The sequence below is a fragment of the Indicator indicator genome, chromosome Z (assembly GCF_027791375.1).
Source record: "Indicator indicator isolate 239-I01 chromosome Z, UM_Iind_1.1, whole genome shotgun sequence".
In the NCBI taxonomy this organism is placed as follows: domain Eukaryota; kingdom Metazoa; phylum Chordata; class Aves; order Piciformes; family Indicatoridae; genus Indicator; species Indicator indicator.
Window position 1 is genome coordinate 58,384,725 of NC_072053.1, and position 144,179 is coordinate 58,528,903.

The 144,179-nt window shown below is 37.8% G+C and overlaps 2 protein-coding genes across 2 annotated transcripts in view; both read right to left on the reverse strand.

The window, feature by feature from the left end:
* Positions 1 to 4,481: 4,481 nt before the first annotated feature.
* On the reverse strand, positions 4,482 to 104,449 carry AUH (AU RNA binding methylglutaconyl-CoA hydratase). The gene is made up of 8 exons (XM_054397429.1): positions 104,421 to 104,449; positions 104,236 to 104,323; positions 76,284 to 76,370; positions 61,241 to 61,333; positions 60,258 to 60,314; positions 9,208 to 9,395; positions 7,538 to 7,588; positions 4,482 to 5,045 (listed from the first exon to the last, which is right to left on the reverse strand). The coding sequence occupies exons 1-8, from the start codon at positions 104,421 to 104,423 to the stop codon at positions 4,968 to 4,970; spliced, it is 645 nt and encodes a 214-aa protein (XP_054253404.1). The 5' UTR covers positions 104,424 to 104,449; the 3' UTR covers positions 4,482 to 4,967.
* A 35,464-nt stretch (positions 104,450 to 139,913) lies between these two features.
* The window catches only part of NFIL3 (nuclear factor, interleukin 3 regulated), a 14,567-nt gene continuing 10,301 nt past the window's right edge, over positions 139,914 to 144,179 (reverse strand). Inside the window, exon 2 of the mRNA XM_054397366.1 lies at positions 139,914 to 143,897. Coding sequence (XP_054253341.1) covers positions 142,332 to 143,708 — 1,377 coding nt within the window. The 5' untranslated portion in view covers positions 143,709 to 143,897 and the 3' untranslated portion in view covers positions 139,914 to 142,331. The remainder of the gene's footprint in view (positions 143,898 to 144,179) is intronic.

Consider the following 144,179-nt stretch of genomic DNA (forward strand, 5'->3'; position numbering starts at 1 on the left):
AAAAAAAGTTCAGCTACAGACCAGCTTTGAATAAAATTCTCTCAGGGCTGTCAGAAGTACAGACTGATTACACAAAAGATGCAGAGTCAAATACCTTCTGCAGAAGTATACAGACTTATTGCTAACACTCATGTACAATGAAAGCACAACCTTCATAACTCTTACAATTAAAATTTTAAACTTTGTTTTTCTAGCTGCATAAAAGAGACACGTATCTTAAGAATTTGTACAACTGCCATAAGATTTTTTAACATGCTAGAAGAAATTGAGCCAAAGATGATATCACAAAGTCCCTTATGCTTGAGGGAAAATGTTAAATCAATTAGCAGTTGCTAGAATAAAGAAGCAACAATTTGATGTACAAGTTCCCTAAAAAAAAACCAACAAACTTCTAGTGTTCTTCTGAAATGATTATGCAATAAGAAAACTGCAACATATTCCTATGTCTTTAATGTTACAAAAGCTTTATTAGCATATGCTTCAGAAATTATAATCAGAGCAGTAGTAACTAGCCAGAACTTAAAAGAGTTTGTAAACATACATGTACAGTCTATGCCTTAGAGGGTTAATGTACTACTTTGAATTCAAGTATTGCAATAGGACCTAGCTTTGACACAGAATGTTCACACCCTCTATAATAAATTCTTTTAGCATACTTTGTATTTCTTCCTGTGTGAATGAGTGTCCTTGGAAGAATTATCTACTAGATAAAATTTGAAGATAAATTCTAAGTCTAGACTTATTTAAGGGGGGTGGAGACTGATCTTACAAGCTAAAACAGCTGTTGATTAATGAGCTGCTCAAGATTGCTGCAGGCCTGTCCAAACTGCAGAAGCAAATGATACTATAGGACTTGGAGGAATGTGCTATCAGGATGCCACACCTTTGTTGAAACTTAGAACTCCCATTTCTGCTACATTCTAGTCTTCAACCACCAAACATGCACCAAACAGATAAACGGCAACATCCATGTGTCCCCTCACTCCTTAACTGCTGCTTCTGCAACAGAACTTCTGTGTTACAGAACAACCATGCTGTATGGACACTGAGAACAATCACATTACATGATTTGTGAGATTCAAGGTTTTGGCTGGTAGTTCTCTTGCATAATTAAATTGAAAACTTCCTGGAGTAGAATAGTATTATCATATCCTGGGGGAATTTGGTCTTGTCTGACAGCCTGAATAATTTTATTTTTATGTACACATATGCATACACACATAGACATACAAATGCATGCATAAAACATGGTAGTATACACACTTAAATATAATCAGGGACAATGAATGCATTCCATGACACACTACTTTCTGCGCAAGGAAACTACAACAAAACAGGTGTGTTGCATAATCTTTGGTGATAACATGATAATTTCTGACTACATTTTTCAAAAATATTGTAGAAAATCTTTTAAAACTTTTCTAATTTTGCTTATAAAACATACAAATGAAAACTACCAAGAAAAATTCCTAGAAGTGTGTACCTGCACCCCAGTTTCCAAGCTCAACTCAGAGAAATCAAGAGCCAATGGAGAGAAAAGGCAGAAACAGTTTTTATAATAACTCAAAATATGTAAGAGTAATTTCATTACCTTAAGCTGAACACATCTCTCCATTTAGTTATCTGCAATTCTTTTTCTCATTTGTGGAGTTAGTTGTCCTTCTAAAAGTCTGCAGAAAAAGAAACCTTAAAATAATGTATTCATGATCATTATTTCACTTTGAGTACACTGCCTGTATCAGCCCCACCAGACAATGAAGATCTATGGCTTTTCAGCAGTGTCACTAGGTGCAAGAGCAAGGCTAAAATTCTGCAAATGACACATGAAAGCACATCTCGTTCAGTGTAACCACACAACGTACCACTGGTTTCCAGTTATATTTAATTGCAAATAAATACTCTCTCTAATCTCAGTAGACACCTTCTCAGGGATTTGCTTGCATAGAAAAGGATTGAAATAAAACTTCATTTGGTGATAAATTAATATGCTTCAATTACTCTTTTCACTTTGTGCCTATGATTGTAGGTTTGTGTATGTGAAATGACACTAGTATCAACACCCTTTCTCTACTACCGAAGTCTGCCCCAAACAGATTCCAAATAACATTTTGTGGTGGACAGAGCAGGGTTTGTTTTCTTCTTTTTTTTTTTGTGATTCTGATCAAATCTGGTTACAGTTAAATGCATCAAAGAGCAATGACTGAGGAAAATATAAAACAGCTGCAAATGATACATCCTGATGTTTACTGTTCTGAATGCAGCTGGTTAAAAGTAGTTCTAGAAAGGCATTTGCATAAACTTTGATGTAGGACTATGAATTACACATAGACTGATAGAATTTCAGTAGTTTGGCACAAATGGCTCTGTAAATCTCACAGAAACGTTCCACAGAACAATATTCTCCAAGTACAATTAACTGTATCATTACACAACTTCGGAATAAATAGAACACATTTCTTCATAGCAGGTAAGATACTCAAAAGCACTGAACTGACTTCAGCCATTCAGACAATTCTGAAAACTTTGTCCAGAAATTGGTAAAACCAGTAAGCACCTGAATTACTTCAGAAATACTGAAAACCCAAATACGTTCCTAGATTAAAGGCTAAAATGATATGTGTTATATAAAGACGCCATTTCTGCATGAAACAGACTTTCTAGGCATTTCAGTAAGCTGAACTTATTGTTGAGGGGTAATCAGCTGAACATAATGGACCTACCTGGTATTACAACTTTTCCATACCCATCTCAGCAGAGAAGTGCAGAACTCAATATTCGCTAGAGCTCAGCAGGAACAAGAGAAAAAAGATTGCTTATGCCTAAGGATCATGAGATAACCTTACAAGAAGCCAGCCAGGGATCATAGCTCACTCACCCATGGGGTATTGTGGAGAAAAATATGGTATTAACAGGAATTGAAAGAGGTGAGCCCCTCCACTTGCAAATAATGATTTTTGGAAGGAACAGTCAGCCTTTATAAGAACATTTCTGTTACAAACCACCCTCCTACAGAAAGTGAATTTCATCATAACACGTCACTTAATAACAGAGACAGTAAGTGATTAACACATCTTTTGCTAAAATATTGTTCCTTTAGAACTATTCTGCCATCACTATAACGTATCTTTATAAATTGTCCTACTGGTACTCACTTTGTAATAAAATTCAAACTGTTGACTTCAAAGAAGGGACTCAAATTGATACAATATGATATTAACTTCTCCTGAGGAAAGGAACTGAGATACCACTGTAACAGTAAAATTATTTTCCGAGATCAAATCTATTAGTTAAAGGCTTATGAACACATCTCTCCACAGTTTTATGCCACAGCATTTACAGTTACTAGATTTTTAAAAATACACATTCATAGAAGCTACTTAATCAGCACGTTAGAAAAAGAGAGGCAGCCATATAAACCGACTCTATTTCAAAGTCATGAAACAGAAATCCATCAGCACAGACTTAATATTTTTTTCTCCTATTAACATAATTATTTCCTACTCAGTAAAAATGAAAATGACATGTTAGCATTTCAAAAACAGGAGAAAATGACCCTCTAGGCTTTATATGACTATCAAAACAAGCACTAGTGCTTTATTTGCAAATTATTGTGCATGAAATGATCGACTCAGCAAGTCTATCAGTCAACAAAGTGTGTGCTCCACCAGTTATAGCCAATTTACATGTAATGATATGTCTAAATATGAATTTAAATGAGTTCTTGTCATTTCATGTTGATCAGTTGCTTTATCATCATAGATACAGACAGTGACCATAGTTAATGTTGCAGAAACAGTAGAGCCTGCACAAGTTTCACAATCCGATGGTAATCAAACATAAATAAATTTGTTTTCATATAAAAAAGACAGCCTCTGACTACTAAGCCATGTTTATTTCCCAGTCAGGTTAACAAAAATACTTTCTAAGAGGTTATTTCTAGGCATTTGCTGTATGTGCCATGTTCACAGTAAATATACAATATGAATCACAAGTTTTCTCACCTTATAACTTACTGATTTCTCTTTCAATGTATGAAAAGAACCCTGAGGCCACCACAGAATAAAGAACATTTCAGTATCAGCCCCATTGTATATAAATGTACACTACTAGGACCTGCAAAAAGAATCGTCTGGAGATTAAGAGAATTCTAGTTTCTTTAACAGTGCATTAGTTGCATCCCTGCACAACAATCATCAAAAATTTAAAATGAATGGGGCAAGTGCAATACAGCTCCTTCATGGCAGACAGTGCTGATCAGAGGACATGTGGGAAGAATGCAAGACAAAGCCCGGTTCAGCATAAAAGAATGCATAATTAAAGGCTGACCTCAAAAGCATCTTCCTTTAATACAATTAAATTAATGTAATGGCAATGACTTTATCAAAAGAATGCCATTATTTACTAAAGTTAACTTCACTTTATATAGAATAATGTAAGTCAGACAAATAAATCTTAACATTTTCCAAACAGTAATCCTTTTCATTTCCCTTAGCTTTATTAATAATGTACATATTTGGGTAGAATTCTTGGAATTTTTACTGATATACAGAATCCTTTGAATGCATATTTGGTACAATTTCTTATTTTTGGTGTTCAGCGGTCATTTTCTTTTGACAAAATGATACAGCAAATTTATACTTAGCATCACATATAAGTTTTGTCTATATAAAGAACTTAACAGAGACTTTTCAGTTGTGGAATGGTATGTTTCATATGTATGAAAGTTCAAAAATGAATCTGTGACCTTCCCAATACATTACCTTCAGAAAATGTAATGAGCATGAGTTGACATACATTTCTATCTGGGCCCAGTACAACTATGGACACATTCAAAATGTTGTAACATCAGTATGATTTGCTTTTACTTTGGTGGTTGTGATATTCCAGGTGTAGATTGAAAGTACACCTTAATGGTCCTCATAGCAGTGATTTTATCCCCCTTGTATTTTAAAAGGCATCAGTTTCTTTTATTCTCCCTTGTAGCGAGGAGGTCTCTTCTCCTTAAATGCAAGAAGACCTTCAATTCTATCTTTTGTTGGAATAGTCTGCAATGAGCAGAGTAACAATTCATTACTGACACCAAAAAAAAAAAATACTAAGAAAAATATTTGTATACAACTCTTAGTTCTTCAATGCATCCAAAGTGTAATATATAATACAACAGAAAAATAAAACTAAAATGCCTAGTAAGATACAGGAAAGTATCCAAAGTACAATATAAGACTGAGAAACAATTTGGGAGGAGTATCTATTCTACAAGCAGATGACTCTGAGAAACTCTTTAGTGTTTGAGTTTTTGGTGGGCTTTGTTTTGGTTTTGTGTTTGCTTTTTTGGGGGGTAGGTTATTAATCAGAGCACTGTATTATTTTAAATAAGCATCTCACGCTGATGCTTCTATTTCAAAGACTTGGGTTAAAGTCCAGGAATACAGAAATTCAAACATGTTATCCCCATGTTTCTCTCAATTTTCTGTTAGTTAGCACATGTCTGGCATATGTTAGTAAAGCGTCCTTCATGATGTTTCATGTTAAACCAAAACAAAGCAAAAGCAACGCATATCTTGGACTAGATGCACAGCACTGTATAAGACAAACCAGGTATATGGTTGGTACTACCTCACTACCTTCACCCTAACAGTCTTGGAAGGTAGATGGTTTTCTCCTGAACTACAACTCTTTAAATTTCTTACAAAAACAAAGTAGAAGGAAGATCTAAAAACACCACCAAAATATTTTTTAACAATATAATTTCTACTTGAATTATTGCAAACAAACATTTTCTGTGGTATGTTGTTTCATTGTAGTTACATACCTGAGCATAACAAGCTTCTTCAATTGCTAAGCCTGTTACTAAGTCGACCTGAGGAAAAGAATGCAATGTTTTTTAAAAGCGTGTTTTTGTATATGTATTATAGATTATTTCCTGGCAGCTAACTTAAATGCTGTATTTCTATATGCCACATATTAAAACATTTTGCAAAGTTTTTTTTATGCTACTTTAGCACAGAAATCCTACACTGTTACGTGGTGACAGTATTAATGATGAATCTGGAACAGTTTCCTTTTTTGGTGATATGATTAAGTATGTAATACACTGTCAAAACAATGTATGTTCTTCAGTACAAATCATCTGGACTAAAAACTATTAGATGATTCCACATTCATTATCATTTCATTTACTACAGGGGAAAAGATTTAATTACTGCATTTTATAAATTGTTGTCAAATAAATTACTTTTCAAAATGTCACGTAAGAACATGATGCGATGCCACAAAATAAACTCAAGTTTAAAGGGATTTAAAGTATAAAAGAAGCCAATGGCCCATACCACATCATCACTTAGTTTTAACAACGTGTTCTCCTTTGCAAGTTGTTCAGAACATTTGAGAAGGCTGAATTTTTCCCTCACTACACCTGTCCTAAGCATCGTCTGCTGCAGTACTTACCAGCTCTCCATGTGGCCATTGGAAGGATTGTGACTAAGCACCACAAGCAATTTGTCAAGGGGAGATAAACTACAGGACAGATTACCAGAGGAAGCTGTGAAATCTTTGGAAGGTTTTACAACAGCTTGAATGAACATTTGGCTTGACTTGTTTTGATATAGTAGATCTTGTATTGGAGCCCTAATTCTACGACTTTGACCTTTCGTTCCACCATACCTGGTGGCTAGCTAATTTAGCTTGCAGTATTTTGAACCCTGGACACCAATGAAAAATATCTTGAATTCTGTCATTACTTGCTGAGAAAACCTCTTTGCATGACAGCATCTGAGTTTGGTTCTCAGACCAAAATGTACTGGTAATTTGCTGTGCTGACCTCAGTTACATCACTGTTTGCTTTTAAGACTTGAAGGAAAAAAGGGATGTTCCTAAATTTGTCTTCTTAGATTCAGGCGTTGCATGCAGTGTGATCCTCTTTCCCTTGTACCAGGTGGAACTATAAGGCCTTCTAGTGCAAAGACTATGCATGTGCTTAACTTTAAATGTGAATAGTCCTGCTGAGCTCACCAAAATGATTCACAAGCCTAAAGTAAAACACAGGTCCAGGCATGTTCAGGGCTGGATTTTAATGAGTTAGAGCTAGGTCAATAGTATCCACAGAGGAGTTGCAATCAGAACCAAATAGGAAATAAGACTCCAGATAACCTATATTAAATTATTAAAAATAAACATGGCTTTTGGCCTTTATTAGTTACAAAATGCTGAGAGTATTGACAGACTTGACAGAACATGACTTCAAGGTTTCTTTCTGCCCAGTATTTGAAATATGACTTGTTCCTCATAGTTTATGTTTACTGTCTAAGATTAATAATTAACAGAGTGCATTACTCTTGGACAGGTTACCAAGCCTCATTACAGAAATCAGCATCAGTCTCAGGAGTTTGAGACATTAAAAAAAATGTATTTCATCTTTTTTAAAAGTTTTGCTAAATAGACTGAGAAACTAAAACCAGTTCTCTAACAAAAAATCACTGCAGTAGATCTGTTTCAAATTTTACTTCTGCTTAGTCTTACAGAAAGTACAGATCCTTACCTCCATTCCCTGATTGATGGCCAGTTTTGCAACTCTCATTGCTACTGGTCCCTAAAAGGAAAGAAAAAGACAATTTAAATATCATCAAAATTACATCAAGATTATGTAGTGAAGAGTAAGCACATCAATGTTCTTACACTGGGAACTTCTAGATTTTGGACTTTTATTAAATTTACACTAAATAGGTCAAATACCTCATCATAACAGGCATTTGCGTCCAAACTTACATTTCAATATTGATAAAAAGTGAAAGTATACTGTTTTTCAAATAACTCAATTTAAACAGTGTTTCTGGTTTATATTTCAAAGGTGCTGAGCCTGTCCACATTTGTCAAGCTTGCTAAATTCCCTTCAAAACAAGGCTCAGGAACAGCCACTACAACAAATATTGTCTTAAGACTTTGCAAAGTGGATCTTTTGTCCATACTATCACAAAATGGAGACATGAAAAGATGTAATAATGGAATAAAATGAACTGATGCAGCTGCAAACTTAAAGTACACTACTGCAAAGCCCGCACTACTCAAGTGATGACATTCTTCCATGAGTAACTGAAAGAAGAAGCCTTTCCACCCTGCTCCTTGCTGAACAGCAGATGTTTGTCACCTCAGCCCTTTGCTTGTAATTCAGTACCAGCTTCTGAATGTTCAGATATTGCTTTAAAGAAGTGGCCTGCTGCTTTGAGAAAAGCCAGTACTTTTGAGATAGCTCCATGAAGAAGATTTAACTATAAATCAACCTTCCAAAATCACTGTATATTAAAATTTTTACTGTATTTTTCATGTTTGGTTTTCTGTGGGAGTGTTCAAAGCACAAATGACCAATGTTATGTGCCATATTTAATCTGTAACATTTTGCATTTTCAATTAAAAATATGAGCTGTTACACTTGTGATCCAATAAAGTGAATTACTAATTATTCTTTTCTTCTGCTATCTGGGGCCATTCACTCGAAAAGTAGGTTTTTCAAAAGCTCCAAATTCACTCTCCTAGTCTGAACAAGCAGCTTGCAGTTTATGGGCACAGGGGAACAGGTATGAATCAGCTAACACAGAGTCATGACAGTAAGGGTCATACATCAACTTTTTACAAACATTTTCAAGTTCTAAACCACAGGAACTCATTTAAATTCTTTTATGAAAGACATAGATAGGATGTAACTTAGAATGCATGGCAATAAGTGGATGGGTTTTTCATCAAGTTCATACATAAGTGACAGAAAGAAAACTTAGCATTTACATTTATCTTTATGTTTTCTTTCATGATAGGAGTCACGCTTAGGTATGTCCACTTACATATTGACTTTTTGCCTCTCTTCTGAAGTGCTCAACAGATACAGAATAACCTATTAAGATAACTGCTTTACTGAAAAAAAAACCCAACTCCCATACTAATTTTTTTTGTTTAAAACTTGAAAGCAAAAACAAACAATACACACAGAGACTTTATCATACCAACACAAGGACTGACAGCTTTTAGCTTCACTGTGAAAGTATTACCAAATAACACCTCTCAACACATGAGACAAAACAGTCCAGATTGCTTTCCACATAAGTAGGATGGCCTTTTAATTCATAACTTCATGACAGTTTTTTCTTAATACAGTTGGTTCTTTTTCAGTTTTAATGTTTGGTAAAAGCTAAAAACTAAAATCAAAATAATTTGGTTTACCTGAGGCAAAAATTCTCTTGCCAGAGCTAATGCTCTTCTATAGGCAGCATCTCCTGCTTCATTCTGTTCTACCACATGGCTAATTAATCCTATTGACTTTGCTTCTTCTCCATCTACAACACGTGCAGAGAAAATTAGTTCTTTTGCCAATGACACTCCAATTGTGCGAGGTAACCTCTGTGTCCCACCTAATATTTGAAAAAAGATAAAATCTAAGTGTTAGTTTCCCATCCATTTGTACCACAAATGTTAATGTCTTGTTCAGTTCAAGTATTTTAAATTTCATAAACAATTATATGAACATACAGAAATTAAGCTTTCATATAAAGGCATTCCTAAATGCCTTACTCAGTTTTGAAACTACATCTAAAATGAAATCAATTGGTCTGGTTTTTAGTAAGACACAGAAATAACTAAAAAGAGGAAATACTAATAAAGATTACAATTACAGCCAAGTTATCTTATCCATATCAGCCAAAAGCTGAAGGAAGATTACTTGGCAGTAACCACCATTTCCAAAACCTCTGCTTCTTTTTAACACTCTCTAGATTTTTATGATATTCATCACCATAAGACAAATATTTTTGAAGAGTTATACTCAAAAAGAAAAAAATAATAATTATTATTCCACGCTAAACCCACTAGACAAAGTCTCTAAAATGTCCTGGTTTGTCTCTTCTAGCTTCCATGTTGTTGAAATTTTAAAGCTTGGTCACAAAAACTAGGGAAGGACAATGCTAGGTGTGGATCAGCACAGGCTACTGCTAACTTTAGTTAGTTCTTACCACACTAAGAACTTCTTTGGCAGATAAGCAATATAAGAAGGTCAACAAGCAGTAACTGCATTGACCTGCCATGTGAAGATTGCTTAGTTGGACCAACAACTTAACTACTTTACAGAATTCAGTGGAATGTGGAAATAATCATTATCAAAACTGAAGCAGACTCAAATCACAGAAGCAAATATTTGTGTGAATTAAAGTGGCCCTGATCCAGGAGAAGGGATTTTGAAAATGTACAATGTTTACCATTTTGACATGGATTTGAGACAAATATTCAACTGATATAGATAGTCTGTTAAGTAAAAATTTCTTTCAAAACAGCTTTTTCTGCAAAAGCATGCCTATATATCCATATATAAACACATGTAAATACGCAAGAACAGTATGTACAGGAGGTGTTCAAAGGGAGGTGGTACAACACTGGAATAATGTGTGTTCAACTAATATAAAACAGATTAATTTCTGCTAGAGAATGATGGACCAAGCTAGTATTTTATTGAAGCCATTCAGCTCTGAGACTGATGTTTCCAGAAAACACACCTCACACAGAAATGCAAAAGACTTGGGGGATTTCTGTCCTATGCCGTTCTAGAATATTACAAAACCGTGATCTATAATAAAACACAAGAGGTATCTTCCAGGCTGAAACTGGAGTAATTAAAAAAATACTTAAAGTTACAACAGTTAAATTCTGTAGAACAACATTCATAAATACAAATTACATTATATTCTCTACAGTCCTATCACTGAGAATATTTTAGCAAGACTGTCCTAATGATCAAGGGCAACAGGAACAGCAATAGCAAACACTCTTCAATAAATTCTGCTAGTTGAGCAACTAAGCTGGTGATAGTGCTAGGGGGAAATTTTGCTAACAGCATAAATTAGAGAAACTCTCTACTCAAGGCATTTTATGAAAGGGATGGGGAAGACTAAAACAAATCCCCTTGTAAAATACTACAAACCCTGAAGTTCAAACCTTCCTATTTGCCTCAGCTGCCTCACCTGTGAGATTCACAAAGAATAAATACAGCTGTAGGTATCAACCTTGCGATCAGAAGTAGACGCCATAAAAATGCGAGCTGTTTTTTCTAGAAGCTTACTACTTCTGATACTGGGCTGTACTACTATCACCACAAACACTAGTTTTTTTTGTTTTGTTCGTTTTAAATACTTAATAGGTCTCTTAATTCCCGACCCAAACAAGTTGTCACACCTTATTCTATGTCTATTCTTATGCATACTTTAAGTGTACATCAGAACACAGCAAATGACTACCCTGATTTTCTTTATGAATAGTTTAGTCATAAATTATCCCTTTTACCATAGTAATGGAATCCAGAAAAGTAACAGATTTGGGTTTTGATTAAAGATAAACATTTGTCAAGATCACAAGACCTGAAATCTTATGAGTCTGAATTTACTGACTCCACATCTTCTGCTTCTTCCTTGATTGCTGTACTTAGTAATTTTTTCTACTTAGTTCTCTCCCTTTCCTTTACTGTTTTATCTATTCTATTACTGCTTTTACCAGGAAATGTTGAAAACAAAATCTAATTGAGCAACAATATTTCATAACTTTGACCAAACAATGGATATGTTTAAGCATGAAATAGTGTTTATAGATTAAAAAAAATATTCTTGCCAGTGACTTACACAATAATGATTAAAGAGCAAAAAAAGCAGACTATATTTTATGCTGTTTGTCTGTCTCCCACACTGCAAAGCCATTAAGCAGAGAAGCATATTCTTTGATTAATATTCTCAGAACAGAAGCCAACAGTTCAGTACATCAATCATACATATTCAGTAGTAGGAATAAGACATATGCACACAGAAAAGTAGTAAGGTCCAATTAATCAAATGCAAACAACACACTAAAGTACATTCAACACACCAAAGTCACATTCATTTATGGAGAAAAGTCAGAGGGTATGCTGCAGATAGATGTTCTGTTTTGGTAATACATGCACAATGCCTGCCAACTACAATCAGAGCTAAAGGAAGTAACACCCAGTGTTCAAAGACATTACTTAACCAAGGCATTTCATCTAAATGTAGAGCAGAAATTGATGGAAGAATAGTTATTTCATCTTCATAAATTTAATGACATGGTATTTCTAGGACTAGTGATCTGGTATTACTCAGTGTGTTGATAAAGTATTTGACATACAGCTGCAGTGTAAATGCCTTCTTATCTGAGTATATATTGAGTATATACTCAATGTTGTAAAATTGTAAACAGCAATTTTACCTGATGCTCTTGTTCATGGGAAAAGACAGTAAATACAAGACTGCTACATTCTTGTACAAAAATTGTTAGGCACTGTTTGTTTTCTCTCTTTAACAAATAGTTAATTTTGTATGAATATTTACTTACTGTCAGTAATTCATCAATTACAAAATATGCATACAACTGCTTTGGATTAAGGGAATTATGTGATAAATTCCCAAGAGTATATCCAACAAGATGAAGCAACTAACTTACTGGAAATAGATTCATCACTCTGGCAGAGAATATCTACAGTCAGTAGTTTCTCATAGCTGAGGGCTCTGTCAAAACATATTAGAAAAAAAAATCCTCTTCTGATAATAAATCCAAACTTTAATTCAGCAATAACCCTGTTTATTAAATGAAGTAAAAATTAGTTTTCTATCCCACCCTTTCTACCACAAGCTTTGATTCACAGTAGAGTGATTTAACTGACAGGTTTCTAGATTTCTTTTTTTCTTTCTTTCTTTCAAGGCTACTGTACATTTGTAATTTTATGAATAATCAGTGGTGAACCTAAAGTCTGTCAGACACAAACCTCCTGGTTATTCAAGTCAATCAAGAAATAGCTCAAATATATCTTCATGATTCTTTTGCAGAAAGCTGTAAGGAGATTTTTCTCCTTTCTGCTCAAACTCACAGAAATATGGAACACAGAAACCTGCTGTCTGTAACACTGAATCCTTAACAATATGAACCTATAAATAAACTAGCATGGATACAATGGGTTATTTTCATGTAATAATTTACAGTCATGTAAGTCACATTTTGAAAGTCTGTGTAATAAACACATTTTACACTTTTAAAGTCCCTGCCATTCATTGCTAAGTTAAATAGTTTTCAAAATTTTAAACATTCTAAAAGCCTAAATACTCTACCAAGACAATATTTAATTGTTTCCAGCAGACTGTTTTCCATATTAGGCCTTGACCCTGCAAAACTGTACATGTTTCAATTACCTTAAGCCTTCATGGGCTCAGACTTTGCTTTCATGGAGAAAATGAGGAGCCCTTCAGTGGCGCTAATGGAATAACCAGCTAACAATCAAAACAAGCTTAGATTGAGAAAGACATCAGCAAAGATGCAAATGATGGGTTTAAATTGGGATGGAGAAGAAAATAAACAAAACAGCATCTCTGCTGGAGAAAGCACTGAACTGGTAAGAGCAGGCTGTACATGAGGCCACTCTCATGTACTGGTCTTAAAAATTGGTATTTGGAAGAAGACTGGAGACCTGAGTGAAGCCTGAGACAGCGACTTGAGGCTGACTCAAAGGTTGCTTTGAGGCCTGTGATGAGTGAGTTAGTTGAGGAAGATTTTGTAATAGGTTGCCAAAGGGCTCAGGGAACTCTGCCTTGCCAGTCAGCCTGAAGAAAGCTCCACCAGGAACATCAGACATAACTCTACCTAAGATCAAAGAGGCAGGATGACCTATTCCAGCCTGGCAGTGGCAAACCCCAGGTCGAAAACTCCCCACTTAATTTGCAAATCAGTCAATTTTCACAACCCTTTTTATTCATTTGCATCTGTGAACTGGTTTATTTTAAAGCCTACTTGAAACCTACCTAGAATATACCAAACTGTCATATGTGGGTGCCTTGAAGGTGTCAGCATGAATCAGAAGAATGTGGTATTTGGCTTGAAGATGTACCAGCATTTATGATGCATGGGAGAAAGTGCAAACACACTTCCAGAATTCACTAGCAATTAAATAATCACAGCTTTTGTATAGAAAGATTAAATTGTCAGGTAATTTAGAAAAACTAATTCATTTCCAAAATAAGTAATCCTTCTGCAGATTGAGAAAGATAGAGGATGCCTTCCCCGCAGATAGCTGCATACATGAAATGCATGGAACAAAAAAATTGCATTCAGAACATGATTTTTATAAAATGGATTCAGTTTCAGAAGGGATTTTATGCCTGGTGTAAGGAGCTTACTCCACATTTCCCTCATAAAGTGTGGTACAGTCAACTTCATGGACCCTACTGTCACCCTAAACACTGCTTAACACGGATCTACATTACCACCTGCGGACTCCCAGAACGCACCATATTGGCCATGCACACACTGACAATCAGTTTTTTTAATTGAAATTATTTGAGAAAGAGAAGAAAAATGCCTAACAATGTTAATCTACTCATTAACTTTTACTTACATGTAAACAAATGCAGCAGGCATGCCTTCCTATTACTCTAGGTAGGAAATTGGTCTTACTGCCATTTGGGAATGCAGTGACTGAAAGTGAACTTAAATGAAATTCAAAAGTACATACCCATTAAAACATAACATATCTTGCTGCACATAGAAATTAATGGATCAAGAAAAGGCATTTTCATGTTTTACCCATACATTTATGAAGTCAATACTCAGCAGTAGTAGCAGGTTGAATGTTTAGATCAGTGTTGGTCTGTATGATCATACTTTAAAACCATGCGGGCTTTATGAGCAATATTAGGTAAAAAATTTAATTTGACTCGTATTTAAAATAAATAATTTCACAGTCCATGTTTTTACAGTTTTGGATTGACTGTGAAAGTTAAAATTTAGTTCATGTAAAACTCGTGAAATTAAAAGCAGACATGAGAAAAACTATTTTAATTATGTAGGGCAAGTGAAATACAGGAAAATTAATTATCACAAGAGCATCCTATTTTTATTTACATTTTTTAAGAGATCACAGTCCCAAATCGGGGCAATTATTTCAGTTTTTAATGGACAGAACTGAAATAAAAAAACCAACAAGCAAAGCAAAAAAGCATTCTATTATATCTGAAGTCTTCACTGCTTATGAGCAAATGACTTGAATGTTTTCCTCACTCCAGTGCTCTCCTTATAGAAATCTAACAATTTAGCCTTTCACACAGCAAAGAAATCCATCCCTGTGCTAAGCCCCCCCAAAACCAATTCCTATTCCTAACCCTATTCTTTCTCCCATCCTGACTATTATCACATTAATCTGCTTTCAACTAGTCCAAAGTAATAGGCTTTTAAGAATTTACCTCCGAATTTACTCACCCATGAAATTCCCTGACTTGAGCAGCACTAAAGAAAGCAGAATCAGTGGCTAACTGAATGAGAGCCCAGGGAAAACAGCAAAATCAGTGAGTCTGTGGAAGGACACAACCCTGTCTAGTTCAGCTGTCAAATCTGAAGAAGGCAGAGTGCTCTCTCTTCTGATATATATATATATATATATATATATATATGTAAAATGAACTCATACATATGAAGTATAGCTCTCACCCTGACCAGGATGCCCTCCCAGATGAGGCAGCCATACACTACAGCCTCACTGCACCTATCCTAGTATATACGCTGTAACATAAAGTCTCTAAGATGTTAAAGTGCTTTGAAACCATAGACTATAGCAAATAATTCAAAGTTGGCACACATTAATCTAAGAATCTGCAATGCAAAAAGCAAACTCTTTAGAAAAACAGAAATTAATTTTGAGATACTAGGTCTGAAATGCAGAAATACTCCTAACTTTTTTAGGTTTATATATTAGATTTTGTAGTGCTATCTAAGAGTGCCAGAACAGCATTCTGTTCTTTTTACTTTCTAGGCTGATCTTTCTGTTTCTTATTTTACAGTAATAGTTGACACGTGAAGAAATAATCACTGCTGTTATCAAAATTTCTGTAAGCCACGTGAGTAACTGAAATGTTGGGGGTTTTGGGACATGTTAATTTATATTCGTAATGTTACATTACTTGCTATTCCTTGTATTATCTATCTGCAAGAATAATTAAAATTTACATTAGAAATTAACAATTAAAATAAATTATCACAAGTGTAAACATAAACATTCATTCAGTATGTGTTACGAGACATTCTCCATGGGCTAATTTTGATCACATGGCTATTTCAAAGCCTAGCTTCAAACCATGAAAGAGTTGGATTTTTTCAGAGACACAAGCAGCCTTAGTAATTTCAGCTCAGTACCTCCAGACTGGCTATTAAAATATTAAAACCAAGTGATCTGAACACATTAGGTTAGAAGCTCGTGACAGAGGCTGGGAGTGAACACACTTCCAAAGCCAGGATCACCTTTCACAGGATCTACAGATTTTTTTTTTCATTCACTATACAAATATGAATCGGTCACTACTCACTGTACTGAGAACAGCGGATACCCTCCAGACCAAGAGGGTAAGACCTGACATTCAAAGGCAGAAAGGTTACAAATACAACATAAGAAAAGCAACTAGAAGAAGATCCAAACTGCTTATTTGTCTCCTTATCAGGAAGTCACACATCTTTACTATTTTTGACTGACCCCTGGTTCCATATATTGCTGTTGAGGATCAAATGATAGAGGATAAATAGGAATAGCACAGTGTTTTGAGTTTATACTACTATTAAAAAAAACCAGACAAAAGACAGTTCATATAAATTTACTCTTGCTCCCTCACTGATAAATACTGTTTACTTAACTTCACATTGTTATTTTGAGAATCAGAGCTTTTAAGGACATTACTATCCAAAATTGTAAAAAAAAAAAAAAAAAGAAAAAATTCACTTTAATATTCATGTAAGTTTTCTAACGATATGTAACAATTTTAAATGCATATGGGATAGATTTTCTACCAGGGGTGTTTCTGTGTAATGGCGGACTTAACCTAATAAATCTGAACTGGTATTTTCACACCTTATTGTTTGGGATTACTCAGACATTTTTCCTTAATAGGAAAAAACCCAAAAGCCAGTAACTGACAAGAAATCAACAAAGAAAGAGAGTAAACATGCGATTATTTCCAGATTGTAGCTACCAGACTGTTACAACACTAAGGAAAGGAATTATATTAAGAAAACACCTGCTGCTATGACATAGCAATACAGGAGGAGAAGGCACTGTTTATGGCATGCAACACAAAATGGCCATATGCAGTAGCACCTCTTTCCCTATAGATGGAGAAGCTAGGGCTAGATTCTTGTCACCTCTCATCATGCACAGCTGAGTTCATCTTCATGGACCTTTACAGTTTTATGGATCAGAAAAATTATTTTTATTTGCCTTACATCTTACATCTAAATTTCAGGAAGAAGGACATTTGGGACTATGTAGGCAGAAGGTAATGAAGAAATTAATCTGCACCAGCAGTAAGAGGCAGGATAGCTGAGGAAACACTGAGCTTATTTAAAAAAAAAAATAATTAATATAAGTCATCAAGAATAGTTTATAAAAACTGATAGGGAGCAACAAGATATGGAGCACCAGGAACTGCTCACTAGCTGACCTCATCCTGCTCTTCAGGGAGGACCCTTCTGATGTGAGCCCACTTAAACGCTGAACTCCTCCTGCTTCGAGGTGTGGCGACAACCTGGTTGCTGCTCAAGGCACTCCTTTGTGCAGACCCTTTGACCCTTCTCTGGCAGCAATCCATCTACTTGATTAAAGAATCAGTGTTGGAACACTTTAGTGGAGACTTCAAAAGCTCTCTTTCTGTGTAAGTCCTTCAGAGAATACATGGCATATGAGCAAGAAACTAGAAAAATAAGCATTTGTTTAATAAAAGACACTATACCCTTGAAATCCAAAGAGAGTCACGGAATCTTCATAAAAAGAGTAGACATGCTGAATAAAACCCCTGGAAGGCTAGGAATTTGGTGAGCAAGCATAAATCCTCATGAGCTTCTTGGCCTCAGACTATTTTCTCTTTCTCAGAAAAAAAACACCAAGCAAACTCACAAATAAACAAAACCCGAAAGAACAGTATTTTTAAACAGAATTCCTATCTTTCATATATTTAAAGCCTGAGAATGTTTTAGCCTAAGAATTTGCAGTCTCACTTGGAACAGTTATTCTTCTTGCAAGTTGACAACTGAAACAGCTCAGAAACTGAAAGCTTTTCTCAACAGACCATTGATAACCCTAACCAAACAGGGATGCATCTTGCCATGCATGAATAATTTAAGGCCATGTAGCAAGCTGTATGTGTTCTATGGAGACATCCAACTGAATACCAAAAGCAGGATAAGCTTACAATATGTTAGCATGGCCCTTAATGCTTTTCCTGTTATAAAACCTAAATATGAGTTGAGACAGTTTGAACTGCTGTCTCAGTCTCTCTCATCTGGTTGCTTCTTCATGCATTTCTAGTTCCTTGGGGATTTTTAAGTGCCTAAACCAATAATTCTGGTGAAACAGAACTGTATTTAATCTGAAACAAAACATTCCAGGTTTACCATTTGATTTTGACTGATAAATTCAGTTTGTCCATAGACTTGAGCCTTCAATTTTTTCAGTAGTCCTACCTACACATAAAAATGTCTTATTAAATAAAATAAAATAATTTATCCCTCTTCTCCAGTCTGCTGCCTGTACTTAAGCCATGTACTATTTTACACCAGAGAGAATTTGTGACAGAGAAACTCTAGGTTGTTTGAATTGATAATAGTAAAATACACTCAACAAAAATAAGACCATTAATGTGACAGTGATCTCATATGCTACTTGAACTGTACATGCAGAGTACCCTTGAGAAGCAGCAAATTTAATTGTTTTGCACTGATAACTTTCCATCCCTAGTAATATGTACATCCTCTCCTTACTATTTTGTAACATCACAGAGGGCTACGTGCACACCTCTGATATAATATGGTAGGTTCAAATCCCACAGACAACCTCATATCCTTCCCCTGCTTATTAGGCTAAACACACTCACAATTCTCCACTATATTCTGTGTTAGATCATTTTATCTTCCTAAATATGAGACTAATCAGGGTTTCATGCAAGCATGCTAGATGAAAGCAAGACAACCACTTCCCCCCTCAAAGCATAAAGAAACATTTTCTTCAAATATTATCTACATACAACTCATGCTTATGGCACACATAAAGGGAAACAGGGCATGGAAAGAAAGAACTGTTTTAAGGAAAACTCACCAGGAAATCCAGTGTAGGGAGCAAGCCTACAGTTGCTGTGAGCTGAAACAGATTATTGTAATTGGAAGCAGAGTTCCCAGTGACCTTGTGCAAAGTTGTTGAATTTCTTCTTTTTGTGGCAAGACTATGACTCTATTTCTGAGAAATGGGGCATATGAGGGCTTCCTTTAGCTTGGTTCTTTTCTAGAAACCCTATAAAATATTCTTATGACTATCCAAGTTTTGTCAGACAAATAAAGATGTTTTACCACTCTATGAAACAGGAAAGCCAGGAAGCTTGTTATAAGGACCTCACAGTCCCAAGCCAGGAGAATTTAACTTCACTCAGAATGAACTAACAAATACCCATTCCTTCTAGCACATATTAATGATATTAGCATATTGAGCTAAACAGTAAAAAAGAAACTAACCTCCCACATAGTCTTTCCATTTTAATAATTTAAATTCAGCACAGTCATTCATATTTCTTGATGTCCACATGCAAAATAATGCACCAGGGCAGGCCTCTAAGAAACTGATTCCACTCATGTCTATATACATTGCACTCTGTGTTCCTATTTTCTTTAAAATTTCACAGAACTTCTACAGTAAGTTGCCAACAGAAAACTCAAATTAACTCAGTCATCCAATTCATACTTGTTTCTCAGATCTCAAATTCATATTCAAAAGTAAAGACCATTAATACAGACTCAGTACAAAGTTACAAAGGATTAACAGTTTTTCAGACAATTTTTCCTATAAACCCATTTTCAGTTGTGTCTGATGACTCAGGGAAGAACATCATTCCTGGTCAAAAACAGAAAATAGATAATCAAAAATGCCAGCAAAGAAGGAAGGACAGGAATCTATTATTTCTGACATTTAGAGATTTGTAATGGTTGGCTCAAAGCACTCTCGAGAGCCAGAGAAGTTCTGTGAAATAACTGAAGAAACACTACTCATAAAGCACAGAATCACAGAATTATTCTGGTTGGAAAAGAGCAACCATGATCTATCAACCCAGTAGCTTAGCACCATATCTATGTGTCTTTTAAACACTCCCAGGGACCTGGATATTCAAACACTTACTTCAAGAGCCTATTCCAGTGTTTGGCAATCTTTCAGTGAAGAATTTTCGCCTAATATTCAATCTAAACCTCCCCTGGTGCAACTCGAGGCAATTCCTTCTCGTTCTATTACTTGATACTACGGAGAAGAGCTCAACATCCACCTTGCTAGAACATTCTTTCAGGTAGTTACAGAGAGCAGTAAGGTCTCCCATCAGCCTCCTCCATACTAAACAACCCCAATTTCCTCAGCCTCTCCTCAGAAAACTTGTTCAGACTCTTCACCAGCTTTGTTACCCTTCACTCTGGCACCCCAACATCTTTCTTGCAGTGAGAGGCCCAAAACTGAACACGGTACTCAAGTATATCAGTTCTGAGTAGAGGGGCAGAGGCACTTCTTTACTCCTGCTGGTCTCACTATCCCTGATACAGGCCAGGATACTGTTGGTCTTCTTGGCCAACTGAGCACACTCCTGGCTCATGTTTAGATGGCTGTCAACCAGCATCTCCAGGTCCTTTTCTGCCAAGCAGCTTTCCAGCCACTCTGTCCCAAGCCTGCAGAGATGCATGAGGTTGTTGCAATCCAAGTGCAGGACCCAGCACGTGGCGTTGTTGAATCTTACACAACTGGCCTCAGCTGTTCAATCCAGCCTGTTCAGGTAGCTCTGCAGAGCCTTCCTACCTCAAGCAGATCAATGCTCCTTCCCAAGTTAATGTCATCCGCAGACTTACAGAGAGTGCATTCAATCCCCTTCATCAAGATAACTGATAAAGATATTGAAGAGAACTCCATTCACCACCACTCCTTGGGCCATGCCACCCAGCCAGTTATTAGGACAGCAAAGCATCCACCCATCCAAGCCATGCACAGTTGGTTTCTCCAGGAGGATGCCACAGGAAACAGTGCCAAAGGCTTTACTGAAGTCCAAATAAACAATATCCATAGCCTTTCCCTCATCCACTAGGCAGCCCACCTTGCTATGGAAGGACATCAGGTTTGTCAAGCAAGACCCTTCATAAACCCATGCTGACTGGACCTGACCACCTGGTTGCCCTGCATGTTCTGCCTAATGGCACTCAAGATGACCTGCTCCATGACCTTCTCTGGCATCAAGGTCAGGATGGCAGGTGTTTAGATCCTTGGATCCTCCTTCTATCCCTTCTTGTATGCCATGCAGCTGCATAGACTCACATATTTCTAAGCAGTGCACAGCAGGTTGCTAACCATCTCCTCTTGGAGGCTTCATTCTGCTCTCCATTCCTACCTTCCAGTTCAGATGACTGAGTATCCAGCGAACAACTGGTTTTACTACTAAAGACAAAGGTAAAAGAGGTATTGAGTACCTCATCCTTGATCACAATGTTCCCCACTGAATTCGGTAAAAGACAGAGATTCTACTTTAGTCCTCTTTTTGTTCTAATTAGAAAGGACCCACAACAGTTGTGTCAGGTAGTTCTCCTTCACCCACCCCAGGAACCTCCAGGACTACTCCCTCTCTGCTGTGTTATGCTTCTAGCAGATAACTTGGAAGTCAAAATCCTCCACAAGAATAAGGGCTAGTGATCACAAGACTTCTCACAGATACCTAAAGAATATTCTACATCTCTTCATCCTGGCTGGGTGGTCTATTAACTCCCACCACAATATCTGCTTTGTTATACTTATCCCTAATTCTTACCCATAAACACTCAAGCCTACTGTCACCATCATTAACCTTAATACAACCAAAACATTCCCTGACATACAGCCCCCTCCTCCATAATTTCCTCCCCTACCCCCCTTCATTGCCTGTAACAGAATGACAGAGGTTGAAAGGGACCTCTGGATATCATCTAGTCCAACCTCCCTGCCAGAACAGGTTCACCAAGAGCAGGTTGCACACACAATGGCATCCAGGCAGGTTTTGAGTGACTTAGGAGACGGAAACTCCACCATCTCTCTGGGCAACTGTTACAGTGCTCCACCACTCTCAATATAAAGAGGTTCCTCCGTATGTTGAGATGTAACTTGTTATATTCACGTTTGTGCCCATTACCTCTTGTTCTGTCACTGGGAACCACTGAAAAAAGACTGGCTTCAACCAGACATCCACCCTTTAAGTATGTACAAGCTTTGGTAACAACTCCCCTCAATCCTCTCTTCTCCAGGCTGAAGAGCCCCAAGTCCCTCAACCTTTACCATCTTTGTAGCCCTCTAATATACCCTCTCAAGCAGTTCTCTGTCTCTCTTGAACTGGGGAGCCCAGAACTAGACACAGCACTCCAGATGAGGCCTCACCAGGGCAGAGTAGAGGCAGAGGAGAACCTCCCTTGCTCTGCTGGCCACACCATTATTGCTGCATCCCAGGATCTCATTGGTCTTCTTGGCCACAAGGGCATGTTGCCAGCTCATGGTCAGCCTATTGGCCACCAGGATTCACAAGCCTTTTTCCACAGAGCTACTTTGCGGCAGACCCTCTCCTAACCTGCACTGGTACATGGGGTTTTCTTTCCCTGTGTGCATTATCGTATACTGATCCCTGATGAATTTCGTAAACTTACTCTCTGTGCAACTATCCAGCCTGTCTATGTTATGCTGGATGGCAGCACAGCTTTCTGGTGTGTCAGCCACACCTTCCAGTTTTGTGTCATCAGCAAACTTGTTGAAGGTACACTCTATCCCTTTGTCCAGGTCACCTTTGAATATATTAACAGGACTGGACCCAGTACTGACCCCTGAGAGACACCACTCGTTATGAACCTCTATCTGGACTCTGCCACTGACCACTACGCTCTGAGCTCTTTCAGCCAAGTTGCAATCCACCGCACTGTCCATTCACCTAATGATGCCAAAAGAAAGCCTTGCGGAAGTCAAGGTAGAAAACATCTACTGTCCTCCCCTCACCTATCCATCCCATCATGCTCTTGCAGATTAATCAGCCATGACTTGCCCCTGATGAATCCATGATGCCTACTTCTCATAATTTTCATTTCTTCCACATTCTTTGAAATGACACCCAGAAAGAGCTGTTCCGTCATCTTAGCAGAGATAGAGGTGAGGCTGAGTGGCCTGTAGTTTCCTGGGTCCCGCTTGCTGCCTTTCTTGAAGACTGGAGTGACATTGGCTTTTTTTTCCAGTCCTCAGGCACCTCATGTGTTCTCCAGGACATTTCAAAGATGAGGGAGAATCATCCAGCAACGACTTCTGCAACCTCCCTCAGGGCTCATGGGTGCATCCCATGAACTTGTATATATCCAGTTTATTTAATTAACCTCCAACTTAATTCTCCTCAACCAAAGGAGAAGTCTTCTTTACTCCAGGCTTTTTCTGTTATCTCCAAAGTTCAGATGGCTGACACCACAGTAAAGACTGAAGCAAAGAAGGCATTCAGTAGCTCCCCCTTCTCTGCATCCTCCATCACCATGGCACCTGCCTCTTTAAACAGCAGGCCCACATTTTCTCTAATTTTCCTTTTGCCTCCAATACACTTGAAGAAACCCTTTCTGTTGACCTTGATATCACCAGCCAGATTCAGTTTCAAGCAGGCCTTGGCTTTCCCCATTTAATCCCTGCATACATTCACAGCATTCTTGTAATCTTCCCAAGTGGTCAGTCCATTCTTCCACGTACTGTAAACTTCCATTTTCCGAGTAAGGTTTTTCAGATACTCCCTGCTCAACCATGCAGGTCGCCTGCTTCGCTTGGCTGACTTCTTGCTCTTGGGGATACAGTGATCCTAAGCTTGGAGAAAGAGCTTCTTGAGTATCATTCAGCTCCCTTGAGCTCCTCTAACTTCCAGAGCCCTAACCAATGGGATTTCTCTAAACAGTTTCTTAAAGAACACAAAGTTAGCCCTCCTGAAGTCCAAGGCTGCAATTCCTACTTGTTGTTTTGTGCCTACTGCTCATGATGCTGAACTCTATCTTCTCATGATCGCTTCTGTGTATCGGGCCTCATGATCATGATTTAGAGTGACAATGACCAATATTTTATTCTTTATTGAAGAGATTTTGATGTGGGGTGTAGATCAACTCTACCTTGGCAACACCTCCAAGCTGGTTCTGCAAGGAGACCTCAGGCAACACGCCTGTGGTGCCTGTTTCACCGAAGTTTTCGCCATTGTCTGCTGTCTTTTAAGACACTGTCTTTAGTCTGGCTGAGGCAGGACAGGGAGTTCTGTGTATCCTGAGCTCTGTCTGCCTGTGATTCAAGTGGTTTTGCATATTCATTTCCATAGAAACAAAGACTAATATTTTTAATCCTCTATGTCATAAAAATTAAGTCTAATGTTTTTGGTCTGTCTCAAAACTCCCGAGTAAATACTTTAACACAGAAAGTGTCCACTTGTAATATTCATAAGTGAGTAGTTGGGATGGTTGCTGGTTTAGTTTATTTATTGATACGAAACAGGCAAGAACTTGTATGCACTAACAAATCCATTCCGTCTGTTTCCTCCCCCTTAGTAACAGCCAGCACTCTTACAGATTCCCACGTGCAAACACAGGGATTTCTTTGGAAGAAATATAAACATTTTCAAATTCAAACCAGCTGCTCTAGCAGCAAGAAAAAGGTTTAGTTAGCTCTAACACGCGTATCTGAGAGCAAGGGAAGCGAGATGTATCAGAAACTGTTATGCAACTTCTGCGGTCATTACTTGGTCAGGACTGGTAACCACCATGTCACAGGCTAAACCGGCTTCTCTAATAGCAGAATGGCAGAAGCTAAGTTGATTTGTACAACAGATGTGGAAGTTTCTAACTTTATAAATCTGATTATACCTGTTACAATTCACAAACTATGCATGAAGAGTGTATCGGTGTATCACAACCAGACTAGTGTGGTTTTGTTTTAAAAAGGAAAGGTGTAGCTTAGTATTTTGTTAACCGCTTAACCTTTTCTCTAAAAATGAAGGGCAATCAGGAGGTAAAGGAAGCAGCTGCTTGATGGATTTTTACCTTGATGATAAAACAGAGTTATTTATATTCCTTCACCTCACAGGTGTTTTGGAAAAACTACCACCACCACAGCACAGGTGTCTCATAGATACTACTGAAATGTATTTCTATAACTCTTATGGAAGACGAACTATTATCATCTTCACGTACTTCTACATGGAAAAATGAACAACCATGCCCCCAGCACAAGGCTGAAAAATGTACTGGAATCAGGGAATAATAAGTGAAATATTCAGTATAAAAACACTAGTTTCATTGATTGCAACACAGGTGAGTTTGAAAGCAGCCCTGTTTCCTGTTGGTTAATGTGTATAATCATTTAAGTCCATCAGAGTCTTCTGTCTGAGAAACCCCAGACATGAATAGTGGCCAGTCCCACAGACTGCAGGATGGGTGGTCTTAGAGTTCTGTGGTAGACTTACCAAGAAAAGTATGCTATGTCTAAGACTTAAGAAGCACTAGGCTACCTGGCCAGCTGCGAAAAGCATACCAAGCTGTGGCCAAAGGGGATGCCTAAGGCCATTAGCCAGCAGAAAAAGCCAGCCAAAGAGCCTGGCAGCTCTTCAAGGTTATTCCAACAGAGGCCTCAAGACACCTGGCCACTAGCTCAGAAAAAACAAGGCCTCATTGATGATGATTCTTAGGCTCTAGATATGGAGAGGGAAACCTGTGTAAGAGTTAGGCAGGTTGGGTAAACAGCTGGTCAAGACCAGAAACCCACACACTTCATACAATTTGTTTCTTTAATTTTTCTTCATTTGTTTCTTATGAATTCCTGCCTTAGCTTTACATGTCAAAGATCTTCTTATTCTTTTTAGGCACAGCACCTACCATTAAATTCACAGGCTTTTCATTTTTCACAGTTGCCTTGATCATTCACTTCAAAACAAAATGGGTTCAGGGTATTACATGCAGCTTGCTTCCCTCCTGACATTACTGCCTATTTTGTCTCTCCAACCTGATTTCATTATGAGATTAAGCTTCCCTTGTAGGTTCAGCAGTTACTTTCCTGAGTTCTGGCACCTTATGAAGAACAGGCTGAGGCAGCATTTCACACCATACTGCTCAAACTCTAGAAGTCAGTATAAAACCTGTATATGGGGATCAGTTAACACTAAGAGAGTCTGCAAAAGAGTAGATGTTAATTATGGCAGGGGGAGAAACAGTTAAATGCTACTTGGTTCTATTTTCTAGTACCCCCTGCAGGTTAATACAAAGAGGTAGCATTTGGCTTCAAAGTGAATGGCATATATATCCTGCCTAATTAAAATGAAAGTAAGACCAAAGGTCTTTTATGTTTTTATTAATATTTAATAAAACATTTCTAAGCTTCTGTGTGAAGAAAATACCAAAGGGAGTTCTAACTGTATTTCACCCATCTCCTCAATTTCAGGAAACGATACTATCTTGCTCATATTACCATAGTACCTACTATTATTGTTGGGATTGTACTTAATAGTCTTCTCTGGTTTCACACTTCCTCACATCTATACCAGGTTATTCTGACCACTCACACTCCTCTAGGTCAAAGAGATAAAATAGACCATTCATTCTGACTTAGCTCTAACTTCAAGTACAAAGCAATATTTTTAATGTAAATTTGGGATTCAAAACCAAATAGGAAATGTCATTAATTCTCTTTATTGTGGTGTTATCCTTTTCATTTTCTCTTGCATCACCTAATAATCCTGTACTTTACACTTGTGTAAGTTTTCATTTCACATCCTTACTGATTTTTTTCTTAAATTAAACGCTTAAACAGCTTAAAATTCACCAGAAAAAATTCTTAGCAGTATGATGCATTTATATTTCTAGCTGCAGGCAGTGCTGTTAGTATCACCTTTATTCATATCACATAAAATTTCCTCATATAAAGTGTTATTTAGTATAATTTCTCACATTTTTTAACTACTTTTCCCTGTATAAGTGTGGCCTAGCAAGGAGTTCATGTTGCAAGCCTGTTCATGTGATGTTTTTTTTTAAATCAGACAAAACAGTTCAGTTGTACCTAAAAATGAAGTTTGTGGTTAAATGTGGGGGTTTTTTAAGGCCTTATTTCGAAGCCTTCTAACATCTTTTGCTTTTGCATGTAAAGTTCAGTTTGGCTGGACAGTGGTAGCAATGTCTGCAGAAATGTCATTTGCATATCACACAACATACCTGGGCAAGCTTCAGTCTAAGAAAAATCTCATTACAAAAAGCAGTAGTACACATGCCCATGAAATGGAAGAATATGCAGAAAAATGTATATAGAGAAAAAGCTGGCTTAAAACTTTGCAGGCTCTATTCTGTGGTTTTCTGCAAGACTGCATATAATACCAGCTGATTTTTGATTGCTTTACTTTTCAATCCCATTATTCCAAAATACACTTGACACATCTCCTAAGGGTGGCTTTCCCTTTTTTTTTTTGTTGTTGTTGTTTTGTTTTGTTTGATTTTTGAGGATCCATGTAAGATATAGTTTTTGAGGAATCATATAAAGCATATTACCTTCAGCTGCAAGCTCCTGTATCTCCCTGCTTGGAAAGGTAACAGTAGCATTCCCCTACAGTAACACCTAACACCATGTGGAGTGCAGCTCATGCCAGAGCTGGGACTGCTGACCACAGAAGAGCAATGAGACTTGCACTTATTCGGCACAGGAGCATTGGGAGTACCACATGGATTTATACTGATGTAATAAAATTCTGATTCAAAACGAGCACGAACAGAACAAGTCTATTTTCACTTAAAACTATTTGAGTCCACACAGGAATTAATGCAGCTCAACTAATACTTTAAATAAATAAATAGTAGAATGACACCCGACACATACTTTTCCACTATAGATAAGCTTTTAAAGAATACCAGTTCCATTCCCCACTTTGTAAGTAACTGTGTCTTAGCTGCTACAAATGTCCCCACACAAACAGATTTTTTCATACAGCATCTGTCCATTTGGACTTTCAGGCTGTGCCCTGCCCTTTTTCCCACCTCAGTGTTTCGCTGGTCAGCCCCAGTCTCCTCTCCAATGTTGTGATTCTTCACCAGGCCTTTCTCACTTCCTCCTTAGCTACGGCTTCCTTAGCACCTTGTTCTTTTAATTGCAAGACCACCCACCAGATTTTTCCACCTAAAACTCACAGTCAGCTCTTCCAAAATGCCCATTTCTTCTCCAGGTCTGGTTCTTTCTGAAGTTTAGTCTCCTGATAAATAAGTCCTGAGCTGTGTCTTCCTTCCTCCTTAGAGCCATGAATCTCCACAAGGTGCTGGGGTTCTCTGCAGCCAGCCATAGCTCTTGACATGGTGGGCACTGCAGCAGAGTCACCAGATAGACTGGACTTCTGTAAGGTTCTAGACATGGTCCCCACAACACAGAATCACAGAACTGTCAGGGTTGAAAGGGACCTCAAGGATCAAGAATAGTGTGGCCAGCAGGAGCAGGGAAGTCATTGTGCCCCTGTACTCAGCTCTGGTTAGGCCACACCTTGAGTACTGTGTCCAGTTCTGGGCCCCTCAGTTGAAGAAAGATGTTGAGATACGTGAACATGTCCAGAGAAGGGCAACGAAGCTGGTGAGAGGCCTCAAACACAAACCCTACGAGGAGAGGCTGAAGGAGCTGGGATTGTTTAGCCTGGAGAAGAGGAGGCTGAGGGGAGACCTCATTGCTGTCTACAACTACCTGAAGGGAGGTTGTAGCCAGGAGGGGGTTGGTCTCTTCTCCCAGGCAACCAGCACCAGAACAAGAGGACACAGTCTCAAGCTGTGCCAGGGGAGGTATACGCTTGATGTTAGGAGAAAGTTCTTCACAGAGACAGTTGTTAGATGTTGGAATGTGCTGCCCAGGGGGGTGGTAGAGTCGCCATCCCTGGAGGTGTTCAAGCGGGGATTGGATGTGGCACTTGGTGCTGTGGTTTGGTGGTCATGAGGTCTTGGGTGACAGGTTGGACTTTGATAATCCCTGAGGTCTTTTCCAACCTTATTGATTCTGTGATTCTGTGATCATCTAGTTCCAACCCCACTGCCATGAGCAAGAACACCTTCCATTAGATCAGGTTGCCCAGAGCCACATCCAGTATGGCCTTAAAAAGATCCAGGGATGGTGCTTCCGCTACCTTTCTGGGCAACCTGTTCCAGTGTCTTACCACCCTTATGGTGAAGAACTTCATCTTAATGTCTAATCTAAATCTCCCCTCCTCTAGCTTGGATCCATTCCCCCTATTCCTATTACTACCAGACATCCTAATAAGTCCTTCACCAGCATTCTTATAGGCCCCCTTCAGATATTGGATGGCCACAGGAAGGTCTCCTCAGACCCTTCTCTTCTCCAAACTGAACAATCCCAACTTCCCCAGCCTGTCCTCATGGAAGAGGTGATCCAGCCCTCTGATCATCCTTGAGGCCCTTCTCTGGACACACTCCAGCACACCCTTCTCCTTAAACTGCAGAGATACAGATTCAACAAGTGGAGTAATCATTGGGTAAGGAATTAGTTGGATGGTCATGCTGAGCCAACGGCTTAATGCCCAAATGGAGATCAGTGAAAAGCAGCGTCCCTCAGGGATCTGCATCGCAGCTACTACTGTTTAATATTGTCATCAATCACAGAGAGTGGGATTGAGTGTACCCTCAGTAAGTTTTTAGATGATACCAAGATGAGTGGTACAGGTCACAGGACGTCTGAGGGACAGGACGTCACCCAAAGAGATCTGGACAAGCTGGAAAAGCAGGCCCATGTGAACCTCATGAGGTTAAGCACGGACAAGTTCCTGCACCTCAGTGAGGACAAGCCTGGGTATCAATACATGCTGTGGGGTGAAGGCATTAAGAACAACCCTGAAGAGAAGGACTTGGGTGAGTTGGTTGACAAGAAGCTCAACATCACCCAGCAATCTGTGCTCCCAGCCTAGAAGACCATTCATATCTAGGCTGCATCAAAAGAAGCATGGCCCACTAGCAGGACAAAGGATGTGATTTTCCCATTCTACTCCACTGTGGTTGAGTACTGTGTCCAGCTCCAGAATCCTCAGCACAAGGACATGAATTTGTTGACGTGGGTCCAGAGGAGGACCACAAAAATGATCAGAGGGATGGAACAGAGGGATGGAACATGCCTCCTGTAAGACAAGGCTTGGAGAGTTGGGGTTGCTCAGCCTGGAGAAGTAAAGGCTGTACAGAAGTCTTACTGCATCCTTTCAGTACTTAAGGGAATTTATACAGAACATTGGGACAATCTTTTACAAAGGCCTGTTGCAACACAACAAGGGGTAATGGTTTTAAACTAAAAGATGGTAGATTTAGACCAGATATAAGGAAGAAGTATTATACCTTGAGTGTGGTGAGACGCTGGCACAGGTTGCTCAGAGATGCTATCAATGACCCATCATTGAAAGTGTTTAGTCAGGTTCAACAAGGGTCTGAGCAACCTGATCTAGTTGAAGATGTCCCTTGTTATTGCAGGAGGGTTGGACTGGATGACCATTAAAGGTTCCTTCCAATCTAAAACATCCTATGATTCCAAGGATAATGCTTAGTCAGATTTTGGATACTAAAAGTTATCCCCTTACATATAGGATCCTCTGTAAAGTCCAAAAGGATGGTGGGTGGGTTTTGTTTTTTAAATCATGTACATTCTTATTTGCAGTCCCACTAAAATTATCCTGAGAAAGTCATTTAGCATTAGAAATGTCAGCCTAAACGACTGGAACTTATTAGGTATATAAACCCATTCTGAGACCCCTGACTAAAGAATTCTTATGCAGCGTGAGTTTTCTTGGGAAGCCTCAGACAAACAAACTTTCAGAAGCAGATACTGGCACTATGCACTGAGAGTGAGATAGTTATTCATCATACAAAGGCTTGAGTTGGAAGATAGCTTAAATATCACCTAGTTCCGACCCCACTACCATGGGGAGGGAAACTTCCCATCAGGGTGCTCAAAGCCTCATCCAGCCCGGTCTTAAACACTTCCAGGGATTAGGTGTCTGTTCAACTGTCTCACCACCCTCAAAGTAAAGAACTTACATGTGTATGTATAGAGATGTATAAACATGTACAGACGCTCACAGCTCTGAACCACTATGTCTACTTAAAAGAAACACCATTCTCTTAAAGTCATCTACATCTTTCAAGGCCTCAACATATAACAGCCTGCACAACATACTCCACTTACATGTCTGAAAGTGTTACACTGATTGAAGACAAGATGACTAATTCAGTCTTTCCTTTCATACTATTCATCGGATGTTATAAACAGGGGACACAGGTATAACCTCCAAATGAACTGAATAGGAAGAAGGAAATGAAGATCTAAGAACACACCATTCATTAAGAATAAAAAGCAGTTATCTAGCAGTTTGGTAGGCAACATGAAACCTGTCTCACTGCAGAGGGCTTGCTCCAGGAACTCTTTTCTCATTAAACTGCACTTAATCCCTTAAACCGTTTTTTAAACACTGTAACATATAAAGCCCTGCCTGATTTCAAATGATGAAATCTATGACAATCCTGGTCAGATGAATCATGCATGTGTTTTGCACATGCACAGCAAAGACAATGCCTCAGAACGTGTGCACTTTCACAGTAGGGTTAGTTTGGTCATGTCCAGTGAATCCAGCACAGCTGGTGCTTGAGTGAATATATGCAACTCAGTAGCCATTTTCTGAAGTTAAACAACCTGAGCAATCAGCCCTCTGAAAACTACTCAAAAAGGAAAAGCTCTGCTTACACCTTTAGTGCAGGGTCAGGTTTTACATCCTCCAATACACTGCATTATCTTCAGAAAATACTTGTTAGCCCTATCTGTAATACAATGATGGCCACTCCAGAGCTTCAGGCAATGACAAAAACTACACTATCGTTTGTGCTGAAAGGATGCTCAGTCCAGACACATCTTCATTAGTCAAAGAGGCACTTTGAACAGCTCATTGTCTCACCAGGACTCTATTTTTTATCTCAAATCAGCTTACACATGCTAACCTGCACCTCTGCAAGGTGCAGAAGAACTACACAGAAGAACTACGGCATAAAATCAAAAGAGGATGTTTAAAAGTGAAGGTCTTTACACTTACATCATTGATTCCTTCACTCTATGAACAGCAATGCAAGTTTACCTTGAAAAACACGTTTTCTGCCGATTTTTACCTAACCAAAAACTTTTTGAACTGTCAAAACATAAAATACAAATTGCATAAATACGACATTTGCATTAAACGGTGTGTGAAACGTCATACAGTTTCCCTTTTAACTCAGAATGTTTTTATTTCTAAATAGAATCACACTAGTTTTTAAACAATAACCAGTAAAACAATTCCCTTATCTCTTGTATCTTGCAACTCAAGACAGCAAAAAAAAGAGACTTTATTTCAATGAAACCCCGTGAAATCTAAATTAAATTAACTGAGGGTTTATTAACTCAGAGTGCTTTACTGAAACTTAAGAGATTCTTCTTAGTATTTCACTCTGGTTTGTTGGCTATTGCTTTTTTTTAACTACTAGATCATTTTTTCCCTGTGGATTTTATCTTATCTTCTTAGTTGCTGCACGTGGTGATGCAGAAGGATCTAATTTTGAGTAAGTCCTGCCTGAAGACTTTTCTTCAGGCTAACCACCTGAATTCTTAAAACTCTCTATCAGATTGCTGATGTCCTCTGAAACTTTTTACTTAAACTGCTAAGTTTCACTGATCACAGATTTATAATAAGATTATTTCATATTTATTTGTAGTTAAAAAAAAATTAAAAGGCTTAGGCAGAAACCATAACCTACAAATGTTTAGTTCATAGTGGGTGCTATATTAAATATTTTAACAATGGCACTGATTCCCAGCAGATGGGATTACACTGACTGAAAACCCTTACAGTGACATTAACAGCCTCGTTATCTGGCAGAAATCTTGTCACCACCTCCATTACAATCTGGCACTCTCAAGGGTAAACGAAATAAGCACTAAGTATTTACTTATACTACATTTTGATATAAAACCTTACCAACAATGTCCAGACCAATTGCAGATTTTTTTTTTATTAACATAGTTAATTTTCTCAATATGCATTGGAACAAAGCTTATTTTCCAAAAATAAAATCTGACAAGTATTCAATCCATAACATGCTTGACCACTTTTATGTTTTTTTTGGGGAAAACTAACTTAGGCTTCTTCTCTTTCAGAAGATAATGTAGGATGGGAAAATCTGGAGAACAGAAAGTGACACAGACAGCTCTGAATGCCATTAATAAGTAGCTGAAGGCAAGCAAGTGAAGAGATTCCCAAGGAATCTCACATCCTACTGAGTATCTTAAAGCACCCAGAGAGCTTTGTGGTTTTCCTTCCATATATAGTGGTCCTCAGTCATACTATTACCCACAGAATTGCTTCTTGCAATAATCTGCCTTCATTTCATAAAGAAGAAACTGAAATGTGTTGTTCTCTCTTCATCACACACAGCACTGTAACCACAAGTGTCACGGCCTACTCTGTGAAACATCTCAACTCAGTTATAATTATTTCACTATATTGTTTCAATACTTTTAGACAGAGAAAGTTGAAACAGAGTGAACAATGACTTAATTTATTAAAAGTGAAATAGATTATTTCTCTTACAGTGCCCTTTTCGAATTTATCTCAAAAATGCAAGTGCAATCTAAAGATTAGAAAATCATCTCTCTTTTTCAAGTATGTGAAGTTATATTTCCAAACTTAGAAAACCACAGCTGCAACAAATATACAATATATACACATATTATGCATATACACATATTTAAGCAACCTTAAAATAACATTAACAAATTGGTTTGTAGAGCTATCTTTCTGGCTTTCTGAAGTTCTTTGTTCCAGGAGGCTTATGTTTGAAGTGAATTACCGAACATTACACAGAGAAACGTAACATCATGTTTGTACATGTTAAGGACTACTACTCCTTGAATCTGCAAAGCACACCAGTGTACAACATGAGATGTAAGAGATGTATGGATCTATGTCTCAAGGAATTCAGTTGTCACTTTCTATTCAAAACACTTACTCGCCTTACCAATTTGATGAATCGAAGCTTTACTTTACAACAGTGAAGACCAGCATTTCATCATGTCCCCTCCTTGGCAGCACCAGTTTAAAAGTTTGATGCATCTGATCCAGTTCTAGTTTTCAATTCTTTGATAAACTTGCTCCATTTTTTGACATTCCTAATTTTAATTCTGGGATATCCCCACAATCATCCAGCTTGGAAATTTTCTCACTAAAGAAATACCCTTTCAACCTGTTTTCCTACTAGCCAGTTATATAGCGCTTTCTACTCATTAAAGAACTTGCAATAATAATTTCTTTTAAATACCAACAGTATCAATTACAGCAGAGATATTGCACCTAACTCTTAGGATCTGTAATAGAAATATTGCATATATTTAACTACCATATATGTAAAAGTAGTTTCTACCAAAAATCAGCAACTGGGAGGATGTTTTACATGTGCATCCTCTACCTTTTCTCCTGGTCATTACAATCTTTGCTGCAGTGTATTTTATCTCTCTGAATGGGACTTCAAATTATTTTTACAACTCAGAGATAAAATCAAATTAAAAATTGTTTGGGTTTTTTTAAACGACAAGACTACCAATGCTGACATACCAACTGGAATTTATAGAGGCACATGTCAGTATTTAAACATTCATTTACCTCCTAGTTCAGAAGTCACTGAGAAGGTAACTGAACAGTAAAAATTTGGCCATCCGTCTCTTCATTATGTCACTCCGAAGTTAATTTGCCAAAAAGACATTGTTGCAGTACTTAAAAAAAAAAAAAAAAAGGAAAATGATCCTTTGACTGGCATATGAAAATTACATTTTAGATTCAATCAGAAGCTGCAGAATAAAAGCAGCATAATGAGGTTCTTTTTTTCCTCTTACATGTCAAACGCAATTTGCCATAAAAATTACACCATGACCATGTTTTGTTCCTTTACCACCTAAGGATCATCAGGAAGGAATTTCAAATACTAGTCTAATACATGTATGTTTTCACTAGATTACAGAAATAATGTGTACTTTTAAAGCCAAATATAATGTCATTACTTTTAATTTAAAATAAATAAATATATAGCATTTGTCAGTTTGGGCTGATTACAAGGGCAGGGGTAGTAATTAAAACATTAGTTACCTGAACTGCAGCTACAACACAGAAGTCGTTTCACTTACTCATACAGAATTCTCAACATGCAGCACCATCCAACAGCAAGTTACTAAAACCATTATAACTCTGAACCACAAATGAATCATCATACTCATCTCAAGCTGCATCTCTGAAGATCAAGGCTAAAATTTCACTTCGTTCAACGTGGTCAGAGTTTAAAAATAATTTTACTTCATCACATAAAGCCTGAAAACTGCCACTGAACATCCCACATACAAAATCATTTGAAAGCCAGTATCTGTGCCTTCCAAACTGCTTTACGCCAAGACAGCAATTTGCCTTTACAGACAAGTCATCACCTTGTAAGTCAGTATTAGGAAAATAGTTCTTTTTAGGAAGGGTTTGATTAAGTGGCTATGGATGAAGTTAAAACTTTTCATTTGAAAGCCACTGGAGTTGCCTAATTTAAAACATTTTTTAAAAGTTCTGTTATAGTACATGGTAAGTGCTGCAAACACAATAACATTATGAGAAAATTTTGATCAGCTCATTAAACTGGTTAGTGAGGCCTGAACTACGTTAAACTCACATCCATTAGATCTACAGACTACTGTAATTAACTTTTCTGCATTTTATTGCCATAAAATAACTCTTCATGAACAGTGCAGCATTTTGTAATTTTTTTCAATGAAATAAAATTAAGTATATATTTGCTATAAAGCCAGTGTAACTGGGACATTAACTGAACTTTTCTAATTCTATGAACTGCTCTTAGAAATAAATTTATTCATCACAGAATGACTGGGTTTTATTTAAAGGAAAGTTAGCTATAAACCAGTTATTCAGAGTTCCTATTTTTAATGGAGTAGCTCAAATTCCAAAAAGATTTAAAAAGAAGGAAAAGTGCTTAAGTACACACTTGAAAACAGTTGAAAGTCATTCATATTCTTTGAGCAATGACACTTGCCTTAACAACTGCCTTTCTGCGTTTTATGAACAGACTAAATATAAATAATGACTAAAAAAAGAAAAAAGGTTAATCTCATTTTACTGTACACTCTTCTATATATACTGGTAATTATTTTAAGGTTTCAGACTGCACTCTAGCTCAAGTATTTTACAGTATAACAAGTAAAATGTATTTCTAGTACCACATTCCTGTCTGAGACAGCAAAAGTTACAAAGCATTCAATTACTTTTGAGTAGAGACTTCAGGTTACTGAACTATTTTGTCTGAAGCCTACAATTTCTCCAACTAAAAGAAGATGAAATTCTGGCAGCAGTCATTAAGGGGGAAAAAATGGGCATCCATAAAGCATCAGGGTAAATTCCCTCTGCAAATATAAAGGCAATAGATTCAATGTCTCACAGGAAAACGAGGGAAAAACCCCACAATATTAGAAACTCTATGTAAAGTGGAAGTTGTGACAGGCTACTTAAGAGGTAAGAAACATCATCCACATGAGCACAGATGGAAAAGGGAAACAAGAAGAGCTTCTGTAAGCATGTTAGCACCACAGATTGACCAAGGTAAGCCTGTGGATCCCTAGTGAACAAGACATGAGATCAAGCAACAGATTACTTGGTAGGATAAAGAACATAGAAAGACTGAAATATTATTCGGTGTCTTCCTTGCCTTGTGTTTTTGTCATCAAGGTCTACTCTTAGCCCCACAAGTGTTCCTGAGCCTCCTGGTACCATCTGTGGCACTGAAGCACTATCCAGATAAGCAAAGTGGATATGGCCAAGTCTTGAGGAACAAGATGGTATGCTACAAGAGCTGGCTAAAGGTCACTGTGACACAGGTCTCTTCTTCAGAAGGTCACAGCAATCAACTAAAGTACGTGATATGAAGACCAGAAAAAGGCAAATTTAATACTCGTATTCTTCAGAGAGGATACAGGGAACTATTAGCCATCAAGCCCAACAAAGTCATGGGAAGGCTACAGCGCACATTTTCCTGGAAGTCATTTCTATTCCCATGAGAGGAGGTGCCTGGCTGTGGCCTATTTGTCTTGACAGATGAGGAGAAAGCGAAGACTCTAATTCACCACAAATTTAGGAAGCTTTTGACAGTCTACCACAGTATCCTTGCTGTTATTCTCAAATAGTACTTAAATGGTAGTTAGAAAAAGACAAAGACCAATTAATCTCAGAGATTCACAGCAAAAGACTTGGAAGTAAAAGGCTCAAGCTGCAGCAAGTGGAATTCTAATAAAATAGAAGGAACCAACCTTCAAGAGCAGTGTGGACAAACCACAGAATCATTTGGTCAGAGACTGAGGAATAAATAACCTCAAGGCATAAAAAACTTGGTAGGACAAGGGCAGGTCAAGACCCTGAGCCACCTGACCTAATTTCAACAGGTGACTGGAGCATAGCACCTCAAAAGCACTCATCCAACCTAAGTTATTCTATTGTTCTAGAATACACAAGAGAAGTTCATATTGTATGACATTACCTTTAGTCAATCATACAGGCCTAGTTGTTCCAGTAAAAGAGGCTATTGCGTCTCTTTAAACACCACTGAGGCTGCTTCTACAACTGATCCCTGTACTCAGAATCAGATTCTCCAAGTCTACTTTATTCATAATCTGCCTGGATGGCTTAAATCATAGGTCTTTACCAGACCTTTTATTTTTACTATAATAAAGAAGAGTTTATACAACCTGTTCTACAAATAGATCTAAATGAATGGCGACTTCTGGCAGGAGGGAAAGACATGCAGCTGAAGGCAGGACAGTAAAGCAGCAATCTTCTCTCAGCACAGCTGCTTGTAATACGCTGACACGCTTCTGAGTAACTGCTTAAGTTGTTTAACTAACCGTGTTAGGAAAAGGTGTATCATAGCTAGGTAACCAGAACTTGCATTCAGTAAAACAACTCTTCTTTGTCAGGTAACAGACTCGAATTAGCTATTCTGAGTAAGCAGAGAACAAAGAATATTCATGAGTTTTCTCAGCACTTCTACTTCTCCTACTGCTCAGAGAATCCAGTTACAGACACTGCTAACAATGTAACACTATTTTTTTCGAAATGGTACTTAGATCGTGCAAGCATCACCTAACCATCAAGTCACTGTTACATTACAATCTACAGACCCCTTTGTGCAGAATCAACTCAGTGGTACAAGTACTGAACAAAGCTTTTAATGAAGCAGAGGCTTAAGGGGAGAAAGGATCAGACAAATTCACGGAAGGAAAATCCACTAAGTTATTAAAAATACATAAAATACATCCAACTCAGAAAATCCCTCCTCAAAAAAAAAAAAAAAAAAAAAAAAAGAGACTGGGAAAGTAATAAAGTGAGGTATCATGTATATGTTTGCCCTGTGGATGACAAGCTATGGGGATAGATAGACCCAAGACAAGGCTCTTTGGTTCTGAAGCCTCACTTGCTCAAATAAGCCCCACCTGTAAGGTGGAAAATCATATGTGGAAAACTACAGCCTCTATCTGCTCTTGTACTTGAAAGTTTAAATTTGATCTAACAGACTTCAACAAATTCTTAAACTCATCTGTGGTTCAATCAACTGTTGAGGATTTTCAGACTATGCAAACATCAGCAGATGTAGTGATTAAAAAGCTCACAAAAAGTGTAGCCTATTGCAGCTTTGATAACAATTTTGTTTGGTGTAAAATTTTGTTCTTGTTTAAATATGAAGACAAAAAAAGACCAACCCATAAGACTCTAGATCTAAGACTGTATCAGGAAGAAAAGAGTTCTAATAATACTCTGATCTGTGGCTTAAGGAAGTCATAAAGGGATCAAAGAGAAAAACACAGAGGCCGTGCAATGGTTTGTACAATCATCTCAACCAGTAAAACTGCACATGAGAGACCTACCATTCAAGCTGCAGTTACTCTGTTTAGTGTACTTTTATCTCCTCTATGAGATTCCTACAATTCCTTTGCCAGTTCAGAACTTTATTCCCATAACATACTGATGCTCACATTCATCTGCAGCACCAATCACAGAATTTCACAGAATCATAGAAACATTCAGGCTGGAAAAGACCCTCAAGATCATCAAGTCCAACCGATAACCCTACTCTACAAGGTTCACCCCTAAACCATATTGCCAAGTATAACATCTAAATGACCTTTAAACACATCCAAGGATGGTGACTCAACCACCGCCCTGGGCAGCCCATTCCAATGCCTTGACTACTTTCCATTAAATTTTTTTTCCTAATGTCCAGTCTAAACCTACCCAATCACAGCTTGACGTCGTTTCCTACAACATCCTTTCAGGCAGTTGTAGAGAACAATCAGGTCTTCCCTCAGCCTCCTCTTTTCCAGCTCCTTCAGTTGCTCTTTTATTCTCCAGGGCCTTCACCAGCTTTGTTGCCCTCCTCTGCAATCAACTATACATCAAATCAAACAAAGTTTGTCATAAAAATAAGAAGCAAAGTGTGAGAGTACTGAAGATACGGGTTTCTTTCTCCATCTAGAGTATATTGGGAATGCCAATGGCAGTCTTTATTACTCCTGATGAAAAATACATCAGGTTGGTGTATATAATTAGCCTTCACACCTTTGTCAATGGGAATATAAGAATGAAAATTCACGTTTTCATTCTTTAAACGTCACAGTGTCATGACTCTGTGTTTATGATCTTGCCATCACCCATGAAGTCTGATTCAGTGCTGGATGTTGATTCTCATCTGTGAACCATAAGCAGTAATACCAGCCTCCACCACTCACTCCTCATGTTATGAAATAAGCATCTCCTCTGATACAGCTCACACTAGAAAGCAGTCTTCTGGAGACATTTACTACCCTCTTCAAATTCAGCCTTAAGTTTTCCTATACTCTGATGCCTAACAGAAACTGAAAAGACTGTATCGTGAGTATACTAAAACCATTCCAAATCACGCCACATGATGTAGTCTCACAGTTGCCTTTTGAAATCATATATTACATATTTTCTAAATTTTTACTTACATTCTAAATATTTTTCATCAGGGACAATTACCTTCACTCCTAATTTAAACCTGCATTAAACAACAGGCTTCATGTCCATATCAGAGTATTTATGTGTTACAAATGCACCAATGTATAGCACTGAACAGTTTAAAGAGAGCCTTCTTTTTTTAATAACAGATTCTATTAGATCCTTTCAATTACTTAGTTCTATTCTTAGAGTGGCAGCTTTGCAATTATCAGAAGAAAGCCTCTCTTTTTTTTTAATTTAAAAACAACTTCAAACTTCCTTTAAAACACTTCTTTAAATATCACAGAGATAAAGTAGGACACACAAACAATTTGGGCTTGGGACAGTTGTTTTTTGCTCAAAATCATATTCAAAATTGGAGTTAATGAACTCCAAAGCAAATGGCAATGGCCATCCATTACATCAATGTGGACCAACTGCCCAGGTACAAATAGGCAATTTTCTTCCAACATCTAACACAACAACCTAATTCTGCAGCACTACCTTCCTGGTATGAATACCCAAACACTGATTCATATGACTACAAAACAGACTGATGTGGACCACAGTTCAAACAGGTTTTAATCCACTGAGACAATGTGATTCATACAATAGACATTTTGTAAATGTCATCTGAAACACTATTCTACATGAATTCCTCCATATAAGAAGGATTGAGGTATGATACAAATCCTTAGCTGGCTAGGAGGCTTCACATACAGACTCATTAGGGTCAAAGAAGAAGTGCTCTAACACAAAACCTATTTAGCAGAAATTTAAACAGAATTCCTGAAATTACCTTATTTCTACACTTAAGTGCTGAAGTAGTTTCCTAAACGATGTGCTATTTTGATAAACTGGTATGATACATTGCAATTTCAGAGTTTACTTATTAATTCATCTGTTTTCCAGCCACAGTGAATTTAATTTCTGTATTTCTGTTTAAATTCTACGTTTTATGGTACAAAACTAAACCAGCTTGGCTATTTCTACCCTACTCCAGCTTTTTAAAAGCTTCTGTTCAACCAGAGGAGTGTCACAATGTTCAGAATTAACACATCCTCCCATTTCAACCTAAAAATTACTCACTGCTTTGTGTAATCCCCCTGGAGAGGATGGAAGACTGCCAGAATGGCCACGTCCCACATGGAGACACCAAACGCAAAAAAAGAAAGGTTGCTTTTATATTCATCTCTTCCCATATGTCTCTGTCTGCACATGGCTTCTAACAATATAGCTTGGTATTATAATAACAGTTAATCTTTCTCAATTTTCCAATGTTTGACAACTACAAACAATCCAACATAATCCATGACCATGGCAGGTTTTGTTTTCTTATCTTTCCTACTGCTCTTTACTTCTGGTTTAATAAACCAGATTAAATTGGCATAACTAGATTGGCAGGATATCCCAACATGTTAACAAATAACATCTTCATACTGCTTTAGTTCACACAGTGCCCAAGATCATCATACTATCATGTAGGAAGTTTCTCCCACCAAAGCGCTTTCATTTCTCATTCTCACACAGTAACTAAAAGACCTTTTGCCTTTTTTTGAATGTGGAAATAAAAAAGCTTGAGCTATTCAGGTTACACAATCACACTGGCTATGGTCCATTAGTGATCACGACAATAACAATGTTTCATTTTTCAGAAGCTTTACTGTAATTTTTCAGCTCCTCCATTTCAATGAAAAAGGTTTCCCTTGCTAGATCTTCTGGAATGTGACAAAACACTTACTGTTGTTTCTCAGATTACCATAAATACCTTTGAGCTTCTTCACTGATGATCTTCAGGAATTGATATTTTATCTTTTCAGTGTGATAACTGTGGTGCTATCCATTAAGAGTAGTCAGCTACTTCTCCTCCATATCCTCCAACTCTGAATAACATTTCTTAATCCTGAACTTAGTGTGAACACCAACATTACTGGCTCAGAGTCATGATTACCATAATGAACAGTTATTACAACTCAGATTAAAACTAGCAATCTGTATACTACACCAACAATAAATGCCACCACTAGCATTGTACATGCAGTGAGAGTAGATACTTTTACTATCATTGGTAGTCTAGAAAAGAGAAAAATAATAAAGGATAAAGAAGAATGTTTAACAAACACCAGAAGTGGTTTTGCATCTATTTTTGCTTTGAAATTTTGTCAGGTAAACATATGAAGAAATCCAGGTATCACTCAGCACTGGCCAAAACATAGACATTTTACTAATCTTTCAAAATGCTTAACTGTCAACTATTGGAAAAAAAAGGTCATTATTTTAACCTCTTCATTGCCACACAGAATCTACTTCTGGTAACTACAGGTCACTAAATTTAACTTTCTTTTGGGAGCAACCAGATACTTTACGTAACTTAACGTTTTCCAAAGCAAACAATACAAATGCTGGCATCAACATCTTTTAGATTTCTCAAAACACAATGTCAAAAACTGTTAAAAAATTGAAGTTGTAGTTATGTTAATCCAGAAAAATACATATTTTTTAAAAAAGTTAAAAATAAAATGGCTCTTAAAGAACCTAGTGAACTACCCTCACCTAAAAACATGCACAATGCATACACTCATGTGTATACAATACTCTGTGTAAGTTAAAAATGTTTTGAGTATAGTACCAATTCCTTCAATGCCATTGGGTCTTTTTCACACTTAGAATATTATATGAGCTGTTTAAGAATACCAAGTGCAAGACCAAATTTTATTGAGTCATTAAAAAGTTATAATTACATGTCAAAAAAAATTATGATTTTGCAAAATATGCCAGTTATCTGTCCTTCAAAATGAGCATAATCTTGAATTAAATCACAATGTTACATTTTCTGCACAAAACGTCTTTATACAGTTAAAGTAATTATTTGTCTCATAGGTTTTACTAAGCATCCCTTGAACTACTGTCTTAAAGTAATTTGAAAAGAGCAAGCAGAGTAAGCAACCATCTGTAGAAAAAGCCATGTATCTCAGGGCATGATCCTATGTTAAAGACCAGTTGAAGTTACAGTAGACATAAGTATCAAACCATTATACTTATTCCACTATTAAACATCAAAATATTCACCATAATATTATGTTTTTATTACTAAGTTTCTTTAAATCTAAATTTGCTTGTATTCACAGAAGTAGTCACAACAACAACTACGGAATCAGCCTCCACAAGTTTCAACTAGGTTACCTAGCTCATTAAAACCTGACTTCCAGGTAAATAGTAGACTCCTTAGTTGGATGAAATTCCATTCTCATTCTTCGTAATCACTCATATTCGCCTACCATCACAAAGCATGTTTGCAATCAAAATCTCAATGACACTAAGCACAGATAAACAATATGGACTTTATATTTTGGATATTTATCCTTGATTGTCTTACCTGAAAAATTCTAGTGACAATTACAATGAAGCTTAAGATGTCTGCTTACTAAGACTGAAAGAAGAAGGCTAAAAGTACACTTCCACTATCTATTTTTTAATATTGTAAACACAAACTTGAGTTAGAAACAGAGGGCTTCTTACAAGCCTCTACATTGTCACCAATGAGCAGGATTTTCAAAGTGATATACTATTTAATTGTTTACTTTTTGTTCCTATATTTTAAAACTACAGGTATGATGCCTTTGCAACATCACTACATAGTGTACTGACTATGACAAGCCAGATTCCATCTAGTTTCGTATTCACTGTCTGATTTCCCCACAAAAGATACAGAGTGTGATGAGTTATTGAATCAGTCTGGATTTTCCTTAACCGCATATTGCAAAAGATTTGACTTATTTAAGTAGACAGTTTTGTAGCTTTTTCAAATTATTCTGCATCTTTAATACAATAAATCAATCCTTTAAAAGACAATTAAAATCTTTGTAACACTTTAAGAAAATTGTTTAGTATAAATGAGTACCTCACCTAATTATGATTTGTGTTTAGAAGTAACCCATGTTAAGGAGTTGCCTTTGACTTATGTTATTATGTTAAATCAGCCACATACTTGACTGGAAGGCAGAGAATGGTGCAAACTAGGCCTTTTCACCATTAAAAGAGCTTAATAAATCACAGTGAAACATGACAGAGATAACTGGCAAACCGACCACGAAAATAATCTACACACAAGAGCTGAGAATATTTAACTCATCAGTATTTAACAATAATAACGGGTATTATTTTTAGTTTTCTGTGTAAAGAAATAAAAGTAAGCAGGTCAATGTTCAAAAGACTGAATTACAGGCAACTTCTGACAAATAATGATTGCTAAAAAGGAAAACATCAGTCACATGGAGGTGTCTTCTATTTAGATGAAATTATATTCAAATGTAGTTAGTTCTTGGAACACATTTTCTTCCTACACACATTCTTACAGCTGACTTTTTCATTATGGAAATTATTATTACCACTGCACCACTTCCATATTGCCACCCCAATGATTGATGCAATTTGCCTTAATCAGACACTCAGAAATCAATGAGCTACACTGCAGATAGTTAGTGTCCCAATATCCCACTTCTGCAGTCACGCAGATTGGTCTGGAGTTATTTTAAATTTGCAAAAGAGTAGTATCACTACTACATGCATATCTGGAGGCTGAAAATAAATCAGTAACACCTTCTATGAAAAATAAATTTTTGAATTAACAGCACAACTCACCTTTCTTAACCTGTAATTATTTCAAAATACACTTTTCAATGTCACTGTACTTCAATAAAGCTGACTTCTCATGGCTGGAATCTTCCAAGGTGTTACATTCACCTACTTAGACCTATAAATGCCATGAAAGTACTAAGAAATAAAACAAAAGTAATCTCAAGTTTTCATCAGAAATTACTTCAATTTTAATAATAATCATCATTGGTTGGCTGGCAAAAGGGACAGTAAAGTCCACATGCAGCAAACAGAACTCTCAGACCTCTCTTCTAATAAAAGTCGAAAGTCACGTTTGGTCAGCTAGAGTCAGCTAACCAAACTCTACTGTTGGTCTGATGATTCTGTTACCTAAAAATCTATGGTTAGTATCAAACTTTATAAATTATTGAGATGTACATTGAAGAGTCCCTGTAAAGTATTACCTGTAGTTACCCTTTCAGAAACCTCTAATCTGACAAAGATGCTATGAATATTAGAAATGCTTATTATAATACCAAACATTAATTTACCTCTGTAAGAAAAACCCACATAACCAAAGAGAAATGATGGATCTGTGATGTCATAAATGCACTTCCTCTAAGGTAAGTGCTTATTGATTTGTTTATGTAAAGCCCCAACAGTAACACTGTCACTGATAGATTTAGAATATGTGCATACATATAAGAGAACACAATTCCTTGAAGCAAACAAAATCTGACTTTGTGTCAGGAAGGTTTTTTTTTCATATCTGTTTACCTAGGCAAGAATTATCAAAACTCTGCCACAGGTAAACCATTCACAAGAATAAACAAGTAAAACCAAAAAGCCTCCTTTTTTTTTCCTGGGATCTCCAAACACAGCAGTTCTCTCAGTATTATTCCCAAAAGACAATTTTTCAGTCAAGATCATTCCATACTGTGCATCTGTAGAGACACCAGCAATGTGCATAAGCCTGTGATTGTGAGTTTCCTACCCAAGTGTTCAGTCCTAGTTAGGATTAGAACAAGCAGGCCAGCGTGACTCAGCAAAACCTGGAAAAATCACCCCAACGCAACCCAGTCACTGATGTCAGACATGCTACACTAATTTCTAGCTCAGCTAAACACTTCCTCAGGCTTATACAAAAACTATCACACTAGAAATACATCACCAACCTCAGAATGCATTATCTTAGTTTGGTGATACACTGATACACTCTGAAATTAACTACTGGAACAATCTGATCCTTGAATATGTATCTTCACACATCCACAGATTAGAACTGGATATAGTATCAGGGCATCTCCGCGCTTCTTTTGTATTTTCTGTCTTGCCACACTCTGAGCCAAGAATCACTACACCTTGCTCCTTAAATGTGACTGTTCACAATAATCCCATTTTCAATAAGAAAACCTCCATTTTTTAAAATAATCTCAGAACACTATTTGGGTTTAGAGCACATAAAAAAGCCTGTAATTAAACATGAAAATTCACCTCAACCTTACCCATAGCAGTAATATAATTTCATTATTACGCTACACCTATTTTTAAGGTTCATGCCACCTTCCCTTCAGTTAGTCCAGTTGTCTTCCTGACATTAGGTAACCTCCCTTCGGCACCAATCCAGTAACTGCACTCTTACACTACGTATCTGCTTGGTTAAGCAGAAACCACAGTTCTGAACCCAACCTACTGCCATCACCAGAAGAATAGAAAAGTGAGTTTATTATCCACATCACACAAAGGAGAAAGAAAGAAGAAATCACAAAACATTCCTTTTTAAAGACTAAACTGCCTTTCTTTGGAAGGCTAACTACAATTTATACATACAATGAAAATTGCTAAGGAGAAGTTTTGTTAGAGGTCATGATCTTAAGTTTTATGGCATCATGAAACGAGAATGAAAAATATAAATTAGAAAAAGATAAATCAGAAAAATGGCATGAGACTGCAATAATATTTTGCTCTACAAACAGTGTTTTCAGGAAAGTTGAAGATTTTTCCACCGGCCCATTAGACTTCACCAGCTGCCATTTTGATGGTGTACTCTGAAACTACTACTTCCTTTTTCCTATGCAGGGGACAGGGGAGAAGGGAAAAAACCCAAATTAGATTTAGATTCATGTGTACATTTAACACATTTATTTACATTGTGCTAGTACTTGTGCTTACGACATGCAAGCCCTCTTTACCCTTATTCTTAGAAGTAAAAAGAAAGACCATGATTTTCACTGTCTTTAGATACTTCATCCAACTACCAAAATTACAGATTCATTAGATGACTGAAGTTGGAATGGACCTCTGGAAATCATCTTGTCCAAGACCCCTTCAAAGGAAGGGTCACCTAGCAAAGGCCATTCAGGGCCATGTCCAGATCAAAGAAAGCAGATGGCTCCTGGATGACAGGAATGGACATCTACACAAACCTCCTAAAATGTATGCCACCTGATAAACCTGAAACAGATAAATCTAACGATTATTCTGCCCACCAGAAAATCTCTTGAACTGCAAAACATACCTTTCATTCATCTTTCTTTTCCTTTCCTTCAGTTCCTTCTTCCTCTTTCTTTCTTTTGCCTTTGTTTCTTTCTCTCTCTCTCTCTCTCTCGCTCCCTCTCCCTCTCTCTTTCTTTCTTTCTCTCATAGTAAAGGCCAAATTAGAGTAGTCCTCTTACCAGGAATGCAGATAACAGTCTTGCCTAGAGACACTGTATATGTGTTGCATGTGTATTACATGCAAATTCAAGAGAAACAGAAAATCTGTACTTACAATATGTTACACTCTGTGCTCTAATTTATGACACTTCTTTTACAGAATGTGGAAAGAACTTACTTGGGGTTTAACTAATTTAAAAATGAAGAAATGTGATAACCTCAACAGCCTTTTCCACTAGTTTGACCTACAACACTTCCAAGACTACAGTAAGTGCTTCTTAACTCAGAGCAGTTTATTTTTCCCACATGAACAAGGTGTAAGGACAACAGCTGCTTTCTATGCTACATGTACTATTATTACTGTACTCTCTGTTTTACTTTCTTCCTCTTTATTTATCACTGCAATATAGATGAAAGTAAAGTTTTTTCTCACCACAGGTGCCATTCAGAAAGACGGCTGGCGCCTCTCAGTGTCCCGGATGAAGACTTTTGATCACCTGCTATAGTTAACAAAGCTGTCTAGACACAACATCCTTATGAACAACTTAAATATTCAATCATTCTATTTCTGCCTCTAACAGCAAATCTTGGAGAAGCATTGAAAAAATTTTCACTAATATGCATACAGTCCTGTTGGAACTGACAGCCCAATATATCCAAGTTAAAACTGTTTATTAATTCCCTCAGTTGAAAGAAATTTAACATACAACCTTCTGACTTTTTTATAAAAGAGTTTCTCCAAACTTTTATAAATCTTACATATATATATATATATAAAAATTCAATGGAAATTACTGGCTAAGCCCATATAATTTAACACTTAGTATATTTTATTTCCAAAGCACACTTTCTTCTGTCAGATTTCCTTTGCCATATTTACAATGGCCATGTACAGAGCTATGTATTTCAGCTGCATTATCAGTTTGATATTGATAGTCACAGAATCACAGAATATTAGGGGCTGGAAGGGACCTCCAAAAATAATAGACTCCAAGCCCCCTACCAAAGCAGGACCACCCAGGGCAGGTCACAGAAGAACACATCCAAGCAGGCTTTGAAAGTCTCCAGAGAACAGGACTCCACAGCCTCTCTGGGCAGTCTGTTCCAGTGCTCTGTCACCCTCACCTTAAAGAAGTGTCTCCTCATGTTGAGATGGGATCTCCTGTGTTCTAGCTTGTACCCATTGTTCCTTGTCCGGTCACTGGGCACCATCAAAAAGAGACTTTGACACCTACCCCTCAGATACTTATAGACTTTGATAAAATTTTTCATTTGTAACAGTCAATAATGCAATAATGTTAAGCTCATCAAAATGAAAAAAAAATAGCACAGTAATGAAAAAACAGCTGAACCCCCTGAAGAGTGAAATTTCCAAGAATATTCACATGGATATTTAGATAATTAAACTGCTCCTGTAACAGAGATGAACTAGTGATTCAGGGCAAGAGATGTTGCCAACATGTCAGTTCAATGTCCCACAACAACTATGAGTTTGGAAAGCCATCAAACATTAATGCTTTTCGATTTCATACTGAAACACAAAAATGGGACCAAAAGAACGCCCCCCAAAACCAACCCTCCAAGTCATGATTACACCAATAGAATGGCATAAGAATGCTAGAAAATATTAATAGCGTTTCCTTATAAGTACTTTAGAAATGAATACAACTAAAAAGACTTCAAAAGTATGCTTTAAAGAAAAACACTCATATGTGGGAAACACTGGATTATGTCTCCAAATAATTTTTAGTTTGTTTGCCTGGCATGAAAACCAAGTATCTTCTGCCTTTATATAATTTACTAGATCAAAATGTTGCTCTACACTGTTCATCCCAGTTCCTGGTTTTCTGTTTTATCACACAGTAAAAAAATTACTCACTAGGAATTTGGTTTTATTCTCTTTTTTATTACAAAGACTTCACTGGACAGTCAGCAGATGCAGTGAATAGAGGACAGCTTAATTTACTGTGTCACTTGAAAGAATTTGAAAACAAAGGAGACATCAAAAGATTCAATAGGCCAAGTCATCAAAATTTGCTAGCATGCCATACGATAAAAGACTGGATATTATACAAAGCAGTCAGACCATTTCTTGCTCCTTACAGGGAAATCATGTAGCTAACAGTCTGGTAAGATGAATATCACTAAACAGAGAAGTATGCAGTAGCTACAGCCTCTCATACAAGTCTACATTAGAAAATACTGGGTTTAGTAAGTCAGTGAGAAAGCTGCTATTTTCTGTCCTATTTTGTCCGTTTTTTAATTTGTAAAACATGTTTTCCCATTATAATCGAAAGCAAAAAAATAAGCAAGCCTTAGAATTGAATTTCCTTAATTCTCTTCTAGCAGAAGAGATCTGTAGGATGCTACCTCTACAGACATCAGAGCTTCTCCCCAAAATAACCGTTTGGTCCCTCTAAAGAGCTGTCCTCTAAACTTTTTAAAACTTCAACGCTACTGATTGTGAAACCTGAGACCAAAAATCATGGCATTTCTTTCATGGATTGCAATGGCAGTGATAGTTGAATCAACACAGAGCTGTGCTCAAAGTTCCACCTGAAATTTTAGTACCACTAGTAACACATGAAGTACCTACCTTAAGAAGTTCCTGAACTGCATTAAACTAGAACACCCAAAAGCCCAAAATCACGAAGAAAACCTTCTTGTTACTTAGCTTTAATCTGTTTCCAAAGACTGGTTTTGTACAAGTCTAGGAAAAGTCTTTTCCCATATATATTCAAGAGTAGAGTTTGCTACATGCAGTGATGGTGCCTAATACTTTACTCAGTGCCAGCTTTCTGATACAGGCAAAAGTTAACTTTTCTAGCCAATGGATTAAGGGCTAGGACGCTATGCAGCTTGTACCACAGGGAATGGTAAATGAGGAAAAGATGAAATATAGTGACTGGAGAGCAGCCAGGCAGAAAGGGACCTGGGGTGCTGGTTGACAGTAGGCAGCAGTGTGCCCAGGTAGCCAGGAGAGCCAATGGCATCCTGGCCTGTATCAGGAATAGTGCAGCCAGCAGGACAAGGGAGGTTATTCTTCCCCTGTATTCAGCACTGCCCAGGCCACACCTTGAGTACTGTGTCCAGTTCTGGGCTCCTCAATTCAAGAGAGATGTTGAGGTACTGGAATGTGTCCAGAGAAGGGCAACGAGGCTGGTGAGAGGCCTTGAGCACAAGCCCTATGAGGAGAGGCTGAGGGAGCTGGGACTGTTTAGCCTGGAGAAGAGAAGGCTCAGGGGTGACCTCATTGCTATCTACAACTACCTGAAGGGAGATTGTAGCCAGGTGGGGGCTGGTCCTTTCTCCCAGGCAACCAGCAGCAGAACGAGGGGACAGAGTCTCAAGTTGTGCCAGGGGAGGTATAGGCTGGGTGTTAGGAGGAAGTTTTTCACAGAGAGGGTGATTACCCATTGGAATGGGCTGCCCAGGGAGGTGATGGAGTCGCCATCCCTGGAGATGTTCAAGAAAAGACTGGATGAGGCACTTAGTGCCATGGTCTAGTTGATTGCTTAGGGCTGGGTGATGGGTTGGACTGGATGATCTTGGAGGTCTCTTCCAACCTGGTTTATTGTATCATTCAGATGTAAAGGTGGTGCTGAGGGACAACATTTAGAAGTGACTTAGCAGTGCTAGGCTAACAATTGGGGTTGATGATCTTAAAGGTCTTCCAACCAAAACAATTCTGTGATACTAAAGTAAGGTAAAAGGCTCAGAGCTAGGATGCAGAACATAGAAAGATGCCTTTAGAACAAGGTTTGCTGCTTATCTACAGCAGAAACAATGAAAACAGAAGCAGCAATGCTAGGAACAGCCAGCTGTGACAATGCACGATAAGAACTGTTTTCTCACCTATGAACCCTTCTCCCTCAAAGGCAGAAGCAAGCTTGACTCTCCAGGCCTATGGCATATGTGAAGTAGAAAAGGGTTAACAGCTATTTTGCTGTGCAGAGCAATCTACTGCCCTGAGTGACTGCCATGCCTGTGGCAAAATATAATCCTGATTTTAACAAAAACATTGGGTGGATGGGCAAAGAATAAATCTGGAACACTAGTAAATTAAAAATACTATTTTGTTAATTAATCAGTACAACAGTAATCCCATAATGTGTTTTTTCAAGCAATTATCATCTATACATGTGGAATTTCTATACTTTTTCAAAAGTAACCAGAACATTTCTCGGATATATTATGGTATAACATAGTATAAAACAACTACTTCAAGTGAACAATCTTTTTCCAATATTCCCTAATTGCAAGTATTTTCCTTTTGATTAAGTTGTTGGTTTGTTTTCGTTAACAGTCACTCTTCTACGTGATCAAAACAAAAACATGTTACATTGAACAGATATCCTGTAACTAATCACCTGGTAGGGTGACCATGACTATTTCCAGACACTTCCTCTGCCTCTGTAAGCTAGTGACAGATTGCAGTTATTAACAGGTCAGTGAATAAATTAATTCCAGGGCACTGGAAATTATGTTCATGAAATGAAAAGTGGCCTTGCTGACACTGCATCACTATTTCTAGACAGTGTGCTTAAACACCAAATAAATCTCACAACTTGGATGAGTGCCAAAAACTAGTGACCTACTTTCATTAGGGTGGGAAAAGACTAGCAATTGGTCCTATGACAGCAGACTACCAAAATAACTTCACGCAAAAACATTCCATAGAGAATTTTCTTTAAATCAGACACTTTCCAATTTAACAGGTCACTGAAAACTCTCTCCACCCCAAAAATTCTGCAGTGTGAGACCCATTAATGTTAAAATGCACTTACATTACTCAAGCTGACATTCCTATAGAAGATTCCACTTAAACAGAATTATCTTCTTTTCATCTCATTATCTCCTTCCATCTCATTCATAATAATTTAATACCATTTTAAATCAAAACAACTTTTGCATTTTCAGTGAAAAATGTAACAAGGCTTACACAAAGAGTTTTTACTAATAAAAGTAAGTCTATTTTTAAATATTCAGCACACAGTAGTCTGCTCAGTAATCTTCCTTGATTAAAAATTCCTTGGCTTCTCTTCAAAAAACACATTCAGTATGGATGAGCTCAACAGCTGTCGACATAATTTTTAGGAACTTACCAAGCATTGTTGCGTCTATACTAGCCCCCATTTACACACTCCAGCTGGTACTCCAGAACCCCACTCCCCATTCTTCGCCCCCAGTAACATCTATATTGAGATGGAGACATATTCATGAGAACAGTCTTAATAATAATACAGAGTAGAATATATTACATTGCCTTCACCTTTCCTAAGACTGCCACTTCCCGTAAATTGCTTTCCATTCACTAAGCAAATGAAGTGCAGAAGGTAATCTGAAATACTTTAAGAAAACTATTCCTGTACTGAGAAAAATCCCACAATGTTCTTTTATAAGCCACTTGAACATGACATAACTAATGCAATGCATTAATTTCACCCAGTGATCCCTTCTTACACAAGGCTTTAGATTAGTAACACATGACGATGGCTAAACTCAACTCTTCTCTGTGTGCTAGGCACAGTAAGGGTCACTTGTGCAATGACTAATACAAAACGTGTAGAACTTAAAAGACAAAAACATACTGTTCATATATTCTTCTCCAAGTTTTGTGTTTCCTTTTTTCCTCTAGATTCCCTCTGGGTTCATTACAAGTGAAACAAATCCTAAAGGATGATCACAGTTTTTATAGCCTTTACTGTGGTAAACACTGATGTCAATGGACATTTTCACCAAATAATCACACACAGACTTGTTTTAACTTGAATTAAGTTTTGGAAGGATATACCCATAATTTAAATTTCAAAAATGCTGTGGGACTATCAGAAAAAAAAAACACAAACAGAATTTTAAAAAAATAGGTACAGGGATATAGTTCTAAACCTTGCACTGAGTATTTTCTTCTTAATAAACCATTTCTTTAAGAGACTAAATAGTGAAGTCCTGCTGCCTTCTTTGTATTTCCTAAATTATTGAAAATAAACTTCTTAAGAACTCAGGTTTGTACTTCCAACCTGTCTTGTTTCTCTGTCAGCAACCTCTTGATTAACTTGCATATCTTTTCCCCTCTTTCCCTCCTTCGCTTTTCTGTCTTTGCTTCTTTGCACAGCCTCTTTGTACAGAGCTAAGGCTTCTTGCAGATGCCATTCCAAGCATACATACAGATTGTGGCAGTATCATAACTAGATCTATCAAACCATAAATACAGTGCAGGGGTGGGGAGGAAGGATATGCCACAGAAGCTGAGTCACTTGAAACCACTTAAAGAGCGTCTTATGAGCTGTTTGATTCCTATGCATGAATATTGCTTTTTCTGAATCATGAAAGTCTTGTACACATACTTTTTATCTCAGCTTCTGCAACTGAAAAATACATTTGGTCATCACTCCTACAGAACTACTGAAAACTACCAAGTGATACATAATATGATCAGCTACGTGCATTAGCATCCAATGTCTTATCTTCATCATCATGTATTAAACTGTGTCTAGCACTACACAGATTAGCAAGCTTTTTAACACTGCAAGGAGTATTTTCATCACCCTTTTTACACATCTTATTTAAGGACAAACCAAGGACTAAAATAAGAAGTTTATGTTTCCTAGGCTGTCAATGCAGAGAGACAGGAGGGATGTGCAGTAACTAAGACTTCCAAAAAATGCCTGTGTGGTATGAATAATCTTCTTCACTCCTTTTATTTTGCTGTCTTCCACTGTCCTGTATGTTTTTCATACAATACTGACAGTTGGTAATGACACGTCTGCTTGATTCTGTTACTAAAAGATAAAATTTCATTTTTCCTTTCACAATCTCAAGAAATTCCCAACCCAAACTGATTAGCTAGTGCATTTCCATCTTCATTTTTCATTTATCACTTATTCTTTAAAGTTTATAATTTCACATGCTAGACTTCTATTGTCACCTACCTATTTTCTCTGACTTTCCTAACAGTCCCTAAGGGTTTCTTTGTCCTTACCACTTGTGCTACCTTAGAGGTAAGAGTACAGAAAATGTTCTATTAGTTTGCCAAATAGAAAGCTACAAGAACATAGGACACTACCAAGACAATAAGCAATCTCTGGCAATGAACTGAAGTAGCAGCAAGTTTCCTCAACACAGGAATATGGAAAGGTAATCAGATAAGAAGGTGAAGAACTTTAAGATTCAGAAATGCTGATTATGGAAGAAGCTAGGCCTAGAATTTTGAAGCTCAAGATTTTTTGTTTAGCTCTCAGTACAACAGAAAGACAAGTCAGTAGATACTGAGTCTAATCTAATGCTCATTTCCAAAATGCATTTTTTGTAATAAAAAAAAAATAATTCAGTAAGCCAAGAAAATTTTATGCAACTGTATTTTCTATATCAAGCAAATTTTCATTTTCCTTATGTTCCACCTTTCTCCAGAAACACTGGTTATTATTACTTAGTCTTCCTTTCAGCATTGCATAAGCTTAAAAATGAGAAGCTGATAGAAAATAATAAAAAAACTTCACAAAATGTGTGATTGGAAGTTTTAAGTCACAGTTTTGAGCAGACAAAAGAGCTTGACACAGACACTAAGTGGTGGCTTCAGGACATGTTTGGGGATTAAAACGGTGGTCTTCCACAGTTTTAAAATTAAATAACTTTTAATATCACAACTTTTAAAATTCATTCCAAATTTTGCACAAAGTAAAAATCATCACACATCAAAAGTGTTCATAAGCTCAGATGGATCCCTATGAGTGAATACAAAACCCATTTACCTGATCAATTGCAAATATGTATAAAGATGCTTTTAACTGGCTTTGAAAAAATAAAGGGCTTTTTACCTAGCAGCATTTGAGATCATTATTTTCTTCATTTACTTTATTCTTTTCATGCCCTGTTCAATTGAATAAACCAAGTGAATGTATCCTACTTTGCACCTATGCTATGAAACTCACTGTGAATTCCATTCATACTATTACAGCCTCCCTAAACTGTAGTTTCTCTTCAGTGTCATAGTATTCTATATATATGCTGAGAAAATAACATTTCAAAAGCAAAGTTCTGGTTTGCTTTCTTTTCTAGGCATCACCCTTTAATTACCAATGGCACAGATATGATCTGGAAAGTACAGAAATGGGATACTACAACCCTCACTCACTGAAACAGTACTTGAACAGAGATTAAATCTACATGATTTAAGAAGGATGGAAGAAACCAAACCATTTGTTATGTTTTTCCATTCTTCTGGTTGTCATTCAAAAATGAGCAATCCATCATTCTCATTAAACAATTTTCAAACTGATGAAAGCAAATACTTAACTATGAGAATAAGGAAACCACTAACATTGTTCAGGTTGTAAAATAGACTTTGATTTAAAAAATATTCACAAATTCAATCTTGACATAAAGAACAATGTTTTCGTACCTCCCCCCTGCCAAACATGACATGGAAAATTCAATCAATGCTTGTTACTAAGGTTTGATTTCTCCATAAGTACATTGTAATGACCTCAGACCTTCCATGCTTTGATTTCCAAGAACAAGAAAATTCCCTTCTCTCCTCTTAAACTTCATCTAATTCTCAGCTTGGCTTCTATGGCTTTTTCTTATCCTTGTTAATTCCTCCTTACCCTGCAGCATCAAAGGACTAACTAGACACAGTATGTTGGGGATAGAGTGCTGCTCCTTATGATGCTGAAACTTCTCAGACGTCTGATTGTTAACTCTGATTTGTACATAAGACATCTCTAAATTTAGGTAAAGACAAAATGGCCTGCAGTCTCTGATAAGAGTGTCAGAAGTGGTCAATTTCTCACACTGAACTTGACATTTCAAATAACATTCTATAAACTGTAGTCACTTGGGTGACTGATGATAGTCTTGATACCGTCTTTTCCTGTCAGAAGTACTAGTTGTGGTTTTACTATGGTTTTGGAAAGTGTTCTGTGTCTAGCATTAAAAGGAAAAAGCACAGTCTGTTCTGTGGACCATTCTGCAAAGGCAAACACTTTATGCTTCAAGTGGGTATAAGGGATAGTTCTGATGACATAAGAGTTCTATCATCTTTTGCCGTATGTTGCCATTACTCGCAAAGTATTCTGCTTCTATAAAGAGAAATTAGACAAAATTTGCAACACATTAGTTTTACGTATGGAGCTTTTGTAGTGTTAAGTGTTAGATTTTGAAGTTTTGCCTCGGCATCACCACCATTACAACTGATCATAAAGTCAGGGAGAAAATGTGTCATTTGATGAAAATCTGCTTATTTTTGTTTAAGGGAAAACATAAACCCCACAATTCTCCTTAACTTACAGAAGCAGAATCAATTTACCTCGCTCTAGTAATATTCCTTATATCGTGGTTTAATTACTTTGAGAAAAGAGTGGATGTTCAAACATGTTTCCAACATTATTAGCAATTTTTTACTTCACGCCATTTATTTAACACGATGAATAAAATAAGCATTAAAAAGCAAATAAAGCTATCTCAACTTCAGATGATTTAAGAAAATATAGATAAATTTTCTTAGAATAGCTAATCCAGGGCTTTTACTGTATCATATAATAAAATTATTGTAAATACTCAGAAGTCATTATGACACCTCAGTTAAAAATAAATATTTTTTAAAGTCTTTCTTCATTGTAAAGGAAGAAGAAAGTTCATCCTATTGGTTGCTCCACAGCAAATGAATTTTTAAGAACAATATTTGGTGAAATTTGATGCCAGTTCAGGAGTTTGTTTAAAACAGTTTTCTATCAGTGTTTTCTTTTGGGACCTTTACAGTATTAAAAACCTGACACAAGACTGGTATAAACAAATGGGAAAAGTCATAGCTGAATTTATGGACTGCGGGAAAAAAAAAAAAAAAGCCAGAGAGAGAAAAAGCCACAAAGGTAACCGGTTAGCTTTCGTTTTTTGGTTTTTTTTTTTTCCCCTAATCAGCCAGTCATCACAAGACAAAGAGTTGAACTTTAAAAAAGTAAGAGGACTTACTTGGTGTCCTTATGTATTGAGAAAATACTGTACATGTGAGAACTAGTGAGACTTCATGGAAAAAGGAGATAACTAGAGTAGGCCAGTGAAGGCAGGAATAGAGATAGAATAGAGAGATACAAGATTTCTCAGTTAAGATTATGAAGTTATCCAAAATAGGCAGATCTTTCATTTTAAATCTGTCATGATATGCGACAAAGTACTAAATGTGTAGAAGCCTCAGACACTACTACAAGTGGTGACACATTCTTTTTTTGCATTTGTCAAATGCAATTTTTGTACTTCAGTTTCAAAAATAACAGAAATCTGAGAATATGCTAAAAATACATTACAAGGTACATTTCAACTTGAAATGTCTGACATTTTATTTAAACTTTACATTTGGCTGAATTGTAGAACTGTTGCTGTTAGCAAGATCATATTCTGTATGAATTTTTCACATCTGGAAATTCCCTTGGCATCTTTCTCATCTAAAATAGAAATATTTTTTTTCAGACTTAAAATAAACACTGTAGCAGAAACCTTCATGCTTTTTCTAAAAGTAGACAATGAATCCTTTAAGAGACCAAGAACATATACAATGATCACCTAAATCCAGTACACACTTTTATGCTTGTTTTCTTCCTATGCAAGCAAAACTGATTTTTCATTGTGTTCCTCTGCTACCTTTTATAATTTACAAGTATTATAAAACCTTCCCAAACACATTTTAAATCTTAGGAAAAAAAAAATCTTCAAAACAATACTGTTAAAGTGAAAATATGAGAACACAAATGCAGCCAATTGAATCTCTCCCTTGCTACTATTACAAAGACCAGAACCAGTTCAGTCTGCTGTGTAACAGAGACTCAGTTTCACATTTGGCACAGAGGCTTCAAAGTAACTTTAAGATATATAAAGAAGATACAGCTTGGGTAGGGTTTTTTTTTTTTTGTGTGTTGGGTTTTTTTTAAGGTCTTTTTAAAATATGCTTTTAAACTGAATGCTCTTGAGGAAAGCACAATTCCAGGGATTATGTCCTGGGGTTTTTATTTTACCTTTAAACAGTAGAAGACAGGAAAAAAGTGTTAAAAAAAATTACTTTTTAACATGTATTTCTTACTTCTTATTATCATAGAATATGTTCCCTTGTCCAACCAATTGTGTTTCATTCTATTAACAAAGTAAGAAAGTTTATGTATGTTATTTACGAGCATTTTTTTATCTTCTCATAACAAATCTGTTACTGAGTGGTATACAAATAAGATACTAACAAACAAAAGCTGATCTATCAATTTCAAGTGCAGTATGACAATTATTGTTGAAAATATAACCAACGGAAATAAATCATGGATGGAAATAGCTTTAAGAAGTTAGAAAGCAGAAAACCAAAAGACTTCAAATACAAATACTCCAAAAGAATTTCTGGCTAAGGATAAACTTGTCACAGTGAAAAACTTCCTTTGCAAGCTGAAAGACACCAGAAATTAAATTCACTCAATTGAATAGGTGTCTTCTGTTTACTGATGTTTGGGAAATAAAAACAAAGCAAAGGAATCTGATTTTTGTGTAAAAAAGGCTACGTTATATTGACTTCTGTACAGACTACAGCACTACACAGAAAATCAGCTGTTTAAAACAGTTGTTTTGACTAGGAAGATCCAAAAATTCAACTCTCTTTAGCAACAAACAGCTTTGAGAAAAGCCACTCTAGCTTATGAGAAGCATGTCATGTTGCATAGCTAATGAAGTCTGGTTTCCTGTGAAATCCTGTCTCATAGGAACTCATTGCTGTCCAGTGAGAGGAGTATTTGGCCAAAAAGGATTTTCCACAGCTAGGACATTCACAACACCTCCCTCCCAGAATCCATTCCTTCATGCTCAAGGACAGTTTCACCTGTGCTGAAATTTGTTGTCTGAGGATAATAGATTTTCCCCTTCAGCTGGCCATCTGCTTTGAGTAACATTCTAGAGAATTGAGGTTTTTTGCAGCCATTGGCCTGTAGTCCAGTTAGACCACAACCAGCCAACACGCTCCAAGTTCATAGGGAAGAAAAGCGAGGAAGAAAAGGGCTGAACAGATGAATAGACATTTATTCTCATCTCTACATGAGCTGCAATGGTATGCATTAAAATTGCAAAGAAAATTCCCTAGAACTTCCAGAAATGAAAGCCAAAGATAGGTGAGAGTCACAGGGATGCTTTTATTTTCAAGTTACTGACTTTTCCTTGAGAAATACAGGGGAATGAATTATCCATTAAATAAAACCTTAAGGTTTCATAACACAAAAACCTCCTCAAGCATTATTCAGTAGATAACTTTCATTCCCTTTGAGTCCATAAAAAGCCAGTCAACTGGCCCTAACTGGCCCTGTAAATAGAAAAGAGGTTTTTGACTCCCAAAAACATGGGGGAAAAAAAAAAGCCATTAAGACAGATCCATTCACTGCTATGCTTTCCACTTTTAAACTTTTCACAATCAGTTTACAGGAAGCATGAAAACAAATTTGAATTCCAAAGACGTTATGGAAAAGTGGATTATTTTTTAACTTTTTATGCAGATAACTTAGTTTTTCTTAGGTCTGATCCTTAGCACAATTATTCAGCCTTCAGATCAAGACATCAAACATCATTTATGGAATCACTCAATACTGACTTAATGAAAACCTAGGTTAAAAACATAATATACAAGCGTCACTCTCTAAAAGTTAGAAATACACTTTTATAGTATTTTTTTGGAAGTAGTATGAACAACAATATTGAAAACATGCCATGATCCTCAACAAAAATACAAAAGTCGGTAGAAACTCATAAACAACAGTCCAAATTCATATGAAAAGAGCAGGAGTTATTTAGTTATCCATGGAAACAGAAGCAAAATATTCGTACCTGCACCTGGAATGATTGCCAACTTTGTTTCAACTAGGCCCATTTTAGCAGAAGAGGCTGAAAAACAGAACGGAATTGAATTCCTACTATAATTTATATGAAAAAAAAAGTTGCAAAATACTGTAATAATACCTATCAGATTGTTGATTTATTACATTTCCTTCATAAACAATAAATCACTTTAAAAGCACTTTTTTCACAAAAACCTTTAAATAAATTCTACTAATCTGCCTTTAGTAAAAGATCCAACCACTCGAATTAAGGCAAGTTCTGTACCTTTTCGATTTTCACACAGCAACAAGCAATTACAAGTGAGTAACCAAGATTTACTTACAAAATGTAAAATACTGAAAGGCTGTTATTACTCAACATCTTAAAATGGGGTAGAATTCTTATCTGGTTATTACAAATTCTTTGGGTGATGGAATATTCTGTAAGGGTTAAACAGCTTCATATACTCTTAAGTCACTGGCAATTGTTCAGAACCAAGTTTCCATTTACTTTCCAACAAATGGTTTTACAGTTTTAACAGCTGGATAGGTCAAGGTTCCTCTTTTCAAGCGCTGTTTCATTTTTCTAACAGCTTAATTGCTTGTGTAATAAAACAATTTTTCTTTTTTTCTGCAACCTGTCTAGACCAAATCAATTTTTCATCTAGAACACTTCAAATACAGAACAGGAGAATACAGAAATAAAATATCCCAATAACTACATAACCCTTCTGGTAATAGTGATAAAATGAAAGTCATAGGAATAAAATAAAACATGTAACAAAAAAAAAAATTGAATTATCAGTGGAAATTGTTTGAAATTAAATATTTAGCAAGCGCTTTGATTTTTGCTAAAGCCCCGTAAAATAACTGGTTATAAACAATATCAAATACAATTTCATTTTTTTAAGATTGTTGCCAAATAAAAAAAGATCAGTCTAGCCATTTGTAACACTAATAATCTTATATTCCACAAACAGAATTCAGACCTACCTGCTACTCTTATATCACAGGCTAATGCAAGTTCTAGGCCACCACCTAATGCAGTCCCATCAATTGCAGCTATAGTAGGCACAGGCAGATTAGCTGAAAAAGAAAGTACCAATTAACACTGGCTATATGAAGAACATCTCTGAAACACCATTTTATTACATTTTGTTCCAAGTACAGTCAAATATGGGAAAAAAAGTTTCATAAAACAAAATGTGAGTAAAAGCTGATTCCTTAGGAACGCTATGGCAAAAAAAAACCTTCCTTCTACTCTATGGCTGAATAGGTTTGCACACTTTTTTCTTCAGTTTCTGCTCACTTTTGACAAAAATATGATCAAATTCCAAAAACACACATAGCAGAGCTAGGCAAACAACTCAATAGGAATATTTCAAAAAGGCACCTACACAAGCAGTCCCAGGTGAAATACAGATGTCTTACCATAATCATCTGTGGTGCTAGCACACCTGAACACTCTCTGTGTCTTAACATTCCCACTATTGCCTCTTTTCTCCTGTAAAGCAGCAACAAACAGCTTACTGGAATGTGGAAAAGATGCACATGCTGCTTGTAGACATAACAGGAAGCAGAGCTCCAGAAGTTTATGTGACCGTGGCACAGTTTTTATTTAATTTATCATCAGTGTTCTGATATGGGGAAGTAATTTAAACATTCAGCTTGAATACTGCCTGTCACATCCAAAAAGTTTAAATTATTCTCTTCCCTCTTCACTACAAACTCAAAGAAGTTTGATGACAAATGTCATGAGGAAATGCTCTCTTAAGATCTGGAAAGGTAATGTGACCAAAATTATTTATCTAGTGCACTAATTACAAATAATACTTCCTTTCGTTAATGAACTAGTTTGTTCTAAACTTTGAAGTTGTGCTGCCTAGCTTACCTTCTGATAACTTTTTTTTTAAAAAAAAAAAAAAAAAAGAAAAATTAAATGTCAATGTTTATCATCAGCATTGGCAAATTTTCATACAAAAAGACAGTTTTTCACTGGGTAACAAAATAAAAGATCAAATTAAATAAAAGGCCAGGTTTAGCTGCAAATCAGTATCCTTTTATGATTAACAAATAATGAAAATTGTCTTTAAGAAAGATCAAAAAGCTACCAATGTTTTTCAAGATTAAAACAGATGCTTTGAATTAAAAGTCCCTTGGTTGCTGGTTTAGATCATCATCAAAAGTAACTGTCTAAATCAATATCCAATGTCAAAAGAGACTACTGATTACCATTTACAATTTGCCACTATATTTGCCATCTAGCACAGAAACATAGCAGACGGAGTAAGAGCAAAATCTGCTCCTCTTCTATTTCTTTTCCTTAGTTATACAGGAAGGCAAATCTCGTTTCCAGCAGTATCAAGTTACTGTTCCTGGCACCTTAACCAATTTGCCAAAAAGTCTTGCAATCCAAGCCCAAGGCCAACACAGCTAGCATTTCTCTTTAAGCTATATGCCTTTGCCATTGGTACATGAAAACTAATTCACCTGAACCTGAAGGCATGGTCATCATTAACTGTATTTTCCAACAGTTACTACCTACGTTCCATTTTTCAGGGACTAGCAAACAGTATCTGGAACACTGTTTACACAACTTCTACTGTATTCCAAATTGGATCACTTTCCCAATGACAAGGAACTTCGAAAGTTCCTTACTCTACTCTACTCAAGTAGACTTACACATGGAGGTGTAGTTTATAGAAAGAGTATTGTAAAACACCTTAGTCTCAAGAACTGCAGTCAGCATTCCTATCAAAAATACTAAATTTTTTCATTCAAAAAGAGAAAAGGCAGTTTGATACTGTATGCTAGAATCATCAATTCCCAAGGATAATAAAGGATGACCTGACATGGAAGCTGACAATGAATGAAAGGCAAAATACAAACTCTTTACAACACCTCTGTGCATACCTATCAAAAGAATTGAATAAATTAATCCTTTTAACATGTTCTTGTGAAGCATCAGAAAAAGCACTACAGAAAAAAATTACCAACTACTCTGGATTGTAAAATAAGTTTCTAAGTTACCAGAACTTATTGCCATGGGTAAAGCTTCTTGGAATATTCATATTTTGTATCACAAGAGGCACTCGTTCCTGTTTACCTGCATAATTTTAACATGCAACTACCAATACTGCTCAGCTCATAATAAAAGCAGAGATTACATTTAACAAATCATGCCCTGTAGACTTAACTGAGTGTTATGCACTCGAATTTTGAGAACAATAAATTACGTAAATAGAGAAGTTGTCCTCCACAACAATTCTACTTGGCAAGGCTCATTTGCTCTGAGTGACAGAAAAAAATTACTTTTAATCTCTGCCAAGAAACTCAGTCGTTTTATTCTCTATCATTCTGTATTTTTTGTCACACTGCAAATAACAGATATACAGTGCTAGATCCTACATATGACACATCTTTATCATGTGCAATCATGACCTGCATAGAAAAGTCCATGAAAGGAATTAAAATTATATATAAAATAAACAAAACAATTAAACTATAGCATACAATGCACAGACAAAAGTAGAACATATAAATGCAGATAATAGTTTAAAAAGTAATAAGCAATGTTAAAATGTACTCAGAGAATTGCACTGACCTACTGTAGTACATCAAAATGTTGAATATGAAGGACGTTGAATATTAAGCCAATTCATATCATGAATTCATAAAGGCTTACTTCAAATATATGTTCTATTATAAAAACATTCTGCATACCTGTTCCATTCTGCAAATAAAACAAATGTCCCAAGCAAATGGCAGTACTCATGTCTAATATAACACCAATGCTTAAAGATATTAGAAAAAAGGAAAGTTCTAATTACAGAAAAGAAAAAGAAGGGCCCATTTCAGTATATGTTAGTCCTAAGTTAGCAACAGAGCCAGATATAAGACAAAAACCCATTTCTGTATTTGAGATCACAGGCCTTGAAACAGAGTTTAGACTAGCTAAAGAGGAGGACAAATATGAACAAGCAGACTGAAGTATTTTGGTGGGATTAAGCTAACTGAGTAATAATCTGTCAGGACAGAAAGCAATACAGCCTCTGTAAAAGGATGGTTATTTGTCATTCAAGGTATAACATAGCTGGAGTGACCAACAGGTAAACTGAAGAACCAAAAAAACTAATAGCATGCAAAAAAACTCCAGTAAGAGAAACTAAACATAATAACATGGTACAGCTAATTAAATAAACCCAGAAAAAGCTCACACAGAAGTTAGAAAGCATGATACATAGTAATATAAAGAACTGGGCCTGTTTCTTTAGAATTCTTTAGAATTCTTTTTAGAATTGGGCCATGGATCTTTAGCTTAACTTCAAGAATGCTTCCCTGGTAAGTATTTATCTTATATGCAGTTTTTGCTTAGGCTGATCAACAGCATCTTGTAACCTTGGAATGCCTTCTGCTTCTCTGTGACTCTGTTACTGAAAGACATTGAGCGGAGTAAGCAAAACTCTCACACCATTTTGTCACAAATACAGAATGCCACAGAAGGAGGACTTTGCATTGAAGCACATAAAAACACATGTAATATATGGCAAGCAGTCTCAATGGATTAAAAGTGTTTTGAAGCAGGTAATTGTTATTTTATCTTTATGTAACTTTCCACATGATGTCCACTGCTAGTGACGAACATGGGATTTCCTTTCTGGTTAGAGATGATGCTACGACGAATAGAAGATCACATATGAATACAGGCACCAGGTCTGGAGGATTCGAACAAAAAATAGTTCCTCAGATGTGTGTTACAAGCCCACACAGCTGATTCATATATTGCAGACACTGACATTCCCCAAATAGAAAGCAGAAGTTGCCTGGATTCTATTGACTTGAATTGTACATGACTATTTAAGACTCCTGACTGATTCATTAAAAACATTCTTACAAAGTTACAGATACGTAAGATAATATCTAACAGGAAACTGGATTACTCTTGATAATTGATAAGTAACAATCAAGCAGTAATTTTCCACTCCTGCACAACCACAATTTCTCACTCTTGATAGACAATGCAATGGTCTGATCAGCAAGGAAAGATCTACTTTACAGAGGTATCGAGGAGATGAAGTATGAAGGAAGAATAAATACACACATTATAAAAATAATTAATATAGTAAAAACAAAATGAGAACAATTTCTACACGAGAATAGACTTGCCTTTATGATTGACTTAAAATACATGACATGTAGAAAAAATAAAGATTCAGAAAATATCAAATCCAAAGAGACCAACATCCCACAAGTGCTTTCTGTACTTTCTAAGTATACCTATAGTACTGTTAGCACCCGCACCATGTATTTGTACAAAAAGAAGAGACTTTTTTGAGGGAGGCACAAAATGTTGAGATCTAGGCTGTTCATATGTCAATGTGCTTTCTATAAGAACTATACATTTCTAGTCTGACAGCAGTTTCACACTAGCAACCTGAAGAACACCTGCAGCACTCCTTCCTACAACTGGGACATTAAAAATATGCAGATTTAGAATTCAGTTTCTCTCAAAGGTCTGCACAATTATGGCAGCAACAGTTGCAGTTGGTAATTTCCATGAATCAGAAAATTCCATGTAAGCCCATTTGATTCCTAACAATACATAATTAACATACTCACTTAGATATAATTAACTTTAAGTATTCCTTTACAGAACAAGTATTTTCAATTTAACCAACCACAGCAGTTACAATTTGGTATTTAGGAATGCTCAAATGAAGCCCACTTTAAAGCATTCCTGTTTAAGCATTTAATATGAAATACTAAAATGAAAGACAGTCAACTTAGTTCGCCTTGCTTTTCCTCTATTGTGCTCCTATACCTGGACAATGTTCAAATAAGTCTGCATTGTTCATCTTTATTCAGCGACCTCTGGTAATCAATCTTCAGAAAGAACAGTTATTCAGATGTAAATCAGAACCTAGTCACTACCTCTCCCACTTACTGAACCGGATTCACAAGCCTGACCTGTCTTTAATCATCAGATAGCCAATGGTCTGAGAAGGATTGTTTCCCAGTATTGACTGAAAACGAAGTAGTGGGAGTACTCCCCTCAAAAACTCTGAGTCTCCAACTAAGACAGAATTCAGATTTACAGGACAGCACAACTGAGTTCCCACAAAATGGAGAAACAGAGTGTTCATTCTATTTACTCAACATGTGCATTTCTGATTATTTGACAAATAAGGTTGATTAGTGAACAGCTCACCAGGACAAGCAACTTCAGAGGGTATTTCTAGCAGCTCATTATTCATTTTGAATAATGGATTTCCTAAAACATAAAGCAAGAAGAATGAATTGCCTAAAAAATACCCTGTGTATTAAAGGAAAGTATGCTATAAATTGAATGATATACAAAAAGCTACATAATTCATTATCTAACTCAAGTAGATGTGGCAAGTATCTTCCTACATACACCTGAAGCACAGGAGAAACCTTTAAATCACAGAATGGTTGAGGTTGGAACAGACATCTGGAGGCCACCCATCTAGCCACTCTGCTCAAGAAGTATCACCTGGAGCACCCAAAATTACTCAAAACCATTGAACACATAGATGTAGATTCCATAACTGATGGGTCAGCCATCAGGAAAGCCAGGAAAAAATACATCAAATAAATAATTCAGAATTTGAGGGTTATAGTTACAGTTGTAGTTAATTACATTCTATTTATCCTCAGTTAATATTTCAAGTAACAATAGCTTAAAGCCACATAATTCTGCAAGTGGGCTGATTCCTACACCAACAATGCTGAAAGGAAGGTTCCAGACTGTTTCTTTATCAGCAGACTGTTTCAGGCTCAAAAGTCATTAACTCTTTTTCTTCAATCCCCACACGAGACCTGTTACTTTACAGTATACTTTTTCATTAACCCAAAATCTGCAAGTTTTCTGGTTACAAGTTAGTAAAGAATTTCCAAAAAAAATTCAAATAGGAATTTTTAATCAGCATTAGTGATTATTTAAAACTAAACACTAGCTTGCTGTAACAAATGTGAATGGATTTTCAATTCAGTTTTAAAATAATTAGGTTTATACTTAAATATTTCTATCTTGTAATTCAGAAAAGGCTTCTTTCTCTTCCACTACCCAGGTATTTTATCTCTTCGTGATGTTGCTTTGAGTGTAAAATTATTTCTTGAAAGGAAAAGTCTTAAAAGACCATGCATGAACTCTGCATCTTAAGGGTTAAGTAGGGGAACTCCCTGGGCAATTATGGTAACTGAAACAGTCTTTATATTAGGAAGTTTTAATTACAAAATTACACCTTCACATAAGTTTATTTATCTCATAGCAAATCTGAAAAATAAGTGAAACACAACACCTTGATTTCACCTTTTGCGATCTTTTCCTGAAGAACAATAGTAATATTAACAAGGCATACAAGCTTTGCACTTAAGAGGGCAATGTTAGCTGTGTGAACACAGCATTTACCTTGCCTTGTAAAGCTCATCACCAAGTCAGTGACTACAAGTTTGCTTGCACTTTCAGTTACAAGCACCACCACCTAAACAGGCCTTTATATGTGGAAAAAAAGGTAACAGAAATTTCCACAAGAACTTTCATCAGTTCTGTAACACTCTGAAGATCAACCAATGTGTTTAGCAACATACAGAAGTGGCGAATGAGACTGTGAAATCTCCCTATATGAATTTGAAGGCAAAGAAGATTGGTTAAACCACTTTGTCAAAGGCAAGCAATTAAATGTTACTAAGCTTTATCTGTCATAATTGCAAGAAGAATGAAAAGGTGGTTACTCACAGTAACTCGTGGATTTACCTATATTTTAAAAATATCTCCATCTGTGACAATATGACCACACTTTTAAGTCTGAATGGTTTATATGTGCAGTTGGATATATGGTGCTCCTTTCCATACATATGCCAGTTACAGTTGTGAAAATCTTTCAGCTACCCTCTAATTCCTGCGCTTGGAAAAGAAGCTTAATAGATTGATACTGCTGATAGATTTATTTGAACATAATTATCTTTGCTTTAATGCCCTTGAAGTTCAGATAGACAATAGGTAGAAAGAAAGAGATGTATTAAGAAAGGTATTGTTTAGTACTTGTCAACAGATTTTGCTTTTTAATGAAAATGGATCTTGCACACTGCTTGCAGTTCATTATAAAGTAAAATACATTGGTAAAGTTTAACTTCCCTTTATTATGACAATAGCTAATGAATCACAGAATCACAGAATCAATAAGGCTGGAAAAGACCTCAAGGATCATCAAGTCCAACCTGTCACCCAAGATCTCATGACCACCAAACCACGGTACCAAGTGCCACATCCAATCCCCGCTTGAACACCTCCAGGGATGGCGACTCTACCACCCCCCTGGGCAGCACATTCCAACATCTAACAACTGTCTCTGTGAAGAACTTTCTCCTCACCTCCAGCCTATACCTCCCCTGGCACAGCTTGAGACTGTGACCTCTTGTTCTGGTGCTGGTTGCCTGGGAGAAGAGACCAAACCCCTCCTGGCTACAACCTCCCTTCAGGTAGTTGTAGACAGCAATGAGGTCTCCCCTCAGCCTTCTCTTCTCCAGGCTAAACAATCCCAGCTCCTTCAGCCTCTCCTCATAGGGCTTGTGTTTGAGGCCTCTCACCAGCTTCATTGCCCTTCTCTGGACACATTCAAGTATCTCAACATCTTTCCTAAACCGAGGGGCCCAGAACTGGACACAGTACTCAAGGTGTGGCCTAACCAGTGCTGTGTACAGGGGTACAATGACCTCCCTGCTCCTGCTGGCCACACTATTCCTGATGCAGGCCAGGATGCCATTGTCTCTCTTGGCCACCTGGGCACACTGCTGGCTCATGTTCAAGTGGCTGTCAATCAGTACCCCCAGGTCCCTTTCCACCTGGCTGCTCTCCAGCCACTCTGACCCCAGCCTGTAGCTCTGCATGGGGTTGTTGTGGCCAAAGTGCAGCACCCGGCACTTGGATTTGTTGAATGCCATCCTGTTGGACTCTGTCCATCTGTGCAGCCTGTCAAGGTCCCTCTGCAGAGCCCTTCTACCTTCTAACAGATCAACACCTGCTCCCAGCTTGGTGTCATCTGCAAATTTACTGATGATGGACTCAATCCCCTCATCCAGATCATCAGTAAAGATATTGAACAGGATGGGGCCCAGCACTGATCCCTGGGGGACACCACTAGTGACAGGCTGCCAGCTGGCAGTGGCACCATTCACCACCACTCTCTGGGCATGGCCCTCCAGCCAGTTCCTAATCCAGCACAGAGTGCTGGCATCTTAAATCATCTACCCCAGTACTGTTAATTTTGTAGTTTCCTCCAATGATCACTCATTCTTAAAATGGCCAAGGTTTTTTGGTTTTGACAAAAAAAAATTAATATAGAAATATTAAGTTCTAAATTTTGTATTTGGTACTTTATTTTTGACAGGTAACAGAAGCAGTGTATTTTATATTCTTGGTAGTAAGAGCAAAAGCTGGGAAACTAAGCAGAATTGAAGAGTTTCTTTAACTACAATAATCAAATAAATCCTACATGACAGAATCTACTTTCTGTGCAAATGAAGAAAAGCTTTGCATAGACAAAAATGAAAATTATTTCTTATCCTTACAAAGTACATTTAAGAACTCACTATTCACACAAACAGCACAGCAAGCCCTGAATTTACAAAAGAAAAGGATAATGCAAAGGATTAATTATTTCAGTTACATTTTTATATTTTACTTCTTTGTAAGTTTTCTCTTTTTTGGCATATAAAATTCAAATAACAGCACAACTATATTTTCAAATATCTAAAAGAAACCAATGAATCAAGTTTTCCATTTTTTCATTGTCTACTTCTTTGATTTACAGATAAGACCAGCAGCATACTTAATACAACAGAAAGAAAATAGCTGACTATTTCTAGACTTTTTCTCCATTTTCAGCAGCGTTCCATACACGTAAACTCTCCATCTAGTCCTAAAATATCTTTATTTTTAAACAAGCTTAAAATATTAAGTAATATTTTCAGTCAGCTCGTTTACTGAACACTACAGAGGAAACAATCCTTAATGTTTCATGGTAACCATAAAAATTGGGGGTTTTAAAAACCAGCTCAGTAATGTCATCAAAGCATTGCATACCGAGGCAAAAGCCACACCCAATACAGTACTGGAATATGATATTCTGAACTCAAAGCCTAGTGATGGGCCAAAGAAAGAAGCTTAGTATTTCCTGGATAGAAGAGCATCGTAAGACTTTCAGTACCGTGCCATGAGTCACTGCCCTTTGAATACCAATTGGTTGTAGGAAGAAAGCCAGAGACTGAGACAAGCAAAGCTAAAAAGCTAACAATTTTTTCCTTCTCATTCAGGGATTGAAATACGCAATTTGAAACCTGAACAGGGCAAGAAAAGGGTAGAATTTTACATCATGTGACTCCCCAGAAACAGAACAGAAGCCTTTGGCAGCAAGTCATACTGGAGGTCTTTTTAACAGCCAATGTGCAAACTGGCTATATTGATTTCAATAACCACTCAGGCAAGTAGCGCCCTTTTCTGTTAAAGTTACTTTCTGTGGGAGTAAAATTTAAAAAACACATCCAGAGCATACCCTCCCTTCTTCACTGAGCAACATTCAGAATTACTACCAAAACTACAACTGAGGCTATGTTAACTTTTGTTTAGGCTGTAACAGCAGTGCCAGACATAAAAGCAGTGGCCGGAAACACAAACCACCTTCTACCTTAATCTTCATATATATAAGGAGGAGCAATCAGCTCATCCCAATATCCAGATCCTCTGTTTCTGCATCATTTTTATCAGTTTTTACAAAGTTATTATTATGGGGGGAAGTGCATTAGCAATTGTGGAAGCAGTGCTGTCATATAAATAGCTAATAAACAACTTGGTAGAGAAGCTTAATGTTGCATTCGTCGTCTCTAAAACAGTACAGAGTTTAGCATTCTGGTTTTTAATTAAAAACAATCCAATGAAATGTGACAAACCACATCATTTCAGCTCTGCAAGGACAGTACTGTCTATGCAGGAAACAGACTACACTTACTCAAAAAGTATCTTTAATTAAGTCAGTGATACAAAGAAGCAGCAATTTATTACTGGAAAACAACTAAGAGCTCAGCAATTCATTCAGAATGATAGCAGTCTTGGACTATATTAGCTGTGCTCTACAATTAACGAAACAGGCAACAAAATAACACAGCAAGAGAAATGCTGTGCCAAAATCTCCTTTTCACAGTGTCAGCAACATAGGGAGACTACTACAATGCCTAAGGACAGTTGCAGAGCTTGGCACTTCTAGCTGTAAATTTGTCCTTTTTCATACCTGGTAGCTACCTGTGATCTTTCCTTCATCTTCCCAGCTACAGCCTGTACCTGCTGTTACTAAGAGAAACCCACAGTTCTTCTCACTAGATTGTCCAACTCCACCTTTTCTGCCCAGATCTATCTCCAGCAAACACAGACCCATTTGGTCAACGTTACATCAACAGTCACTTCTCACAGTAGTACTCAGGTCTGGAATGTTCCTTAAGAAACCATGATTTTCAGTGTTAACCAAAGCTCCACAGAAGCCCCGGAAAACTCATCAATGAGCATTCTTGCCAATTTTTCAGACTTTAAAATGGAAGGGTGCGGAGGCAGTGAGCAGATCAGAAATCAAGTTAAAATTATATAATCCTGCCAATCGTGGCACCTCTGAAATCCCGTTTTGACAGCCGGCATGGAAAACCAAACTGTAGAATAGACTGTGGCACAACCAAGATTTTCCAAGCATGTCTGACCTCCAGTAGCCAAAAAGGAACTTTTTGTACAAGATGCTGTTCTACTAAGGGATGAACATGAGCATTCTTTTAGGGAATTACAAGTCTCGTGATGACTGAGAGAAGCCAGAATGACAGAAAATTGCTAAGGAGGAAAAATATACATCTGTAAATATAGAGTTGAATCTGCTTTGAATAACACAAAAAGCACAGAATAAAAAAAAAAAAAACATAAGAAATGGACTGTAAGATGATTTCTTTCAGGATTAGCTCATTCAAATTGGACTATGTCAAAATTAACCACATCTGTCTAAATTTTGTCTAAACAAAATTACTAAACTTCACTACTTATTATAGTTGTTTCACCACACATGCATCCAAACTAATCAGACGTCTTAAACAAAGCAGTATAAGGCTCAGAAGAATGGATCATAAAACAAGTAAAATTAGCTTTTCATTTAAAATTTCTTCCTTAGCTTAGTTCAGATCTATTTCCCATCAGGCCATGACGAAGGTATTTTGCCTCCAAAGGTGATGAAGAAATCAACGTCTTCAAATTAAAGCACTTCAAATTAAAAAAAAAAAAAAATCAATAAAGTCACTCTCCATTTTCTTTTCGCCTATTTGTGGGATTTAGGTACTAAATCTAGTAAAAATTTAGGCCTATGTTCATTGGAAAACCTTAACTAACCAACGGTGTTTCTTGCTTAGTAGAAGTTGGCACCAAAAGTCACTTCAAGTAACCAAAAGTATTTGCCAAGCTCAACTTCTTTCTGCAGCTTTTCTTTTCCTTTCTGTTAAACTGCTTTTGAGTTGCCTACACAAGCCTCCATTTGTTTTGCAACTGAAATGCCAACAGCTAATATATATGTAAAGGTAATACCACATTCCACACCCAAAAGCCATCATAAAGAGCATCCCCCATCGACTTATATAAACTTTATGCTGAAGATCTGACCCACAGTGATGGCTTTCCCTCTCGAAAGCATCCAAACCAAAGTTTCTGTGAGTCAGAAATATTTTATTTCATCTAGCGAGGCTTGGGTTTTGGCCATAATTGCAAGAGATCTATTAATGCCTTTCTATTTTTTTTGAGGGTAAGCCAGCCTTACATCAGTAAGGAGAAGCCTCAAATCAGAACACAGCAAAGGACAAGTATAATTCCTACTTATAATTCCTACTACCTGGGGTGGGGGAGGGGGAGGTGTGACAAAACAAACCCCAAGAGAACAGCAGTAAGTGAAAAAATTCATCCACAGGGAAAAAAAAAAAAAAACAAACATACCCACACACAAAAAAATCCACTGAAAAAACAAACCCCCACAAGTGTGCCATAATTTTAGCAAAAGCAGCCACTGCTAAAAATAGAGGCTGTTTTGATTTTTTTTCACCTTAAAGCTCTAGGCACTGAAACCAACAGCTCAATACATTTTTTTCAGCTCTTTTTAAAAATGCTTATTTTTATACCAACTGGTATTTACTGCACTTTTAATACTTCACTCAAACTGAGCAAGAAGTTATAAATTAATCCCATAAAAAGAGGCACAGTGTGCTTTTAATTTCCAGAAAATTCTGTAGCTACATTCCAAAATGATTCTACAGCTTTTTACAAATCCACTAGTGTAAGGATTTTAAATGTAATGAAATTGACAGCCACTAAAGACAGCCAAAGAATGTCAGTTCTTAAAAGCTAAATTTATCCAGTTGTTCAAGATGTAATTAACCTTTCGTGCATTTTGTCTACAAAGATAACTCAATGGTCTTCTTTCTGAAAATGCTGTTAAAAAGAAGCAATTCCTTACTAGGTCACACATCTGAACACAAATGCAATTATCAAAACGTGACCTATTTCTGAAAAGCAAGAAGCAGAACACATTTTAAATGAGATTATAACATTGAAGTTGGATAGAGAAAGAATGAAGTGGGAGATTAGAAGTACTGTTCCTTGGCTATACAGCATTCTGCAGTGGTAAATAATAATTTGAAAATTCTTTCCCCTCTTTAACCATCTCATGATATTCTCTCTGTTGCAGGAAAAATATAATTATTTTCAACGTATAGATTTGCTGCAGAAATAAAATGCAAATAAAATGTCCCACTCACTTCCAAAAAGTTTACATTCATTCATTTGGTGTACCCATCTAATCTATCTCATTCATAAAATTTGACCAGTTCCTGATGCAGGCAACCACATTTTAAATTGCTTTGTAAAGACCCTTCAGAAAAATGCTAGATCCATCTTATAAACACATCTACTGTTGGCATAGTGAGTTTAAAAAAACCAAAACACCTCAGACGTGTACAGTGGGAATACACCATATTACTGAAAAACAGAAACTACTTATATAGCATGCGTGTCCAAACATACATAATAGGAAAACTGATGAATAACATTAGAAGTGGTATCTCCATATCCTTCTTTAATCCTGTAAAAAAAAAGCCTTTAAAAATCAACTGGGAGATAGCCAAGTAACATGTAACCATTAACAAATGTTCTAGTTACTGTTTTGTGTAGTGTTTTACAGGCAACACACTAAAAAAAAGAGAAGGGAGGGATGACGTAAGAAGAGAAGGAAGGAGAGGGGGAAAAGGGGGAGAAACAGGGAAAGGAAGGAGGAGGGGTGACAATCACTGAACCCCAGCAAATGTTTTGGTATTACCAAGTGCTTATACTTTGGTATAACCAAGTGCTGTGTTAAAATTCTTTCTCCTTACCAGCCTGAAGCATGTCCAACTGTTGTTACTATATCCCCTCACAAATCTTCAAAGCACCTATCTAGGTATTTTCGGATATGGATACTCAAATACTGAATTCCATTTACTCACAAGTCCATGGTTCTTTCTTGAGAAAAAGACTAGAGATTAATGAATTAAAGCACTGATACTGGTTTCCTAAATATCAAGTAAGTCACTGTTAGTCTAATGATCCATTATTAAAACTTTTAACACTGAAAATTTGCTTAATATTCAGTAAACACTCTCAAAGCAACCGTAATAAAGTTGAAGACAAATATTTGTTTTAAAGTCTTTTCAACTCTGAAGCGAAACAAAGCATCAAATCACTGCCTATACTTTCCAGTCATTCAGTGAAGAATGCCAAATCCAAATACTTCTTTAGAAATCTTCTCACTTAAAAAAAATCAGAATAATGTGATTTTAAAACACCTAATTCCTGATCATAGGAAAATCTTAAAATCAGTTGCCCCCAGGTGAGTAGCACCTTGGAAAGTGTTTCCAGTAAATTCAGTTCAAGAAAAGCTGAAAAATCATAACTTAGAGCTAAGGAAGTCTCCCAAAAATCTTAAAAAGTCAGTCAATTGAACAGCTTGTCACCTCTTGGCCTGCATTCAATGAATAGGACAAACTTCAGCATGAAATACAGTATCAGCTGCAAGAAATTACCAACTTATTCACTCCTAGGTATTTTATTAATTTTAAGAATCTGGAGCATCTGCTTCATTTCAAATGGAAGACATTAACTCAAGAACACAAGTATTTCCATGATGTACCTGATTAAAGACTCATTCTTCAGTAATCTGTCATTTACCTGTAAATATATAATGGTTTCCATTCATAACACTCTGCCAAACCAAGACCTGATCCATCATTATTAGGGAAGTAAATCTAAAAACACTACCTGAGAAATTATTTATTACTCAGAGTTCTGTGCCAAAATTTTGTGTTACAAAATATGTTGCCTACACATGACTTCTCTTTTTTGACAAAACTTATCGGTAATGCCATTGAAAAGCAATTAAAGCTGATCAGCAGAAACATAGAAATATAATGATTTGACAGTGAATTCATAATACAGACTTTAGAGAGCAATTACTATCCTTAAAAACTTGTGCAAGCCAACTGGAATCCTGAAATATTAGCAAGTTTTACTACACTAGAACAAGTAAATAATATTTCAGAAGGCTTAGTAGCTAACTATCAACATCTGATATTTAACCTGTTTCTAAAATGTATTAATTACACCAACCACAAGAATACAATAGCAAAAGTTAAATTCTCAAGTACTTGGATGTCACTGAACAATACATGCTTTATGAAAACAGCAGGACAAATCACCTCTGATTCTGTTGAGATTTAGCTTTTTCTAGCATTCTAAAAGTTCAAGTCAATCAGGAACATTTTTAAATGTCTGTCATGATTTGTATTTGTCAATATAAACAGTTCTGGATTTCTTACTACTTGTCCAGAATTAACCATGCAATTTATGTCATTGCTCTGATGTGTCCCTTCACAGGCTACAGATAAAATAACATTGTTCAAGGGAGAGGTTACGTACCCATTTCGTTAATGGTTGCTCTTGCTTTTGAGACAAAAGAACTAACTTCACTTGAGTGCATTTTTGCCCTTTCTTTAAGGTCAGCACCTGTAAGTGACATTTCATAGGCATATTAGCAAGCTGTATACAGTACTGTAGATACATTTTCAGAAGTAAAATATTCTGTATTCCAAAAAAATGTTAAGTCTATTTTGAGACAATAATTGTTTAAATTGGTCAGATTAATTTTCCACAGATTTCAAGGAAAACATGGACTCTTTGTCAAGGAAAAACAAACCCAAAAACCACCAAAACCCAAAAAAAATCTAATTACCTACCACCAGATTTTCACTAAGTATATTCTTCCCAATGACATTTCTCCTTCTCATATTAAAATAGCATAAGAACAATAGCATTTATGTTAGCATTTCATCTGACACACACTTATTTTCCCAACTGTGTCACAAAGTCCAGTTAATGCATATTTTACATATTGTGCTCATGTTACTCTTTTATTGGTAGACCATAAAATACCTAGGATGAATATTTTTACACTAAAAGACTATCTAAGTAGAAAATTCTACAATGGACCAAGTACCTTTTTTCAGCTCACTGATACCTATTTTCTCATAGCTATATTCTTGACTAAGTTACATACCATGTTTTTTGTTCTTCCAAAAACGTTACAACTTGGTATTTTTTTTATTTTTTTTTTTATTTTCATGAGCATATGAAAGTAATTCTGCTTAGAAAGCACCCTGAATCTAGAGATGGTTACAAAAATGTATTATTAACAATTCACTGATATGCAAAACCAACATTTTCTCCCATAAATGTGTTCCAATAAAAGAGACAGAAGTAATAATAACAGCTAAATAAAAGGAAGAAAGGAAGTCCATCTTTCTTATAGAGAAAAAATACACAGAAGACAAAATCTCCATACACACTATTATTCTTCAAAGTGCAACATTTGCATTGCAACTTAGCAAATTTTTTCTCCTTTTGGTAAAAAATGAACTTATTCCTTTAGTCTCTTGGCACAGACTGATAAGGCTAAACAAGGCATGTAACTAATACAATAAACAGTTTTATATGTTTCTCTACCCCCAGAATCAAAACACTATCCACTCATGAAAATGCACTGGACTCTGATTAAGATTGTAACTGAATTTTAAATTCAGCAGTCTTTTACCTTTCCCAACTTATGTAGGTCTGCTTGACCATCTTCAAACATATTTCTACATACACTTCTGTTGACGACATTGGTTCAAATTCACAACTCTTGTCTAGCTCTGGGAAAATCAGTATCTCAATCTGACATTTTTCTGATAGATACCCAGCTGCTTTTTTAAAGGTAATTTGCCCAAAAAAACCAGCTGTCTCTCTCCTACTCCCTGCATAGCAAAGCTACTTATGCGACTAAGACTTTTGTTCTCCTTCTGTGCATGTCAATATAAAAACAATGAACCATCATTTTTACACTGACTGCATTTGCATGTTTCCTGATAAATAATGTCAATTTTGAGCTGCACTATCAGACACCTTGCCAAAGGCTTCCAAACAACCTTCTAGGATTTGTCCAAAGACAATATGATAGCACAGTTGAACAGGCAGTTGAACACTGCACTGCAGCTAAACTCAAACTGCTACCTTACTAATTCAAAATCAATGCACAAACAAATCTTGCCACAAACATGAAAAGCAAACAAAACCTGAATACATAAACCTGTATAGAAGTCTAAATCATATAAAACTGCAAGCAATTTTCACAAACACATTTATGTATAGGGGTCTGTTGCTAAAGCAAACTTTACAAAATTTCATGACAAGACTTGCTTTAGAAGTTTTATCAGCAAGTATGCAAATGAAAAAATACTTCTCTGGTATCAGTTAATATCTGCATCTAGCTTCTGCAATTCTGTATAAATCACTGACTGTACAAAAACAACGAGGAACTGTGTGCTTTATGAACAAGAACACTGTACAGCTAATGCAATCTGGCTCAAAACTTCCACAGGCCAAAATCCTGCTCACTGGGCACACCCTGGAAAAGTATGTAAAGAAAACTTCAAGAGAGGCACTGAAACTAAAAAACACCCCTAATATTACTGTTAAGAAATTCTACTATCAAGATATGATCACAGCAATTTTAAGGTTTTGATTTATTCATACCATTGGGGGGGGGGGGGGGGGGGAAATCACCCCTCTAAAACAAAAAAATACAGAAAACGCAGATTTCTTCCTTCACTTAAAATATGTATTTCCTTGAAGATATTTACAGAAATCTATTCAATTTTCAACAAACTTTTGTAGGAATGGATTAAAAGGTAATGCCTTCTTAGATTTCCCATTTAAGTATTTCAACCTTGTAGCTGTCAAGGAAGTAGAAAAAGTTCTTTTCCTAACCCTTTCCTATTTTAGCCTTCCGAAGCTTAATAATAGCAACTGATGCTTTTTTCAAAAGAACACTTTTAGGCAGAAATGATTCACTGCACTCCAACAGAACATGTGCCTTGGCATCCTCTGGTTCAAAAGAAATGAAACTGCCACTGACTTAATACTTTTGTTCCTATTCTAAGTTTCAATCACTGATCAAAGAATCCATGAAGAATTCCTTGACCCAGATAGCAGAGAACTATTCACATGCTTCTTCGAAATCTGTTCTGAAGTCAGAAGTAGGAAAGGTTAAGTTTCTGAAGACAGCCATGAAGGAGAGTGCAGGTTCAACCAGAGGCTTCTGCTGTTTCAGCTACTGAAGCCAAAGATGCCTCCTTTCACCTCAAGTTTCCTATTTTAAATTATCTTAAAATAGTATTTGCTCAACTGTTGTGAGCAAGAAAGTAGCTAGGCTTTTGAAACCACAAAAGCTCTCACAGAACTAACCTCTATAACTTTCCCATCAGTCACTGGCTGAAAACTGCAAGCTGATCTGCTTCCCCACATCCATTCCCCGTTTCAGTCCAGGACTCCACACCATGCTGAAACAAGCGCTGTCTAAGCAATTCTACTCAGCGGCAAACTATGTCTTGAAGATTTGATTGTACACGTCATTATGACCCCACATCCATCTATCTGGTTTGTAACTGAAGCGTGAATCATGGTTTTCTCTGTAGCACTCTTTCTGGCATCTCAGTGTTTTGTCTCACTAACTCATTTCCTCAGAAGTGTTGCAGAATTTACTAAGAACTGTGATTCTAGCAGTCATGCTCTCCAAATCTCACCTCTTTGCTCCATGCACTTCACAAACTCCCTTTTAAAGACTTCAGAATACTATTTTCAAATTAGTAGCTGTTAGTACAAGACAAAAGAGTAGTGCAACAGTGAAAGACTGCATTGGCGGTGCAATCAATTCATCCTATGGCGATATTAGGATTAAGACAGGTGCTCTCCAATTGTGAATATAATCATTTTGAATCAAATTAATTCACAATATTTATGACCCTAACTGATAGGAGAGAACATTCCTGTAGGCTTTCAATAGTTAGCACTTTCAGTCTAGAAGGTTCTTGCAGTATGTGCCTTAGATTTCACAATGCTGCCAGAGATTTTCTTTTTTTTTTTTTCTTTTTTTTTTTTTAGAAAGCCAAAGGCAGTCCAGCGAGACAGGCATATTGCTGTTATTCACCGGAATTTCTCCACCTACACATGTATAGGACAAGGATGACTACTTATCTTAGAGAACGCACCAAAAGAAACCAAGTTTTACAGTGATTACTCTGAACCCGTGTTGCTTGCCTTATTTGGATATTTTCACACACTTTCTAAACAGAATTTATATACTGCTGAAAAGCTAAGTGATGTGCATGAAAAATCTGTTCCAACATTTTTTTATTTCCAAATACCATAAATGTCTAGAAAATTTCTTGTACAGTACTATTCTATACTGTGCTTTAACACTTACTTCCAAAACACACCAGAAAAACCATAAACTAAAAAGGCATCAAATTTAATGGTTTATAAATCATCCTTAAAATTCGAACTTACTTGAATGTTTTTATTTAAAAATTAGCGTTTCAGAAACCTGGCACACCAAAATCAAATAGCGAAATTATTCTACCAACTGCCAAAAGGTGCCCAAAATGCCGTTTGTCTGAGAAGAGGAAAAAAAATGACACATGCACATGTATTTGAGATAGAATAAAGCATTGGATTCTCACTGCAGCAATGTCATTTTGAGCTTGCCCTTTCATCTTGCCGAGCAAAGACTGAGCAATTCTGTTAGCACACCAAAACTTCACTAATAAAGTGACATCTCAGTATGAGAAGATACTCTCTTGCATACTCTGTCGTGTACCTCTGTACCTTGTTGACAAGAACTAGAAACACTGAAAACTGCAAAGCAAAGACATAATCTAAACATTTAATAATCCAACAATACAGATTAAGGAATTTATGAAGGAAATTTGCAATGCTTTCAAGTAGGAATACAAAACATGCACCAATTAAAAGGTTAAAATTGATTCATACCCACAACTTATTACGAATTGGTATCTCCCCTTCTCTACACAGTAGAATAGGTAATATACGGAACTAAAATCCTGAGGCAAATGACTAACTTGCAAGTATATTATAAATCAACTTCTAACTACTGTCAAACACCCCCACCTATTAGGATACATGTAAATATTTTCCAGCAGGAATAGTGAGGTAATTGTCCCCCTGTACTCAGCCCTGGTGAAGCCCACCACACCTCGAGTACTGTGTTCAGTTTGGGGCACCTCAATATAAGAGAGCTGTGGAGGTGCTGGAGCAAGCGCAGAGGAGGGCAGTGAAGATGGTGAAGGGCCTGGAGAATAATTCTTATGAAGAGTGACTGAAGGAGCTGGGGTTGTTTAGTTTGAAAAAGAGGAGGCTAAGGGGAAACCTCATCATTCTGTAACTACCCAAAAGGATGTTGTGGAGCGGTTGGTGCTGGTCTCTTCTCACAGGTAATTAGCAACAGAATAAGAGGGAATGGCCTCAAGCTGCAATTGGGTAGGTCTAGAATGGACATTCAGAAAAAAAGTTTTCACAGAAAGAGTGGTCAGGCATTGGAATGGGTTGCCCACAGAGGTGGTTGAGTCACCATCCCTGGATGTGTTTAAAGCTTGTTTGGATATGGTGCTTGGGAACATAATTCAGGGGTGAACTTCGTAGAGCAGGGCCTACGAAGGCCCTTAGATTGGACTTGATGATTCCAGGGGTCTTTTCCAAACGGAACGATTCTATGATTCTGTGTCTTTCCTCAAAGGTAGTTGTGTGCCCCTCCTTGGATTTCTTGCAAAGGCTTCTTCTCATTTAGCCAAAAATATTAGCAGAATCCCAGTCAACTCTTACGAGATAGGAATACCTTAAAAGGGAGCTGTACACACATGTTTGAGGGTGACACTATAGTCAACTTATGTTCAAACTCAGAAAGGTTTACCAATAATTTTTTCTCTAAATTTCCAAACATTTCAGAAATGCAACCTTCACATCCTGAAATCTGCTCAGAACAACTTAATTCCCAATTCTGAATGGACACTGGAATACCACATGAAAAATCTATTTATTTGTAGTGTCAACTCCAAGGCAAGCAAAATTTTGTTTAAATAGAATTCATGTTTGTTAAATACAGACACCACAGTAATAAATGTTGTATTATTCTCCTGAGTTATATACTTCAAGCTAATATCCTTAAAACTCTTCTAAAAAAAACCTAAAAAAAGCGTAATTTAACATTTATGTTAATGTCACCAAGTAGGTAGATTATTTTTATTTTGTTTTCAACTACCATTTTCCTGTGTGTAAAGCTACACACTTGAAAAATCACAATATAAAACAAAGTCAACCACTACTGAAATCTTACCTGTGTAAAAGAAAAAAAATGTTTTATGCTTTGCAGACAAAATATGCATGCATTCCAGTAAAAATTTCTTTACCCCTCCCCATCCAGCCACACTCAAAACACGCAGAATTAGAGCTACTACTGATTGTATTCTTGAATAAAAATTATTCCAGTTTCATCAATTAAGAACAGACAAATTGCTTCACAAATTTTAACTAGTCTAGACTACCTTTCACAAAGTAAGAAAAAAGATTATCATCTACTTGGCAGAAAAATAAGAAAGTCTAGACTGGAAGAAAATTCTGAAGATCACCTGGCCCAACCTTCTGCTAAATGCACAGCCCTAGATTCAGTTATTCAGGGTCTTCGAAAGTCCTCAACGCTACTGGCAAGGAAGATTCCACCACTTTTCTGGAAAAACCATTCCTGCGTTTAATTCTTCAATTAATCATCTCACAATGAGGAATTTATTTTACCTGGATGGAATTCTCCTGAAGTAACTTGTGCCCACAACTTCTGTCACTGTATACATTCATACAAATAGAGTACTCTCCTCTGTATCTACTGGGCACAGAAAGACCAGTTCTCTCTCCTTCCTCTTGGGAGAACAGAAAGTATCTATGAAAGGCTTCAGAACAAGAAAGAACAGCAAGCAGCTGATAACAGAAGAATGACCTGATGATAAGAGGAGCTGACTGCAGTAAACAACTTGAAGTGTGAGATAGGAGAACATTTACCTACCAGCTCAACCTGATATGGGAAGAAGGTAACAATGGACAGCCACACATCAAAGAGGAAACTCAATTAGCAACAGGGGTACAAACATGTCAGGAAAGTGTTTTGCCTGCTTGATTTTTCCTATATAAGATGCTTGTTCAATACCAATAGACGGATCCCTGCTACACCTACTTGGGAGTCCGTGCATGCTTTCCGACACTTCCTAAACAGTCTTCAATCCTCTAATCACCTTCTGCTGGACTACTAAGTACTGAACAGAATAAGTGCATTCCTTGACCACTGATGGTCCTCTTTCTGATGCAATCCAGGACCCTGTTTTCCTGCTTTGATGCCACAAACCTTTGCTAGTCCATGTTAAGCTTACTGACCCCAGAACATCTGCATCCTCTGCAGCAGAGCTATAGAGAAACACAGAATCACTATGGTTGGAAAAAGACCTTTAAGGTCCTCAAGTTCAACCATTACTTAACACTACCTGGGCCACTACTACACCATATCCTTGAGTACCACACCTAGATGACTTTTAAATACATCTAGGGAATAATAAATACCCCAGAAAGTCCTCAGTCTGGGTCTGCTACTTAAGATTATTTGATTCCAGGTGCAGGACTTCGTATTTATTTTTGTTAAACCTCATGCAATAGTATTACCAAATCCAGCATCGATTCCAGTCATGACCAGCTGACAGTTCGACTTTAGACTACTAATATTGCATCATCCTTTGATCTTGGCAGATGAGCCACTTTCCAGTCTCTATGTCCAGATTGCATCTTAACAAATTGTCTACAGGGATGATAGAGAAAACCATGTCAAATGCCTTGTTACTCTTAAGGTAGATTGCATTCATAACTCTTCTCTCATCCACTAAGCAAGTGGTTTCATCACAGATGGCAACAAGGCTGGTCAAACACAATTTATCCTTGATAAACTTGACTTGGGTTTTCCCAGACACTCTTTTGTCTTTCATGTGCCTGGAAATACCTTCCACAAACACTGGTTTCATTATTTCCCAAAAGAGTAAAGGGAGACTGACTGGTCTGTAGTTTCCCAGATTTTTCCTTTTTCCAGGTAGGTGTACTATTTTTCCTTTTCCAGTCACTTAGATATGATACACGGTGTCTCCTCAGTGCACCAATTCAGATGCATCCCATCAGATCCTGTTCATGTGTATGTGTCCAACTGGTACAGCTGTCTTCTACTCTCAGTGGTTTATTGTTTACTTTGTTGTTGCTTCTTGACACAGAGACTTGAGAGTTGATCTTTCCCATGCAGACCAAGGCAAAGAGAAAATGGGAGTTCTCCTGCATATTGCATATCACTCATAACTAAGCTGCTAGTCCGATGCAGCAGTGGACTCTAATTTTCCTTGAACTTCTGCTTGACACTAATGTACTTGCAGGAGTTTTTCTTGCTTTTCTTGACACCTTGCTAGTTCAAGCTCCAGCTGAGCTGCTTTCATCCTAAACATACCTATGCATAGATAAGGAGTATTTCTGTACTACACTCTGGGAGTCTGTTCCATTTTCCAATGTTATGGTGAATTAAACAACTCCTCCAAAACTGTATTATGGATATTTGAAAGATTAAAAAAGAAGAATAAAGCTCTTCTTTTTACCTTTAAAAAAAAATAAAAAAGCAAATTTAATTTTTTTAGAACTACACAACACAAAAGATAAACTTGCAATGTACTGAATATGATCCAGTGTATTCTTAAATATTTTGAAGATTTTATATTCAAACTGACTCTATCAATACTTGTAAATCAGCTACTAATTCAGACCATTCAAAAATGAAACAATTTCATCAAGAATCATAGTTTTTAGTTGTGAGGTATGAGAGATCTGAAAGTTAAAGATCCACAGACAGGGAAAAATATTACTAAAATATCCACTACCCAACAAACAACTGATAGCCATATGCTTATGAAGATTAGTTTCTTCTATGAGTACTACTGAAAAGATTTTACTCATAAAATACTGCAATTTGCACTCTGCCTTTTCTATTCTCTCAGATTTCACATTTTAAACTTGAAATCAAACATGTACATTTAACTTAAGTCTTAAACTAAAGGACAATTACCACAGAGGTTAATCTCTAAAAGAACAATTATTCTAAATTAATATAAGCAAGGGTACACATGCTCATTATCATTAGGAAGAAATTTTAATATGCAATGTCTAAGTAACCAAAAATGTAAAACCAGTACATTACCACTGGACCCAGCCTTAAGACTGAGCTAATATACTTAAAAGCCAATTCTGAAGCCCCAAAGACCTATAAACAAACAGTCACTGGCTAAACACAGAGATCTTGGCCCTACACCTATCTAATTATGTTGTCTCAGTCTCTGGTACTTTTATACACAAACACACTATGCAAGTTATAATACATTTTTCATAATTGCCTCTTAAATAACATTTTTTCTGAGAAACTATTTCATAACATAAGGTTATCACAAGGTTTTTAAAGCAGCAGACTTCATAATTTGCCTTTCATAACTAAAAAGCAACCACCTCCTTTCTTTAGGAATCATTTGCTTTATTGACAGCAACTATGAATCTTGCTGCACACTGGTACAAACACAAATTTTTATGCACACCATATGAATTGAGTATAAATAAAAAGAAAAAAAGGCATTTATGGGATGCTGGGTACAGTCAGTCAAGAGAGAAACCGTTTGGCATGAATGATGCTCTGCACGTTTTCCCACTTAAGGAAATAATTTAAATGAATTAAAAAAATATTAATGCAATATTTATATTCCTGAAGCTTCCTAAATGTGAATTTTTAAGTAAAAAACTAGTACTTATATTCTTCTATATAAGACTTTCTGTCACAATTTATTTGCATGAACTGGATATCTGCCCTTTTTGCACTTATCCACTCTGTACCACGTTCCTGAAACGTTCCTGAAAATCATCAAACTGTGAAGAACAAACAAAATGTCTGTAATTCCTGTATATTTGTGCCTTTGGCAGGATGCCCACCCTGAGCATTCCCTCTGGTAACATAGCAATCTTGTAGCTCCACTGGTATAGATTATCTCATACATTGCAATAATTTATACCCATATCAGTACATTTGAAGAACTAACTAGTTGCTATATTAGTTCCCATAAATGGGACATTTCAGAAAGTACAACTTCAGTGGGATTTTTGTTTGGTTTGGTTTCTTCTTTTAATCTCAGCACCTTGGCCTTTAAGAAAGGCTTAACTTAGACATCTTTCCTCCTCAAATCCAGGAATTCTGAATATAAATGACCCTAGCCTTTTATACAAACATTCTACAATTCCTTTTCAATGCCTATGCAAATTTAGACCAAATATAGATTGAAGTCAACTGGCTCTTTTTATATCCTGTCTGTTCAGTTTTCAGCTCTAAATTTAGGAGCACCCAACAATATTCCTCGTTAGCCTTTTCTGCCACAAAAAATCCCAAAACAACAACAACAAAAAGGCAACTAATATACCTCACATTCATTTCCTGAATTCATCTTCACTTGAAGAAGGGGGAAAACCAAAAAAGGATCATTATAGGGATTCCAGTCTCACCTCTTAAAAACGAAGGAAATTTTTTCCCCAAACACCAGTAAGTTTTCTTTGTGACACTTCCATCACCCAACAACTACCTCTGTCACTCACTAGTCCCTAGTATCCTCTTAAAAATGGTCAGGGGTTGGAACACCTTTGCTACAAAGACAGGCTGAGGGAGCTGGGGTGGTTCAGCCTGGAGAAGAGAACGCTCCGAAGAGACCTAATAATGACCTTCCAGCACCTGAAGGAGCCCTAAACAAAGGATGGAGAGAGACTGTCTAACAAATAAGGACTAGAAAAAGATAGGCATGGAGACTGCATCATCAGTCTCTCAGATTGAAATAGAATCAATTAAGTAAAAGACAATGGTGGCAGTAGGAAGGTCACCAAGTAAGTGGTTAGGAAACAAAAATACGGACTAGAGTTATCAAATCATTACAAATCTGTTTGTCCCAATCTTCAAATAATCCCTCATAGAATACAACAGCCCAGTGACTTAAACATGGTAAAATGATGAGTTTACACTTCACATCAAGGTAACAATAAGTATCACCATTTAATATAAGGCAATGTATATTGTAATTATTATTCAATAATGAGCTGCCTTTTTTTTAACCAATAGAAGCAGTGCCACTTCCTACACCACTTGTACTTATATGTTACTCGCCCAGTAAGTATTAGAGAAGTAGTTCTTCAATACAGTCATACTAGTTGTCCAAATATTCAACTTCCCCAAAATACTTTTCATTTTCAAATTCAACTTCACTAAGAATTTCTACATCATGCCTACAACATGATGAGCACTTACTTTCTGGTAATGACACATAATTCTCATACAGAATAACATAATTCAAACAAAGAAAACCGTAAGAGCTGTATTTTGTTGCCCTACTAAATAGTAACTCCAAACTTAAGGTGGAATCATTAAACATTATTTCTATTTACTCTACACCTTCCATGAGAAAATCCTCTGAACAGAGTTCTTGGTTTTTAAGCAAAGAACAAAAAGTAATTTACTCAAATAGAGTAAGAATGTATGGCTATTTTAACACCACTACACTGAAAAAAAAAAAAAGATGTGTCTCATTTGTATTAATTGTAATAGCTTTGCAGTTAATCTGCTTGTAATCCCTATAATGACAAGTCACACAGTTTTCTCCATTGTGATTAATAGGCAGGTATTCCTAAAACTTGGTAGTGGTACGATTCTTCATCTATCTTCTTTAATCTTGAGTAATCACAAAAAAACCCAGACATCCTTCATTGCACTATTACAGATGACTGACTTAAATCTTTTGCATATACCATTATTCGACCACTGCATACATGTTTTTGTAATGGTAGAAGACATTTATACCGCTGGGTTTATCTACTCTGACTAGTAATTATTACAAAGATACTTAACCAACAGCACACCCAGCTTCATGAGCCGTAAACAGAAAAGGAGGAAGTGTTAGGTGGTAAAAAACAGAAAGTCAGAATCTTTTCTAAAGAAGTCCTGAAGTCAATATTCAGGCATAAATCCTATTAAAGACAGGGGAGTTCTTCCACAAAAAAAACACAATTTGAACTGCTGTTATCGCCTGAATGTCAATCAAGCCACCTTTATTACCCTCCATTCCACCCTGCAATTTGATAAAGGCATTGCCAATATCTCTTTTTTTTTTTTCAGTCATATTGACATATCATGTGAAAACTTTCAGCAGATCAAGAACTGATGACACTGCATTCTGTGCAGCTACAAAGCAAGTGATAGTTTCAGTGGAATATCTAAAGAAGCAGGTAAATAATACATGTAGCATACAAAAACATACACTGTGAACAATATCTATAACAATAATCATGGTGGGGGTTTTTTTTGCCTCTCGATTACAGGATCATTCTCTGCATACAGCAAACCACAAAACCTTGAGGAAAGAATTGAAATAAGTGCCTTAGAAAGATTAGATGGGGTGACCACTGAGCTCGACTGGGAACATTTTCAAGCTATAGCAGCTGAGAAGAATAAATACTTTTGTAGGAAAACTCGAACAGGAGAAGAAAACTCTTCAAGGTTAAAGATGCAGAGGTCAGCTTTGGTGATTTTACATCTCTTCAGAAAGCTTACATCTTGAAGTTCAGAAGGAACCAACATCTCTGGTTCATATTAATACTAGGCCAGCACTCAAGGTCAAAGGCATCCCATTTCACATCGTACTGTGTGAAAGTAAGGACTAGTAAGCATTTCAGGCATGAGTAGGAACATTTCTTAATTGTGCTTTGTTCACACAAAAATCAGACAGGAAAACAGCAGCTGCAATTCTATTTCTCATAAACACCAAGCTAAGCAGCTCACAAGCAGTACTTCCCCTTATTCCCAGTGTCCCCAAAGGCTTCAAACTTACGCAGAAAAATAAACTAAATTGCTTGAAAACAGCACCATTTCCCACGCACTGAAAATATTTTCAGCATCAGTGCTGCAAACTGAATTCTGTTTTCTAAGGACTTGTTATTTTAAAATACTTCAGAGATATTTGATCTCTTCTGGTTTTACTTTTTTTGTTGTTGTTAATCTCTTTTACTTTTAAAAGGCTATCCAATAGACTTATCACCAAATTACTTCAGAGAAAGAAAGGAAAGGAAAGGAGATCCAATACTGGACAAAGCCATCTGGAAGAGCTTAACAAATTATACAGATTGGTGGTAATTGAGACAAGACTTCAATCACTTAAAAACCGTGTCCATCCACGTGTCAGTCAGTTCCAGTTGGTGAAACACCACCAATAAATGCTAAAATATCAACAAGAAACTATTTCTTATATGCTGCAAAACCCTACTGCTTCATTATAAATATAAGCCACTTAAGTTGGAAAATACTAAGGGACACTGCAGACAACTACGCATCTGCACTTTTTTTATCACCATAGTTTTCTGGAGACAGTCTATTGTCTAAAATTAGCAGATTCCACATAAGAGTCATAGCATTTACTTATTTATCTTTACAATGTCTTTTGGTGTATGACAATAAAAGAGATGTTTGATTTGTATAAACAGAAGCATATGTGTATTTCTGTTAATTAAAAGACACATATAGGATTAGCATTTAAATAAAGTAAAAAATGTACAAGAAGAAAAAAAAATCAGAATTACTTCATTTTCATATTATCTGTATTTTTACAAAGGAAAACACTTTGAAAGGTACAACAAATTTACACTGACTCCATGTAAGAAACTTAAACTATATACAAGACTCAAACCATTTTCACTGTTTCCAGGTTTCAATGTTTTCCTGCATCACTCCATGTATTATAATTGTGAACACAATGTTCTGCTACATTTATGTGGATTCTTCTACATTATTCTACTCTATCCTTCAAGATCTGCATATTCGACCTAAATGCTGGAAAAAAATAATTTTTTACAGCAGTACACTCACAGCACAGTTGTCCTTAAAGGAAATCAGTCTAAGTGGCAGGCAAAGACAAGAGAAAGTATGTATCTTAATTATTGAAAGATTTTCTTCGTATCTGTGGCAATTAGCAGACATATACATAGTTGTATTGTGTGTTATCTACACTTTTTACAGAAAGAAGCAGAAACAAAACTAACTGTTGTAAATCATCTGAAGATGAAAATGTCATGATTCAAATATGTCTAAATACCTCTGCTACATGACAATTTTACTATTTTTAAAAGCAAGTGGAAAAGAATTCTTTACCATGCATTAGCTATTTTTGCCATGTGTTGCGCACATGTATTCTATTTAAAGCACACGTTACCAACAAGCACATGAGATCAGATTATTTTTACCAGCAGGTTTCTCAACTAAGGATATAAATGTCAAAGCAAACTCATCAACAAAAAACAGGTACCATAGGCACGTAGCGCACTAGGGAACTGGGCTACAGTATATTGTGACAATCTGCCTCAGAGAAACATTAAGAAAACCACCAGCCTTTCTTCACCAATCAAGATGTCAAATATCCACAGACATGACATGAGCATTTCAAATAGAGGTAACTACTTAATTTGATTTAATATTTATGGAAGAGATCTGAACCTCAGATATCGTACTAGAAAGTCAAATGTTCTGAGGTATATATAAGAGTTTTAGAAAAAGTTCCTCATCTTAGCAAAATGAATTTTCCTTTGGTGTCCAGGGTAGCAGGGTTATCCTTATCAATTTAGTACTAATAGGGACAAATCAATAATCCTTATCTGTCTGTTAAATTGATCTTCACCTGGTTTTAGACACTTTAATCATAAAGTTATTAACCATTTTCTATGAGCACGGACAAGTCAGTGTAAATTCTGACAAAAAATGGATTTGTATATATTCCCTGAAACTTTTGAGAAGATGTAGGAGAGTCTATGACAATCATAGAATTTACATATACTAAAGATTTGATTACTTTCTTTTAACTAGGATTTTAAGACAATGAAAAAAGAGAGAATTACACAAACTAAAATGAGCACTGGTATCATGTTAGAGTCAACCAAGTTGCTTAACACCCCTACCGACCTGCTATCCATCACCAAACCATGAACAACTTGATTATTACTAAAAGACAAAATTCTGTCTAATAAAGTTCTCTCTGTTTTCTCTGCAGTAAATAAAATTCCACTTCAAAATATGCAATGCTGTATTTGGAATCTAAAACATATTTATTGGAGAGACATACAAGCTACTTGGAAAAAGAGATAAAATTTCCTGAATTGTCTTAATACAGGTAAGGATACTAACCCAGCTTTTAAGGGATTTGAAAAATATATAAATGGAATATCTTCACTCTTACATACAGAGAACCATTTTTTCCACCCCAAGATTTAAAATGAAAGATTTAAAGTCAAAGTGCATTGCTGATGCAAGCCCCTAAATAAAAAGTCAAATAATTTAGGAATACATCTCAAATTGGTCAGCTAACACAGAATACTCTAAATCAGTGCAGTTCCAGACTCCAGGACAAACTGCAACTGTCCACAGCTAAAGCAGTGTGAATAACCCCCATAAGGCATGTCTCAAAGTTTGCACAAACTGGCAATCATGAAGGGTTAGAAGTACAGAAAGAATCTTTTTCCAAAACGTGTGTTTCTACTCGAATAGAGCCAAAGATACATTTGGATTAAAACCAGTTAGTATGTATGTCCTGAAATGCTAAATTCTTAAAGAGTTCACCACTGCATTCAGAATACAGAATAGGATAAAAAAGTAACTCTCTAGGGATGCAACATCTGTTGGAACAGGTTTTAAGTGGCTTTAAGTACCCCACTACCAAAGTTAAAAGGAGTATAGCAGCATTATAGTTAAGTTGGTATTCATTACCATACAGGACATTTTTGGAGCTACCCCAGCTAATGATTCAAGATTTCATTGCTGTTGTCATACAAAACTACTGTTTTGTTCTGGGTTTGACTCTCGCAGGAACGTTAAGCCCTTACCCAGTTTCTTTCTCAGTTCCCACAAGTGCAACAAGAGGAAGAGGGTGGGAAAACTGCTTGTGGACTGAGATACAAACAGTTTTATCAGATACAGGGAAAGGAAAAAGACAAATGATGCAAAAGCAATCACTTGCAACCAGCAGACCAATGTCCCAGTCACAACCAAGGCCTACTTTGGAAAAACAACTCCCCAGTTCTACTGCTAAACATGATGTATTTAATGAAATATTCCCTCGCTCAATTCAAAACAGTTGTGTCCACAGTGCCCTTTCTCCCAGCTTCTTGTGCACCCTCAGCTGACTTGCTGGCAGAATGAGAAGCAAAGGAGGCCTTGATGTTGCGCAAGATCACTTCAAGTGACAGCTGAAACACTGGGGGTGTCTTATCAACACTGTCTTCATCACCAATCTAAAATATAGCACCATAAAGAAATTCCATCCCAGTCATGCCTAGTTTTATCATACAACTTTTTAAGATAAAATCACTAGTAGTCAAAACATTTGTTAGCATAGAAGTGAAACAACCCAAACCCCTCAATACCTACAAAGACCTAGAGAAAGCTGATACATACAAGGATACCAGAGAATCCACCTGAACTGCTTTCAGGCTTCAAAGAACTCAAAGACACTACTGAAGACTGCAAGAGATATTCCTGTAGCTATTAAATCACAGCTATCTAGCTCTAGTGCACCTGCAGGAGTCTACACAGCCTACAGCTTGCTTAAAAATGCTTATTTACACCACATGAAGGATTTTCCTGAAGAGCAGAATCTCAAACATCCCTCTCCACTAATCCACTCTAGCAAATCAAAGATTTCAGCAACACTGAATCTTGCAGTTCTCAGACCATGACCCACAGAGACATCTGAAGTCATTTGGAGATGGTTATGCAAGTTTCTAGTTACATCCTTTTTGCTAGAGCCAAGCTCATCTGTGCATATTACATACAAATAATTATAAAAATGTCTTACACGATGTCATGTACATGAATAGTCATGTAATTACAATCTTCAATGATACAGGATGGAAAAGGGGAGGGAAGGGAAAGAAAAGAGGGTAAAAAAAAAAAAAAAAAAACACACGTGCAATGCATTTAAGCAAGTGGTGGTACACAAAAGTTCAACACAACTGCAAAGTGGTCTCATACCAACTATATTCCAAAAGTCAAATCCAACTGCAACAAGCATATGAAATGGAGGAAGTCAACTACATGTAAACTTGAAAAAGTGCATTTGTGTAACCTGATAGAAACTCTAACAAATACACTTTTAAAACCAAATTTAAACCAAAATTGAGTGCACTGCAGCTGCAGCAGATCCATAATACAGCTATTGAAGATGCATTTCCAAACGATATAGGCTCAAAGAAGCCAGCTACATTACCAAAGATATCTGTGAATCAAGCCTCAGTGTATGAACAAAAGATTAAAAATACAGAGTAAACTATTTCTGATTATTCTCTAAATATTAAATAATAATAGAAAAAATATTTTATATCTAAAAAGCAAAGTCCCTTTTTAAGAAGAATGCCAGGAAAAAATTGTCTGACTACCTAATGACACAAGGACATCCACTGCAGAACCACAGTTCTCTCTGTATACAATATTCTGCAACCACATCATATCTTTTTTTTATTTTAAAATCTATTCTGGTAAAATTCACTCCAGAAAAGACTTCACTATTTGAAAATTCATTACAGCACTTTCAGAAAGTCCACATACACATTTCATTATTCTAGGAACTCAAGTGAACTGCCTTTCCTTGCTTCATAACCATCTTGAAAAGATGTCACCTTCATTTAAATTCTGGGACATACTCAAATATTAGTCTTCACAGTTCTTGCTTTTGTCAAGGGTGAACACCAACTCACTACAAATTTCTACTGCATCATTTCTGTAACCATTGTGTCAGTTTCAAACGTCTCACAAAACTGCAGAAGTTCTCCAGCTGTTCAGGATTCAATTTTATTTGATTATTTGCAAGCTATATGGTTGTACTTATTTTCATTCATGAAACGATATTCAGTCATTTGGTTATAAAAATCTTATCTCTAAAATTAGGCTCAAATCATCTATTTTCCATTTCAAAAAGCAAGCTGTACTTCGAGCATTTTCATGAAATTTAGTATAAATTAAATATAGGAAGGGAACTCAAAATAGTCAGACATTTGTCTCCCCACTCATGAAAGGACAGGATAGCTTCAAGAACAACTCTTGACTGCCATACATGGAATGCAAACAAATAAATTTCCCTTTTCACCAGTATATTTATGCTTTGTGGCTACTTCTCCAGAACATTGCAACAAATTATTTAGTACCTAATAATTCATTTTTTTCAATTTTAGGCATTCAATTTGATTGGTTCTTCCCATGCTTTTACAATATTTTTAAAGGCCTTTGTTATAATCACTCCTGTTTCCTGCTATCCTCCTCTGATTAAACTAAAGAGACAAATTCCCCTCCCTCAGAAATACATCTTTTAGGTAGAATTTAATATTTTTTATATTTTAGGTGGTTTTCACTGAAAAAAAAAAAATCCAGAAAATATCTCAGAATCACAGAATCAAAGGTTGGAAAAGACCTCAAGGATCAAAGTCCAACCATCACCCAAGACCTCATGACTACTAAACCATGTCATGAAGTGCCACGTCCAACCCCTCTCGAACACCTCCAGGGATGGTGACTCCACCATCCCATTCATTGTGTGCATCTGTTCTAATGGACTGAAAGCCTAAAGCAATTCATTAAATTATTTAAAAGAGTATTTTTTTTAATATAATTAGGGGGTTGGGTTTTTTTTTTTTCAATCAGCAAAGCTTACTTCAACCTCCCTCTATTCTCCAAACAAAAAAAACCCCACACTTCAATTCTGCTTTAATACTTTCCAGTACACATAAGCTGCATGAGTGACATCAAGTATAGTATAGCCCTCTGGTGCTCAGAATCAGTTCTTCAGACAGATACACATAACCCCACACTTCAAATAACTGAAGAGTGTTCTTTGTAGTTCCATGTGATTGCATTACAGAGTTGTAACGGTTTCATGCAAGGGTTAACCTGCCTGCTTCCTGAAGCCAGAAGTGAGGGAAAAGTAACACACGAAAACTCAGGGTTGAGATAAAGAGGAAAGAGTTTACTGAATAAATGAGGTAACATAAACGCACAAGTACCTTAGCTAGTAATCTAATTAATCTAATAATACAATGCGTAATTACCTCAACTTAGCCTATTTGCAGAAGAAGTGAAGCAAGATACAGAAAAAAAACCAGCAGCTACTGCACTCCCAACTTGTCACCATCCCTGTCAACACCAAAAAACCTGGAACCCAAAAGCAGCAACCGGAACAGGAAGCCTCCCATGTTACAATCTGAACTTCAAGCTCCCATGTTGTTTTGCTCCAGACAGTATTCCTGTTTTTGAAGCCAGCATGACTGCAGCATGGTATGAATAACAGCAGCAGATTCAATTCAACCCACGACAAGAATTCAATTTTAGTTAAATCTTACTCTAGTAAAACACTAGTTTCACCATTTCTGGTAAGTCACTGTTCACAAATACATTGACTGTGCTTGGCAAGATGAACCATATATCTACAGGACCAAATCAGACAGATTTGCTGTTTTAACTAAATTTTAAGTAGTAGCATGGGTCTTAAATTGAAGATGGCTTCAATTCTATTGGAGAATAAGAAAGAAAACTGCTTCCTTGGGTAAATGAACCTTCATTTACACTTTTTTTATCAGATATCACAAGCCATACAAGATAAGGAGTGGTCATATGTTCCATTTCCTCAGCTTGAAAAGGAAAATCTCAAAAGTGGACGAGAAGCTCAACACGAGCTGTCAATGTGCACTTGCAGCCCAGAAAGCCAAACAGATCCTGGGCTGCATCAAGAGAAGTGTGGCCAGCAGGTCAAGGGAGGTGATTCTCCCCCTCTACTCAGCTCTGGTGAGACCCCACCTGCATCCAGTTCTGGAGCCCCTATTACAAGAGGGATATGGACATGCTGGAATGTGTCCAGAGAAGGGCCACCAGGATGATCAGAGGGCTGGAGCACCTCTCCTATGAGGACAGACTGAAAGAGTTGGGGCTGTTCAGTCTGGAGAAGAGAAGGCTCCGAGGTGACCTTATTGTGGCCTTCCAGTATCTGAAGGGGGCCTACAAGAAAGCTGGGGAGGGACTTTTTAGGCTATCAGGTAGTGATAGGACTAGGGGGAATGGAATAAAGCTGGAAGTGGGGAGATTCAGACTGGACGTGAGGAAGAAGTTCTTCCCCATGAGAGTGGAGAGAGCCTGGAATGGGTTGTCCAGGGAGGTGGTTGAGGCTCCGTCCAGGCAGGTGGTTGAGGCCCTATCCCTGGAGGTGTTTAAGGCCAGGCTGGATGAGGCTCTGGCCAGCCTGATCTAGTGTGAGGTGTCCCTGCTCATGGCAGGGGGGTTAGAACTACATGATCCTTGTGGTCCCTTCCAGCCCTGACTGATTCTATGATTCTAAAATACTGCTAGAAATACGGTTCTCTAGCTAGCTTTCATAATTTATCTTTCATTAATAGTCTGATCTTAAATTTGTTACTCATCAGCTTTGTGCTCACAAATCACAGTGTGCCATGATCTACAGCTTACTCAAGACCAAAAAAGGAAGAAAAATTTCATGGAAATATCCACAACTAGCATCTCAGCTGAAAACAACCAATTACCAGAAATGTTTTTTATGTTTTTTGCTGTCGCAGTGTTAGCTGAGAATAACATTGTCTCTGTTTCCAACAGAGCAAATGAAAAACTGTAATACAGGAGAAAAGCACACTGTGGCTGGAACTACTTTCAATTCAAACAGTCTTCAATCAGCAGAAGGATGAAGCCTCTCTCAAACAGAAATCAAATACTTTTATAAATTGCTCCTGGCATAAAAGGAGTAACTAAAGTTTTAATTAAAAAGCCAAAAACAAGAGGAGACAGACACACAGTATTTCATAAGCAACTGTTTACAATGCACAATGCATGAAAAGAAAGACACCTAAACAGATATCCTGCACAAGACTGATGAAAGAACCAAGAAGCTACAAACCTAGTCTCTTCTGTTGAAGTTAATCCACTTTAGGTTCTCTACAGCACTAATTACACAGTACTAGTCACTCAGCTGGAAAATTTCCTGACTACCTTTATTTAGCTAATTTTCTACACAAGTTTCTCTGACACTTTATACGACCAGTCCATCCTCAATTTTAATAGTACCTCAAGAATACAGGTTTTGCCCCAGTCTTACTTTGAAAATCCACAATAAGTGAATGTGGTGGATTAACTGTGGCTGGCTTCCAGGTGCCCACCAAGCCATTCAGTGAGATGAGGAGAAAACACAACAAAAAGATAAAGACAGGGAGATCACTCACTAGTTACCACTATGGACAAAACAGACTCAATTTAAGAAATTAAAAAATATATACCAATAAAAATTTATTGGTAATTAAAAGCAGAACTCAGATAGTGAGCAACAAAAACAAAACTATCTTCCCTCACTCTTCCTTATTTCCTGGTTCAACTTCATTACTAATTCTTCTACCTCTTTCACTGCTGCAGAGCAGTACAGAGAAGGATAGGGAAGGGCAATGGGGGTTGCAGTAAGACCATGATACTTTGCCACTCCTTCCTCCTCACACTTTTCTGTTGCTCCAGCACAGGTTCCCTCCCATGGGCGACAGTCCTTCACAAACTGCTCTAACACAGGTCCTTCCCACAGGGCACAGTACACGAACTGCTTCAGCATGGGTTCTTTCCACAGGGTACAGCCCTCTCAAAACAGAAAAAATTTGCTCCTGCAGAGGCTACTCTGCACAAGCCACAGCTCTTGCCGTGAACTTCCTCTTAAGAGTTCCTCATGAGCTACAGCATTCACCAGGGCATATCCAGCTGTTTCAGCACAGGGTTCTCCATGGACTGCTGCATGGATATCTGCTTCAGAGACATCCTCCATGACCTACAGGGGGACAACCTGCCTTGCTGTGATCCACTCCTTGGGCTGCAAGGGAATCTCTACACCAGTTAGAGCACCTCACCTCCCTCCTCCTTACTGACCTTAGTGTCTGCACCAAGGAGAGCTGTTTCTCTTACATTTTTTTCTCACTCTCTCTCACAGCTGCTGCACATGGTATTCTACCACATCTTATATATGTTACCATAGAGGTGCCACCAGAGTCACTGACAGGCTCAGCTTTGGGCAGCCGTAAGTCTGTTTAGGAGCTGGCTGGAGCTTGCTGTGTCCAATACAGGGACAGCTCCTGTTCTCTTTTCATAGAGGCCATCCCTCTGATACCAAACCCTTGGCACGTAAACCCAATACACTGGTTTAAGCATTGCAGTCACCAATGAGAAAGCAGACAAGTGATTCACAGATGAAAGTTTTATAGCCAATTAGAGCTAACTTAAAAGACAGTACTTTTGTTGACAGTCCCACTCAACTTCCTATCCCATTCCTTGTGCCCGCCTCCTCAACAGGAATAGATCACTCTTTTGGAGATAAAGAAAACTAACATGGTTCTTTCTCATATTGTTATTGAAAAACTTTCCACTTGTATTTCTTCTGCAGCTACAAAGTCAATGTACACTTATTCTTGCACAATAAATGAAGCATGCAGCTATATACTGTGCCACCATGTGCTACACTAACTACAAGCAATTTTTATTTGTTATTTTCCCAGGACCTTATTCAGCATTAGCCACAAGGTTAAGGTAAACATGAACAGAACAACATCCATCAAATAACACACTGAACTTATTTGATCTATATTCCAACACCAAAATAATGTAAGTGATCAATTAGGAACACAGCAGCTCTGCCATACTTAAGACAAATTTTTCTAGCTCTCAAATCCACAGCTATTCAAAATTCTAAAATTCAACATGCCACCTCACTGTAGAAGTTAGATGAGGATTGGAGTTAGTTAGATGAGATTGGAGTTACCTGACTAAGGTACTTCCAAAGGAAAGACATTTAAACCATTTTTTTTTCTTCTGAAAACTTAGGAGATCCAATTGCAATCCTAACTGCACTCTTTTTTTGTCTCAGTTGTTCAACACGTGCTCTAGAAAATTCTGACAACTGTTACCTCTTTCAGGAAGAAAACTATCAGAAACAAAATAAAGAAATAAAATAACCAGTGTTGGAAAAATGCAAGCTGTAGACTTCAAATACAGACTATTATATATGCACTCACAAAACAGAGCTGTCACACAGATGAACAACCTTCACATAACTCATGTTGCTGCAATATAACTGCAACAGTCACTGGGCCTAGTGGCCTACAAGAAGCTACCATTAGTTTGAAATTGAACCTTCATCAGTGTCTGGAATGAAAAACAGTGGAAAGAACCTAGCTACATTTATTTTAGAAAATTAAATATATGTACAGCTACAAAAATATTCAAAGACACTAAAATATTTTCATGTGTGATCTGAATCCTCAGAAGGCAGCAGTGGAGTAACACATGTACTCCTCTCAGTTCTTCTGCAGCAGCTGCAATCTAGAGGACCAAAATAAGCCCTGGGAAACATACCTTTTAAGAGAGCCTGGACAGAAAAAGGAGACTACATCCACAGGAATACTTCCCTACTGATTTTTCCTAGATCTACAAAAATAGGAGTAGGTCAAGCTTTAATCAAAAGCTTTAAAATGAAGAAGCCTTTAAGGATCTCCTCTACCAGGCTTGTCTACTTCACAAATTTCTGCCAGAAAAACTATATCAGCTGGAAACGGCAGGCGGGAACCACAGACCATACAGCCAATTCAGCTGTGCTGGAAACAAAATTCTGATGTAGACAAGTTATGCCAACAGGAAAAGCATTTGTCTGGTTTTACTCGAGCCACAGACTCAAACAATGAATTTCTGCTGGCAGAAAGATTACTTCTGCTTTTCCAAGAGGGGACTTTTTTGGCCAGGCTGCAGTGAGTCAAAGCAGTTTAGAGAGCTCTAATACCCAGATTTTTCAAATGTCTTGAAAGCCAGTGACAACACAAATCATGTTACCTATTCATATTCTTACCTGTCTTAACAACTTCTGAAGTAAGGTCATCAAAGAACAAGATTTCTCAAAATCTGCGAATTAAAAATTGCATCAATCCCCTCACTCATTGTGCACACATATACAAAGCAAATAACTCATCAGTCGCACAAACTTTACCTCAATTACTGCAATTCAATTTAGAGAAGCAATACTGAAAGAGTCCATTCTTCACAATTATACTCTATACACAGATGTTGAAAAGAATCCTCAATAAGGTAAGTGTTTCCTGCCCCCAAAAGCCCTCTTTCTGATCCTCACATGCAAAAAGAATTTCAGAACTGATCTGTTCCTTCAGGGAATCACAGCATTTCATTCTCCTCCCATATGAGATTGCAGAATTTTTTTGCTTATCAACAAAAGCTTAATGGATGCAGGGAAACTGATAATTTACATGCAGACTTTCAGGAAAGAAATCATCTCTGACTGGACTAGGACAGTTTGGTCAGGCACCAGAAGAAGGAAAATAAACCAGTAACTACTCTGAAGGGTAGCATGGCTGTTTATTTATATGTATGAGGTGTAAACTGAAGCGATGAACTACAGGGCAGCAAGTTTTTGCCTAAGACAAAAACAAATGAGCAATAGGTTTTTTGAAAAACACATACAAGTGCCTTCTTGATAGGACATGAAAAGAGAGCTGGAGAAACATGACGGTCCTAAGGGACACTATAGCCCAAGGAACAGCAGGTGGAAACGTGGAAAGAAAATAATATAAAAGGTGTCTGTTTCTTGAATTACTGTAATCAACAAAGAAAACTGTTTTAAAAGATTACTGGGTCTCGAACATCTCCCCATTTATAATTGCAAAATATAATATAATCCTCATTTCACACCAAACTTCAAAGTGGGGGAGGGGGAAAGGAGGAAGAGAGAAAAGAGAGAGGGTGAAAAGAGGGAGGAGGAAAAGGAGGAAAGGGAAAAGGCTTGGAATCACGCAGCAGGCTTCAACTTGCCAAAACAACATTTCCAAATGCAAAATTCTGCAGCAACTGAAAGTTATTTATATGTTATTTTGCCTTTTCTATAATGCCTTAAGAAACTGAACAGCAAAAGCCTTAAGATGCAAAATTAGGTTGTTTAAATCTTTGGACCACAAAGATTATAAAACACTATGTGAAAACCACAACAGTAGCTCTTGGGCAATGCATTCTATTTGTACTTTCTTTCAGACCTCAGGTAGTTAAGACCAAAAAAAGCTACAAGATTGTCTAAGGATACACTGCAACAACTTGCACATAGTCCTTCCTCCCTTCCTCCCAGCACTATATATCCCAACAGTACAATGAACACAGCTGCACTTCCAGAAATTTTCTGAAGATTAAATCTCCTGAAAATCTGTCACAAAACTACCTGAGCAACATCACTAATACACATGTTAAAATTACATTAATAACGAAGAATGAAGCTATTCAAATTGCCTATGTAAATGTAATTCAATCCCTTATGCGAACACAGTACAGCTCTTAATTACTTGATCACTTTTTACCCATGGGACATATGCCTTATTCCAAGCACAGACTGTACCGTCCTAGAGGCTGGGACACTGCCAGGAAATACAGACTCCTACACAGACTCACCTGCCTTGGCTACAGAATTGGAAGGCACACAGCATAGGCTTACATAAGACAGGACTAGCCATGCATGTTCACTCTAGAAAGGTCAGTATTTTATTTACCTGGTTTTAGACAAAGGAACAAAAGGGCCAAGAAATCACTCAGTGCCAGAGCACTTGTGATGGAAATAGAAGGTGGCCTCATACACATAATGCATTCTTAATCTCAGCCAAGCTCTTCTAGATGTGTCTTTTGATCAGCGCTAGAGCATTAATAGGTAACTTTCTACATTCATGGATGTATAGAGCATAAGAAAGAAGATACCAAGAAAATAGTAGTAAAAGATTCAAAGCTAGTCCTTACGCAGAAATGAAAAGGATACAACTGCTGGCACTTCTTTTATAAAATTCCTTGATATTTTCACTCCCATTTCACTATGTGAATATTCCAGAATTTCGAATTATACTAAAACCCTTATCAATCAGCAACAGAGTTTAAATCACTTAATCACCCACACTGTCATTTTGTGACAAACAATTGGATCTCATGTTTTGTGGTCTATCCCTTAGAAGGAAACAAAACACGTGACTTGTGGCTTTTACAGATTTTTGTTGATAGCTGAGGAATGGCAAGATTTAATGATCTTGGATTTCATTCCACACATAAAAGGAAATTACATTCTCGGACAAAGTTTCTCAATCTGCAGTCTGCAAAGTATCTGATGATGTTCCAAAAAAATCATAATAAAAAAGGTATTTTTAAAAGCATATATTCCCATGCATGCAAGCAAGAAAACATAATTAAGAAAATAAAAAAAAAAGAAACATTCAAAGTTCAGCCCAATTGAATTGTATTACAATGCACAAGAAAGTGTGACAACATTTTACAAGCTGATCATGTTCTTTAAACAACACGTTATCCTTTAACGTTTATGTTTGAGAACACTTTCTTTTGTTCTACTGAATTTTATGAGTAAGTTCCCTCTGGAAAATGCGTTGCTACATCCAGCATTTTCCTCCCTTCCTCTTACCTCCCTAGGTTGTTACCTTTTTTCTCCACGCCCCACTATGTTTTCTCCAGTTTCATTCTCTATACAGACATCCCTTGAAGTTATCTATAGACACAATCCAGCCAGCCACTGAGTTCTTTCTGATTATGTTCACCGACAAACTCTGCTCTGGTTCACCCTAAATTTCAGTTACCAACATTGGTACAGTCTTTAATTCACTGGTTCAGCTGCAGGAGTTTCCTTTCATGGAACTCTCCTTTTATTTGTCCCCATATTTTTTAATTACGCCTGGTCTGCATCCTAACTCTACTCCCTGGCCTAAATTGCTGATACAGCTAATTCAGCTCTCATCTTTCACACTCTTCTCTTCAGGGCTTATTTCCCTTCCTATTAGCCGTGTACACATACTCTGAGTTGTTTGAGTTTTTATTATCAGACAAATAAGATTATCTTAGTATTAAAACAATTATGCACAGTCAGCTAACCAAGAACACTGAAGAAGTACTTGGAGCTCATAAATACAGTATTAACAGTACATATGAGATCCTATCCCTCAAAAGCAGTATTTATGCTTTTGTATTTCCTATATTATGAAATTCATGAATGTTAAATAAAAAATTAGTTAAGTAAAAAAAACCCACAACTAATCTCAATTAACAGCCATTGTTTTTTTGATGTCAAATACGTAACACCTAACTTGAAATCTCATTCGCATGCATGGGTCTGATGCTGCATTCTTTGTCAGCTTAAAACCCCCAGCTTTTAAACTTTTCCTGAAGATTGTTTTAGTAATTGATCTTTAAATCTTGTTTTAAAACAAGATACAATCTTTAGATTAAATACAATGATTAATATACACATCTTTAACCTATCTATATGTATTGGTAAATGCTGAATTGATCACTCCCTTTTTTCAAGACTTTTTTGTAAGTCATGCAAGTAACAAAATTTCTGGATGAAAACAGACTTACTAAAAGCAAAAAAAGGAATTTTAAACTCAGCTAGAAGTACTTAGGTGCTACAAATGTAAAAACTGGAAAAATATTTTGCATTTAAAATGGAATTAACCATGCTATATGTAGCTAGCAAGCTTAATGACTGAATAAATGATCACAAAGTATTTTTGAAGAGATCTCCTCTTTCTTTTCTATTTCTATATAAGAAAGAAATGAACTTACTTCTATTCTCAGTTCCAAACAGATTTAAAATGAATTTGAACAAATAGGAGACCTGAAAATCAGAGACTATTCACTTGACATGCACAAAAAGCATAGATTCTTCAATTGATTTTTACATGTTTATGAATTATGTTTCCCAGTGTTTGGCAGCTGAGAGCTTTTGCTTTCCTAAGCACTTTGACAAATACACGTCAAATAAAGTAATACATGTATCACTTGATACCTGGGTTGAGGTGTGTGATTTTTGTTTTGTTTTTCATTTGAGAATATATTCAGCTTGCCATAATGGTCACATTCATAATTAATTTTAAGAATGTTTCTAATTAAATGCAACTTTTAATTATGTTTAAAATACATTTTTGATATAGCTTTCTACACAGCCTCTTTGTATGACCTCTAGCATTATTTGGTTCCCACTCTGAAGTACATGAGAGGCTTTCTAGAAGCTCAACTAAAATTTCCATCACCACAAATAATCTATTACATATTTTGAAATACTTTATGACACAGAAAGAATAAAACAGATGTTCGGTTCTTGTTAGAAATTGAGGAAAATCATACCAAAATGTTTTGTCTGCCACTGAGATAAATACAAATAAAAGACACGTTTCCTTGGAATCTGGGCTTTTTTATGCAATATGAGATACAAATTTCCAGCTTCTCAGGAAAACTAAGTTTGCATACCAGCACAGAATATTCCTGGGACTTCACTCCGGAATATAACAGTTCGTACTTTCTTATCAGATTTCAAAGCATCCACAGCTTTTGACATCTACAGAGAAAAGGAGGAAGGGAAATAACCAAACACTTTTTAAAGTGCTTAACTCCAATACTTCACCTTTATGCTAAAAACGATTCTTTCCACTTACCATTTTTATGACATTTTTGTTAAGTGCATTCTTGGCATGAGATCTGTTTAATCCAAGCACCACAATTCCTGGAAGGGGAAAAAAAGTTGCATCACTCTTATGAATTAGTAAAATACATATTATACTTATGTACGCACACGCACACACACACACACACATATATATATATATATATACACACACACATACACATATATATATATGTAAATTATTGTTTTGAAATTACAGGAAAAGCATTGAGGACTGGAAAAAGAAAAAAAAAAAGCTAGTGTAATCATTTAGCTACTGCGTTCTTGAAAGGAAAGAAACAGACTTGCATTTTCCAGCAATAAACATTCCAGTGTTCAACATGGGACATGCTATCTTGGTTGCCTGGTGGGCCATGGGTCAAACAAGTGTTATTCTTCTCTCTTTGTGCAATAGCAGCTCTAATTTTTATATCATGTATGATCCCCTGATTTTGTACGGCTTATTCATCATGCAGTTAGGCAGATGCAGGTTATAGCCATATTGAGTGACCCAGAAAAGGCTATAAAAAAAAGACAAGTATTATGTATCTTCAAATAAGACCAAACTCAGAAATAAGCCAAGAGGAAAGGATTACGTTAATGGAGAAGGAATTTTTTAAAGACAATTATTAAAATAAAAAGAGGAGGGATTGATGAGATTAAGAGTGGGTAGTATCTTTACAAAGGAAGAACTAAGAGGGAGTTGGAAGAGAACGGGAAGAACCAGACAGTTTACTCTATCTATGTGTATGTAAACAACAAAGGGGCACCTGCTAGGTACTTTATCTTAAACCTTGCTGTAAATCAGCAGGGGGTCTGCCTGAAGACAGCAGACACTGAACACAACCTGAACTTCTGAACTTTTAGGACAGCGCACAGGCTTAACAGACTACTGAGTATTAACTTCTCCACCCAGAGAAGTGAAGAACCTAATTTAAATGAACACACGATGTATGATGCAAGGGGGTTGCATGTGAAGGGGGACATGTAGTAGGCGTTTCAGGAAAGACTGTAAACCCTGAGTACCTTAGCCAATGGGGAAAGAGCAAGGTAAATTTGCATCCGGGAATTTAGGATAAAAGGGGAGCTGTGTCTCCCAGCAATTTGAGAGACCCTACAGGGAATTGTCCCATGGACTCTCCCTTTATTTGAGTAAAATCTTACAAGACTCCTCTGTCTCCGTTGTGAACAGGAACTTCTAAATCAGTTTAATTTTTCCTTACAAACAGAAATTAGATTAATTTTAAGAATGAAAATAATGGCCCTAACACCTTCACATGGATGTAGTGGTTATAGTCATTCTAAAAGCTGAATGTCTAATTACACAATTGCATGCATAAATTTCATAACTGTGTATGAAGTGCTGACATGAAGTCAGGAAAGGTACTCAATTTTAAAACATATGTTTCCATATTTAGACAGCCTGCCTTCAGAGACCTCATAAAGGAAGAAGTGCTACCACAACTGAGACTAGCAACTCTGATACAGGTAAAAAGGAAGTCACAAATGTAGAAAGAATGCTACCAATTCTTTAAAAATAATAGAAGTCATAGAAAAATTCTTCTGTAAAACACAAAATCTGCACTCAGTGCCTGGTATAAAGCTCAAACCATGTATTTACAGCTCCCTTAGTGCAGTTAGAGATCAGTAGTCTCACTGCCTGATTACATGTGTGTTGGTTTTAATGTCATAGCAGAAATACCATTTGTTTGTCCTTATTTTGACCCCCTTCAGCTGATACAGGCATGATTATCAAATGGGAAAATTCTGAAAGGTTTATATTGGTGATGCCTAAGTTTACCCAGCCTTGTCTTTCAGACAATTACTTCCTGAAATTATTACAATTAACTGAAATCTAAACAGCAGCACAGAGTCCTATTCAACAGATTCAGCCCTGGTATGGTCTTCTCAGGAATTTTTTTTTTTTCATTTGAAGAATGCAGGGGTAAGGGGAGAAAAAGCTAAAAACTAGGACAGGACCAGAAACGAAAAACAAAAAAGGAGTTTGCCGTCTCAAAGAATGATGCCCATAGTATTGCCATCAATCAACAAGATGGAAAAAGATATTTCAGAAACTCAGTATTTGCCCAAGTATTTACTACCTCACAACTCAGCTTTGCACAAATCTGGACCTCCACAGGGCACCTGTCTTGTCATTTCAGCACATTCTGATTCCTTTACTTCAGGCCTGCCAAAGGACTAACCTATGCGCACTCTCCTTCCTTTTCTTCCTCCTGCAGGTATAGTCAAATACATGCATGCATGCAAGGCTAGATATATACAAAAGAGCTTCAAGATACCTGTAAACTCCCAGAAACATCTTCATTTTGTAATGTACAATATATGTAAATATATATAAATAGTTGGATACTGAAACATTCTTATATTTTAAGAGTGATAGGAAAAATATCATTATTTGTCATTATACATCATATATAAAACTGCTGAGAGTGAAGATCATTTCTTCCTATGCTGTACAACACAGGGTGGACCATCTTAAGTGAAATGATTCGATCATCATTTAACAGTGATTTATATCAGCACACAGGAAATCTTACTTTAAATAATGATTTTTCATCTGTTTTATCTGGTACTTTTTAGTGTTAAACAATATTGATCTTCAGTGTTTGGTAGAAATATATTTAAATGGTTACTCACAAATGAATCCTGTCTTTATGTTCATATTAGTATATCCGTCAAGAGTTAAAATGATTCTCTACATCTGTATAAAAAGTACCTATGGAAATACATTTATTTGTATACACAGAAATCTGAACTATGGACTGAAAAATGGAGGGAAGATCAAAAAGAGCTAAGTTATTTTTAAACTTGTCTCACTTAACCACTCAGATAAACCACGGAAGACAAGTTTACTTAGACGTTTATTATTCTAGAACAGCTTCTTAAGCAAAAAAAGACTCTATGGTGAGTCTGTTGATCTACTGATTGTCTTATGAAGAACTATTTAAGTGCAAAATCATACAGATGTGTACTAGGCAGTGTTTTTCAAAATAGCACATTTTTATCTCTAAACATCACTTTAAAATCCTTCCTGCACTTAGTGTATTTCATCTGCTCAGCCTTGCTTTAAAGAGAACAAAAGAAGTGAAAGCTTCTCCAACTTATCAGCAAACTGTGTCTTCAATCTCTAAACAAACAACTTCAACTAAGACCATGTTTGTTCTGCCCATTCTAAATACGCTAAAATTCTAAGAGGACAAAAAGCTGTCTTATGTACTCAAACCAAACTAAAACCCGCTGCAAATATAAAAACAGACTCATTCTTGAGTAAAATCTAAATTTGACAAATATTTATACCACTTTCCCGCAAGTGATACTCCAACACTTGAGCCAGGACAACAGATATTTGTTTTAATTCCATTTACAACTTAAAAAGCAGAAGCCCTAAACTCATTAAAATTTTGAATGGAATTACTGAAGCAACTTGGCTAAAAGTTGCTAAATGTCAATAGTTGCAATATATTTCAGCCTTAGTGATATCAATGAGAATGTCACATGAAGTTAATGATATGCATTTAACTAAAAAAATACTAATGCACTGACATTCATATATACTCATAGAAAAATTATACTAAAAGCTTCGTAAGTTGCCACACATTCAGAATACACAGGCATTTCACAACCACAATCTTCAGAAATCTCCGATCTTTTGTATTATAGTTCTGTTCAAATTTGGAAGCTGTAAAATCTTGAGTTTAAATTTCAATAACTACCCTTTTTACTTCAGTTTATGGCAGCTTCCCACAAAGATATCACATAAAAGTGTTATGACATAGAACAGTTTGCAGCTTTGCCTGTAGAGAAAGATTCATCTAAAGCTGCAAGATACCTGCCCCTATGTGAGGCATTTACCGCAGTATTTCCTGCCTTCCCTGCATCCTCAGCTGTAAAAGCCCCTGCATGATAGATCCTTCTCCAAACAGCACATGAAGACTATGCATGGAGAAGAGCATAACCACAGTATAAACGAGTCTGTGTATGCCGTCAAAGCTAGTCAAGACAGACAGGGTCTGCTCCTGCATGTAGTCAAGAATCACGTAATGGAAGAATTATGATAAGGCACCAGCACCAAGGTCCCACCTGAGTAAGTCTAGAACATGAACTAGTGGAAAAAAGGAATGGTAGCTTAGAGATGAGCAGTGAAGGCCACAGGGATTTAAGTTGACAATGTCCTAAAGCAGCAGGGGTAATTAGGTGCTGTACGCAGGTAAAGACAGATGAACTTGATATACAAGGTGAGGAGCGTGTGCAGTAGCAGTGCAGGGGGGGAAGCAAAGACATGTTTCTTTCATCAAAACATGGTCTGTTCTTTGTGCCACTAAAGGAAGCATATGAAGCTTGTCTCCTTCTGGCTTACTTCTAGACGCTTTTATCCTTTATTCACCAACACTACTTATTTCTGTGTTCTTCTGAAGGGCAATGCCAAAGAAAATCCCTTTTCCTGACGAGAATCCAGGAATTAAAAATATGGTAATTGAATCCTTCTTCTATAATAGTCACAGCTAATTTAACATTCCAAATGCTGTCTCCACGTTTTGGGGGAATTTTAATGCCACATTTAGCAAAGATATAAAGCCTGATAAGGAGAAAAAAAAAAGAAAAAAGTAAAAAAGTACCTTTTCAACAGGAAAAATAAAAACAGATGGTATGTTGACCTAAAACTTCATCTCTCTGTGCACTTTTTCTTCAAAAAATTCAGTTTTCTGCACAAACTTAAAGTATCCACATCAGAAACACTGAGCAATACACTCTGTATCCTAGAGCAGATATGCAGTACAAAACATCTTCATAACATTGCAAAAGCAATGATTTCTAGCTGATGCAACAGCTGCAACCTAATTCTATTGCTTCTTGTGTAACAGCAGAAATAAAAATAATGAACTTACGTAGTACTCAAGTATATTCTACCACTTGTTGAAAGGGTACAAAACAAAGTAGCAAAAGCCACTTCTCCAACATTTTACAAACTCTTCTTTGCTCCTGCCTCTTCCTCTATTTAAAATAATCGTAAAAACTAAAACAGATGTACAGATGTTTAATTCTGAGTTCCACAGATGGTTGAGAAATCATGACAAAAGAACGTCTTGCATTGAATTGGGAAGAGTTAGAAACAGAGCAATGACTAAAACAGAAGTGGATTAGATTACATAATGATTTTTACTGACCCTTAACAGACTCAGAAAAACCTGGCTTCAGATGAAAGCAAAACCCATTTTCCTTCAAAAATTAATAATCTTCTGTGCATCACACTAAAATTCTAAGTTTTTATCTCCCTCTCTCTCACTCTCTCTCTCTCTATATATATGAATCTATACCGATGCATACTTAACTTACAGGTGTTTGCCTGAATTTGCAGCAAGTCTGAAATAACAAAGCTAACATGCTGAAAGACATAACCTGAGTTGTACATCTCAATATATGAGTATTCCAAGACATACTAACTCACATAAAGAGATTCAAGTGCTACAGATGAATAGATCTCCACACTCACTATGGCCCTCTCCATAAAAGGAGGTGTAACACCATGGCTCTAAATATAAATTCCCAGGAACAGGGCTTGCACTTACTGTTTCTCCACCATTCCTAGCCCTGATGTACCCAAACATGACAGAAATGACAAAACACCAAAAAAGGTGAAACAGTTCCACGTGAAGAATACTTCCAAAATCTGGTGAAAACAAAACCAAAAGAGGTGGTACAAAGTGTCTGTGTTGTGATAAATAGGCTCCAGGTGAGTCTGGAGCATGGCTTTTCTTTAACTAGGTGGGTTAAAACAAGAGTGTTGGTACAGTGTAGAACAAGGTCAGCAGCAGCTGACAGCAAAAGGAAGGAGAAAGGTGAGCTAGTTACTAGGAAAGACGCAGCACATTAGCAAGAGTGCTGAAGCCAGGCTTTCCAGAACAGAGTCCATACAATTCCTGCGTCCCTGTCCGCCCCTGAACACAAGCACAGAACAGGGATGAGAAGCAGGATGACTGTAGCAGTTCGCTGCTAAACTTCATTTTCTGAATGACCCAGTTCTGTAACATGCCATGCCCAGTTTCCAGAACCCTGCGCCGAAGCCACGGGCTAAGAGGGTGAGGAGGAGGCGGAGTTGCAGCTCTCTTCCCACCCCTGGTCACTAGGCAGCTCCCTTCAGGACCTCCTCCTACTCCCCCTTGCTCCGCCGCGGCGGCGCGCAGGGGTCACCCTGGCCCAGTGGCCGGGAGCTGCCAGAGCCTAGGCAGCGGGAGAAGGCTGCCCAGTCGCTGGCCGCCAGAGCCTTCTCCTCGTTACCTTTGTGCTCGTCGTCCAGGTACCGGATCCGCAGCTCCTCCTCTTCCTTCACATCGGAACCGTAGCTCCTCCCGGCCGACGGGAGACCGGCGACGGCGCGCCCCCCCTGCACCGGCGCCCGGCGGCCAGTCCGGCCGAGGGAAGAGGTCGCGGCGGCTGCGGCTGCGAGCCTGACTCGGCCTTGCAGGAGGCCCAGGCCGCCCAGCGTCGCCGCCATGCTGCTGCCTGCGCCGCCTCAGCTTGTCGCGACCGTCGGCCCCGCCACCCACGTGACCGGCGGCGGCACGCACGGGGCGCAGCAGGCCTCCTCCCTCCCCGGCCGCCGACGCCGCCGACGCCGAGGGGCGAGGATCGGGGAACCGCGGAGCTTGAGTCGGCTGTCGGTTGAGCTGCGGACCGCTGGGAATGGGCCGGCACTGGTAGCACCTCACCTGGCCTGTCAATACCCACGGTGGCGGCAAGCGAGTCGGCCTCAGCTCTGGCTGACGGCTGTGTTGAGAAAAGACTTGTTAACCGTCGGAGTTCTGAGATTTTTCACGCATTGCCTGAAGTATACTGGTGCACGGAAAGGTTTCTCATCGATAAAAAGTACTGTTTTCCGAGACTTCTTGATAGTGGTAGAAGTTGTGCAGCACATTTATTTTTGGCGAATTTCTCTAGACCCATCTTAAAGGCAATATGCTCAAGTTTTACTGTATTCCGAGATAAATACACATGAAGTTTTAGCTCAAGCATCTTTTCAAGTGTCATAGCCGTGACTGGGCTTGGTGCTGGCATCAGCGCTGGTCAAAGCAACTAGGGGAACTAGCAGAAACCAGGTAGGTAGCAGCTGGTTGTGCCTACTGAGCTGCAAGGCTGCTTGCATTGGTTTCCTTTCTCAGTCTACACCCACTCCTCTTTTAGGGCACTCAAAATTGCCGCTGCTTTGCAAAAGGTAAGGATAAAACTAGCCCAACTTCGTATGCAGAGCTGGGTTTAGTTGTCTAAGGAGCATCACAACGGGTGTCAGCTTGCCCCCCATGCGCAGTGATGGGCCCACTGGCATGAAGTGAGTCCAAGGACATAAGCAGTAAAGGGAGGAGATAGGAGGTTATTGCCATCTTTAGTTGCAAATTAATTCACAGGCTGCAAGACCACTTTGATCTGTGTAAAAATACACTAGAATTTCACTGTTCCATGTGTCAGTTTGGCCAGAATGTATGTATGTAAATTAGATATAAATAGAGGCTCCTAACGCTGTGAAGTTTGTCCTCAAGTTTATTTACTTCAAAGAGTTAGGCCTTGAGTACTGGAAACATGACCATTAGCCTCCTGTAATTTTCAAAAGTCAGCATTGCCTAATTAAATGCATAAAGCTCGCTTGACAGCTAAGGCTCAGATGGAACCATTTTTGTTGTTTGGAAATAGTAGCTACTGCATTCCTTCATGCAGTTGCTCAGCAGCTCCTCAACTGCCTTCCTTCTGGAGAAATTAAAAGCCTAAAAATTGTGTTCTGTTCTTGTAGAGCACCGTGTTCTTGTAGAGCACCATGTTGAGGCGGGGGAACAGGCAGACTATAGTCTTGCATTTCTTATCTTTTACTATTTAAACAGGACTGTGATTAACAGCCTGTTCCTAGAGTGCCTGCAGTATGCTAAAGACTTTTCCAGCAGAAAGGAATAAAGAATACCTGTCATGGAAATTTTCTTCACAGTCAAAGAAGTTCATTTTATGAGAATGAATTGTGAAAGATTATACCTGATCTGCCAACAGAAACTGAGAGCACTATTCTGAAAGGCAAAGAATAAGGTAAAAAGACAGTAAAACAGAACTGTGCACTGCAGTACCATAATGTTGCCTTGAAGCTGAAGGCAGGCATGTTATTTGCAGTAGTTCCCAGATTCAAAGACTGGCAAACGCTTTCTTGAGCAGTGGTCAGCATATGAAATCAAGCCAAATAGCTTCATATCTATTGTACACGCACTCGCAATCATGGTTAAAGCTGAAAGAATTTTAGAATCACAATTTGGTTTTGCACCATCAATGTTTGACTTCACTTTCTTTGTGTAAGAAGGGAAAATAAAATTTAATTTCTATTCACTTTTTCTGCCGTTTCCCACATCTACGTTGTATAAGGTGTGCTTTACACCTAAGTAAAAAGTTCTGTTTCCAATGACCTCTTTAATGTTTTTTGAAAACACAACAGTTGTGAAAAGTAGTAGATATAGCTGTCATTGTAACACAGCAAAGTTAAAGCTTTTTGTCCTGGTTTGAGGCCAGACAGATCGTCTCTTGTCCCGAAAGGGACAAAAGAATGACACACACAAACGGATTGGAGAGGGATGGAAAGTTTAAATAGAAAAGCAATTGGTGAAGCTACAAAAGACTACAAAGCATAGTGGCAAAAAAAAAAGATATCCCAAAAGCATGCAGAGTCCTTACATAGTACCCAAAGGCATACAGAGTCCTTACATAGTACCCAGAGGCTTCCCAATCCTTCCCTCCTCCCACCTGGGGGTATACCCAGAACCCCCCAGGGCTCTTTCTTCCCCCCTCTCACTGCTTGAGGATACTCCCCTGGCATTACCCAATAAGAGAGCATCTCCCACGGTGGCAGAGAGGAAAGAAAGAGAGAGAGAATGACTCTGCAGATGGATTTATAGGGTGCAGGATTTATGGGTAGAAATACGCCGTTTCCTGTGTCCACCTTATTGGGTGGGCACCTGGGACACCAGAGGTGTATCTCATGTGGCAGTAGCAGGGGGCACCAAGCCTAAACTGCCACACTTCTAAAGATTTTTTTCGCGGTCTACAGCATAAATGAGTTTTTTTAAATTAAATTTTAATTATTTGGCATTAGGTGCCTATTATTGTGGGTCATTGTGATTTTGGAACTGTGTTTGTCTATATTACTGCATACATTTGCATGACACTGTGGTTTAGTTCTAACAACACAGATTTAAAGGCAGAATAGTACATGGAAAGCACATTCAGTTATGGAGAGAAAATATACTGACATGCAGATTATCATTCAAAAATACATCCTAGTAAGAAAAAAAGAAACAATTGGAACAAAACTGTTGACTACTTAAATAACATATGACATTGCTTGTTAACCTGATTGCTGCTGCACACAGAAATCTTGACTCAGCCTCCCTTATGCCCAGAGAAGCAATGTTAGCATGGATGGAAACAAAACCAGGGGAGCAATTCTTTGCATTCGGCTGTTACTTGTAATATGGTCACTCAATCGTAATCTAAGCCAAGAGAAAAAAAATTGAAGGTCTGTCACACTAACTGATTTTAGTTTTGGACTTACCTTGGAAAGCCCCTTCACATCAGGTTGCAGGTGCGTGTATGTGGCAGAGACCGTAAAGGCAATTGGGCAGCCCCCTTTTTACCTTTGCTCACAGCTTTTGTTTGAAAATACAGACAAGGGAGATTTTACGGCTTGAGGTTGGGGTGGGTTTTTCTTCATTTACTGTGTTTTTGATGCAACTTAGGCAGTACAGTGTGTAGGTGTAGAAATTGGGAAACTGCCTACATGGTTACTAGAGACGGGTTCCTTCAGAACATTATTAACATCCTGCAGTGCAGGGCACCTGCCATGATTCACCTTCTAGAGGAATAACCTCCTCTCTTAATGAAGCATAATGAAGGAGTGTGGCTCTAAACCTGAGAGCCTAAAATCAAGGAGTAGGAAAATACTTCAAGATGTTCAGTTAGGCATCCAGTATTACTAAAAATACTAACAAAACATTTTATATGAGACAAAAATAATTATGTGTGTATTAATATGCAGATCTACCAGAAAAAATGATAAGGTGCAGACAGTCTATACAGTGAAACAGGAATAAGATTGGGAAGGACTCTTACCTAAATTGCTTTGATTTTATAACATTGTACATGCTGATGAAGTGGAATTAATAGTTTCATTTTCCCTGGATGAGCACATCAGCTGCAGTGTGTAACTAAAGTGAAAAGGCAACACTTTTTAGGGGAAAAATGGAACATCCAATTTTGGCTTTTCAAGCTAAGTCATTTATCTTTCTTGCAAGCTGGAAGTTAATTGTGGTTGTTAATATTTGAGAGTGAGATCCGTGAGCTACCTGTTCTCCAAGTTGGTTTATAGAAGTTGTTTCATTTTCACGCCGTTCACCAGGAAGAGATGGTGTGAAAATTTTCTTCTAATTTTCACATACTTGTTTTTTACCGATACATGAACTTTACTGATTATCGTGTTATCCAGCTAGTACACCTGCATCTCCAATATTGATTTTAATTTTTTTTAAGCTTTTTTGATTGTCTTTTAACCACTGGTGTGTACCACTCATGTATTATTAATGAGCATGTAGCATACACGGCACGTTCCTGTTCTGGCAGTGTGCCTATTCAATATGTCTTGCAGGCAGCTGTTTCCTTAGATTATCTATTTTCTTTCTGCTCAGTGCAGCTTTGAGATTATAATGATAAGATATATGATGTTTTTACAGCTTACTTTTTCTTCCCTCATTCTTACTAAATTCAGCCTGCTTGGTTATGCTTACAAGTTTGCTTACGTGGTACTTGTTACGTGGTTCCAACACATATTGTTGAAAAAGGTACCTATATGTCACTCACACCTTGGAGCGCAGGACAGGTTTTGTCCTTGCATTCATGTCCCCCCCATTTATTTGTGCATATGCTCTTGCATCTTGAATATGGGGATAACTGCACTGGGCTGATTTAGTCGACGATCGCCTGGCATACGTGACACAAGGGACTTTAAACTCCTATTTCCCAGACATGGAAGTTGTCTGCCCATTCTTTGCAGATCACAAACAAGGCAGAATGCTAAAACAGTTACAGGAATATAAATGTGCTGAGCAGAGCCTCTTGCATGGATAAATTGGCAGTAGTTGCTGCAAAGCTACCTAGAGGAGGGACTTAGGTCATTATAAAAGAAATTGTGCCAATATTTAGTAAAGTATGTAGAATGTTTTCTTTTTTGGGCAGGGCACACAGTTTATCCATAAATGGCATGAAATAAGCGTATTTATTTCCATGGGGTTATATGTAGCAAGTATAGTGGAAATACAGTTGAATGACAATAAAGATTCCTACAAACAAGATATTTGTATCTAGTTGCAACTCCAAGTCTTTGAGTGTTGATATATCTCTATTTGCCAAAGCTTTTAAAAAGCTTTCTTGTGTCTTTAAAGTAGCTCAACACGAGCAAATATTCACCAACTCAGTTAAATGTAATTGTTAATTCAGGCATCACTGAATACTTGACTTATGGGGAATGTACCAGATTCCATTATTTATAAATATTCTTAAAATAATTTATTTTCTTCGTGATCAGGCTTCTAGACAATGTATGAAGAAGTGCTTCCCTTCCATCTTGTATCCTTTTGAAGAACTCTAGAGCCAAAATTATTGTTAACGGGAGGACCATTGGCAACTGAGAAGGCAAACTCTCGTATAGTATAGTAGGTTCAGTGCACAAGAGGCACAGAAAACATTAGAACATTAATGATGTAACTGGCATTTGATTTGAGATAGTTGATATAAAATTATGGTAGAAAAGGGGTTTCCCAATTTTATATTCTTTATTTGTGGTAAAAAGCTATCTGGGCTGCTACTAAGAAGGCAGTAAAAAAATCCTGTCAAATCTATGCAACCTAGAAGAATGAAATAGAACTAGATATTAGTCCAGAGATTGAAGCATTTTGGAACAAACGATTAATAACTTAATAAAACCAATATCTAAATACAGAGGGTGGAGCTTCCATCCAAACTAGCATTTGGTGAAAATAATAGGGCAATACTCTGAATAAAGTTTTGTTTGAAAGTTTTTGAATTAAAGTAGTAAATGACAGTACAGTACTGAAACAAATTAAAAATTACTGCCATTGTTACAATCAAGAGATGAAAAATATTGCAATGCTTCTGTCCTGAAATACGTGGTTTCTAGTGGAAAGAAGAAACTTGCCAAGAAACTCTGCATGGTTTAAAGACAATACATTTGTCAAGAAATCCAGGTCTCTATTGGGAGCTAAGAGAAGCCTGTTCTTTCATGTTCAAAATATGAAATGTTACAGAAAAATCTTATAGAAAAATCAACAGCGCTTCATAGACTGTTTTTGTCAGACAGATCATGAACAAGCTAGGAGTTAACATGCATATTACATTTCTGAATGGCATAATTGCATTTTCCTTCTGCTCAGCTACTTTATTTTTTATATATATCTAAACACAATAACTGAGTTTACAGTAACTTTTATGTGAAATTTAAAATATTTACATTTTTGCTACAAGATGCAGCTTTTTTAGTGAAAATAAGTTCAGTTACTGCTTGAAAAATATGATGCATTATGCACAAATCACTAAAGAAATTCTAAGCTGTTACAGTGTAAAACAGCTGGGAAGGGGAAAAAAAGTTTATGTGTCTAAGCACCTCAATAAAGTGGAAGACTTTAAAAATCCTAAACCAGGCTTTCAAGAATAAACCAAAATGCTAGGCTAATATTGCCCATAGCTTTCAGAAATGTAGCATTGGTCTGTATGTCTGCATTATACTCAAGAAACTTCATAGTAACAAAACTCAGCTACAGGGAATGCCAATTTTTTTCCTTACATAAATTAGATTGTGGTGGACTAAAAATATTTTTAAAGGAAGTCTTTTATGGCTCTTTATATGCTAAACCTGTGGCATTTCTTAAACTGACTAAGAAAAATTAACATACAGACATATTTCCCAATGGTTGCCTGCATTCCAGTTTTGCAGAGTTTAATCTGAAATGTTTTCAGAGGTGATGAGAGCCTACTACCTCTACTGAACTTATTTACAACTGCTAGTAGTCATGAAGACCCACTGTGTCTCACGTTAGATATGTAAGCACAAGCCTCATGAATATGTCTGAAACTTTTGGCAGCATCTGAGTGCAACAGATGTTACATCAAATATTGTGAACATCTGAAATAAATAACCAAAATATATGGACCCTCACACAAAACTGTAATGTTAAAAAGTAGAAGTGTATTCATTATTTATATTCCTTTCTCCACTCTTTTAGATACTGTTCTGCTTTAATAAAATCTTGCTTGCTCATACTCTTTGTTTTCGTTTTACTCAACCCTGTGCTGAATTCAGCATAATCCTATGTTTAAAGCATCAGTCTGTTGCTATGGAAATTACTGATATCACAAATTCAGCTAGAGCTTCATGACAGGATTAAATATAAAAAGCAAATGGGGCTAGAGAAGAAGAAAATTATTGTTCAAATAGCAAAGCTTAGGAAACAATCTAAATGGGAAAAGCACACTGGGATACGCGAAGAATGAGGCGATCTGTTATTGAATGCTGTTGAAGGAAAATCCTCCTTTAAAATTTTCAAATACGGAGTAATGTTTTTAGAGTTATATGTGAAAATATAAACAAGTGTGTCCTAAAACCAGGCTTTCTGAACTTTTGCACCTTGAACTATCACATACACCAGAACAGAAGTACACAAAATACCAATAATAGCAAAGTAGAATTGAAGATATGTAGGTTTTCTTAATGAAAAGAATAGGAAAATAATGTTTCCATTAACATATGTTACATATACTCTTTACTCATTACTGGAAAAAATTAACAAGTACCATTTAAAGATTTAATCAAATTAATTTTGGCATGTTTACAAAGGGATGCTTTTCTAAGATTAAATTTTTCATCTGTAGTCATTTTTACTGTATCTAAGACTTTAGTTTGATGGGCTGGATGAAAAGTACTTAGTGATTGTATTAGAATTGTCAGTTACAGTATGTCTTGAAGAAAAAATGGATTTCCAAGATGCTAAGTGAGCAACATTTCCATTCCCAGTGTAAAATATAGCCAGCTGTTACAGTGTTATTAATAGAAAACTGGCCACAAAGGTAAGAAACAGATTAATGATAGTAACTGAAAACAGGGAAAGTAGGGCAGTTTTTGGAAAAAGATGTAAGCAGGTGCTGCAACTTTCCAAATACATGTTTTAAAGTCCCATTAAGTGGCAAAGTAGTTTTACTGTAGGCCCTTTCTATTCTGCTGTCTATCTAATAGAATGACAAATATGCCCAGATCTTGCCATAGGTTGGAGCCATGAGCTAGCTCGAAAGTGCAACTAGATGTGAGTTTGTGGAAAACCGCCATTTACATATGACTTGTGGCATCTAAGAAAAATGAATAGAGAGCTTCTTCTTCTCTACTTTGTCTTCTGGTTTATATTGTACAAGATAAATTTATGAACCACTTACTGCTATCAATTTTGTGCACTATTTGAATATTTACCCTGTATTAGCAACAGCTGCACATCTAAGACCCCAGGCCAAAATCCAGTGAAATCAATAGAAAGGCCACACTGACTTGGAAAAAAAAAAAAATTAATTGAGCCAAGATTTTAAAAGGATAAGCTTGTTCTGGAAAAAAAAAGGGCTTGGCAGTGTTATAAAGTTGGGCACTCTGAAGTTGCTTTTAGCTGGTATATTCCATCTTCATAATAAGAAAGAATTTATGCTTGTGTGTGGGATGCAGAATAGAGACGTTTAGTTACTTGAAGCTGGCTTTGGCACAGAGCTGTTCATCCAGACCCATAGTTTTTTTCTATCCTTACGTGAAGGGCAAAAGCAGAAAGCTATTTAATGTTATAACAAGATGCAGCACACATTTATTCACCTGCCCACATCATAAAATGGTTTACAGTTGTAATAAGTGGAGCTATTCGGACTAAGACCTGCCATGCTGAAAGCCTGCCTTGGGTTTTGGCTAAGCTGGGCTAGAATGGCCCAGATTATTCCTCTTGAAAGATAACCCAGCTAGCCTGACATGTCATCTCATGTCTTGTGGCAAAGGACTGCACTTTGTCACGGACAGCACTGAAATGCCAAGGATGTGCCTTTTGCTGACTTCACCTTTCTGGCAAAATTCATGCAAACTGGCTGAGTTGCAGCACTTCCATCTTGAAGAGCCAACAGTTGAGAAATGAGCCATGTGAATAGACAGGTATATTCTGGATAAAAGTAAAAGTTTCCTTAGATTTTTGTGTATCATTCTAGTTCATATTCTGAATATTTCTAACTCCTCTGCTAATTGATTCATATAAACAAGAATAAGTAAGAGAATTACTACAATATGAACTGGAATTTTTTTTAATTAGCTTGGAAAATTAATAAAGAGTGTGTTCTTTTAGAGTGGTGGTAGAGGTAACAACTAGATTTTTCCAACTGTACTATCTGTGATTTGTTGTCTGAAATCAAAGTAATGAAAAGGCTCAGGAAAACATAATGTGTAGTCAAAGGAATTACAAAGTCCTTTTCTTAAGAATTTCATTTTCCAAAAGAAATTAATGCATTTTTTGCTGCTGCAGACTCGCTAATAATTTTCAAAAACTTTTTTTTGTTGGACTGTACAGCTTTTTCACATTATAAATGTGAAATATCACAGATTTTTGTTTATATGCAGTTTTTAACTAAATCAATTTCCTCATTAGATCTGTATGCAAATTTTGATCTAATGAGCTAAGGTTTTTTCAAGAAAGAAATGTGTCTTCCTAACAATATAATTCTTATTACTATGCAATAAAATAATAGTACTGATAATTTGACATTTCAAAAAGGAATTGATGAGGCAATAAAGTGTTTAATTATGTAGGAATCAGACATAGGACAAGATGTGAGAGCAACTCTAAAATGAAGATAATTTATAAGTGAAATAAATCCTTCCAAAAATGTGATTATATAATAGACACATATTTCTGAAATACAGGCATAATTTTAAAAAAACAAACACTGAGGGAGCAAAGATATCTAAAGCTCTAGCTGATGTTTTCATATACTATTAGGGAACAAGAACTTTTCAGTAGTGGCTGGAGTCAGATCCAGAGCAAATTATAATGGCTATGAGTGCATTTTTACATGTTAGAAAAAGACAACATGGTAGCCAGTTATATTAATTTCACTCTGTAAGCTTTTATTTGTAATGATAGTGATAAGCTGTGTCAAATGAAAGATTTAATGAAATGGAGAAAGCCAGACTGAAAACCATCATAACCATCTTGCCCTGTCTTAGTAATGTTACTGTCATACTGGCAGTATGATAACGATAGTATCATACTGGAAGCATGATTCTGTACTCCATGTACCAGTGAATCCTGCAGCATCTTCACTACTCTCTCTCTATATATATTTCAGTCGTATGATTTAGTGTTAGGTAGTCCTGTGAGGAGCAGGGAATTTGACATAGTTATCATTACAGGTCTGTATGTCTCTGTGGTAAACTCACATACAGCTGAGCCTGTGTTCCTAAGCAGGGATGCACATGGTTTGTACAGCTATAGTTAAGTACATTAATTCCTTGATGGTTATGTAAATGTGAATTCTTTCTTTGTACTCATTAGACAGCAATAGGATCAAAACTATTCACAAGTACAGTGCAAATACTGATTTTTTTTTAATATATAATGATTTCTGAGGCAAAGAACATTTGTTAAGGAGATAAGCAACTAGAGACAAGACAGATTACAGAACCACACAAATGTAGGTCTAAAGAAGCTTCAGGGAATAGACCTACTTATCCCCTTTCCCCAAAAAATAACATCCTGGCAAATCCTTATCTAAGGTCCTCTTAAAAATTTCCCACGAAAAAGACTTCAGAGCCTTCAAAAGTAATCTGGTCTAGTGCCTATGAACCCTTTCTGTGTTTTCCTTGATGTCCAGTTCTAATTTTTCTTGCTGTTGTTGAAACCTGTTACTTCTCATCCCTCCTGAATAGACAATTCTTTACATTTAATGTATATGAAGATACTTATTTCTTTTAGTCTTTAGCTTTTTCTCTTGTTTTAGGTTAATAAACTTCAGTTTCCCCGGTCTTTCTTTTAGTTTATGCATTTGATGCACTCCTTGGCATAGCCCTCTTTTGAGTTGTCTATCTTTGTTTGGATTTTGCTTCCTATTGTTCTTGAGGGTAGCGTCCAAACCTGAAAACACAGAATAAGACAGAATTGCTATCTGAAATTCATAAGCTGTTCTCATTTGTCTCTCCCAGTATGTTTTGGGTTTTTTTCCCATCAGCACTATCTTCTTAACCCATGATAAGGAGATAAGCCATTACAAATCACAGGTCACCCTTATGGAGTCATGTCATAATCCAGTTGCTATTCATTGTGCAGTTATGCAATTGAACAAATTTGTGTGAATGTAGTATTCAATTTTGCCAACATCATTTTGAGTCTTAAACCTGTCTTCCACTTTACAGACATTCTCTTTCAGCTCCAAGTTGCCTGCTAATTTAATAAATGCATTATTACTTTTTCATAGTTTTAATGGAAATATGTAAAGGATTGAATTAGGCATGGGCTACTGCAAATTTGCACTTGATCTAGGCTTTGTTAAATATTGAAAAACTGTCAGTTCACCATGAGCTATTGTCATGCTACAGCTTTTGCATCCCTACTTCAGCAATTTCATCTTGATCACACTTCCCCAGCATACTATGCATCTGTCATGTGAGACAGAAATCCCTTACAGTAGTCAAGCTATATTCTATGTATTCACTTCTCCCTGGTCCTCAGCCTATTCCCCGCCATGGTAGATTAAGACATCTTACTGTGTTTATGATGAACTCCAGTTTGTTCTCACCTCTTTCCTTACTGATTTAAAAGTGTTTACAATTAGATTGATCCATAATGTTTGAATTTGCCTCCCATTTTTTAAAGGAGCAGTGTATTTTTTTTTTTTTGCAGAGTGTCACCCTGTTTTTCAAGAATTGCTGCTGCAATATTTGAGGTAGCTTCAGAAGTCTGTTTAAGCAAGAATGTCACAAATCTTTACTTCAAGTTTGTAAGAATCCAAAGTTGAAATTCTTTGGATTTGGAATACTGTGTGAGGGAAATTGACTATTCCCATAATCTAACCCCTACAAAATCAGAATAGGGGGTAACTCTTAGTGGAGCAGGGAGTTTGATATCCTCCCATCAGCAAGCCTCTCAGCCTCCATGCAGTAACCCACATGAGCAGGGCCAATGGGAACAGGTCTCTGCCAGAACGAAGAAATGCAAATGCAGCAAGCGTGCTACTTTAAACAGCACACTGCCTACAGTGCACTTACAGAATAGGTATGAGGCTCTGCAAGAGGAACAGGTCATAGGTAAGGATGAGGACTCAAGAAGGTCAGAAGCTGCACCAATGACAGGTTGCCTCAGGCCAGCCATCAAAACTAATCCTGAAAAGAAACCTCATTGGGTCATCGTTATAGGAGACTCCCTACTGAAGGGAGCAGAGGGCCCAATATGCAGACCAAACCCATTTCATAGAGAGGTCTGCTGCCTCCCTGGTGCCCAGGTAAGGGACTTTGTAGGTAAAGTTCCCAACTTTGTGAGTCCTTCAGACTACTACCCACTTCTGGTCTTTCAGGTGGGTAGTGACGATGTATCAATCAGAGGCTCACAATCAATTAAAAGAGACTTCAGAACCTTAGGGCAACTGCTAAAAGGATCAGGAGCTCAAGTTGTGTTCTCCTCTATCCCTCTAACGTCAGTGATGGACAAGGGAATATATAGGAAGAGCCAAGAGGTCAATTCGTGGCTCTGGGGCTGGTGTCATCGACAGGGCTTTGGGTTCTACAATCACAGCTCCGTTTACAAGGCACCAGAGCTGCAAGCAACAAATGGGATGCACTTGTCCCAGAGGGGGAAAAGGATCCTGGGGCAGGAATTGGCAGAGCTCATTGATAGGGCTTTAAACTAGATTTGAAGGGGGAAGGGGTTAATAGTTTTCTGCTGGCCAGTGACAAACAGAGGGGCAGCTCACCAGAGGCAGAGGGATGGAGAGCAAGTGAGGGCTCTCAACTTGCTGCCATGAGGCAAGCCAGGGATGATGCACCAGGACACTCTGTGGAAATCAAGGGGAATTGGCCCAAGAGGAGGACAGGGCCAGCCCAGCTGAAGTGCCTCTACACAAATGCACACAGCTTGGGCAACAAACAGGATGAATTAAGGGCCACTGTGCTGCTGGCATGCCATGACATAGTGGCTGTTACTGAAACTTGGTGGAATGACTCCCATGACTGGAATGTAGGGATAGATGGGTACAAGCTCTTTAGGAAGGATAGGCAGGGAGGGAGAGGAGGAGGTGTTGCCCTCTATGTCAGTGAGCAGCTGGAATCAGTGGAGCTCCACCTGGGGAAGGATGATGAGTTGGTTGAGAGTGTATGGGTTAAAATTAAAGGCAAGACAGGGGAAGGTGATGTTACTGTAGGGGTCTGCTACAGGCCACCTGAGCAGCAGAACCAAGCAGATGAGGCCCTCCACAGGCAAATAGAAGTAGCCTCCAGGTCACAAGCCCTGGTCCTCCTGGGTGATTTCAACCACCCTGACATCTGCTGAAGGGACAACACAGCAAGGCACCAGCACTCCAGGATGTTCCTGGATTGCATAGATGACAACTTCCTCCTCCAAATGGTAGAGGAACCAAGAAGAAAAGGTGCTATGCTGGATCTTGTTCTCACGAACACGGAAGGGCTGGTAACCAATATGAGGCTCAGAGACAGCCTTGGCTGCAGTGACCATGAAGCAGTTGAATTTAAGATCCTCAGGGTAACCAGGAGGACATATTCTAAGCTTACCACCCTAGACTTTAGGCGTGCAGACTTTGGTCACTTCAGGGATCTGCTGGCCAAAGTGTCGTGGGACAAAGCCCTAGAGGCAAGAGGGGCCCAGGACAGCTGGTCACTATTCAAGGACCACCTCCTCTGTGTCCAGGAGCAATGTATACCAACAAAGAGAAAAGCAGGGAAGAATGCTAGGAGGCCTGCCTGGGTGAGCAAGGAGCTGCTGGACAATCACTTAAAAGGAAGCTCTACAAGCAGTGGAGGAAAGGACAGCTAGAATGGGGGGGGATATAAGGAAGCTGCCTGAGCAGCAAGAGACCTGGTTAGGAAAGTCAAAGCACAGTTTGAATTGAATCTAGCCAGGGAGGTTAAAGAGAACACTAAGAATTTCTGCAGGTATATTAATGGTAAAAAGAAGACTAGGGAAGGTGTGGGCCCCCTCAGAAAGGAAACAGGTGAAATGGTCACAAGTGACCTGGATAAGGCTGAGGTTCTCAATGACTTCTTTACCTTGGTCTTCACTGCAAGGGCCTCCAGCCACACTCCTGGAATAGTCATGGAAGCTAATGGCATTGAGTGTACCCTCAGCAAGTTTGCTGATGACACCGAGCTGTGTGGTGCAGCAGACATGCTGGAGGGAAGGGATGGCATCCAGAGGCACCTTGACAGGCTGGAGAGGTGGGCACAAGGCAGCCTCATGAGGTTCCACAAGACAAAGTGCAAGGTCCTGCATCTGGGTCGAGGAAATCCCAAGCACAAATACAGGCTGAGCAGTGAGTGGCTGGAAAGCAGCCTTGAAGAGAGGGACTTGGGGGTGCTGGTGGACAAGAAGCTCAACATGAGCTGTCAATGTGCACTTGCAGCCCAGAAAGCCAACCAGATCCTGGGCTGCATGTGGCCAAAAGGTCAAGGGAGGTGATTCTACCCCTCTACTCAGCTCTGGTGAGACCCCATCTGGAGTACTGTGTCCAGTTCTGGAGCCCCTATTACAAGAGGGATATGGACATGCTGGAACGTGTCCAGAGAAGGGCCATGGGGATGATCAGAGGGCTGGAGCACCTCTCCTATGAGGACAGACTGAAAGAGTTGGGGCTGTTCAGTCTGGAGAAGAGAAGGCTCCGAGGTGACCTTATTGTGGCCTTCCAGTATCTGAAGGGGGCCTACAAGAAAGCTGGGGAGGGACTTTTTAGGATATCAGGTAGTGATAGGACTAGGGGGAACGGAATAAAGCTGGAAGTGGGGAGATTCAGACTGGACATGAGGAAGAAGTTTTTCACCATGAGAGTGGAGAGAGCCTGGAATGGGTTGTCCAGGGAGGTGGTTGAGGCCCCATCCCTGGAGGTGTTTAAGGCCAGGCTGAATGAGGCTCTGGCCAGCCTGATCTAGTGTGAGGTGTCCCTGCCCATGGCAGGGGGGTTGGAACTAGATGATCCTTGTGGTCCCTTCCAACCCTGACTGATTCTATGATTCTATGGTCTCTGCAAATGTGGAAGCATCCTACTCACTGAAATATTCTTATGCTGCCCTGTACAGACAGTGTCTTGGTCACATGTTTGCATTAACTTTGTCAGGGAATAGTAATCAAAAAATATAAACCCTTAAATGTTTCCTGCATTATTTATTATTAATTCCTCCTTCGTGTCCTGTAGCAGAGCAGCAATTCCCTTCTCAATCTTACAGCGCTGATGTGTATGTATGCTTCTTATTCCAGTTGATGTATCTGGCTCATTTTCTACCTCAGACTTTCATATATGCTTACATAGCTGAACCTAGTTTCCACCTTATGTATGTTATGGTTATGCTTGATGCCACTGAAACTCATCATTAAGCAAATTGGTCTCTTCCCACATTCTCCACCTTCTGCTTTGTGTCCTTAGTATCACTTGACATGAGGCTATGCAGAGAGAAAATTAGAAGGGCCAAAGCCCAAATAGAAATTCATTTGGCTTCAGGTGTTAAAGAGAACAGGAAATCCTTAAAAAATACATTAGCAACAAAATGAGGACTGAGGGGAATCTCTGTCCTTTGTTGGATGAACTGAGGGAACATAGTGGTCAAGAATTAGGAAAAGGATGAGATACTCCATACGTTGTTTGCCTCAGTCTTTGGTAGTAAGACCAGATATATGCTGGATATCCAGCCCCCTGAGCTGGAAGATAGGGGTGTGGAGCAGAATGAAGTCCCCATAATCCATGAGGAAATGGTTAGCAACCTGCTGCACCACTTAGACATACACAAGTCTATGGGGTTCTATGGCTTATACCTCACGGTACCAAGGGAACTGGTAGAAGTGCTTACCACACCACTTTCCATCATTTACCAGAAGTCCTGGCTAACCAGGGAGGTCCCAGCTGACTGGAGATTGGCACATATGCCACCCATCTACAAGAAGGGCTGAAAGGAGGATCCAGGGAACTACAGACCTGGCAGTCTGACCTTGGTGTCACAGGGAAGGTCACGAAGCTGATCATCTTGAGTGCCATTATACATCATGCACAGGGCCAGCAGGTGTTCAGGCACAGTCAGCATGGGTTCACTAAAGGCAGGTCCTGCTTCACAAACCTAACCTTTTACAAAAAGGTGACCCTCTTAGTGCATGAGGGAAAGTCTGTGGGTATTCTTTACCTGGACTTTACTGAAGCATTTGACACTGTCTCCCACAGCATCCTCCTGGAGAAACTGGCTGCTCATGGCTTGGATGGGTGGACACTTCACTGGGTTAAAAACAGTCAGGATGGCTGGACCCAAAGAGTGGGGGTGAATGAAGTTAAATCCATTTGGCAGCTGGTCACTAGTGGTGTTTCCCAGGGCTCAATTTTGGGGCCAGTTCTTAATATCTTTATCAGTGATCTGGAGGAGGGGATTGAGGGCACCCTTAGTAAGTTTTCAGTTGGCGATAAACTGGGAGAGAGTGTTGATCTGCTGAAAGGTAAGAAGACTCTGCAGAATCACGGAATTAGAGGTTGGAAGGGACCTCCAGAGATCACCAAGTCCAACACCCCTGCCAAAAGCAGGATCACCTAGGGTAGTCTGCACAGGAATGCATACAATCAGGTTTTCAAAGTCTACAGACAAGGAGATTCCACAACCCCCCACTGCAGCCTGTTCCAGTGTTCTATCACCCTCACTGTAAAGAACTTTCTCCTCATGTTGAGGTGAAGCCTTCTATGTTCAAGTTTGTATCCATTGTTGCTTGTTTTATTACTGTGCACCACTGAAAAGAAATTGTCCTCCTCCACTTGATACCCACATCTCAGATATTTATAGACACTGGTCAGATCCTGTGGGAACCAAAAAAGGGAGTGATAATGAAATGTTTAGATGGCCTTCATGGCTGTGTGGGGCCCTGAAGTGTGTACCCTAAGGCATGTAATAAAGGGTGGGAGTAAAAGATAGCATCCTTGAAGCAGATGGAAAAGGCAATTGGGAGGAAGAGCACCTGTTAAAATAAAGATGAAACAGTGAGCTTAGTGGAGATAGGGTCTGGGAAAGTGGAACTGTAACATTCATGTATGCATTAATAGATAGCCACCAGCTACACAGGTCTGGGCCACTTGGTCCACCTTGCAGCTGTAGTCTCTCTCATAGTCTGGTCTGTCAGCTTGTATTTTAGCTCGCTGTGGTGGAACTGACTGGATTGGGGCCACTATATTTTTCACAATGCTCGCAGAAACACCTCAAGATCCCCTCTCAGTCTTCTCTTCTCAAGACTATACAGCCCCAGGTCTCTCAGTCTCTCTTCACTGGGGAGAAGCTCAAGTCCCCTAATCATCCTCATGGCTCTTGGTTGGACACTCTGTAGCAGATCCCTGTCCCTCCTGAACAGGGGAGACCAAAATTGTACACAGTACTCCAGGTGTGGTCTCACCAGGGAAGGGTAAAGGGGGAGAAGAATCTCCCTAGACCTGCTGGACAACATTCTTCTTGATGCACCCCAGGATACCATTGGCCCTTTTTGCCACAAGGACACATTGCTGTCCCATGGAGAACTTGTTGTCCACTAAGACTCCAAGGTCTTTCTCCGTGCAGCTGCTCTCTGCAGGGCAGCCCCTAACCTGTACTGGTGCCTGCTGTTATTCTTCTCCATATCCAGGACCTTGCTCTTTTCCTTATTGAACTTCATGAGATTTGCCTTCACCCAGCTCTCCAGCCTGTCCAGTATCAGGATTGATGTGCTGAGGTCAGTTGTATGAGGTTTAACAAGACCAAGTGTTGGGTCCTACACTTTGTTCACAACAACCCAAGCATCTCTACAGGCTTGCAGTTGGAAGAGTGGTTGGAAAGCTGGCCTGTAGAGAAAGACCTGGGATTGCTGGATGACAGCTGTGTGAACTTGACCCAGCAGTGTGGCTGGGTGGCCAAGAAGGCTAACAGCATCCTGGCCTGTATCAGGAATAGTGTGGCCAGCAAGAGTAGAGAAGTGCTGGTGCCCCTGTGCTCTGCACTGATGAGGTCACATCTCAAGTACTGTGTTCAGTTTGGAACCTTTAGTATTTGAGGAACACTGAGGTGCTGGAGTGTGTCCAGAGAAGGGCAACAAAACTGATAACGGTTCTAGGAAACAAGTCTTCTGAGGAGCAGTTGAGGGAGCTGGTGTTTGGAGAAGAGAAGGCTAAAGAGAGACCTCATTGCTCTCTACCTGAAAGGAAGTTGTAATGAGGTGGGGGTTGGTCTCTTCTCCCTACTATCAAGTGATAAAAGGAGAGAAGACAGCCTGAACTTACGCCAGAGAAGGTATAGATTGGATATTAGGAAATTTTTCTTTACTCAAAGGGTGGTGAGGCATGGAAATAGGCTTCCCAGGGAGGTGGTTTAGTCACCATCCCGTCATGTGTTCAGAAAACAGGTAAACATGGCACTTGGGACATGGTTTAATGGCTGTGGTAGTGTGGGGTTGACAGTCAAACTCAATGACCATAGAGATCTTTTCCAACCAAAAGAATTCTATGATTCTGTGCCAGTACTTCTAAGCCTTCGAGTCCTTCAACTTGTGTTCCAGACTTTTTTTTTTTTTTTGTCTGCTGATTTAATTTTACATTGATCCATCTCTTTGAAAGTAATGAGCTGTCATGTCATGGTCACTGTAATCCACTTTATTTTGCACTCTCGACATTCTCAAACTCATTGGTTAGAATCCAACTTTAAAGACTCTTCCACTATTTGTGTCAAAACATTATTGCTAACTCATTCCAAGAACTTGCTGAGCAGTCTGTATGCTGTTGTGTGCCTTCCCAAAACTCACACCAAATTTTTGCAGGATCTAGTTGAGGTTACTTCTGCTGACAACAGAACATCCTTCTCTTGTGAAAACCCAAATAAAGATAATAATGCATTCCTTGATCTAACACGTCACCCCACAGTGTGCAGTTTATTTGGAGGGTTAGAGGTAGAAGTATTCTTACCACGTTTGGAACTATTTGTGCTTGTTCCATACTATCAGCCCTTCAAGCCAGAGGGTAAAGGAAGATAAGGAAGAGAGCTTTTGCCATGGCTGAAAAGTGTAGAGGTTGTTTGGGCTTGTTTCCTTCCTGCAACATTTTGCATACAAAAGGGAGAGTCCAGTGCAAAGTTTACCAGACAAAACCCTTAGATCTCAGTGCGTGTCATAGCCTTGGTAACAGCAGGAAGAGACAGAATATTTGGTCTGCATTTGTAGTTCTGTGTCCATGGGCATAGAAAATAATGGTGTAGGAAACTGGACCAGTTGTTTTTTTCCAGCAGTTGTAATAGGACCTTTCTTTGTAGTACACAATGAAAATATATAACTGATAGAACTGAGGATTATTTTCTTAACTATACATGATCTTTTATTCAGTAAGGCATGACTTTAACCTGGGGTCTGAAAAGGCCATCAGTAAGCAAAACCCTGTAATTAAAATGGACTTACTTTTAATGTACTCTTAATGTTCCCTGTTTAGCTGATTGAAATACTTTCAGGGTTTTGGGGGATTTCTTTGGTAGTAATATGTGCTATTTTATCTAGTTTTCTCTTTCTGTAGAAACATCTGTGAAACAGAAGGGATGAGACTTTCACTTAAAAATTGTGGGAACACATAAAATATACAGTACACTTCCTGTTATAGAAGGTTATTTATTAGTCTAAATACTTGTGCAACATTTGGCAAATGATCAAAACTAGCTTCTCCTGATGTGTTTACAATGTTCTAAATTAAAAGCAAAGCCCATTTTCAAGTGACATTTGTCATACAAACTTAAATGTTTCTCTTGTGCTGCATGTGGTTGTACTTTCTGCTTGACAGATAAGGTCCAAATGTTGAGTACAAAGTTTGCAACAAAGTTCTTGCGAGAATTAGACTTGTCATCTAGCAATTCTTCTTATAAGAAAAACCAAAGGAGTCTTTTCCCCAGTGTAGGATTTTTTTTCTATGACTGTATGTTTACTTAACTTTCTGCCTGATGCTATACTTAATCAGCTACACTGAGAGAAATTCTTTTGATTTCATTGCATATTCTGCTGCACTTTACCCCATTTTAATGTTCTTTCCCATAACCTTTGAGTGGTAAAATGGTCACAGACAAGGACAGAAGAGCTCCCATTTCTCTAGTGAATGCTTCAGAAATGTACTAGGGTATAAATTTAGCAGAAGTTTTGAACATACGCTGTCTTCTGCATCAAACTGTGAAAAAATAGCTTGGAACACTACACTTTTCTAACACTTTCAGTGTGAGGAAAATTACTCAGCACCAAGTGCAAAACATTTTCTTTTCAACTCAGATTTCAAACCTGTTACATGGATCTTTTTATTAATTATCCTTATTCTTTCCTACAGGTTTTTGACAAGTTTTGAGACTCCAAAACTGGATCATTTCATAATAGCAGGTTTTGAGTGCATTTCACCACTACATATGCATGCAATATTTAAAGTGTGGCACGCGAAAAATCTGCTTGGGTCATGTTTCATGTTATAAAAAGACAAATATGCAAACACATACATTGTGTGCTTTCCAAGAAAAACATTTCATATACCAGTAACCTGTCCCTCATTTCATATCTCTGATTTAGTAACCTTTTGCAGCTGAAGTGCAGGCTGCCCTTGGATTTTTAGTCATCCTTGAATTAAAATGAAAGTTACTGCACCATATCTTGTAAAAGACTTGTGTAATAGATGATAAATATGACCCAAGCTATCAAACTAGTTTACATGACACTGTTGTTGCTTTGTCTTTTTACATTCTCCCTATTGCCAGCACCCTGATTTTATTGCACAAATAGATGATACCATAACAAAATGAGATCCATGTTGAAGGCTGGACACCATTCTGATGTAAATATTGTAGTACAAGATTGCTGGAAAATTTATAGAAAATTAAAGCCACAGTAAGGTAACAGAATTGAGATTCTCTTACTATGCAGGAGTGAGGGAAGAATTCAGGTAGAAAGCATTCTGTGTATACAAGAACACACCATAATATTCAAATTGATATCAAGAGATACAGTTTGGAGTGTGGCAGTAAATGAAAGAGGTCAAATTTCTCTGTTTCAGCTCTATTGCTTATTTATACTTAGATAACCTAAGTGCTTTTTGAGAAGATACAGATAAACAAAATAAAGATCCAGGCAACTGAAGAAAGACACATTTCCATCTATTCAAGGATGTCAGAGTCAGAACTGGTGTTGGCTAATTTGAGATCTTTGTCAAGGCTTGCTCCTGGGACTCAACTAATGACCCTGCAATTTCCTTATTTTAGGAGACATCTTCAGCAACTTATGCAGCATTTGAGCACCTGGAATTTGAACTAACTGCAATGAACTGGATCACTACTGCTTCTGAGGAAAGCTTTTTGTGATCTACTCATAGGAATCAACAGGATGGAAAAAAACATCTTAGTTAACAATTGGGGGACATACAGCAATCACTCTTTAGCAGCAGCAGTGCATTTTAGGCCATTGTTACCTGGATACACTTCAGTGCTCTTTTAGAAAAAACATCTGCTTCCAGCCACTTTATAAACACATGGCATAGAGAGAGGAGACTCTGACATGGAGTCTCTGGAATCTCTCTGAAATCTCTTGTGGCTACCTATGTACAGACCTCCTTACAAAGTACCCTTCTAAAAGCCAGCTGACTTTTTCTACAATCTTCTGTGCTGCTTAACTGTTTATCACATCAAACACGATCATAATACATTTAAGGGAGATTTTGTAGGGGTTTTTTTAAGACAGAGAAGTCAGTTTCCTTCTCAGCCATGGTACAGGAAAATACAGGACAACCCATACTCGATGAAGATGGTCCCCTGACAAGTAGAGATGCAGAAGTAGTGTTCAGTGCTTTCTTTGCCTTGGTCTGTAACACTAACGACAGACCTTGAGCTGCCCAGTGTTCTAACTTGGAGGACCACGACTGTGGGAACTGCGTTCAATTTGTTGACACTGAAATTTTTAGGGGCCATCTGTATCAGCTGAATGTTCATAAGCTGATGTGGTCCGGTAGGATTGATTCTGGAATACTGAAGGAGCTAGAGAAAGTTATGGCAAGACTGTCTCAATCATCTACCAAAGGTCTTGGGAGTCTGGGGAGGACCCTGCTGACTGGAAACTGTCCAACGTTTCTGATTTAGAAAGAAAGAAATCAAAGATCCATGGAACTAGAGACCTGTTATTCTAACCTCAGTACCTGAGAGACTTATGGAGAAGATTTTACTGGTTGCTCCCCCCACTACTCTGCCCTGGTGAGAGTATTGTTTCCAGCTCTGGGCTCCCCAGTTCAAGAGGAGCAAGGATATACTAGAGAGAGTCCAACAGAGGGGTACAAGGATGATTAAAGGACTGAAGCATCTGTCTTATAATGAAAGGCTGAAAGACCTGGGGCAGTTCAGTAGGGAAAGTAGAAGACTGATAGGAGATATTATTAATGTTTGTAAATAGCTGAAGAGTGGGTGTCAAGAAGAAGGTGCTAGTCTCTTTGCAATGTCGTATTGCAAAGACAATATTGCATGCAGTATGTCCTGTGATAGGACTAGGGACAATGGATACAGACTAGAACACAGGAAGTTCGACCTCAGCATGAGGAAAAACTTCACTGAAAGGGTGATGGAGCACTGGAACGGAATGCCAAGCGAAACTGTGGAGTCTCCTTCTCTAGAGACTGTTCAAGACCCATCTGGATGCATTCCTGCATGACCTGCCCTAGATGATCCTGCTTTGGCAGGCAGGGTTGGACCAGATGATCTCCAGAGGTCCCTTTCAACCACTACCATTCTGTGATTCTATTGAGAGGCATTTCAAGGACAATGCCATCAGTATCAGTTCACAAAAGAAAATCCTGTCTTACTAATCAGATCCTTCTACAGCGAGGTCACCCACCTGATGGAAGAAGGGAAATTGGTGGATGTGGTTTTCCTTGATTTTCATAAAACTTTTGATACTGTCTCTCATAGCATCCTGTACAGGTTGTCCAACTATGAGATGAACTGGTTGCACACTGTGTTGGGTAAAGAACTGGTCTTTTGAAACTAGCAAACTTTCTTTAATGAGAAGATGATAAAACACTGGAAGGAACTTTCTAGAGAGATAGCCTCATACCTGTCAGTGCCTTAAAAAGAGGTACTTGGATAACATTCTCCATAATAGGCTTTAACTGTTGGTCAGCCCTGACGTAATCTGGCAGTTGGAGTAAATGATCATTTTAGGTTCCATCCAACAGAACTGTACTATCCTAAATAAAAATTTGTGAAAACTGCTAAGTCAAATGAAATCAGAAAGTCAAAACTTTCTGGAAACGGTTGCAGCTTTGGAAATCTTTACTAGTTACCTTTAATGTAAGCATTACCCATTGGCAGTGCTGTCTCTCACAGCATTTCAGTGAGCATCCCTTCATGGGCTTTTGGCAGTTGTGCTCTGGGCTGTGGCTACTCAAGTCTTGAGGACCTCCAGGCTCAATTATTCCTCAGATTCTCTGGGGCTCTCACTCCAGTGTTCCATGATCCCCATAGGGATTTTGGGTTTGATTCCTTATCTCCAGCCTAAGCCTCTCTAGTTTCAGACAGTTAGATGTCACTGTCTCTCACCCTCTCACCAGACAGCACTAGGGAGTTCCTGTTCCCATACCCTTGATGCCTGCCCCATAGGCACTGGGGTGTGCTGTGAGGTGCTACAGCACCTTCCCTGCTCCCTGCTCAAGCAGCTCCAGCTCTACAGATCCTGCTTGATCCCATCTGATCTGTCAGCCTATCTCCAGGTCCCCAGAAAAGATGTAGTGCCTGAATGCGGACTGAGGTGCTGAGCAGAGGAGATCACCCATCTGCTTCTGGCCAGAGCAGAAAGACAGGAGAAGGCCTTCCAGAGTTAGCCAAGTGCTGTCTTTGATGCTCTGCCGGAGGAAGCAAGGGGAGCCAACAGGGCAAACAATGACTATATGGAGCATGTCGATACACCGTGTGAGACACTGTCAGTTGTTGTGCACCAGGCAGCAGGTGCTCTGAGACACCAAGCTGCTCATGACCTCAATCTCTGTGGAGCAACCCAATAGTGGGTTGCAAATGGAATGGCCAAGCATGCTGTGGGTAGCCTCCAGCCCCTGAACTGGTGGAACCCCTTTCAGAACAACCCAATGCTCCTCCAGGCCATACAGCCCTTGGTCCTTTGGGAGCTGGAGAAGATCTTTGGAAGCCATGGGGTGGATGGAGAGCTGCCAGGCCAGATACTGAGAGTCTCCCTCCCAAACCATGCTATGCAACATCATGCACATGTTTCTGTGCATCAGCATAGCAAGGAGTCCCCTTGTCCGATGGGCTGACAGGAAACCCATGCTGCTAAAGGGCAGGACGGCAGCCCGGCATGGAGGCTCACATTGCCTCATGAGGAGGTTCTCCTGTCTGTCTGGCCTAGCCCCCTGTGACAGCCCTGTGAGACCAAGTGCAGACAAGGTCTCTAGCACCTCATCTGCTGCTCCTGTTGGTGGGTGTCCTGTCACTCACCCCTCTGCTTCCATTGCCAACCCTACAGTTCAAGAACAGCCCCAGAATGAGTCAGGGGAGGCTGCGCCCAGGCCCTCCGGTTCTAGACAGGACAGTGAACATTCCTCTGGGGGGAGTCATAGTTATCCCCAGAAAGGATAGCTAGCAACCCTGAGAACTCTCCAGGCAACAACAGGCCACCACCATGTCAGTGACCCTGGAGGATGCCTTATGGGATGACCAAACCCGGACTGGGCCATTAAAAAATGCACATACATAAAATGTCTCGGCATTGCTAACACCACAGGTGGTACTGCTGTCCTTGCCCATTTTTATTGGAAGGGGTGGGATGTTAATGCTGAGGGGTCTTTCTACATGTGCCAAGTCCTATTGCACGTTTCACTCTGAAGGCAAGTGCTGCCCAGCTTCAGGCCTGCATCTCTGCAGCTGGTCACAGGGCACATATTTTCAGGCTGGACCTCTCCAGGGCCAATCCATGCCCCATCACCTCAGGCCTGTCCTCCACCTCACCACACCCCTCTGTCCCCACATTCTGGGGCTCTGGTCTCCTACCAGACTGCACTGCTAGGTGCAGCCTCACTAGAGCAATACCAACTCCGTCCTCCTGCGTGGAGTCACAACTTGGTTCTGCTTGCTGCATCAACCAAGGCAGGAGCTCCAAGAAATTCAGCAAGGGGAAGCATAGCATCTTGTATTTGGGGAGGGATGCTAGGCCCAGCACACATGGCAAGCTACATGGCTGGAGAGCAGCTAGGGGAAGGTGACCATGCTACTGCCCTTGAGCACAGACTTTCTTCCCAGTCTTTCAAACCCACCCTAGAGTATGGCATTTCTTTTTCTGTGCTTGAAAAGGACTCATCTCTGGCAGATGCCCAGCAGATAGATGGCAAGTGGTTGAGGACTCTTGTCTAGTTTGGAGAAATGGAGGCTGAGACATCATCACTCTCTACAGCTTTCTGAGGAGAGGAAGTGGAAAGGGAGGTGCTGAACTCTTCCCCCTAGGATCCCGCGATAGGGTACATGGAAATGGTCAAAAGCTGCATCAGGGGAGGTTCAGACTAGGTATTAGGAACCATTCCTTTACCAAGAGGGTGGTCAGACACTGAAACAGGCTTCCTAGAAAAGTGGTTAGAGTCCCATGCCTGAAAGTGTCTTAAAGAAGAGACATCTATACCTCTGTTAGCCAGGGAGCTGGACTAGATGATCTCCAGAGGTCCCTTCCAATTCCTGCCATCCTGTGATTTGGACAATGCTCTTCATAAGAAGCTAACTGTTAGCTGTGAAGTGATCACGCAGTTGGACTAGATGATTGTTGAGGTCCCTTCCAACTGGAACTATTCCATTCTACTGCTTTTAAGTACCATCAAATCATCATTATTTGCCTTTCTCCAGCTTTTATATTTTTCACTGACATAAGTATTATCTGATGAAAGAGGCTAAAAATGTTCTTTTAAAGTAATCTCATTATTCTTAATAGAAAATTATAAAATACAAACAACTCCTTCATGCCTCATACACTACTTATAGACCATGTGTGTCTTCTAATTGTTAATGCCTCTTGTGCAATATGGTTTTGACATTTTCTTGTTTGCGTATTTAACTACCAGACTTAAAAAAAAAATATGTTGCCAAAATGGTTTTTGAGAATGGGAACTAAATGCTTTGTGTGTATATATTAGCTGTTGATGTGTATTTTGAGGACTTACAATTTAATGTGTACTTTTAATTCACGGATCGGCCCCTAGGAGTTTATTATTTTACTTTTGTTCTTCTCTAAACTCCCTCTAGTATTTCTAAATCCTTAATGGGAACAATGCCTAGAAAAAGGAACACAGTGTTCTGCTACAATGGCTCTTGTTCCATTTTATCATCTTTTCAGCTATTTTGTATGATATAATGGTATGCTTTGGTATTTTCTGATTGTTATACAGACCATTAATATCCTGGCATTCAGGGCTGCATAACACAAATCCCATGGAAATCAATGCAATATGTCCTCAGTAAATTTATATATAAAATTTAAGAGGTCCATATTGTAAGAAGGAAAGATGTTTAGTATCATGCCTCAGAAATGTACACATAATGGATATCAACTGTAGCACATACAGAGAGCTGGGAAAACTGATTTTTTCACACACATAAATTATTTACTTAGGTGCCCATTCAGGCATCTGCACATCCAAGTATCTGAATAGCATGAAAAAGTGTAACAACTGCCTGACATTTTAAGTTGTGCATCATCCATTTGTAGGGGCAACAAAGGACAGTAAAGAATGACCATATTACCTGAATGGGAATAGAATTAAATGGCTATTTAGTTTCCCTGAAACTTCTGATCTGCAGTCTTTCTCAGATGCTGTACAAGCAGCAAATATGTTTGCATGCAGATTAAAACCAACATAACATCATGGTAGAGTTGCAGGCCCTGCACTTAGGTCTTCCCAAGTCCTCCCAAGGTTTTGATCCTGTGGAGCTCCACAATGTGTAATGAGAAGGAATGACTGTAACTCTAGTCATGGCCATTGGCATTGGCACGTGGGCTGGTAAAAGCATGAACAAACAGATGCATTCTTGCTATTTTTGTGAGTTCTCAAACCAAGTGTCTTCTGATGCTTTCTCCTTCAAGCAAATAAACATGACTCTACTCTGAGTTTTTGCTCATAATTTACTGAGTCCTTTTAGAGCTGTCACCGAATACATAATAGTCGAATATCTGGCTGCCTTCTCTTTTGTATGTGAGCAAGTTCCCTGTAACTCCAGTGGCATGAATAAAGTGACTCATATATCACTGTTGTCACAAGGGAGTTAGCCTTAGAGACAGGAAAATCAGTAGGAGTTTGTGCCATGAGTAAACTGTAAAGATTATGTCTTGATAATGTTACTTGTCTTGAGTAAGTTGCTTTTTACACAAATAGAAAGTCTGCTTCATTATGGAAAGTAGGCTCTAACACTTAGCTAAAAGTCTTAGGATTTGGTCTAGTATTTTAACTTCTAATTTGGCACTGTAACAGAACAATATGTGCTATTCATTCTTTTGCAATAAATACCAGAAATTGTTTTGTTGTATTCTTGTAGCTACCAGGCTCATATTGTGCAATAAACTCCAAAAGTATTTTCAAAACAATATGGTGGTTAAAAGGACATATTAATGGAATTCTGAGTTTTCTGCTAAATTCATTGTACACTGCCTAGTTTCAAGAGCGTATTTATGTATGAGCTACTAGAAGAGATTTTTAGAACCTGATATTAAAACTTGTGTTTGTGGGGCAATTTTACATTTTTTTTGAGTTCTATGGAAAATAAATGGTTTTCATTCCCATAACCTGCTCACTGTAATGAAAATGTCCAAAATGATAAGATTAAGCTGAATTTCCATTTGACTCTCTCCTGTTCTTGAACAGGGGATATTTGGCGGTACAGAATATTAGAAACATTTAAACATATGCCATGCAATAGGGAAGTTTTACTGAAGGCACAAAGTTGAGAAGATTCAGAGAATCATAATATATGGGCTTGCTATATGTATGAGCATTCAATCTCTATTCCTACCAAAACATAGGTATTGATAGAAAATAAGGCTGTATTACTGTGCTTATACATAATCAAGTGCAGCAGATTTAACAGAAGAGCTGATACTCATCAGTGTTGATTAGCCATCGATGTCACTAGAGAAAAGCTTGACCTTGTTTGTTGACACTTCACTTGTCATGGATTTTTCTTAAAACTTTTCATGAAGCCCTTCATACTAGTGATTATCACAGAAAAGCTTTTGGTCTAGCCACGCTAACCTAGCATGGTAATTCTTGTGTTCCCATGAAAAAAATATCAACATATATTTATAAGGCTCTGGAGTGCCCAGTTTCTATATATGGTCTTCCTTAACATTCTCCTTTGAAGACACACTTTATAGTCATTTCCCAGTTATTTTCTAACCATGTGTGTTCCTTCACATGAGAAAGATTCCACTTTTGGCATGTTTTATATTGTTGGGGTTTTTTTTCAGTTAATTACTGATCTTACAAGAGTTTTTACAGCTTAAGGGAATGTGATAGCAGTTTATACCCACTTAGGTAAAGCCCATTTTGTGCTCAAACCAACCAACCTTCCAATCTCCAGTGGAGAGACTAGTAGACCAGCCAAGGATATTATTGTCATGGAGGCTAATTCTGTTTTCTGCAACACAGGGAAGGCAGTCTGGGAGAGCACAGCTATCCAATTCCCCAGCTCCTCTGACCATCCACATACGTACCCATGTACCAGCTTAAAGTTGAAGCAGGAAGGTAGTCCCACTGTGTTCTCCCTCCCCCCAAGTCTGTGTGATTCTCCATCTTTTCTGGTACCATCTCCTGAAGCAAAACAGGCTAAAGATGGGTGAGGCCATGTGCACTACTTTTACTGCAGCTGAGCAACTGAGAGATTAATCTGGCCAGTTTACAGCTGTAGTCAAGAATGGGGGTTTGTATGTAGCACCCCTACTCCTGTATTTACATCTGTGGAAGATAATACAAATACTAGTTGTGGAAATGGTAAATTCAGCACAGGAAGATTTGTCACTGACTGCAGCTAACACCTCTATGTTGTTGGACTAGGACAATTAATGTAATAGAAAGTCATGTTGTAATTAGATCTGGTTTTGAACAAAAGACAAATTATTTATTTCTTTCTTCAAATGAAGCATAACACTAAGGTATAAAGGGAGTATAAATAACATCTGATTGTGCTCCTAAGCTCCATGCTATAACTTTCTTGCAATGACATCCTTCAACAAATTAACTACATCATTACTGTTAAGTATTAATTGCACAAAACAGATACACAAAATATATGAGCTAGAAAGAGGACAACATTCTTCCATTATGACAAACAACTGTAACAAGAAATGAAAAAAAAAAAACAAACCCCAAACCAAAAACAATAGATCTAGGCTTACACAGATGGCAACACTGAGAGTTTTAAGTACTCTTCTTGAACATATTACATGTGATAAATAATATGCAAAATATTTAAAGAATTTTATTGTTGCTTACAGAAGATACTTAGCAAGCAAAGAGACAGTAGCAATCACTGTCTCATGTCTCATATCCCCATCATTCAATGCAAATTTTTACATTTCATGCAATAATCCTGAGCTTATTTTCAGTAACATTGAAATGTCATCTATATTAATTAACCAAATACATACAGAGTCCAGCTATGGGATCTACTGTATTATTAAGGCATGAAAAAAGAATAACAGTTTATTAACTCTGAATTCCACAAATACAGCACAGCAGTTAGAAGGCTCAAAAAATCTCAGAAAGTACCAGTGATTTCTGTGCTGAGGTCCTCCCAGAACATGACTGTGAAACATCAGCTCCTGAAATCAAATCCAGAATCAAATCCTGGCCTTGCTGACATCAGGGAGTTTTGCCATTGCCTTGACTGCTGGACCAAGTTTCAGAGCTATCAGGAGTAACTCAGACTCCTCTTCATATCCCCAAAAATTGTGAAAATTCTTATCACTCAAGTCAAGTATGAATTTAAAAAACAATACTTTGAGAAAGTGTGGTTGTTTTTTTAATCAGTACTTTATAGTAAGGTTACATTAGTTATACAGTATGGCAATTAACAAAAAGCTTTTTCAGAAAAAGCTTATTTGTTAGTCTGATTTATTAACATGTTAAAAGAAGAGAGACTATTGTGAAGAGAACCTCTGCCCATGTCTATGCTTTATTTATAAATTATTTTCAATTTTAAAATGAAAGACTTGGGTAAGCCAAACCAAGGATATGTGATGCAATTCTAGTCTCCATGGTTCAGTGGCTTTTTCTCAAAGACCAAGAGCAGCACAGCCCTATCCAGTCATCAAGTGAAGAACTTATCTGCATAAATTGCAAAGGGCCAGTAGTATCTGGGTTGTGCAGTTCTTCACATAGTCTCTGTTTGACATTAAGTTTTTGCAAAATGCCCTGTAATGAGCCAAGTTATTCCAGTTCAGTTAACTAAGCCATTGAAACCAAGACCAAAGTGGTGATCAGACTGACTTCATACTTAAAATTGCATTTTGTCCCCCACTGAGAATTAAAATAGCAGATGTTCTCCTCTAACTCTGCCACTACTATTGCCTGCCCATTGTGTAGGTATTTGCCTAGCTGAGCTCAAGAGTTTACAAATCCATAGCCTTATCCTTCATCTACAGGTGCCATGGAAAGAATCATAGTATGCAAGGACAGACATTCTTGTGCAGCCTTTGCGCATAAGTCTTTCTACCCCTGCACCCTTGCAAGCACAAGCCACCACTTCACAAAGATAGCATTGTCCAATTCTGTCACTGCAAGGCTCTGAAAACCTTGCAGAGGCACAAATCCAACTTAACTAATTTCATCTAAAACAGCAATTTATAATATTGAAAAGAAATGGTTCATCACAAGAAACCATTCAGGAAACTCACTGCTGTCTCATTTGAGATAGGAGAAAACAAATGGTTGTTAACATTAGTTACTGGGTTAGAATTTGTGTGGGTTTTGGTTAACTTCTAGTAATAAATAAGTTAAAGAAAGCTAAGGCTATAAATTGGTTTCATTTATAAATACTCACTTTATTTCTAGTCTCTTCTAAAAAATGTGTTAAGGAAAAAGGTGGCCAGAAGGATTACATATGTTGTAAATTGTAATTTGGCTGTCAGGCTGTAAAAACCAAACATGTAAGAGAAGTTGAGCACAGTGTAAGAAAAAGCAAGGTTTTGATCAACAACTTATTTACAAGTTCATAAAATCAACTAAACTGGAGTAAATGTTCTGTGTTTGTCACCAATATTTTATTGTAACTGGCAACTTACACACCTTATAGTAGAAGAATGAAAAGAAAATAAAGTTTACTATATACAGCCTTTGTACAGGCTACTTGACTATACACAAGGCATAGTGATAATAATACAACCTATCTTCATAACAATTTGTGCACAAAAAGACACCAATCAGACATTATGTGAACATTACAGTGAAATGACATCACAAGTCCAGTGAAAATTCAGCATAATACAAAACATATTGATCTACTGCAAATGACATCCTTTAAAACGGTAAGCCTTTATTCAGTAGTAACTTAACCAGAGTCTGATGCAGAGATTTGTTGTGTAGTTATAAGTCTTTTAAGTGAAGCAACCTCTGCAGATAAGTTTGCTATGCCCTGCTTCAAATACAAGTTCTCTGACTCAGAGACATTGTAGATACTGTCTTTTATTTCAACAACTCCAGTTTTGCAACCACTCTGAATTTTTACATTGAGTTCCTTCTGATGCCAGAGTTCTGGTTTAAGTGACCAATCTTGGATGTTAGTCACTTGAACTGCAAAAGGAGTGTGAGAAGGATGAACCAAATTTTGTGCACCATGTTTGTCAAGCTCAAAATGTCTTTTTGAGGACATGTCAATGGGTGATGACAATTTCTGTGTTGCATCATAGTCATTATCCATCGCTTCCACTTTAACTTGCATGGCTTTGGCTTTAATTCGAAGCTTGTGAGGCAAAGCTGAAGAATTCACTTCTGGAACTTTAACTGTTCCATGGACATTCTTATGCTCAACTGGGGAATGGATTGGACCCTTTGGAACCTGCTGTTCATCTTCTCCATCTGATGACTTTCCAACTACACCATCATCAGTTTCTGACGTTCTCGGGGAATTACTGGACGACCTATTAACTTGCAAGAGAGGAGGAGAATGCGAGTACACGTTAAAGGTGGCTCCCATGTAGTTTGGATATATGGATGCTTTATATGAACCTCGGTCATCTCTTGGCTCTCTCTCTAATTCCATGGGCTCCTGTTTTATAATCTGGAACTTATTTTCAGGACTTCTGCAGTTGCTTTGTATACGACTTGGTTGAGGATGCTCTGCAGATGATATTTCAGACACATCAGACATTGAGCTTTGAGGAGAATGTTTAATGACAGAAATACAACTGCTACCAACTATAGATGGTTCGTGTTCATCTACAAATGAACTAATATTTGATTTGGAACTCTGATAATCTTGGAAATACACAGTTGTTGAGCTACTGAGTTTCTGTATCTCCTGGGCATAGGCTGCAGAACTAATTAAACCGAACTTTAGCTTCAATGAAAGCAGCTCTGCCTTCAAAGTAGCATTCTCCTCTCCCAGTGCAATTAATTTGTTCTCTAAGACAAGGTCATTTAGCCGTCGTTTTTCACGAGATCTTTTGGCAGCTTCATTATTTTTCCGCCTTTTCTCCCAATACATAGCATCTTTCTTTTCATCTGGAATGAATTCTCTCTTTCTCCGGCAAGCTGAAGATTTGCTTTTTCCACTACTTGCTTCAGTAAGTAGTATATCTTCATTTGTAGACAATTCTTCAGATACTTCTGCTAAAGTAGACTTAAGTACCATGATTTTGTCAGCATTGCCACTTGTGTCAACAGGTCCGTGTTCCTTTTTAAGGGTCTGCATTTTTCTCAGCTGCATCAGAAACAACTTGTAGCAGATTTACAGTCAGCAACAGAGAAAGCTATTTCCTCAGCACTTCTCAATCCACAGCTTGATAAATACAGTAATTCTAAATCCACATGCATTCTTCCTTTGCTTTCATGTTCTCAGACTGAAGTGTCTAGAACCAATTTTCTTTGCAGAACCAATAGGATTCTTCTTAAAAACCTGGAATAAATAAAGAATTTGATTAATATTTAGGAATTGCATGCTTGGGAAATGCAGAAGGGGCACTTGATAAAAGGCTTAGACTCACTTTTGGTTCATTAAACCTGCTGTAATATAAGAACAGCTCAACACTGAACCAACTGATATTCTAAGCATTATGATACCTAGGTAGCAGATTTGCTTCCAAAACAAATACAGTATAATCCAAGGAAAATATAAATTTAAAAAAATTAGTTTTGATCTTGCAGCAATGTTGTCACACAACTTTCCACAGTACCACTG

Excerpts from the sequence above, each read along its gene's own strand:
- AUH (XM_054397429.1), bottom strand. Across the intron at positions 61,334-76,283 it reads AGCAACCATTAACGAAATGG|CTAATCTGCCTGTGCCTACT; the intron begins GTACGTAACCTC and ends TTTCTTTTTCAG. Across the intron at positions 60,315-61,240 it reads CTGTGATATAAGAGTAGCAG|CCTCTTCTGCTAAAATGGGC; the intron begins GTAGGTCTGAAT and ends TCTGTTTTTCAG.